A 144,179-nucleotide genomic window follows, 5' to 3' on the forward strand; every position below is an offset into this window, starting at 1 on the left:
ATCTGTATTGCATTTTTAATCTCATGTTAATTGTTTCCTTTAAACATTGTTTAGGGGTTGTCATATACTATTTTAGAGAGGACACACAACAAGCTAAAGCATCTGATTAGCCTCTAGGGCTGATAGTCAAAATTATTTGTAACTCTCACATTTTTGGTGTAGACACATTATTGATGAGAGAAGAATCTTGGCCACTGAGCAGCTGTCACTAGTCAATGGTAATAGATAGCAATGAAAACTGAGACTGTTAAAAATGTAAACAAAATTTACTGAACCTCAAAATATCTTCAACAAGTATTATTTCTCTTTCCCTTGAATTTTGACTTCATCACTTTAGGTGCAAGTCATTTAAACTGCATTTCTAACTCCCTGGAAAAGTTTTAAGATGGGATGGTTAAAATGAAAGATCTTTGTTTTTTTATTTTAAGATGTTTTATATTGCCTCTACTTAGTCAAGTCTGGACACTTTAGGTATCAAGATGAAATAGTGAAAATGGGAAAGAGAAAGACATTTATTTTATACCTGAACTCTCTCAACTTACTTTTTCCAAATCTTTAAAATATGAGGAACATATTGACTATAAGTCAAGGATATAGTGAAACTATGTGATGCTGGATAAGTCACTTAATTTCTTATTTCTCCAAGCAATTACCAAAGGTCATAGTGTTCAAAACCATAAATGACCTCTACTGTGGTAGAAAGGATTTATTCTCAGGAGCCCCCTATACCAATGAAATGAATGGTTAAGATTAAAATAAAACAAAAAAAAATCACCAGATTCTGGTAGGTAAAGATAGCCTCACAATTCTTTACAGTCCAATTCTGTATGCTTTTGTTCATTAATTACAAATGCATTTTAGTATAGTACTCATTATTATTACAAGAAGTCTACTTCCCCAACACATCCCTAAAAAGAAATTTCCTACAAGGGGCCAAATCGGCATAATATGATTAGGGTCCTAAACAGAGGTAGAAAATGGGCATGGATAGCCCACTCCTTGAAAGAAATACCACCACAAAATATCCTCTAAGGAATCAAAAGAAATGGCTTTATTTACTACCCTGATTATTTCTTTCTTTACTACCGTATGCTAATAAATTTGCCTTTCAAAGCCTGCATTTCCTTTTCTATAAAATTTATATATGTATGTATATATATATATATATACATACATATATATCACAAAGACATTTTGAAGAAAGAACTTTCTAAAACTTTAAAGTCATTTCATGACAGTTATTTTATTTCTCTTTCACATTTTCCTTTAACTATTTGTATATTTTCTTTGCTCTTGTCATGTGCTGCAATTTGCCCCAGTTGCTATCCTGTCTTGTTTTATATTTGGATTCCCAGAGCTGAATGCAGTCAAATTAATTTCTAAGTGGATTCAGAGCTAGTTCATTTTTTAATCTGGGAGACATGTTTAAAATCCTGCAATGGATGCCTCTATGATCTGTGGGATTAATAAAGAGTTTCAACCTCAGTATGCCTTAGTATCTTTGTTAATGAAATAGAGAAAGTAACCCTAGTGGTGGTTGTAAGGATAAAGTGAGATAATATGTTAAAAGTAGTTTATAAATGATAAAGCACCATATAAATATTAGCTGATATTAATCAACAAATATTTATTAAGTGCCTAGAATGTACCAGGCTACCCTAAGGTAGTCACTTAGCATTTGTTGAATTGAATTGAATATGTAAGACATTGACAAGAATGAATAGACTATTGCTGTTTTCTCCATCTGCCTGATCATGAGATAACTTGTGAGACATCAGGGAGTGGCCTAACTATAGATGTCTCTGTTGGTGTCTGTAACTGTGTCTATAAGTTTGCATGTGTTTGTATCTATTTCTGTGTGATCTTGTAAATCAGAATAAAAGTAAGGTAACATTTATGTAGTGTTCTGACACTATTCCTGGTAGGTGATACTACATTATTACCATCCTTAACTTAAAGAGGATTTAAGTTAGACTCAAAAGTTGAAATTAATAGCCCACAATCACAAAGCTAATTCACATCGAAGCTGGGTTTTAGACACAGGTCTGCTGGCTACAACTCTGGTGTGATTTCTACTATACCACACTACCTTCACTACTTGGGACTTTCATTAACTTATCTGTGCTCAAGTTACTTTAGGCTAAACTAAAGATAAGTGTAGGGAGAGTGACAGCACTACATTATATTTTAAATCCTTTTGACATGATTGGCATTCCTCTAACAAGCGCATCTGAAGAATTAATAAGGTCAAGATTAAAATTATGTTAACACATGAAATACTGATTTTTGGTTCTCCCTCTCCTCCCACAACAAAATAAAACAAAAACAAAAAGAGAAACTTTTAGTCAAGAGAAATTGTTTAGGTATCTTTAAGGCCATTTTTAAAGAAACTCATTTAGGACTCTGATTTAATCATTTACATTTTCTTTATCCTTCCATCAATGATGCTATTTTCTTCCCAAAGACAGCTGGATATAAGTCCCTTTGGAAGCCATCAGGGCCACTTCTAAATTGGCCAGAGGAGTTGCTCCAGGCAGCAGAACCTGAAGTTCTAGTTCACTATGAGGTCTGTAGGTATCTGCTGTCTAAGAGATGTCAGGGTATTCCATCCATGATTGTCCCTTGTGATACTATAATGATGCTGCTTGTTTACTTTCCGAAGAAGAAAGCAACAAAATAATCCCAGGAATCGGATGGAAAATGATCTGTTGTGTTTGGGATCCTAAAGTCTATTTTCTGATTGACTTTTGACAGGAAAAATTTAAAAATTAATGATTATCAGTGAACATAGGGGAACATAGTCCATTCCAATGTGGTTTTTGAGAGCTATAGAATCCTCTAAAACTTAAAATATGACCAAAATGCTGAATGTGCCCCTGATTATGTTTTTTTCCTCTTCTCTGTATGCTCCATAGAAAATAGCCAGAAGATACTTTTTTTTTTCAAATGGCGATGCCCCCACACACACACACACACCCCAATCACCTTCTTTGGTAAGTGAAAAGTAAAAGAATAGATTTAGTTCCACCTATATGAAAAGAATGTCTGTCATTTAACTTTCAAAATTTAAAAACATGATCATTTATCTTTAGGTTGCTTTAACTAACTTCAGGGCCAAGAACCATCTAAGGCAGTTTTCAAATGTTAAGCTCTATAATGTCAAGCATATTCCTAGGAGTAACATGGGGAAAATGTAGGCAACAGGATAAGTTTTATACATGGATAGAGTAGCCAATCACATACATATTATGAACTGAGAGATGTCAAAAGATATATATGTCCCTTGTCCAATTCTCCCTACCAGATGTAGTGCCTAGAATGTATCATTAGTTCTGCTTATTTCCAACTGGTGAAACATTGTCTTCTCCAGAAACTTACTGTTAAAATGCCAAATATTTATTAGATGCAACAAACTAAACTATAACATTATTGATGTTTTCTCTAAGAAAATTAATCACCAGATGTAGATTATGATGCCATTATCATGGAGAACAACCAAAGGGGAGAGAATTAATTTAGAATACAAATCAGAAAAAAAGTTATATTCCCATAAATCAAAGAAAGTGCTAGACTCTACATTTCTCCATTCATCGCTGGGGTAGGGTGGGGAGAAATAGAATTATTTTTTAAAGGTATTTAGAAGTCAACAATTACAATTGAATTCCATAGAAAAACAAAATAAGATATACAAGATTACAGTATTATGAATACTTAAGAACCCTAAGCATTAATGCGTTTACTCAACAATATTGATCTGAATCTTCCTGTAGACCAGCTGAGAAAGATGTGGAGATGAGATATACTGGATTCCCTTCTCTCTTAAGCAGTCTGTAAGTCAAAGAACCACAAAACATTTAGAGACTAAAAGATTACACATTCTGTCCTCCTCCTGCTCTCTAGAAACTAGCAGAAGATAATTTATCCAAGAACAAACTGGGACAGAGAGTCACTGTAAGTCACAAAATATAGACCTGAAATTTAGTTGATTAACAATCCCCTGCCCCCCTTTTGGCATAAGTACTTATGATAGGGGCCAAGCCTTCTAAAAAAAAGCAAATAATTTAAATTTGGAGGAGGCTAAGGAAACTTTATAATCTAGCACTAGGCTTCCCCTACCATCAAATGAGAAGGAGACAGAAAGCCAGTGACTGAGATATATTTGAAGCCCCCAAAATTTGGAAGAGGATTAAAATCCAATTACAAAATCACAACCAAACAGATTAATAACTAGGAATATTAAAATTATTAGGAAGGATGAAGGCTCAATCCTCAAAAAGATTATTAAAATTTTCTAAATAAATATTTTAAGCTAACTGGAATTGAACTACTTCCTTTTGAAACTTAGAAACTTGTGGAATTCTATGGAAATATGTACCAATAGTTAGATACAAATTTGAAATTAAAGACAAAAAAGAAGGTTTGAAGAGAACAAAGGTAAGAATTATTAGCCTACACAGAAAAAATTGTTGGCAGAAGAGACAAAGAAAATGTTGAATTCATGGTTTCAGTATTTCCAAAGTAGTGAAAGAGAAAAACCAAAACAAAAAATAGATGCACAATGAAAATGAGTGAAAGAAAATATGGTAAAAAAAAAAAGTGGAGCAGCTAGGTTGCACACTGGGTATCAGAGTAGGTTTAATGTCAAGAAGATCTGAATTTAGAACTATTTCCAGACACTTACTACCTCTATGACTAGGAACAAGGCACTTTAATTTATACTTGCCTCAGTTTCCTCAAGGGTAAAATGAAGATAATAAGCATCTATCTTCCAGGGTTGGATCAAATAGGGCAGGATTTGATAAGGATCAAATAAGATAATATTCATAACATACTTAACACAATGCCTGATATTTGATAAGTACTCATTTCCTTCCTTCCAAATACATATATAAAATTTCTTAAAAAAAGCAAAATCCATGCATCCTGGCCCAAGTCATGTAGACCCAGTTCAAGTAGCTACAGGCATCTGCTTGCCAGAGATCATTCAGCTGGATAAGCCATGGCCTAAGCCACATGGACCCGGGGTAAGGCAGCAGGATAAATCAGGAGGAGATTGGATCTGCTGAGAAGATTGAGGAGTTTTGGCCTTGGAAGAAAAAGAGCCCCTGGGCTACTGTATTTTGGGTTATAAAGTTAGTCTATTCCCTCCATCTTGGAGTCTCTAATTGGCTAAACCTTACTTCCATCCTTGTCCTAGAATCTTAAATTTCTACCAACTCACCTACAGGGATAGAATTTCCATGGGGCAATTTAATCACATGACTCAATGGCATCTTATCAAATGGGGTGAGTCTGCTAGAACCAGAGGGTACACTTTAAATTACCTTCACACAAAGAGAATGGAGGATCAATGGAATAGATTAGGTAAACAGTATGTAGTAATAAAAGACCATAGCAATTTAGTGTTTGATACATAAAAAGATCCAAACTTTTGGGACAAGAACTCACTCTTTGACAAAAACTGATGGGAATATTATAAGACACTATGGTAGAGACTTCAGATAGACCAATATATTGCACTATATATCAAGATAAGGCCAACATGGGTACCTGATTTAGTTATAAAGGATGATACCATAGGCAAATTAGGGGAGCAAATCAGGGAGAAGAGTTTACCTGGCATACCTATGAATAAGGGAAGAATTTAAGATCAAACAAGAGACAGGCAACAATATAGAATGTAAAATGGTTGATTTTATTTATATTAAATTAAGAAGGTTTTATACAAATAAAATCAATGTAAACCAGGCTAGAAGAAAAGAAGAAAGCTAGGGAATATTTTTATACTATCTCTGTTAAAGGTCTCATTTCTCAAATGTATAAAAACTGAGTGAAATTTATTTTTAAAATTAGCCATTCCCCAATTGACAAATGGTCAAAGGATATGAATAAGAATTTTTCAGATGAAGAAATCAAAACTATCTAGAATCATATGAAAAAATTCAAAATCACTCTCAGAAAAAATAGGTTTATTTATAACTATAATAAAGTTTGAATTGCTAAAATTTATTCACAGAAATATTTTTATTGAATTATTATTGTATTTCCTCTCATTTATATTTAAAATTCACACACAGATGAAAATGAGAAGATAAAAAAAAAACTTTGCCAATACCTGATTCTGTTCCCTATTTTTCCATTTTTAGTCAGATACTAGTTACCTTTTGATCCCATGAGAAAAAAATATCTTATATTCCAAATTACAATAATAGAAAGAATCAATTGTTTTTCTATTTTGAAAATGAATGTTTCCCATCATAGTAGAGCTTAAGCACTAAGGAAAGTGCTAACTGGATATCTTTCTTCGTGACTGTGAGAGTTTGTGGTGGGTTGCACATAGATTGCTGGCCTCAAATGTAGGCTTCACTTGCATCCCACAGAGCATGTTTTGCTACACCCCAGTTCCCGAGCTGCTTTAAAGGCCTCAGCAATTTCTTCCCACCAGACACTGGAAGTGAAGTTTACCAATCAAAAATTCCATGGCCTTCTGATAACATCTGATTTTACTGAGAGTCACAGTGCCCAGACTGAAGTGATGAGCTTTCTTGATTTTTCCAGTAGGGAGTGCACGCTTGACAATAGCTTTTGTAGCAAGCTGCTTCCTGGACACTTTACCTTCGGAGGATTTAAGGACAGTTTGCTCAGTGAAGAAACGGAGGCTGAGGATTGTTAAGCAACACAGTTAGTACATCTCTGAGTATAGATTTAAAAAATTCTTCCTGATTCCAAGTCCATTGTTGACACTATTTGCTGTGCTCATTAACTACCCTTAGAACTAGAAACAGTAAATTCCCATAGGATAAACAAACTATGCTACATGAATATAATTAAATATTGTTATTTGGTGAACAATAGAAATGATATATGAAGTGATACAATGTGAAGTAAGAAAAGTCAAGAAAACAGGACAATTATTTAAAATGTACATGAAAAGTATAATCACAAAAATGAAAATGAAGGTTATTACATTTAAAAACAAAATGAGTTATATTCCAAAGAGAGATTTGAGAGGACACTTTTTTTTCTTTTGTAGATGTTGATGATATGTTGGTAAAAAACACTATACATGAGATCCATTCAATAGTTTTGTTGGTTTTTATTAATTTTTTTCTTCCCTGTCTTTAAAAACGTGTCTCTGTTGCAAAGAATAAATTTAGACAATGTAAAAAACAATTCCAATAGACATCTATTCTTGGGCTTTACTCCATATATTGTTATAAGCTTAGACAGGAAGAACCAGGACATAAAAACTATCTATAAAGAAAAAGTTTCTGAATATGAGCTGTGTCTCATAGTCATAGGAGGTTCGAAACTTGTCGACCATAGAGGCAGTATGTTGTGTTTCAAGGGAAGAAAAAAGAAACATTAACTTATTATTTTGTCATTGGCCTCGGGAGACTAAGAAAGCAGATTGACTTGTGGATAGCTTTTCATAAGACCTGGGGTAAATGAAGGCAAAATAAAGATGTTATATTTGATTACCTGTTTACATTTAAAATAGAGGGGTTTTGTTTTGTTTTGGGGAGTTTTTTTCCCCATTTTCATATCAAGAAATGGAGGATACAGTGCTCTCCCATCCCTTCTTTTATACTTGTCATTTATCTCTGACATTATACTTGCAATTTATCATCTTTGAGATCATTCTCCCTCCTTACTCTAAAGTTCAGAATGAGTATTACATTTTCCCTTTATGCAAACAAACCATGTATAGGCAAGTTTATATATATATGAATGAAAAAATATATATAATATATATTAGAAATTAGAAATAATTTATAAGAAAATTTACTACTCTGGCAGTAGTTCTTTAGATGAATTGTAAAGAGAAAATAGAGGAAAGAAGACTTATTGGGAAATTGTCATTATATAGGTAAATCATAATAAGGATAAGTAATTGTGTGCTAGTAGTAGAAATAGAGAGGGAATTATTTTTCATTTTCCTTTTAAACATAGCCACATATCCACGACTGATGATGTTTTTTCTTCCTTCTGAAAGTTGGATGTCAGAGTGTGTTTTCCTGGACTCTCATTTATGTTGCGTTTCTGTTTAATATCATCTTAACTTAGTCTGTTCAGTTAGTCAAGTCCAATTCATTGTATTTTGTTTTTTTTCTTTAGGCTTCCATAACTGTTTTACTCAATACCAATCCTAAATGAGCCTTCAGTAAAAAAAGAAAATCCATAACAGGTATAGGAGAGAAATTGATGATGACAAAAGTCTAGCAATTTCAGAATTCAGGACTTTTTGGCTTAAAAACACACAAGTGTTCTACCTAAAACTTCAGACTGAGTGAACACTCAAATACTTGCTATATGAATAACTTACACTAGAGCTGTTAAGGACTAGTCAACCCCTCCAAAGGGCAATTCCTTTATGAGTTGAAATGCTAGGAATATGATTTTAAAAAAGAAAAGAATAATCAGTAATCATTGTCCATTACATAGCTGCATATGGTCCATTATGTTGAACAAAAATATTGATTTGAAGAAACATCAAAGATACTAAAATTATGTATCTGATTTCGGGACATAGGGAATTTTAGACAGAAAATTGCTAAGATTTCATCAAACATGAAGAGCTGAATGATATTTTTAAAGCTGAGATGGGTGCTATATGCTCCCTTTTTTACTCCAATGGCAATTGTTCTATTGAGAGAATTTGTATCATGAGAATAAATTATGATTTGCTATTGTTGTTTAGGTGTTTCAACAATGTATGACTTCTTATGACCCCATTTAAGATTTTCTTGGTAGAAATACATGAGTGGTTTGAAATTTATTTCTCCAGCTCATTTTACAGAAGAGGAAACTGAGGGAAAGTGTGTTAAGTGACTTAAAAAGTATCATAATGCTAGTAAATATCTGAAGTTGGATTTGAATTCAGATGCTGACTCCAAGTCTAGTGTTCTAGTCACTCCACCACCTATTATGCTGTATCTTCTTTCTATTACATAGAGATTGGGAAAATTTTAGTTTCTCCTCTTTGAAAGCAAAAACCAAGAAAATCACCATTAAATCAATTTTGTAGTATATAATGTAAAATAATCTTTTTAATAATTTAGTTGAACAGAATGAATTATTTTTTTTACTATTGTGACACACAAGAATTAAAAATTACACATACTATTGTTGTTTTACCAATTTTTGCTGACTAGGTGTTATTTTCAGTTGTTTTATGCTAATGCAATACATATTCTATAAACAAGGGGATGTATTAAACTGAAAATTTTAAGTACTTAATAGGGGGAAAATTAAAGAAGTACATCTAACAGTACCAGATTTAAAACTATATCATAAAATGGTAATTATCAAAATTATCAGATACTGGTTAAGAAATAGAAAAGTAGATCAGTGGAACAGAATAGACATAAAACAAAGTTATAAAATATAAAAAATACCTATTTAAAATATTAATGTTTTACCATTGTTATTATATGACCAAGAGACATGGAAGACAACAGCATCTTAACTAAAAACTGAATATCACATAAAAAACTTTGGAGAAACACATGGTAAGAATTAAACAAGCTTTAGGATATAACGAACAAGGGATTTCAAAGAACAGGAACAAAGAATTATATGTAGAATATTACAATAGTTTGCTCACATAATAAGGATGAAGGAGAATAGATGAATACCCAACTGTTCCACCAGTATTCACATGATAAAGTTAAAAAGACCTCCAGTACATTGGGTGGTAGAGTATTTTAGGTTGAAATGGATGAGTCTCTAAGGATAAGAAAGTGTTAATTAGAATGTGATATATTCAAAGGAATCTAAATTGATGAGATCCCATATCTATTTGAGTATACACTACATCAAAGTTTTATGATACTATCAAAGTGAGTACTACCTCCAAAGAGCAAATCACCAATTATTATTAGTATCTTCTCATTTTGTGCTGTTACTGTTCTTATATGTCCTCCAAAACGTAACCCTAGTCCCTAGCACAGTGCCTGGCATATAGTATGTACTTAATAAAAATTTACTCACTAATGGACTAGCTATTTTCTTTGTTTCATGGTGTGTCATATCTAAAGAATTTGTCATTAAGTGACAACCTAATACTCACATGCTTTTCCCTATTTTGATAATATAGTTTTAAAAATCTCTTTTTTGGTATATCTAGAAATATTAAGGAACATATTTCATTAATCTAAAATTTTTTTAGACCTTTACTTGAAAGGGGAACGAATGAGGGTGGAAAGAAGGGTGGTATGTGTTAAGTATACCAGACATTATTACTCTGTTAAGTATATCATGAAATTCTGTAAAGGAAATCATCAGGAACTACTGTTGGACTAGAAAAGGAGTTGGGTGGGTCATAAAGCAAAAACAAGAGTAAGAAGAAATTGGAGAGGGCAGAAAGCACTAAAAAAATCTTTTATGGAGGACTTTTTTTTTAATTTGGAAATTTTTATTTAATTAATTAATTTAGAATATTTTTCCATGATTACAAGATTCATGTTCTTTCCCTCCCCTCCCCTTACCCACCTCCCGTAGCTGACACACAATTTATGGAGGACTTCTTGAGAGCACATGGAGAAGAATCTCACAGGATAAAAAGTTGTAGATGATATGTAATCTATATCAAAGGACTGAAAAATTCCATTTTATTATACCAGCTGCATCAAAGTATTAAAACACCATCTTTTGGCCCAACATGTTTTACTTCACTTATTAGTACTCATACAGTTTTAGAATTTGCAAATGCATCCTTGTGTTTGTCACTTAACTTTGTCAAGTTCAAGAAAAAGTCTCCAACAGATTATCTTTTCTACCTTTACCACTCTCAAAATACAATCATGATTCATTCACCTAAGGAAACTTGGGGTTCAAATTTATTTCAATTAATTTTATCCTCAGCAAATAAGACAGTGTTCTTTAATAGCAATTCATTTACTATCTCAAATAATATTTACTACTTTAAATTTGCATTGTGTATTGGGTTACACTACAAAAATATTTATTATCTTTTTACTACTTATAATGAGCCTGTCTCTATTAAGGGACCACAGTGCTTTAAACTGCTGGTCCAAGCATTGATCTTGGCTAATGAGATTAGGCTCAGAGAATTAAATGGTCTAATTTAGCAATGAATATAAAAAATGTAGACACACCAACATAATGAAATATGGAGACCCTTTACTGTTATTTATGTAGTCAGAAAGTTTAAAGTAGCTTTGCAAATCAAATAATATACAATAATTTAAAAATTGGTATTTAATTGCATTTTGGTTCAATTAAAGACAGAAATGTATTAACAAAATAAAAAGTTCTTTGTTTTCTTGAGTTATCAATAATATAAAATCTTTGGCCTTCTCCAATGAGATTGTGAGAAAGTCCTTCTTCATCACAAAAAATAAAGGCACAAAAAAGAGTTATACTTACACTGAAATTTTTAAATATCCTAAAACTCATAACACTATATTTCTGGCACAAAATATTTATTAATGTATAATTCAAAAGCCCACTAGTTATAACATTTTTACTACAATTAACAAGCAATATTTTTCAAGATACTTCTCTGATAGTCAATATAATATCCTTGGCTGAACTAGTAGGATATACCTTATATGAACCCAATATTCAGTTTTTCATGGGAATGATAGGTATCATTAGTAGCTCACCTGAATGCCTCATGGAATGCTATTGTTTACAAGATGTCTTCATTATAACAATGCTAACAAATGGATAGTGAAATGATTCCTAACCCAATTTATTGGTGGAGAAACAGTTTTTAGAGTTAAGTGCCTTGAAGACACAGTTTGAAAATGTTAAGAAATTAATTACAACTAGATCTTGCAATTATAATATCAGGACTCTGTCTTTGTAGCACTGTTGCTCTATACAATCATTTAACAAAGATTTTGCATATATTATATGTAGTTTATTGTATTAGGTAATGTAGTAGAAGTCACAAAGAGAATAAATATAGCATTACCTTTGTCCTCAAACAGTTAATAACATATAGATCGTGAATTCCTAACCTAGGATGTATAACATATAGGTGTTGTTATGTATGTGTATGTATTCATAACTATATCAATGAAATTATTATCATTTTTAAAACTATATATTTTATTTTAGGTATCAAATGTATTCTGGAAGGGGTATATAACCTTTGCCAGAGTACCAAAGGGATCAATGACCCCCAAATCATTTTTGAAATCCTGATATAGACCATAATCATTTAGTGTTCAGGAATATGGTTGCAGGAACTAAGCAACAAAATATAATCAACTAAATTGAATTGAGTTTTTAAAAATCTTCCTAAACTATCAGGAATTTAATTAACATACAGAAGATATAGATGACATGGAAACCAAGATATTCTGTGTAAGACAACTTACTGTTATTGTCTTATATAATTGTAGATCTTTGCTGATAATACTGATTTGAAAGAAGTTAGCAGTATACAGTACACATAGACCAAGAGATTAGGTAATTGTGTTTTCTTATTACTGATACCTCTGATTGTTCTATCGTGTTCTTTTTTCTGTCAGCGTAATACCTGTACCTCTCTTATCTTGATTACTGCATGTATGCACTTTGATGGTAAAGATCTCTTTTTCCTACACTTGACAGAATCTAACATATAGCATGACCTTAATAAATATTTGTTGAATGAATAGCATTGAAAATATAAGAAGGAAAAATGCTTACCTTACTTATTCTTAAACCTTTCATAACCAATGACAATTTAAAATGTTAATTTTAATAAAATTCAGCATTTATAATCATGAAGATTATCCTTTAATACCCTGACATGGAAATATATTGGTAAATTTGCTTGGGAAAACAAAAAGGAGAAATTTGAGGCCCACATTGAATTCAGTTGGCATCAAGTCTGCTCTTTCCTAAAAATAATACTCCTAAGCCATGGGTCACAGAATAAATACCGGCAAAGCAAAACCAATCACCAGAAAAAAAACAAACATTTGAACTTGAAATAAAAGAAGCTTTGCATATATGCCTGGCAAGAAATCCATTGATTAAAGCAAATTACATCTCCATTCTCTAGGTTGAATTGCTGTCCAGAACAAACACAGAATAATCCACAGTGAGAAGGAAATCTCACAGAATGCTCCAGTTGGAGGAACATCAATACAAATATCACATTCCTCAAAATTAACTCTGAACTCCAAATAATACAAAACCAGAAAACAAACAATGAAGAAGCAGCACTGAGTAGGAGATAGCAGGATTGAGGCAAAAAAAATGTTCCTCAATAACTTTTTATGTAAAGTAACTAGAGTTAGAAAAGTATTATATTAGAAATCAACAAAAGTGAATGTTTAGATTTCCTGAAGGATATATTTTCACTATTTTGGATCTCTTCTCAAATTGAATTCCTTTAGATTTTTATTTCTTTCTAAGCATGGTGGTATATATATATATATATATATATATATATATATATATATATATATATATATATAATGCCTTCTTAATTGGGAGACTTAGGATGGTGAATTATTTTTGCTTGGAAGTTCTGAACTGTAATGGGTTAAAATTAATTGAATGTTCACAATAAGTCCAACACCAATATGGTGAGTCCTTGAGAGGGAGGACCCCAGAAGGATTTAGGAGTATTGAACTGGCATAGGTTAGAAATCAAGTAAGTTAAAATGAATGCTAATCAGTTTGGAGATCAAGCCTGTTCAGTACAATTCAAACCTGAGTTAAACAAGGAAAATAAGAGAGAGAAAGATATATAGATGTCAATAAATACAACTATGGAAATGGATATGGATATAGATATATTGAAAGCAATAAGAATATAGATATGGATATAGCTATAGAGATAAATTATATGACATACATATTAAACATATAACTTAATGATTATGTTAACATATGTATGAAGTTGAAAATAAATACATAAACAATATATGTGTATAACTATAAATGTACATATATTTTTTTCATCTCTTTCATTTATTTATAGATCTCAGCTGCATCAAAAGTTTCATGTGTAAATATGGCTCTTTTTATACACTACATTACCCTGAAATACTATATTAATTCTTACATGAGATGACACTGGACTTCCTTCCCAGCCTCTGCTACATATTACCTGAATGACTGTGTACACCTCTCTTGAACTCTGTAAGCCCCATTTTCCCTATATGTAAAAAGAGAAGATTATCCTTGATGACCTTTAGATTTAAGACCTTATGATATTTTTTGAGTTTTACACTGGGGAAATTAACACTCTAGTAAGCTAAAGAAACATCATAGAAAGGTTTAGAAGATCCATAGAAGAGCTGTTTTTTCTTTGTTTTCAAAGAGGACCAATGGCAACATGGATGTTATCCTGACTTCTGTGTGAATTATATTTAAGTGAGGCAGAGATGCAAAAAATCATCAATTTCACTCTCAATTCCAGCCACTGAAGTCCAGTGGAAAGACAAAAGTTAGGATAACTAGTGGTGGTCTGGGACATAGTGGATGACCTTTGAGATTTTGATGTCTGACCAAGCTCAATTTACTCCACAGTGCCTACTTCGTCTTCATGACCTTTGGAACAAATTGTTCTCATCTGTCCATTCCTCTTGGGGAAATCTTTACAGACCTGGAGTAGACATCCTCCTTTAATCACCAATGGGTTTGAAGACTATTGGTTAACCTCAACCTTGTCTAACCCATCTATTGAGATGGTATATCAGGATATGGTCACTGAACAAGTAATAGCTTCTTGGAACCATAGATGAGAGCTGGTTGGCAGACTCCAAAGGAATAAATCAAGTGGACACCAAAGGAAGAAAGCAACCCTGGAAAGGGTTTGGGTAGCCCATACCATATACCATCGAAAGAATGATAAATTCATATCATAAGACCTGTGTTTAAAACTTTGGTTTTGCCATCTCTCTAACCTTATACAAGAACATTAACTTCTCTAAGATTTAGTTTTCTCATCTCAAAACGAAGGGATTGGACTATATAACTTCATGTCCTTTTATGTCTTTATGAAGTTAATGAAACTTTCAAATTGCCTAATACACCCTCCTTATGGTAAGGCATTGTGGTTGTTTTTTTTTTCTTCTTCTTTATATCCATAGTGCTTAGCACAGTGCCTGGTATTGTAATAGCAGGGGATCAGGAACCAAGGTTTGAAAAACCTAAGAGAGAGAGGGAGGGAACAGATAAAAAGGAACACTACTTCCTCTACACATGGGAAGGTGAGAGATTTGATCAATGTCCAGAGCTGAAAGGTAAGAATGAAATCCCCTTCAGTCTTTGGTTTCTGTTTTCTTCCCTGGATAGATATTATCTTGATCCCCTTAGTACATTAGAAGAATAAGATGTTTAGTTTCTTCTGGATTAATAAAATTTATTTTTTCTTTCAGAATTTAGGAATGCTAGGTTTAGGAAAGAGGGAAAATTAGGAAGTCACTAATTCTATTTTAATCTAAATGCCCTTCAGGGGTTGAGGGCTCAGGTCTGTGGACCTGAGTCCCTGAAGAGATTATGGAGTCAAGCTGCTGTATTTTACCGATATAGAGAGATGTACAGTTATTGAAGAGATTATTGAAATCTTCTTGGATGGATAGTCTCTTCCCCAAAGGGAAAAAGTCTCTATCTACCACTACTGAGGAAGGATGGCTAATCTGATTTCTTCAGATAGATGAGGGATCACAGCAGGTTGAGCTCAGCAAGATGTTCCTCTCTCTTCAGGTTCAAAAGAGAGAAGAAACCCTCTCCAACTGTTCATCTGCTTTTCTTGGCTAGAGGTTCTAGCCCCATCCCCCATTGCCAGCAACATTCCATTCTCTTCCTGAATGAGGTTTCCTTGCAAACCAAGTCCTTGCAATGCAGTCTGTACCTTACTCATCCACAGGTATATAGTAAGTACTTAATAAATAAGTTTTTGTGAATTTATTTCAATATTCTAGGTAATGAGACTAAATATTTCAAAAGCTGACTGATCTTAATTCTACTAGATAATCTCAAATGCTATTATTTGCTAGCATTAGAAATTCAAAATATCTTCTAAAAACAAGTTGAATTTCATTTTTACAGGAGTAAATACAAACTCACAAAGGAATAATATGAGTAATGACAACAAAGATTCCAAAGATATTTTTGAGTCTAAGCTCATTAAATACTATATCATCATGTGACTTTTATTTTTATTTATTTTAGATCAGGGTTGAGGACAAAATAGGTCCTGTCTTGAATTCAAAAGTATGTTCCTCTCTTATCTTCCAAGATCTCATTTATGCCACCAAAGAAAATGTCAAAAATGAAAAATTTGCCAGTGAATTATTACCACCTTGGTAATTTTATTGTTATTATTGTTGCTACTTCCAGGCTCTGGGAACAAGTGAGTAATGTTTCATATAGCAAATCATGGCTATGACTCTTGTATAGATGGATTTCAGAAAAGTGATTCTTGTCTGGCCATAATCTTCCCTTCTTATGATAGGAGAAGGTAGCTATTTCTATGGTTGGTTTTTATTTCTTTGTTGTCTTTTTCTCAAGTTTGTGTTTTTATCATTTGATTGTCCCTTACTTCATAAAAGTATACTGTCTGATGATCTAATTTCTTGTCTGCACATTAGTCCAATAAGTCTGCCTTCCCAAGAAGTTAACTGGGCCCCCAGAGACCACTGCTCTGGCTACCTTCTGCTATTCGGCATATACTAGGTCACACACCTGTACTTGATCATTGATTGAGCCACAATTTCATTAATTTATGTTTAGCTGGGTCATCTAAATATGCCATTTCGAGTAATGACAAAATCTTTTTCTAGGCTAAGAAATGATAGGGATATAATTTTTTTTTCTCTGAACTAAAGAAATGATTCACTGTTATACTAGTTTTACCTGGTTACCTCACTGCTTTTGGTAATAAATGAATGTAGAATATCAAATTTTTTTATGGAATTAGGAAGAAAAAATAACTGGGGTTGGGATGGGGGGGGCAGAGAGGGAATCTGTTGAGCAACTACAACAGCTGAGAAGAAAGAGAGAAGAAAGGGAGCTTTTGACCACTGTGAATGTAATAACCTCTAGGCCTTCAGTGATGCTTTCTCAAGTTGAATTCCCTTTGTAGGAAGAATAGGAAGGGAGTTTACTCTATCAAAGACAGTTACATTACAAGTCAGTAATAACTTCTCCCTGCTAAAAAGCTGAAAATGTTGCTCACTCCATTGTATTCTCTGCCTGCACCTTTGAAAAACAAAACAAAAGAAAAACAAAAACAAAAACAAATCACAACGAAGAAACTATCATTACCAAAGTAACGCCACTAAGTCAAAGCTACGACTAATCCAAATAATTATTGTCAATATTGGACAATGGCACCATGTCACAGTATTGATAGAGAAAAATCTGGGCTCTACATAAGTTACCAAATCCCCATCTAGAAATAAAACAGCAAAAATGTTACTCTGAAGTGATATTAGAGTCGGCTACTGGTGCAGTGGGTTGAACACCAGACTTGGAGTCAGAAAAAATTTGAGTTAGAATCAAGGCTCAGACATTAACAGCTGTGTGACCATGAGAAAATCACTGAACCTCTGTCTACCTCAGTTTCTTATTTGTAATTTGAGGATAATAGGAGAACCACCCATTTCACAGGGTTGTTGTGAGAATAAAATGGTAACATTTGTAAAAAAAGAAAAAAACATATGTTTGTAAAGATGAGAATACAGGAGGGAAAGGGAAGAAAGGGTAAGAAGGAGAAGGAAAGAAAGTGCAAAGAAAGGGAAAAGAAAGGAGGAAGGGAAAGAAACAAGAAACAAATATTCTGTATCCTACCTTCTTCCTTAACTTTTGCACAGATGCTTTTAATACTGTTGAAATATCTGCACTAAAAGTTAACCTTATTCTATATTATATAGTTCTTACTGCTATACAAATTAGTGAAGCAAAATGTAATCATCTTCTGATAAAATCACAATTCAGAATAAGAAGGGAAGACATGTAGTATATATAGATTTTAGCATTTTTTTAATCTAGTGCATTAATTAACTAGAAAAGGAATTATTTGATTTACTATAATAATGCTTAGCTGCTATTTAAAATAGAAGTTATCAGTGCTTGACTGCTAGGAGGGGTAGGGAGAGATGAAGGGTTGTCAATATTGAACTACTGAGTACCATCTCATATAGAACTCTGTCGGAATATGTTCTATTCAATATATTCTTGTCCAGTATGAAGAAATTTAAACTATTTTCCTAAATATATCAGGAGTTACACAATGAAGTGTTTTCTCACACTAATAGAAAAAAAAAGAAAAAAGAAAAAGAAAAACTAAAAAGGATGATACCTAATCGGGAGAAGAAAAGCAATTTTATCATCATCACTCAACAACATTTCCATCCCTTACAATTCATTTAATATATTTACACCACCTTTTCCCAAGATTTATTATTATCCTTTATGGATCTCTTAGGTATGCCTTCATTCTTCTGGTTTCCTTAGACACTTGGTTCATTGCTTTCTTTTATGTCTCATCTTAAAGTACCTCAGTTGGACCTATCATATACAAAATATTTTCTTCAAGAATTCACAACTTTAAAGATAAGAATATCCATTGGAATAAATAAAATACCAACTAGAAAATGATAAAGGGTATGGATTTTTAAAATATTATCATGTGTCAACTTATATATCGAATGACATGGAACCCCCACATTTATACCCTAACAACATACAATGGGAATAATATCCTTTTGTGAAGTGAGGAGAAACAGAGAAGGATAAATCAAGTTTAGAGGAATGTTGGAGAATTATTTTTACCCTGCTCTACTTCTTTCTGCTTTTTGAGATGATACTTTCCATAATTATCCATTATCTTTCTCTGTAAGATTTTTTAAACCAATGTCTGTTCTGAAATAGTGTTGCCTTTGGCAGTAATCTCTCTGTGTCTGGCAAGTATTACAGATGTTTGCTAACTTAGGCACTTCGTGGGCTCTTTTGTTCTCCTTGTGGTGGCAATTAATTTATATCAACTTCTTATATTAAACTTCTATATAAAATTATTAAATCAACATTGATGTCATTTTCCCTTTACACTTGTCATTTTTGGCTGTATAAAAGAAATTGTCAAATAATTAAATATTGAGATGTTTTACTGTTTCCTATATCTTTTTCATCATTTTCTATATTATTTTTTTTTACTAATTCTAGTTTTAGTTCTAATCGGTCCATTAATTTATTTAATTAATTTGATAATTTAATTCCTGAGTTATGTAATGGTTTGAGCAGCTGAAAAATATATGGAAGAGTAGCATAATTAAATCACTTCTAAATAAGATCAATGAGAAAACAAAAATATGACAGAAAACAAATCAAATTTATTATTAGTAACAATAAATGTAGATGGTATATATTTTTTTCTAAATGGGGAAAATTTGCAGAATGCATTAAGCTCATCAATATTCTCTTAGAGGAAACACAAATAATGAAAATTATTCTTCTTAGAGGAAACAAATCTAATGAAAAGTTATAAAGCTAAATTAAAATTAATAGATAGCTCTGAAATTTATCACAAAACTGCAAATTTTAAAAAGCAGTGGTGACATTAATTGAACCTAATGAAATGGAATTCCAATTAGTAAAAAAATATAAAAAAGATAAATGAAGGCATTACATTATAATGAAAGGAAAATAAGTAACAAATATATTACAATTTTTGAATTATGTACCAGAGAATGTATAAATTAAATTCATAAAAGAAATATTAATAGTGATATTAAAAGAAATATAAAATACACTAATATTAGAGTACTCTAATCTTCCATGCTTAGAAGGTGACAAAGTAAATACAAATGATTAAAAACAAAGAACACTCACTGAAATTTGGCCTACTTATATAAATGTTAGAATTAATAGCTCTTCACAGGGAGATAAATGGTACAGGAATAAATGATTTTTCCAGTTACAAATGAAATAGAAAAAAATAGGTCATATGTTGGAAATAGTGATGACCTAATATATTTGAAAAGATAGTCATTATACATATTCTATTTAAATATACAAAGATAACTTACAGAAACTGAAAATCAGTATATTAGATAATAAGTCTAAGAAGACATCAGAAATATCATATACTATTCTAAAATCTATTCATAAAAAACACACATTAAAAACTGTTGGAAACTGGAAAAATAGTATCTGCCTGTAATCTTGCTCCTGAGGAGTTTGGAAATGGCAGAACATTTGAGCTCAGGAGACATGAATTGCCAAAAGCTAAATGAATATGGGTTCCCACTAAGTCAGACACAAATATGTTGCCTCCATGGGCAAGGTCCCACAAGACTTCTTTAAGAACAGGTCAGAATTCTCATGCTGGTGTTGAGGTGGGTCTATAACTGGTATTTCTAGCCTGAGAAAGATTTGGAAACCCATTCTAAAATGTGTTAACAAAAAAATAAAAATGGGGAAATAGTAAAGGTGGTTGAGTAATAGCAGGAGGTACAGCCCAGCTCTTCCCACAACTTCTGAATCAAAAATCTATAAATTTAGCCCTTTAGATAAAAACAAGCATATATTCATGGTGATGCTGACTTTCCCTCTGGGAGGAATAATAAATTCAATTCCCAGGCTGTAAATAAGAGAAGGGGTTTATGAATCTAGCATCCATCAGCCTGGACTATTGTGATAGATTGTTGGCTGTTATGCCTGCCCCAAATCTCTCCCCACTCTAGACTAGCCTCTATTCAGTCACCAATATGATTTTCTTAACGTGAAGAGACAATTATGCCATTCTTTACCTTCATGACAAAACCAATTCCAGTGGCCTTCTATTACCTTGAAGATCAAATTTAAAACATTCTGTGGCTTCTACTGAACCCCTACTGAAAATCTGTAGCTCTCCAAACTAAACCACCACTATGATCATTGAAAGACCAACCACTACCTACTCAGAAAAGTTAGCAAAAAGACAACTGATAGCATAAAGCAATATATTAGGTCTCAAAATTGCCTCAAGCAATACATAGAGCTTAGCCATAAAAAATTCAAACTGCATAGTAAAATTGAAAAATAATTGTAAATAATTTTTAAAAGACTCCTGTAATTCAAAACTATTATTATACTGCCATGAATTCCCATTTGATAAACAATTGTTAAATTTTCAGTGTGACCATTTACATTAGTGTCCCAATTTGATTTAGTTCTCTATACATTTGAGAAATGAGGCCTTTATTAGAAGCATTTAAATATATTTTCCCCAAATGTGTTGTTTCCTTTCTAATCTTGGTTGCATTGGTTCTGTTTACAAAACAAAATATTAAATGGAATCAAAATTATCCATTTCATTTTTTATAATGTTCTCTATGTCCTGTTTGGTCATTCAATACTATCATATACCATAATTTATCAAGTCATACCCCATTTGAAGGATACCCACTCATTTTTCATTTTCCTTTTTTTTGATAACACAAAAAACGCAGCTATTAATATTTTTTGTACAAATGTTTTCATTGTTTCTTTGGGGTACAAGACCATTAGTGGTATAGCTGGATCAAGGAGCATGCCTTCTTTCAAAGCCCTTTGGGCATAATTCCTGATTGCCTTTCAGAATGGTTAGATTAATTCACAATTCCACCAGCAATGCATTAGTGTCCCAATCTTGCCACATCCCCTCCAATATTTATTATTTTCCTTTACTGTCATATTGGCCAGTCTGCTAGGTATGAAGTAGTACCTCAAATTTGTTTTGACTTGCATTTCTCTAATCAGGAGGGATTTATGACATTTCTTAATGTGATTATCGATAGTTTTGATTTCTTCACATGAAAACTAACTATTCATAAACCTTGATCATTTGTCGATTGAGGAATGGTTGATTTTTTTTTTGGTAAATTTTACGTTGTTCCTTATATATTAGGGAAACTAGAGCTTTGCCAGAGGGTTTTCTTATAAAAGTTTTTTTTTTTCCCAGTTTGTTGTTTCCCTTCTAAATTTCATTGCATTAGTTTTGTTTGAAAAAAAATCTTTCTAATTTAATATAATCAAAATTATTCATTTTACATCTTAAAGTATTCTTTCTCTCTTGCTTGGTCTTAAATTCCTTCCTTTCCCATAGATCTGATATGTATACTATGCTATGTTCTCCTAATTTATTTATGATTTCACTCTTTATATTTCAATCATGTATCCATTTTGAATTTATCTTGATATAGAGTGTGAGATGTTGATCTAAACCTAATTCTTCCCATACTCTTTTCCAATTTTCCTAGCAGTTTTGATGGGTAGGTGATTCTTGGTTGTAGACCTAGTTCTCTTGCCTTCCAGAATATTTTAATTGTTTCTTTCTGGCTACTTGCACTATTTTCTGCTTAGCCTGGAAGCTCTTGAATTGGGCTATAACATTTCTGGAATTTGTTATTTGGGGATTAAGTGTAAGGGGGTGATCTGTGAATTCTTTCAAGGTATATTTTGTCCTTTCGTTTATCACTATCTTGGCAGTTTTCCTGGATAATTTCTTCAAGTCAAGGCTTTAATTTTTTTTTTGGTCATGGCTTTCAGGTTGTCTAATAATTCTCAAATTTTATCTCCTGGATCTATTTTCCAGGTCAGTTATTTTTTTAATGAGAAATTCCTAATTTTTCATTCTTTTCATTTTATTTTATTATTTCTTGATGTCTAATGAAATCATTAGCAACTATTTGCCCAATTCTAGTCTTTAAAAACTGGTTTTCATCCATGATCTTTTGGTTCTCTTTTTATATTGCTTTATTCTGCTTTTCAAGGCACTTTTTTTCATCACTGGACTTCTTTATCTGTTCTTCCAGCAAGTCAAGGCTGGTTTTTTATCTGCTCATTACTCCATTTGATTACTGTGTCTTTCCATTTGTCCAATTTTGCCTTTCTAGCAGTTATTATCTTTTTGCATTATTTTCATTTATTTTTCCCACTTTTCTTCCCATTTTTCTTCTATCTGTCTTACTTGGTTCTTGAACTCCCTTTTGGGTTCCTCCAGAGTTTATGACCAGTTTCCATTTTTTTTAGTGTTTTCATGTTTTCTTTTTTCTCACCTTCTCCTGTTATTTCTATTTTTTGCTATTTTTCTCTACAGAAATTTTTCAGGGTCAAAAACTTTCTTTGTTGCTGCTTACTCATTTTCCTGCTTGAGGACTGAGAGTCCTGCAAATTGCTAGTCATTTCTATTTTAGCTTCTAGCTTTCATGGCTTTTTCTTAGGGATATCTTCCCTTCCCTGGTCAGATGTCTGAGAAGCGAGTTTAGTACTAAAGAGCTCTGACTCTCTTACCTAGGGCCTGGGATTTCCAGGGGTATGTCTATGTTTTTGGTGGTGGTGGTGGTGGTATAACCCACTTCACAGTGATGTGCCCTGAGCCTACCTTCCCTGCCCCTGCTGCTGCTTCTACTGAATGTATCCAGTGCTATTAAGCTTCAAATCTCACTGCTAGGGCCTGAAGCCTCCAGGGGCAGATCTTGGGTGCCTTTTCTTTAGTGTAGCCCACCTCCTAGAATTTGGGTGTTGCCCAGGTCCTGGCTCTAAGTCTGGCATGGTAGGTGGTGGGAGTGGTTAGCCTGAGCTTATGGAAAGAAACTGAGAGAACTTGTAAACCAAGATGCAAGAACCAGGGTTCCAAACAGAATGTTCCCAGGAGTTGGCAGTTTGAGCTGACAGGGGGAGGGGACTGGGAGTCACTCTCTCTCTCTGGAGGTTAAAAAACCTGGCTGAAAGACCCTGGTGGGGCTGACTTGGTTTTTGGGGTTCTCTGGCTTTGGACAGTTGAAGTTGACAAGAAGGAGAAACTTGGCTTTTGAGTTGGTGGTCTATATGAGAGTTGAGCTGGCCAGGAGAAACTGAGAGACTTTGAACTTTGTTTCTCTCTGGGGTTGAAGCTGAGAAAGAAGACAATCCAGGCTGATTTTGTAGTGAAGAAGAAAGAAGATTCAAACAGTAGTCCTCCAACTCTCTAATTGTCTTAGAGTCACATTTTTTGACTGGACTACTTCCTCAAACCCTCCTAAAATTCCCCTTGTAGTTAAAAACATCCTCATCCCTCTCACCTCAGTTTCCCATCCTGTTATCCCAATAAACCCCTTGACTGAGAAAACAACTAGAGTATATAGTACACTCAGGAGCAAGGAAAGAAGCCAAAGGTTTCAAGAAGATTGGGAAGTGAGGGAGGCAAAAAGGAGAGGGTTGGAGAAGGGAGAGGGTGAGTGAGGAAGGAGGTTAGGAAATAGATTTGTCCATTAGCCATCAGCAGAGATCAGTAGGCAAACTCCAGAGTAAACCCTAGAGCAGTCCCCTGTATACCAGCATCCCTGTGTGGCAGCATCCCTCAGTATTTCTCAATTCTACCTCCATTACAAATAAGCAGCCTCAGGTTCCTGTAGCAGTTCTCTAGTCAAAGCCAGAGGACAGCAATTGCAGAAGAAACAGTTCCCCTCAGTTTACCTCTCTACTTCGACAAGTAATAGTTTCCAGACAGTTTACATTTTCTATTTCAGTATGCAGTTTTGTCCCCTTATAATGTGGAAATTCCCTTTCTTTGTCTACCTTTCTCACACTGTTTTCTACTGGAGAGCCCCTTTTCTCATTCCAATTTGACTTATGTCCTTTTGAGACATTTTTTTGTGAATCGGTTTAGAGGGATATTCAGAGCAGCTTTAGGATTTCCCTGCTACAACACTGACATCTTGGCTTTGCCCGAATATGAGAGATTTTGGATGAAGAAAAGCTACATAAAAATAATCAGAAAAAAATTCTCTAAATCATTACTGATTATAGAAATTCAAAACAACTCTCAAAGATCATCTCACATTTATATCAGTTAAAATTATAAAAAGGGAAAATTATAAATGTTAGAGAGGATAAGGAAAAATGAGGATACTTATACACTGTTCTAGTTAGGTAGTGCAGTGGCTAGGAAGCTGGACCTACAGTCTGGAAGGCTCATCTTCGTGGCCTCAGATCTGGTATTATGACAGAGGTCTGTACTCAAGGAAGAGTGGCAAGCTGAGGCTTCTCTCCTCAAAGGGGGAGGGGCCCCAGAAGTCTGGAATCTTAGGGCACAAGAAGGTTCTGACTGGGAGGCACTTAGCTCTCTCAGCCTTTAGACAGGAAAGGTAAGGTCTGACTGAGACTTGGTCCTGAAGAAAGATTCACATTTCTCTCCTAGTGACTGGACATCCTTCCCCCCATCAATTCCCAGTTGAAGTGGCCAGCTGGAGAAGACATTAAACCTCTGACAAGACTACCTCACAGCAACTTGTGCCTTGGGTCTGAAATGTGCCAATTGGGCCAAGATTAGGGCTAGCCAAACTTGATTCTCTCAGGGGACCCAAGGCTGCCAAGCCCTGGGTTCTCCAACTTGAGGAGAGAGCAAGGGGTAGATATAATAGGGATGATACCTTTCCCTCTTTTCTCACAAACTTTTCCTGCATCCATTTCCTTGTGTTATCCTCAACTGAATTAGTTTAGAATAAAGGTTGTTGTCTTTCCCAAACTGACTTGAGTGTGAGTGAGCCAGCTTGAGAGGGAGAGTAATCTCCCTGAGGAGGAAAGCTCTAGACTTTAGTAGAAGAGAGAGACAAGAGCCAGTTTGGGGGAGCAGCTATAGCTGAGGGAAGGCTAATGGGGGAAACTCACTCCCCCTCTCCTCAATCTGGTCCCATGCTTTGAGAGAGAAGATATCCATTCTTCCTCTCTCCTTTTACCATCAACTAATTCCTCTGTTACAGTATCAGACACTTATTAGCTATGTCACCCAGGACAAGTCACTTAGTCCTTTATTGTTTCCACATTCTCCTCCATAAAATGAACTGAAGAAGGAAATGGGAAACACCAAATGGGGTTACAAAGAGTCAGACACTACTGAAAAATGACTGAAAAACAAACAATACACTGGTGGAACTGTGAAACGATCCAACCAGTTTACAGAAAAGTCTGGAATTATGCCCCAAAAGGTACAAAACTGTGTATACCCTTTGACTCAACAATACCACTGTTAGTTCTTTTTTCTCAAGGTGATCAGGTAAAAAGGAGAACCTCGGTGAGCTGCAATATTTTGAGTAGCTCTCTTTGGTGGGACAAGAAACAATAAACTGAGAGGATGCACATCAACTGAAGAATGGCTAAACAGGTTGGGGAATATGATTGTAATAGAATACTATTACTCAGTAACAAATGATAATCAGGTTAATTTAAAAAATTTAAAAGACCTGTATGCAATTATGAAAAACAAAACAAGCAGAATAAAAGGAGCATTTTTATACAGCATCAGAAATATTGATTGAAGAATAACAATATATACTTCAAGAGAAAGAACTGATAAGTAGAAAGATACATGATAAAATTTTAGAAATACACAGCCACACTCACACAGATAGATAGATAGATAGATAGATAGATAGATAGATAGATAGATAGATAGATAGAAATATGGATGTGTGTGTGTGTGTGGGAGTATGTATATATAAGTTTGTATGCATAGATAGAGAATCAAATGATGCCTTATCTAATGTGGGGTATAGAGGCAGGTAGGAAGAAATTTGGGAACTTTTTAAGTTTATAAGCAAATTAAGTACTTAAAATAAATTATGACAAAAGCAATTTCTGATTTAAAAGGAAAAATAAACTCAGAAAGAACTATATGAATTATTGAAAAATGAATGAAAAAATCCAGAATAATTTAGAAAACAATGACAGAGTAAAACTGAACAATTTTCAATGTCATAAAAATTGTGTTCAGCAAACATAGTGATCAATTGTGATTCTAGAGCACTAATGATAAAAATGCTGGTCATTTCTTAATCAGGTGAATAACTGTCATAAATATACTGAATGATACCTAGATTTTTTTTAACCTGATCAATGTTGGAATACATTTTGCTTAAATAAAACTACTTTAACGTATTTATTTTGGGGTGGTGTGAAGGTTAGAGGGAGACAATACATATTTATATAAAACAAATATGAGCAGGTTATTTTGGGAAAAACATGGAAAGATATATATGAAATTATGAAGAGTAAAACAAGCAGAACCAAAAGAGCTTTATATAGAGCAATAGAAATGTTAAATGAAGAATGACTTGTGTATGCCCATATCCAAAGAAAGAATTGATAAACAAAAATCAGTAAGAGAAAGAAATGGTTTTATAGATACATATATCTTTCTGTCAAATTTGCTTTTTCTAATAGAATAGAGGGTGGGAGAGGGGAGGGAATTAACTTGTGAAATTCAAACATAATTATTGCAACAAATTATATCATTAAATCTATACATTAGGAGAAATTAAAGGCAAAACACAAATGTTTATAATTAGATGATTATGTTAAAGGTATGAATAAAACATTCTTTAAATGATAAAGGCAAGATGAGAAATAAAGAATAACAATAAAAGATAAATGTATGGATGTCAGAGTAAGAGTTTTTAAAAGCAACAATCTTGAAAATTGCATATTTTAATTTTAAAAAGTAATGAATGAATGCAAATAAAATATAAATTTGGAGAAATCTCAGCAAAAAACAATTAAGAGGGAACAGCTGGGTGGCTCAGTGGATTGAAAGTCAGGCCTGGTTCAGATGTGGCCCTGAGCAAGTCACTTAACCCCCACTGCCTAGTCCTTACCACTCTTCTGCTTTGGAGCCAATACACAGTATTGATTCCAAGACGGAAAGTAAGATTTTTTTTAAATTAAGACTGTTACTGCAGATGAGAGCTGCATCTATATTCTAACAAATTAAATGACTTAATAGAAATATTTGATTATTTCTATTAAAATGCATATTTCTCTATATGATATCTAATAGAAATATGTGATTATAACACTTAAAATTTCAAATAGACCAGTCCCAGAAACAGAAATATATATATATATATATATATATATATATATATGCACACATATATGCACATGCACATATATATCTTTGTGTTTGCACATATGTAAATATATTCATATATATTCAATCCATAAATATAGTGATATTTTTCAAATGAATATATTTTTAGGTAAATGATTGGTTTAATTTTGAAATTAGGGAAAGATAAAAACTAAAAGAAATGTAAATACCAAATAATCCTTTAATATAGATGCAAAATACTAAATATATTAAACAAAAGAATACAATAAAAATTTTAAAAAGAATATGCCTTGCAATCATATTCCAAGATTTATTCTAAGCATATGATAATTAATTTTAGAAAAAAACTATTATCTAATAAAACATATAATGTATATATAAAATAGACACATATAAGCACAAATGTCAGGATTATATCATTAGATGCAGTCACAGTCTATAGATAGAAAAAAATTCATGATTTAACTAAAGGAAAAAAGATTTTTCAAAGTAATTAAAACTTTAAATGAAGAATAAAAAGCATACTTAATAACAAAATATTCCCTCTTTAAAATAATTATAACACAAAAATGATCACTCTCATGATTTTTATTGGAAAGCAGAGATAAAGGTATGTCTGTTGGGTAGATTTTTAAATATAAGCAGTTCTTGCTATGCAAATAATGGAACACTATTTATAACCACAAAATAGGTAAATGTAGTTCCTCCTCTCCCCCCCCCCCCATTGCATTTTCCTAGAATCTCCCATGTGGATACCTCCATCTTGGGTGTTCTGGACAAGAATCCAAGCTTTTTTAAGACTTATCAAAAAATGTTAAAATAATACATTGGAGAAATATGGCAACTATAAACAAAATATGGTGGCAGCTAGGTGAATCAATGGATAGAGAGCCATGCCAAGAGATGAGAGGTCCTGGGTTCAAATTTGATCTCTAAGACTTCCTATCTGTGTGACCCTTTGCAAGTGACTTAACCACAACTGCCTAGCCTTTACACTTTTTCTGCCTTAGAATCAATACACAATAACAATTCTAAGATAGAAGGTATATATTTAAAAAACAAAAATAGATAAGAAACTATTAGAAAGAATAGTATTTCCCACTCTACAATGGATAATTGGTCAAAGGATATGAATAATTTTGAATATATTAATCACACATTGTTAATAATTACTTAAAATATTGCCAGGCTTACTTATCAAAGTATGAAAATTACATCATCCAAGGTTCTATTCAACAACCATAAGTTCAGTTAAGATAATTTAATGACTCATCACAGGTAGAGTTGGATAGATTGGGTAATTTATTCATTGCTGTAAGAATATTAAACTTCTAGAATATTTTCAAAGATGAATGTGACAATATGGAATAAAAATGACAAAATTAACCATATCTCATTTCCAAATAAATTCATTATTTAAAATATATCTTTAACATATTAGCATATCAAATGAAAAAGAGCTATGAATTGAATTGTTTTCATGACTATATTATATACAACTACAAAGAAGTCAAAATAACTTTTATGTTTAATAAAGGAATAATTTAATAAATTGTAGTATATTAAAATAATAGAAAACTGTTGCAACTGGAAACAAGTATGTATGACTCAAATACATATAGAAAAAAATCCTATGAAATAGTGCAAAGTTAAACAGAAAAGAAAAATAAATAACATGTGTTCTAGCAACTACCATAAGAGAATAAATTAAAGAGAAATAGGAAGAGAATCTTGAGAAGATTGGGGCAGCTAGTGGCTCAGTAGATTGAGAGCCTGGTCTAGAGACCTATATTCAAATCTGGCCTCATATTCCTTCAGTTTCCTACATTCAAATCTGGCTTCGAACACTTTCCAGGTGTGTGACTCTAGGCAAGTCACTTGACCCCCATTGCCTAGCCTTTACCACTCTTCTGCCTTGGAACTAATACATAATATTGATTCAAAGACAGAAGGTAAGGGCTTAAAAAAAATTTTTTTTTAAGAATCTTGATGAGAACTTAAATATGTGACCAAAAACATTGATAATACCTTGTGTTTTGAAATTACTTTAAATGTTGTTATTCAGAATATTTAGTTGACTATATTAATATTGAATATTTTAAAATACTTTTAAATTACATATGTATTGATTTTTCTCTTGATATTTTTTCTTGCTAATAATAATATCTTTTGTTATTTACACTGGGAGTTCTACACAGGCCTGTATGGGTAATTCCTCTCTTATATTTAGAAAACTTCTGGATGCACCGTCACCAAGTCACTTGAATCCTTAAGTTATATGTTTCTTGTATTAAATGAATGTGTTTTCTACATGAAAAGTCCAGCACTCCAGAGTAAAATTAAAAAGAAAATGAATGGATTCAATGCTAGTTAAAGATTTTCTGCAATGGTCAACCTGGAGTCAAGAAAAATGCTTTCTAAGATTGCCATGATACTATGTCTGTCCCTCCCAATTCTTTTGTCTTTTCCCTTGCTGATCTATTTTTGATGCCAGATATTTGATAATCTAAAACTCAAATCTTTTATACAATCATTCCTTGAATAGGTTCCTTACATTCATTAAATTAATTCTCTTTAAAGCTTTCAAAGTTCTTGTTATATTCCTACACACTTCCTAATAACATTGATAAAATTACAGCCCACTAGGTGAACATTGCACAAATATCATTTGGAATAGTTCAAAAATAGCAGAATCAATGAAAATAGTTAAGTAGTTTCAAGTCTGAGGGAAATCCTTGTATAAAAGGATGTGGCTCACATATCTCTGTCTCTCTCTTTGTCTTCATTTCTCTCTCTTTCTCTCTCTCTCTCTTTCTCTCTCTCTCTATTTCTCTCTCTCTCTCTCTCTCTCTTCTTTTCTGTGTTCTGAGTCTCAATCACAAACTCAGCTTGTTGGATAAGGGCCATTTTGCCCTTCCAGGACACATATAAATCATTACTGTCTATCTATCTATCTATCTATCTATCCATCTATGTACACATATTAGGCTAAATTATTTCCTTATTTTTTTCTTCAAGACTAAGATATTTTTACATTATTATCCAGATACACCAAAACAATATAAAACAACAGTAATGGAAATAGGCCAAACATGCCAGTAGATGTTTGATGCCCATTCAATGTCTTTTGACAAGGATGGATATTTTAATCCTCCACTTGAAAATTACCCTTCAAAAGACTTGAATACAAATTGCCAGGATGATATGTCATCTTTTAATGCAATGTGACTGGAATGATGATATTTAGTCTGATGTGCAGTGTAATACAGTGTGACTGGTCAACTGCAATCTGTCATAACCCAGCAGGAAGCAATGTATCACATAAAGAAATTAAAAATAGGCTACTTTGGAAACTCAAAATAATATGAATCAGTGTAAGCATCAGCTAGTTCAGATTCTTTTAAATTAAAATAACTCAAACACCACTTATTTACATATAATTTGTGGCATTTTCCATAATTTAATATAATTTTCACTGCTCAATAACTTCAAGAACCACAGTCAATAATTTAAATCACTTCTATCTTTGTACCTGTGCTGGTCACGCAGTGGACCAAATGTATTCTAATAGAATCATATGCCCACAATTGAAATAACAATATTCTTTAATTATAACATTTTAAGTCTTTTTAAAAGTTTGAATTGGCAAGGCTGATAGTCATAAAGCTATCATTTTCTTCTCATATCCTCCTCTGGGATAAAACATGCTCTCTGTCACCAGATGGAGAATTTAGTGGAGACCTTGGTTTTGGCCTCATCATCTGGTCTAATTTCCCATAGTTTGGCTTTAGTAAGTCATGAAATAGTATATTTTCCCATTCAAAAATGGAAGAAAATAAAATGGGATTTTAAAAAGTGGAAATTATAGAAACCCCTATATTTTTATATAACTTCTATAACTTTCTATAACTTCTAACAGTAGTTAAAGTGAAATTTAAAGAAAGATAATAGACTATGTACAGTTAGATACCTCTCTCATGAAACTTCAGTTAGAAGAAGCTGTTTTTCATTTATACCTTCACCTTTAACTCTTTATCCCACTTACTTAATCAGTGTCAAAATCACTTCCCCAGATTCCTAGAATTAAAGTCACCCTGCAGCTTTTCTTCCAATATGGGCTTTAACTGATCTACTGAGAGAGTCCTATGATTGCTTGCCCAGGCTTACTCACTCATCCAGTGATGCTCAAATGCATAATGCAGCCCTACACTGTATCTGCTCAAAGAAAAGACGGGTTTTCTGTTTTACTTTGGTTCATAGAAGTCAGAGAAAAGAGTGAAAATCATGTGCCTGAAGCATGATTTCACAGTAATCTTTTTTATATGCATTTGTTGAGTTAAATGCTGCTATTTGTTTTTGTTTTACAGGTGAGTTTATTCTATTCACATTATGATTGCAACATGTGCATTTGCCAGCATTTTGATATCCTCTCCTAGTTCTGTCCTTTCTTCTTTGGCTATATCCTTTTAAACCAGTGGTTTGCTTTTAATCAGTCCCCCTAAACCCCACCTGTAATATGCTTCCATTTCTGCACCCTCCCTTTTTGTTCCCTTATCATTATTATTATTATTTTAGGGTCTGTTAAGTTCCCACCCACATCTCTTTCCCTCCCTTTTCATACTCCCTCCACCTCCCCCCCCAGTTTTCTCTTTTCTCTTTCCCTGTGGGGTAAGATAGAATTCAATAGCCCAATGGATCTAGATGTTCTTCCCTGTCAGAACTGGTTTCATTTAGAGTAAGGTTTAAGTATTACCTATTAGCACTCTCTTCCTCTCCTTCTTATAATAGTATTCTTCTCCTCCCCTTCTTATGTGACTCTTTGTGTGGTATAGATTATTCTATTTATCTCATTTCTTTAAGTTTCTCTTGGTGCCATCTTCAATTCCCCCCTCCCTTTTTCTTTTTTTGCATATCATCTTATATCACTTATTATCCCAATCTGTTCCTGTGAATGATTCTTCTAATTACTATAATGAATATAATTTTTGAGTTACAAAGAAGATTTTTCCAATATATTGATATAAACAATTTGCTCTAATTGTAGCCCTTAAAGAAGAAAGTTTGAATAAAAAAAAATTCCCCCTTTTCCCTCTCTTTCTTATTTACTTTTTCATATTTCTCTTGATTTTTGTTTTTGGATAACAAACTTTCCACATAATTCTGGTCTTTTCTTTACAAATACTTGGAAATCTTCTATTTGCTAAATGCCCAAACTTTCCCCTGGAAGTATCTAGTCAGTTTTGATGGGTAGTGTAAAGATTAAAATTTAGGGGAGACCGAGGCAGGTAGAAATTAGTTTCTCTCTGCAAGGAGTATTATATTTTTAGAGGTTTATTAAAAGTTAAGGATTAAGCTAGCCCTAGAGATGGGAGGTCCTAGGTTCAAATATGGCCTCAGACACTTCCCAGCTGTGTGACCCTGGGCAAGTCACTTGACCCCCATTGCCTAGCCCTTACCACTCTTCTGCCTTGGAGCCAATACACAGTATTGACTCCAAGATGGAAGGTAAGGGTTTTAATTTAAAAAAAAAAGTTAAGGATTAAAGAAAATACAGGATAAGAAAAACATGCCTAGGCCAGAGAGACCTAGACAAGATAATCTCACATCATGGAAGAGCCCCGTCTGCTCCAAAAGGAAGTCCAAAAGAGAGACCCTTTGCAATCAGGTTAAATACCTTCTTGATCTCGGCCCACGTGAGAATTCAGTGAGATTAGAGGTCATTCTGGGAGCTAGCAAGGACTCCTGGGGAATGGAGTCCAGAGTTCAAATCAAATCTCAATTTTACAGTAGGTGATACTTGGTTGAAGACCCAATTCTCTTGTCTTTCTGAATATCACATTCCAAGCCTTGCGGTACTTTAGTGTGGAAGCTGCCAGATCTTGTGTAATCCTGATTGGTGCACCTTGATATCTGAATTGTCTCTTTTTGGCATCTTGTAAAATTTTTCTCCTTAGCTTGGAAGCTCTTGAATTTGGCAATTGCATTCCTGGAAGTTTTCTTTTGAGGATTTAGTGTAGAGGGTGTTCTAGGAACTCTTTCAATGTCTACTTTGTCCCCTTTTTCAAGAACATCAGTGCAGTTTTCTTGGATGATTTCTTATAATATGATGTCACGATGTCTGTTAATTTCTGGGTTTTCAAGTAGACCAATGATTCTCAAATTGTCTGTGATCTGTTTTCCTGATCCGTCATCTTATCAATGAGATATTTATGTTTTCTTCTATTTTGTCAGTCATTTGACTTTGCTTTATTAATTCTTGCTGTTTTGCAAGATCATTGGTTTCCAATTGCCCAATTCTGGTCTTTAAGGCCTGGTTTTCCACTATAATCTTTGATTTTCCTTTTTGGTTTGGTCTATCCTGCTTTTCATGGGCTTCCAGCTGTTTCTCCAACTGGGAGTTCTTTTCCTTTAAACTGTTATTTTCTCCTTGAATTATTTCCCACTTTTCTTACCAGAAAGATTCCATCTTTTTGGTAAGCTCCAGTTTAAATTCTTTAAGACCTTGTGGCCAAGTTCCATTTTTTGGAAGGTTTTGGCATATTTATTTAGATTTCCTCTTCTGTTATTTCCTCTGTAGTCTAGGTTTTTCCTCCACAAAAATTATCCAGGGTCAACCCCTTCTTGTTTTTCTTGGTGTTGGGAAATTGTTCCTGGGCACTGCCATCACTATGGTTGTTTTACCTTCCCTTTCCAGTCAAAAATCTGAGTGAGGAGGGCAGGCTTTCTGTGTATGGAGCTAAGGAGCAAGGATTTTGCCTGAGGTCAACTCTTGAGTCTCTGCAGCTTCTGCTATTTGCTGCCCTTCTTTGTGCTATTTCCCTGCATGCACCCATGTTCTGCGCTCTTCAGCCTTCTGGGGTTTCAGGTTTAGCTGCTCTCTGGGGTAGGTCTTTGGTGGTCTTAGTCATCTTCCAAGGACCTAGAGGTGTTCTTCATTTGCTCTAGAATTGCCCCTTGCTCACTCACTGATTCAAATGAGCTGGCTCTGACTCTGGCTCTTGGTGTCAAGATTTCTGTTAATTTCTGGGTTTTCAAGTAGACCAATGATTCTCAAATTGTCTGTGATCTGTTTTCCTGATCCATCATCTTGTCAGTGAGATATTTATGTTTTCTTCTATTTTGTGGAATGGGTGGGGGAGGGTAGATCAGCTCACATTTTGGTGGAAGCTTTTTCACACCCTTATGGTGTGGAAATGTCCAAATCCCATGTACCTTCAATGCTGTGCCTTACTGTAGAATCCCTTCATTCTTATGAATTTGGGTTTTTTTGGCTTTTTGGGGTAGTCTATATTGGTAAGTGGTGAGGAGAGGAAGAGTCCTGCGTCTAGACTGTCGCTATGTTTACCCACTTGGAAGTCCCAATAATAACATTATTAATAATAATAAGTCAGAATAAAACAGTAAAAGAATAATTCATGTGTGGAAAATAAGGAGCAAAAGCAGGATGCCAGTAACGGTCCATTGGGACAGGATACCAAACAGAGAATGCTTCTGAAATCACTAAATACAAGCAATAAAACTTATATGGAAAGCACCTTTCAATCAAGGGGACTTGGGAGTGGAGAAATAGTGAGAAAGTCTTAGTCTGCTGGGCTTTACACTATAGTCAATTAGGAGACCAGGTTTTTGTCCATTTTGACAACAGTCTAATTTTCTTTAATGCATAAAAAAAAGGAAGACAATTATCCAGGAATACATACCCTTAATCCATGGATTTCAGGTTAAGGAGCTCTAATGAATTGGTTAAGTTTTAGAAAGTTGCCTGAGTCTTTGAAGAACTAAGTGGATTTCTCAAGTTACGTTCAAAGAAGTCCTGCTTACATCACCACATTTTTTTTATTCTTTGTGCATATATCAACAGATACAGTAGAACATGATCAATGGTGAATCCTTTTTTTTTCCTATTCACACCTTATGCAAGGCATTCTCCATGAAGCTACCAAACACATCATAGAAATACTAATTACCTAGAAGATTCCAATGAAATATTATGAGTATTAATGATGAACAACAAACCTGTTTTTAAAAATACTGATAGATATTTTAAGATATGTTTAACTGGTGCACATCACCATAGATTCAAATGGAAGGTCAGGGTTGCCTTCATATTGAACCTGAACTATATACTTTAAAAATTGTTACAAGTTTCTAAGTTGCCAAGATATTCCTCATACCTTCTATTTTCCCCCTTTTTCTCCTAAATATCCAATGTCTAATACAATTTTGAATTATGATACAAATGGAATAATGACATTAACTTTTAAGTATAACCTAATCTAGTATGACTAATCACATGCTAAGGGAATCAGAGAAGCACATGAAATTCATAGCTCTTAAAAGGCAAAAACAAGCTGCTTTATAAGAATATCACAAAATAAAAAAATATCCATTTCTCACCTTGCATAGTTGTGCAGACAAACTGCTGAGAGGGAAATGTGTGCTTTCCTTCGTGTTGCTAAGGGAGTTAGAAAGTATTTTAACGTGTTGAAAAAAGTTACCTCGGTTCTGGAAAACATTAATGATTTTTACCTAATATTCATAAAAAGGTGGAATCATTTGTATTGATAGAAACAACTTTATTAATGTATAAATGTCTCAAATAGCCACTGACACTCAACAACTGCCACCTTCCATTCTTTCTTTTTCCTGTTTCATCAATATTCATCTGGATACCAAATTGCAAGCACAGCTATCGGACTGTGATTGTAAGAAGACCAAAATGTAAATAGACTTTAAGATTGAACATATGCACATGTAATGAGGAAAGCTTCATTCCTACACTACCCACAATAGTACACAGAAATAACTATTTCATCTCATGCTATTAAGGCTAATGGGAAATGTCTAAATGTCAAGCCATTTTCTATAAACATGTAGTAAATAATTGCTTTTGGAATTAGGATTAAGAATTCAACTCAAGATAAAATAATTCTTATTGGACTCCTGACAATGATCTCTTTTTAGTTAGGAAAAAAAAAGAAAAATTCTGAAGTCAGGTATTCATAAATTATATATAACCAAAGTCTATATTTAAATTTTAGTCATTTGACCAGGACAGTAAAAATGGATTGTCAAAGATAACTAAAACTATAATATTTCAGTAAGATGTTATATACTATGATTTTTATTATTTGACAGAATAACATTTTGACAGCTTTCATTACATTATTTAAAAAATGGAAATTTTAAAACAATGTTCTAAAACAAATCAAGACAATTTGAAAATAATATAAAGTCATGTGTTAATAGATTTTATCATTAATGATGTGTTCTATCAAGGACCTAAATTCTGCCAGGAAAGAAAATGATAGAAAAGAAATAGAAATTCCATGTTAATTATTAGGGGAAAAGTGTCATAAGCATATTTTCATTAAATGTTGGAATTATAATAATCACCTATATGATCATTCACAATACATTAAATAGAACAGAACAATAGCTGGATAGTAATTTTTCCTCAGACTATTTCTTCTGAAAACTATTTTAAAACAAGATGAAAATTGGGTGACTGTCATAATGAAAAAGAGAATGAGAATTATAAATATGCAGTCATTTACAGTTTATCAGGGATTTTCTCAAAAGTCTTCTGAGTATGAAAAAAAATCATTTTTATTTTATATATTTAAGAAGTTGAAAACTCAGGGAGTTTAAGCAAGTTACCCATAACCACAGGTGGAGGAAGTGCTCATAAGATCATAGGACAATAGATTTAAAACTCAAAGGAATTTAAAGGTCATCAAATCTCCCTCTTCCATATTTCCAGTGATTAAGAAACTAAGGGACAGGAAGGGTAAGTGAAAACAAATTAGTATCCCTGTTAGATTATGAACAAACAACAACTGAACTGGCACTCTGTTCAATATACTATATCATGTCTCTTTGTCAAAAATTAGAATAGATTGAATTAATTAGTTTGCCTCCATCATATTAAATGCTATATATGTACAACGACTACAGACAACCTGGTCTATACTAGGGATTCTCTGAGGATGACCTGGGAATACACTTCACCTTCTGAAGCCTCAGACTACTCTCTAGGGCTTAAGGTAGTAAATTGGAGGTTCTCAATCTCTGATACAGGAACTTTAAAAAAAACACTTAATTTCCCTTACCCACCCACCCACCACGGCTATCATCTCTGCTCTGCAATGATGCTGGCTTCATTATTGATCCTCAAGCAAGACAATTCTTCAATTGATTCATCTCTCTCTCTCTCTCTCTCTCTCTCTCTCTCTCTCTCTCTCTCTCTCTCTCTCTCTCTCTCTCTCTCTCTCTCTCCCTCTCCTCCTCTTCCTCCTGCTCCTCCTGCTCCTGCTCCTGCTCCTGCTCCTGCTCCTCCTCCTCCTCCTCCTCCTCCTCCTCCTCCTCCTCCTCTCTGAGGCTTCCTTTATATCTCAGGTAAAGTCCCACCTTCTGCAACAAATCTTCCCAAATTTTCCTTTTCCTTAGTGCCTTACCTCTGCAAGCAGGCACAATTCATTTTAAATTTGTCTTTTTTGGTACATAGTTGTCGGGATGTGTTCCTCTAAACTCCTTTTATATTGTGAATTCCTTATAAACAAGGATTGTATTTCCCCCCCCTTTTTTTGTATTTCTAGGCCTTAGCTTAGTGTTTGGCACATGGTCGCCAATTGAACTATTAAAAGAAAAAGAAAACAAAACAAAACACCCAAACTTGCCTAGCCTGAAATTGACTATCCCTGAAAACCCCAGAATCTTCTCAGATTCAAAGGTCCCTCCTTGGCTTTGGATTGGTCTTTATATAGACCAATCCTGTGCCTGGAAGTAGGGAGCGTGGTCTGTTCCTAGTACAGGATTGGTCCATTCAAGACTAATCCTATGCCAGGAAGTAGTAGGGAGAGACCCCTGGAATATGCTGGGAACATAGTTCCCCCAGCCATGATATTTTTAAAACCCACACCATCTTATCATATGTCTGCTATCAGAACATCCATTCTTTTAACCCTCTTTGCTAATGCTAGCAAGGATAATAAACACCTTTTTGCAGGGACACTGAATTACATCAATAAAAGGATTCAACAGAGAAACTATGGGAAGACTCCAACTATAGTCCAGGAAATTGCTGATTACAATAAAAACAAAATAGTGAAGTTGCTTAAAAAGAAAGTTGCCTAAGAAAAGTAATGAATGCTGGAGGGGATGTGGCAAAGTAGGGACATTAATTCATTGCTGGTGGAGCTGTGAACTGATCCAACCATTCTGGAGGGCAATTTGGAACTATGCCCAAAGGGCGACAAAAGAATATCTACCCTTTGACCCAGCCATAGCACTGCTGGGTCTGTACCCCAAAGAGATAATGGACACAAAGACTTGCACAAAAATATTCATAGCTGCGCTCTTTGTGGTGGCCAAAAACTGGAAAACGAGGGGATGCCCATCAATTGGGGAATGGCTGAGCAAATTGTGGTATATGTTGGTGATGGAATACTATTGTGCTAAAAGGAATAATAAAGTGGAGGAATTCCATGGAGACTGGAACAACCTCCAGGAAGTGATGCAGAGCGAGAGGAGCAGAACTAGGAGAACATTGTACACAGAGACTAATACACTGTGGTATAATCAAACGTAATGGACTTCTCCATTAATGGCGGTGTAATGTCCCTGAACAATCTGCAGGGATCTATAGAGAAAAAACACTATCCATAAGCAAAGGATAAACTATGGGAGTGGAAACACCAAGGAAAAGCAACTGCCTGAATACAGAGGTTGAGGGGACATGACAGAGGAGAGACTCTAAATGAACACTCTAATGCAAATACTAACAACATGGCAATGGGTTGAAATCAAGAAAACATGTAATGCCCAGTGGATTTACGCGTCGGCTATGGGGGGTGGGGGGGTGGAGGGAAGGAAAAGAAAATGATCTATGTATCTATGTCTTTAATAAATAATGCTTGGAAATGATCAAATAAAATATAATTAAAAAAAAAAGAAAAAGAAAGTTGCCTCCAATTGCTCTATATTGAAGCATCAAGAAAATGAAGAAATAATTGAGTTAAAGTGATCAGAGCAAGGTTGAATTTCCAGCTCCTCCTGGAAACTAAAGTGGGTATGTGCAATCAGTTGAATGTTCATGGGTATTAAGTAATTGTGATTACCAAAACTTAAAGGAAGATTTCCTTGCAGTGAGTAAAAATATTTCCTCATGGACCCTGTGATAAATTTAAAAAGCTTACCTCTCAGAAAATGTAACTTGGGGGAGGGGGGGAAATCTACTTGTTTTAACTAGTATAATTAATTTATATAAAACACTGAAAAATACTCATATTAGTATGGGGAACACAGTTTTCACTAAATTATGAAAGGGACTCATACAGTGGGGCAGTTATTAACCCCTATTTTGAGTGATAGGCAGATTGGATGTGATTTTGTAGAGAAAATTCCCTGCCCCCAGGAAATCACACATTCCTCCTAACTCTTTGTATAAATTTTTTCTATTGAAGGAAAAAAGCAGCAGCAACAACAAAATTACATGCAATGTACATAGCACAATACAATGAAACAGGCAGAACAGGTATTATTATTCAGATTTTATAGTTGAGAAACATGAGTTTTCTGAACTTATAGGCCACTACTTCTTATACATAGTCACACATAGGCCACCGTTCAGAAGTTGTGGAAACTGGAATCTAAGTCATTTCTGCTTTCCACTACCCAATGACTATATTTCAAAGACCTGTAATTTGAACTGTAGGAACTCCCTTGATCCCTCTAAAAATGCAGATTTTAATTACTCTAACCATATGCAATTAATGTTTAAGGCCACCATACCACAGTTACTTTTAGTAAGAATATTCCTTGACAGAGGTGTACACCTTTCATCCTGCTACTGGGGAGGCTGGGGTTGGTGGATGCCTGAGCTGTTTTAGGGCTAAAGCCAATGGAGCACTTGCATGATCAATGCAAGATCAATACGGGGAGCCCTTGAGATCTGAGGGGCAGCAAGAGTATGTTTGGGAAGGGTTATGGGGAAGAATTGCTAGACTGGCTAGGAACACATTGCCCTGGCTGAAAACAGAAATATAGTGGGTCAAGTTGATTTACAATTTCACATGTTGGAATGAATGATAGAGTCAGAGAGCAGGAAGATAGAACAAAGACAGGGACAAAAAGCCAGACAGAAACAGAGGAAGGGAGGAAAGGAAGGAAGGAAGGAAGGAAGGAAGGAAGGAAGGAAGGAAGGAAGGAAGGAAGGAAGGAAGGAAGGAAGGAAGGAAGGAAGGAAGGAAGGAAGGAAGGAAGAAAAGAAGGAAGGAAGGAAGGAAGGAAGGAAGGAAGGAAGGAAGGAAGGAAGGAAGGAAGGAAGGAAGGAAGGAAGGAAGGAAGGAAGGAAGGAAGGAAAGGAGGGAGGGAGGGAGGAACAAAGAGATGAAAAGGAAAACTCTTACTAGCAAATCTGATTATGGTCCTCTGAAGAAAAGAAACTCCATACCGAACATATTTTAAAATGTACCAATTGAAAGATTCACACACCCTTCTTCGTTATGCTAAGGCTTTCTATACCCAATGTGGTGACAGGATGAGCATCTACTAGACTATTTAAAGCATCCTTCTAGGGGTCCTGGGAGATTCTGTGAACATGTGAAGAAAACTGTGAATTGCATGAGAATGTAAAGATAGTATTTGCCAAAATTCAAAACTAGCTTCCTATCCACAGTATAAGTTATTGTACAACATTGCCACAGCTAACCCTAAATCCTGTTAACTTGCAACTCAATGCATGAATTATTTAGGGTTGTATTGCTTTGGGGGGAATAGAATCATATCATTTTCCCCAAAGTGCTGTGATTATTTCTACAGAGACAAAACAGCAGATTGGCAAATTTGTTCAGGGACCTTGGTAGTCATCTTAGAGGTTTTATGAACTGTTACTCAAAAGCAGTACTGAGACAGCAGGAAAGCTAGATTCAGGCCAAACCTCTATGTAGACACTGAATCACATACTAAGTTGAATATATATTATATGTGTATATATTTAGTTTTTTTTTTATTAAATGGACTAAGAAGTGAAAAATAAAACGATATATGCATATATATATGTACATATATACATACATATATATGTAGTTCAAAATTATTGGGATGAATGGATAGTTTAAGCGAAGAGGAGAAATCCAGAGAGTAAAGTAGAGCAGAAATTGAATTAAGCACATACTTGAGTCTGTCATGATTTGGTATTTCAGGCTTACCACTCAGGAGAACAAGCATCAGCATGGATATTTGTACCAGGGAAAAAAGTTTCTGGAAAAGAGACGGAGAAGTCCAGACCATGAGTTGGCAAAGCATCAAAGGCACTTCAAAGAAAGACAGCACTGAATTACTGTAAAAAACAACAGGTAGAGAAAAAATTGAAGAGAACTTCAGTGGAAGGAATGCTGCTATTTAAATATGTAATTGTCCTTGGAACAGAAATTGTAGCAATTTGAAACAAATAGTTGTCCTTTCAAAGTTTTCTATTCTGTTTTTTTTTTATTTTACTATTAATGCATTTTATTTTATTTAATTATTTCCAAATTACATGTAAAATATTAATGTTCATTTCCCCCCAAATGACATCTTTTAAATTTGGAGTCCCTAATTCTTTTCTTCCCACCTCTAATGCACCCTTTATTATTTGCTATTTTAATAAAACATTCTTCTGTAAGGACATGAACTATTTATTTATCTTATAGCAAGCATTTCTAATACTATATTGCATACTAGTCTAGGTGATAATGGACATCCCTGCTTCACTCCTGATCTTATTGGTAAAGCTTCAAGTTTATCCCTATTCTAGATAATGCTTGCTTTTGCTTTTAGAGAAATACTACTTATTATTTTATAAAAGATTCCATGGAATCCTGTCATTTTATTTCTAGTGTAACAAAACTAGGAATGGTGGCATTTTTTTGTCAAAGACTTTTCCTGCATCTACTAATAATCATATGTTTTGTTGTTGTTGTTGTTGATATGGTCAATTGTGCTGATAATTTTACTATTATTGAACCTGCCCTGCGTTCCTGGTATAGATCCCATCTGGTTCAGCGCACTTTCCAGTACATCAGTCTGCACCTCAGTCATCAGAAATTAGTCCGTTTTGATTGGGCTGGGAATTCTGTTCCCAACCTAGGAGTCTTGTTAATTTAACTGAAGATTGTTGTCTCCATTAAGAAATCTTCAAAAAGATGCTAAATAAGTCAGTAATTAGACTTGGGAACAAAAAAGCAAACATCATCACAATTTAGCACTGCGCCATAATCAAGAAACATTGCCAATAGTTAAATGCTCAAATCATTAATGTTCTGTCTAGAACTGCTTTGTTGGGCTGGGAGGATGAGTGGGAATCTCTGACTGTCTGGGGCACTTTCTCAGCCTAAAGGAAGGCACTGATTGAGCTTAAAGAAAGGCCTCCTGTATCACCAGCAGGGACTTAATGATTCTCATACAAGCTCATATGATTCCTTTCATCAGTTCTACTCACCTTTCCTTTCTGTTGTTGGAGTCAACTATGCCTTAGATGTCTAGGAGGAATTTTCAGGGCTGTTGGTTGTGGATAAAGGGGAAGAGGTAGGGAAACTTTCACAGGTGTACTTCTTGACTATCTGATTGACATCATAGTATACAGTGTATACTTCAATTTGCAAAGAACTCTGCACTGACTATGATACAAAGACACATTCTGCTTTCAGGGCAATTGCAGTTTACTTAAAAAAAAAAACCTAAATAATGATACAAAATAATATATGAGCCCATAAGTGATGAAAAATCATCTACAACAGTTCTAGGTAGGTGAAATTTTTTGCTTGTTTGTTTGTTTTACTGAGAACAAAGCAGTTTTTGAATTGGACTTTAAATATTAATAGGAATTCAGTAGGTGGAAAGATGGATGGAAGGCTTTCTGAGATTAAAAATGGTGAGCAAAGGAATGTTTGGCAGATGTAGAGTAGACAATAGCAAGTTTGACTTGGGTGTGAGACATATTCATAGTACATGAGATCATCTACTTGAGTACAAGGTCATAACTCTTACATGAAAGACTAGAGCATGCTTGCATTTTATTGTATCATATTTCATTATGCTAATGCATTGTATTTACCTACTACAAAATACCCTATAACTTTAGTTCTACCATAACATGGCAGCATGTAGGTTCTCTTCAGTTTGATATTCTCTCATTGGTTCGGGGTATTTTACCTGTATTTCCAATTTTATTGGTAAAATGAAGATAATGTTTTTCAGCTACCAAGGTCATGGGAAGATTCTGAAGATTAATCAGTTAGTGTTAGGAGAGATCCTTGAATATGATTATTGAACAAGTGATTAGCATCATCCCTTCACCATGGCATAATTGACTACAGAGTCCTTTATAAAAAAATGTCTGAAGGGTATGCTAGATAAAAACAAGAGCAGTTCTAACTGCCACAGCCAAATCTGTTGAAATATTTTAACTGGTCCTTCACTTCCCAATTGGTATTTATAGCATTTCAATTGGTATGATGGCATGATCTTTTTGCAATGTTTTCCTCTCTCTGGGGATTATTTATTTACAGGAAAGATTACCTTTTATAAAATTCTGTCATATTTTTATGATGTACTTATTTTAAACACTTTCCATATGGTCCCCAGCAAATGAAGACATATGGTTCATATAACAATACCATATGCTTGCTAATGATATGCTTTACATTACAGCAAACGCATACACTTTTAATTTGTGGAGTAACTCAACTTAAATTATACTTTTACTTCGTTTTAAAATAATTTTAACTATTTTAATGACATTTAAAAACAAATCACCTATTCCATTATAATTATCTATTGAACATTGCTAGAGGAGAAAAAAGAAATAATGCTATGTATTATAGTGAGAACTATAAAGTAGGTGATATACCCCAAGAAAACTTAAAACAAAATTTGAGTAAAGTGTGTTTTCCCCCATAACTTCAGATTTACTTAATGTGTCCAGAACGAAATGTTACTTGTAACTTTTTTATCATGGACTTTTTATAAGGCTATATTTCACATCAAAAATGAAAAATAATGGAGAAAACTCATGAGGGATGTTGTCAGAGAAATGTTGCCTACTAAAAAAATTAAAAGATAGTTGGTTCTATCACAAGAGATAGAACTGGCTAGATAACTGGCAAATAGACTCTGGGCTCTATTTATTATTCATACAATGTCAAAGAAAATCAAATAGGATGCCAGATCATCTTGGGTGATTCCCTTGTGGTGAATTTAGGGGAAGACACAAATGAAAATCACACAGCATGGGAAGGCATGAACAGACTGAAGTTTGCATCATTAAAAGAATATCTGCATTAATGAGATCACAGATCACCAGAGTAATGGGGTACTATTTGCAAGGATGGGTGCTGAGAGGGATACAAAGTTCACATAATCAGAGAATGTCAAAGTTAGCAGGGCTCTTAAAAGCCAGTTAGTCCAATCTGCTACAACATGGATGGCATGTGTTAATTTAGGGTTTATTTGAAGATCTCTAGAGAGAAAGGAATAATTATCTCAATAAATGAATATTTACCTCACTAGATTTTTCACTTCAACAAACATTTCTTCTTGCGGTTCTAGTGGAAAATACGGAGAGATATAGACTAAATGATAATAAAATTAGATGGATTTAGGATGTCTTGATGGCTGTTTTCAAAGAGCAGTTATTTGTGGTTTAATATCAACTGAGAAGAACTTTAGTGGAATGTCCCATGAAGTTGTCCCGTGACTTTGTGTTATTAAAAAATATCTTTAATTAATGACTTGGAGAAGAATATAGATTGCAATCTAATTAAATTTTCTGATGGTACACAATTTAGAGAAGTAGTAAATATATAACAGTCATGATCACGAAGTATTTAGAACTTGACTGTTTAAAACATCAGTTTGTATCTAATAAAATGAAATCAACTAAGGGTAACTTTGCATAATCACATTTTAGTTAAAAAAGTGACTTCACAATACAAAACATGTGAAGGCATAGTTAGACAGCAAATTGACAAAATATCTCAGTAAAAGTCAGTATTATAGTATGGCTATCAAAAATGATTATGATTTTGGATTATGTTAAAAGAGAGACAGACTTTTAAAGGATAATGGAATAATAGTATCCTTGTACTCTGTTTTGGTCTGGCCAAATCTGTACACTGTGTTCAGTTCTGGGTAACATAGTTTAAGAAAGACATTTATCAGCAAGAGAATTTTCCAAATAAGGGTAACCAGAGAAGCTAAAGGTCTTGAGCCCATTAGATATGTGATAATAAGTTGAAGATTAAAAAAAAAAACAAAGTGATGAGATGAAACAGACATAATAGCTAACTTTAAGTATTTAAATAACTGTCATTTGGTAGAGCAGCTAGATGATGGCACAATAGATATAGTGTTGACCCTGAAGTAAAAATTCTCATGTTGATTAATTCAAATCAGTCTGCAGATACTTATTAACTATATGACCACCTGCATAAGTTACTTACTCTTGTTTATTTCAATTTCCTCAGCTTTAAAATGAGCTGGAGGATTTATACCCCAAAGAGGTATAGGGAAAATGGAAAAATACTTGTACAAAATATTTATAGCCACACTCTTTCTGGTTGCAAAAAAATGGAAAATGAGGAATGGAGGAATCTCCAATTGGGGAATGGCTGAACAAATTGTGGTATATGTTGATGATGGAATACTATTGTGCTAAAAAGGAATAATGAACTGGAGGGATTCCATGTGAATTGGAACAACCTCCAGGAATTGATGCAGAGTGAACGCAGCAGAACCAGGAGAACATTATACACAGAGACAGATACACTGTGATACAATCAATTGTAATGGACTTCTCTACTAGCAGCAATGCAATGATACAGGATAATACTGAAGGACTTATGAGAAAGAATGCTATCCACATCCAGAGAAAGAACTGTGGGAGTAGAAACACAGAAGAAAAAAATATTTGCTTGCTCACATGGTTCGATGGGGATATGATTGGGGATGTAGGGATCACCCTAGTGCTCATATCAATAATATTGAAATTTTGAAATAGGTCTTCATCAATGACACATATAAAACCCAGTGGAACTGTTTGCTGGCAATGGTAGGAGGGTGAGAGGAAGGAAAGGAAAGAACATGAATCATATAACCATGGGAAATATTCTAAATCAATTAATTAAATAAATTTTTTCAAATAAAAAAATGAGCTGGAGAAGGAAATGGCAACAAGCTCCAGTATCTTTGCCAAGAAAATACCACATGTGATCACCAGTAGGTAGACACAATAAAACAACAACACATGGTAGAAGTGATTCGATTTTCAGTGTTTAACTTGCTGAAGTTCCTAAATCATTCCCCTCTTTGTGAGTGGCCATATGGCTTAGTGGAAAGAAAGCCACAAATATCAGGGTCCAACACTCTCTTCCCACAATTCAATAGAAATGACTTAATAGTATGACTTCCAGATAAGATGCTGACCTATATTAAAAAAAAAGTTTCCTGAACTGAGGGTTACCTACACTTATCCATAACCAAATCCATAGGTACGATCCTTATTTCTTTTTTATTCAATATGGACGATTTGGACCAATGGAAAGAGCTTGCAAACAGGAACATTTAGGCATGAGATCCAGGAAAAATAAAGCAACAAAAAAAGAAATATATTCATAATTTGAGTTGTCACAAAGTGGAATTGGCTACATTGGGAGTTAATGGGTTCCTTCTTGACTTTGGAAACCTATAAGCAATGGATGCTTTTCAGGGTTTTTTGAGTTGAATTAGATGTCCACTGAGCTTCTTTTTAAGACTGAAATCCTATGATTCTAAGTGACCACAGAAGGAAAGGTATTGTGTTAGGCTCTAATGGGTATAAGATGAGTGACATAAGTGTATTACTGGGGTTGGACATTAGGGAGGGGCATGGCACTTAGACATATATATGTACATATAAATATATATATATATATATATGTGTGTGTGTGTGTGTGTGTGTGTGTGTGTGTGTGTGTATGGATGGATGGATATCCTACAAATAAAGGCAAAGAGGAGAAAGAAAAAAGTGCTCTGAGAACAGTGAGAATTTGGTAGGGAAAATCATAACAGGCTCAAAGGACAAAGTGGTACCTTGGTTATCTAGAAGGAAACAAAGTATTTTGATAGCTATAGAAAAGAGGAAAGATGGTTTCACAAAAATCTCACAAATCCAGGGAAAATAGCTAATAGTATAATTTCACTAGCAAGTGATTAGAATATAGAGACATTTGTAATGAGTATTAAAAGGTAGCATGAAATCAGATTAAGGAAGACCATTAAAATAGATAAGCAGTCTTTCTTGTCTTGTGGGAGACTGAGATCACCCAACAGATAATTTTTCTTGGCCATAGTGCTCATTGGACAGGGATGTCCAAGTAACTTAGATCACATTATGATAAAGAGACTAAACAATTTCTATAATGGTGGCAAAAGGATCAGTCAAGAGAATTTTAGAGTAGTTCAGGTGAGATATGATAAGGATTATAATGAGGGTGGTAGCAATATGATTGGAGAGGAGTAGATGGAATGCCAATGATTATGGAAGAAGACTTAGCAGGATTTGGTAACTGAATGGATGAATGGGAGAGAGAGGATGACAAGAATTTTTAATTTGAGTAGTAGTACCAGCAACAGAAATAAAGAATTTTGGGAAAGGAGAAAGGTAGGTTTTTGTTTTTTTTTTTTGAAGATGAGTTCATTTTTTTGATGTGTCAAATGTGAAGAATTAATCAGAAATTTAAGTGAGTATGTCTACCAACCTTTTGGAGATGACAGAGTGGAGCTCCAGGAAATTAGCACTTGTTATAAAGGCTGAAGATTCATATTGATTATGGTAAATCAAAGTTATATGAAAGTTAGACGACAATAGAAACTTTGTACAGATTTTAGTGCCAGAACAGAACATGAGGGAAAGGTCCCACATCCCTCATATTTAGAAGAAAGGTGGAGGAGGACGACCTAAAAAATCAGACTTAAAATAAGCAGCTAGACAGAAGGAGAAAAAAAAACCAGGAGAGTAAAGTGTCTTGCAAAATAAAGGAGGAAAGATTATCTAGGTAGGAGATGTTTGTTCAACAGTCAAATGCTTCAGTAAGTTTAAGAAGGAGTAAAAAGGGGGGGGAGTCATTTAATCTATCAGTTAAGGAGCTCTTGATGACTTTGGAGAGAACAGTATCAATAAAACGTTGCAGTCAAAATCCCATTTCTGGAAAATGAGTATGAATGAGCAATGAGAATTTGAAGGTAGTCAATGCAGATTCCACTAACCACAAATTGAATCATGAAGAGAAGAATAAGAAGATGAGAGTTTGAGGACATGTGAGGCCAAACGTCTTCTAACATTGCTAAGAATACAGTAATGTGGTTGTTAGTAGGCAATTCAAAAGAAGTCAGTATATAGGAAGAAATCAAAGATGTTTGAGAGGAAATATTTAATGGGGCAAGCTCCCAGAGAATGTAAATGGAGAAAGAATAGCAAATAATTTGACACAATTAGATTTGTCAAATCATGTTTTTCTAGACTGGCACAAAGGAGGATATGATGAATGAGCATGGAGGGGTGGAGGTGGGAAATTTTAATGTTTAAAGAGAGATGAATGTCCTCCCCAGAAATGTCGCTTATCATCTCAGGAATCAGATACATTTTCTTCCCTCATAGAGTTAATGGCAGCTAGGAGGCACAATGATTAGAGTACTTGACTTATAACCAGGAAGGCATGAATTCACAACCTTCCACAAACACTAAGTGTAACTCTGGGCAAGTCACTTTACTTCTGTCTGCCTCAGTTTTCTCACTTATGACTTGTAGATAATAATAGCATGGATCTCTCAAATTTACTTTGAAGGGGAAAATGAAATAATATTTTTTAAATTTTTTTTATCATTACAAATCTTAAAGTATTATATGAATGTGAGCTGGCATTATCTAATTTGAAGGAGTTTAAAGTCTAGTATATATGCTTGATCCATTGATATAATATGAAGTAAGGTATAAAAGAGATCACAGATTTTTATATGTATAAAATTGATCACAGGCTAGATGCAAGTTGGTATAATGGTAAAAATGTTGCTGCTTCTTTACACCTGAGGAGGTAGAATGGGGACAAATAGAGGAACCAGACTATGATTACACAGATACAGGTAACACTCAGTAATCTTCCTTCAGTAATAAAGATCAGCAACTATTTTTTGGGAATGTGTAGTCTTAGAAATATTCCTGTTGACAATTGAGAGGTTTAGTTCAACAGAATCAGTCTAAGTGTGCCAAGGGAAGCAATAACATTAGTATTCCAGACAAGAAGCCTGGTTCTTTATCTGCTATACAAGGTTTCCTCCTTAATCTAATAGTCAAGTTTAAAATCAATCAACATATATGTATATATATGTTGTATATATACATATATATATATGTATATATACCTATTCTATACAGGGCACTATGCTAAACTCTGGGGATATAAGAAGAGATAAAAAATAGTGCTGGCCCTTGAGGAGCCTGCAATCTTATGGGGAAGGCAACAAGTAGATATATCAATATTACAAACAGGCCTAATTGAAAAAAATAAACAGAGGGACCCTATCACAAGAAAGGAGGAGAAAGGTTTCTGTAGAAGAGGAGATTTGTTTGGGGACTCAGAAGAAGTTACGGAAAGGAGTAGGTAGAGAAGAAGAGAGGGAATATTATAGGCATGGGGAAATGTGAAGGAAAATTCCAAAGAACCAAGTGATGTCATGTCCATTTCTCCAAATAGCAAGAAGATCAGTTTTACTTGAATAAAGGACAGGAGACAAGGTGTGAGAAGATTGGGAATGTAGGAGAGGGCCAGGATGTTGAACACTAAGCAGATGCTTTCCCATTTCATCCCAGAAGTAATAAGGAGTCACTGGAGTTTAATGAGCAGAAAAATGGCATCATCACAGCCAGGATTCAGAAAAATCACATTAGAGGCTGAATGGGAGAATGAATTGGAGTAGGGAGACTTGAGATAGCAGATCTACCAGTAGGCTGTTGAAATAGTTCAGGAATGATGTTAAGAGGAGAAAAGGGGTCATTTTCAAGAGATTTTAAAAAGATTAATAAGACAGGCATTATCAACATATTGGATACTGGAGAAGCAGAGAGAGAGAGAGAGAGAGAGAGAGAGAGAGAGAGAGAGAGAGAGAGAGAGAGAGAGAGAGAGAGAGAGAGAGAGAGAGAAAGTAAGGAATTGAAGATGACTTTTAGATTGCAAACCTGAGGGACTTGGAGGATGATGTTTTCCTCTATAGTAAAAGGGAAATTAAGGGGCAGGATTGAGGAGAATTAAAATCAATGGGTTCTGTTCTGGGCATGTGAATTTAAGATGTCTAGAGGATATCCATTTCAAGGTATCTAAAAGTCAATTGGTAATGCAAGATTAGAGATCAACAGAGAGGGTGGAGCAGGACAGGTAGATTGAAGAGTCATCATCATAGAGATGTAGTTAAATCTGGGAGCTGATAGTATAACACAGTTAAGTATTATAGAGGGACAAGAGAAATCCAGCACAGAACCTTGAAGGACACATGATTAGAGGGAGTAATCTAAAGGTGTATCTAGTAAAAAAAAAAAACAAAACAAAACAGAGAAGGGATCTAATAAGTAGCAGAATAATCTAGGATAATAGTGACCAGAAAATTTAAGATAAGAGAGTGTCAAGAAGGGTAACCTCATTAATAGTTTCAAAAGCTAAGAAAAGCTTGGCAACTAAGAGATTGTTGCTAACCTTGCTGTTTCTGTAAATACTATAAAATAGTGAGGTTGGAAGCTAGATTGAGAGGAGTAAAGAAGGAAGTGATAGGAGAGAAGATAAAGGTGAGTATTCTATATTACCTTTTCAAGGAATTTAGCCACAAAGGGTATAAAAAATCATGGGGATGAAAAGATTAAGCAAGATTTTTTTTTCAGGATGGGGAATACATGGGCATATCTAAACACAGTAGGGGATGAACCTGACTTGGATCAGGTCCCCATTGAGGTTCCATAACATAAATTTTTGTGGACACAGTCAGAATAATTGAATGATTTTCTCCACTTTCATTCAATAGCATGTGTATGAGAATGAAGGTGATAGATGGTAGGAGGGATTGAGCTTGAGACTTGAGACAATGATGAATACGATGAGGATTCAAGAGATCAAATGATATACAGTTGAAGTGTTGAATATGCAGTCAAGATGGAGAAGAGGAAAGAGTGGATAATGTACATGAGATGGTCTAGGAAAGAATAGAATGGTGAAGATATTAGAGGTCAGATTACAAATGAAGAGTTGGGTTTTGTAAAGGAAGGAAGAGGGATATTATGGTTAGATGAGGAGATTGCTGAATTCTTGAAAAAGTGATACTTTGTGAGGGATTTCAAGATAAAGGGTATGTTAATGTATATTTTTGTGTGTGGTTGAGGAAGGGTGAAGAAGAAGATTATAAGAAGTGAGTAAGGAATTGAGTGCTTATGTTCTTTGAGGAAGAGTCAATATGTTGAAGTCCACTTATAGAAGGGCAGGAGTTGTGGCAGAGAAAAAAAAATAGATGTGTACAAATTGATTAAAGAAGTAAGGGGAATTATTGAGGAGTATTTATATTTCTGCTATCATTTTATTAGATGGTTGATAGGAATATTATGAATTTTGTTAAATTTTTTATGATTGAATCTGAACATTAAATTTTATGGTTGCTAGGGATTTAATTTCTAAATCCCAAAATGAATTACTAAAATAAAATGGAATTTTTGGTAGCTTATTTTTACAATAGAGGGAAGTTATTAAGGAATAGAGAAAAGGGGAGAGAGAAAGAGGAAAAAAGCCCCTGTTTTCCTCTGAACCAGTTAGAAATTCTAAGACACCAGTCAGGGGAAAAGAGTCTCAAGATGATGGGCCTTTCTTGGAGGTTCACACCTCCAGAAAGGGCAAGGAACTAAATCAGCCTTGACACTCACCACAGTGACTGTCTAAAAAGAAAGCAGCCTGAGGTCTCCCGCAGGAGCTCCTCCAAGGGTCCAGTTCCACAGCCAAGTGTTTTCACTCCAAGTCTGAGTGTCTGTATTCCAGTCCAACTCTGACTGATTGAAAAATCTTCAAGCCCGAGTGACTGATTGATCCTTGTGTTTCTCTGTTTCCACTATTTAAAGGCTTTTTTTTTTTAACTTGTGTCACCTACCTTAAATTTTACATCTACCAATCACAGCAGATGCTTTTCTCCAGGACTGCCCATTCTTTCACTGGTGGGTCACAGACCTCCTACTCAATGTATGAAATGGGTGTTCATACCTTTTTGTGATTAGTTCACATCTTTTTGTAGTTAGTTCATGCCTTTTTTGTGGTTAAAATGGGTAGAACTACTTTAAGTACTGGGTTTACACTTTGGGGATTAAAATCTAAAAACAGACAGAGGATTACGATTTAATCTTCACTATAAAGGGAGAGATAAGTACTTTCATTGTTACAATTAGGGGAGAGCCAAATCCAATCTTTACAATTTCACAGAAGGATAGATTATTGATTGATGGATATTGGGAGAGATCCTGAAAATGACAGTGGGGACCAAGTTCTGTAACTAAGGAGGATGTGTGAAAGAACAGGTGGCACTGGAAAGAATGGCCAAGGTTATCCTGTATCATCAAAAGGGACCCAGATTAATGGAGAATTTTGTAGATCAAAAATATGGGAGGAAAAATAATTTCAGATGAAGAGAAATGTATTGCTTATAAGACATTCCACAGAATGTAGCAGAAGGGGTGAGTGATGTTTAGTTGACACTTTGGATTGTGATTTAGAGAAGATGAGGGTTGTATAATGGGCTACAGATGAATAATTATAAGGGTTAAGATTCACTGGGATATGAAGGGTATGACCAAATATGAGAATTTTCATCATTGAATGGAAGGTGTCCCAGCTGGAGATGAAGTTGGAAGCCAAAGCTGGCATGCACAGTCATATGATTAAATGAGAGGACCCTCTTCACTATTCCTCTACCCTCCAAAGGATGGGGATCAGGAAGGAAAGCGTCCAATGGGAGATGGGAGTCAAATTTGCACAGAAAAAAAGAAGTGACACTCCCCACCAACTTTCCTCTTCTTCTTTTCTTAAGAGACAAGTAAAGCATGAGGTAGAAAGTTTGAAATTAAAAGGAAGGTTGCTCCTTTCTACAACACAAGTTCTCCATATTCCAGTGGGACTACTCTGTGCTGGCACAGATGGAGCAGGACTTTGGAAAAAGATGGAAGATGCCAAGCCCTTTCCCTTGGCATCTCTTTTCAAGAGATACTGAGTCCCAGCATTGTGTGTGAGGAAAAATAGCTGCACCCACCTTCCCAGCATTCACCAGAGTCTGGTGTTCTCTAACTAGTTAGCAGCCTTACGGGCTGTCCTCAAAGCAGACTACGCAGCTGGCATCATCCTAAATGTCTCCAGTGCCCTGACATTAGTCATCATCTTGCAATGCTAGTACTTAGGATGGAGCCAGGAGAGTATATCAATGGTGAACCAGGAAGCTGGTTGGACTTCTGTGAGAGTATGGCTATGAGGCCCGTGTGGGAGTAAGCTAAATGTAGCAGAAAGGAAAGTAGTCTCTCTCTTTTCCTTGATTTTCCCCTTCTTTTTGATTAAATAAAATAATTAAATTTAGGGCCAGCTTCATTTTTTTCCCCTTACAAGCTCATCCCAGGAGATGGGAGGCAGTAGGTACACTGTCAAAGAGATGTTTCATTTTCTTCTTACCTAAGGTGGTTGTAAAAGAGATACAAAAGAAAAAAAACACCCATTTTCCATGGTGTTGACTGAGAAAATATATTTTGAGCAAGGAGGAATAATAGTGAGATAAAATTTCCCCCTGAACACATTCAGAAATTCTGATATCCTTTGCAGCTGGACTGATGAATAGGAAATAGAAGATGTATCTCTATACCTTCTCTGTAGCATGAAAGAATGGCTTACTAGTTTCTTTGGATGTAATTGCTGTAGTACAATCTTCAGTGCCTTATTTTTTTTCCCCCCAGTGGTACTCCTAATGACTTCTTTGTAAAAGTTGTAAATAGAGCTTTATCTTTTCTAGCCTACAACAAATACATACTAAATTTGCATACAAGTCAGACTTGTTAATTAAGGATATATTGAGAACTTCCTAAACCTGGTGCCTGATTATTCTTAGAGTTCTACAGCATCACATTTTCAAGTATCCATAAATATTTCAGGTCTCCAAAAGTTACATATTTAATGAAGCCATTTTTATAAGCCAATGATTGGATTTAATTTCTAGTTCTGAGCACAGTAGGTTTTTAACAAAGGTTTATTTAATTCCTTGAATTTATTTGAATGACAGCCATGTGATTTGAAACTGAACATAGAAATGCGAGCTACATGTAGGTATGACTGCTGTGAAGGGAAGTAAATCTGAAGGGTGAACTTTTTAAGAATGGACAGAAAAAGAAGTAAAATGGATGGCATTGGAAAACAAGTTTACTGGAATATTAATTATTGTTCAGAATATATTTGGTTCTTAATTGTCTATGTGTCGGTAGTCTGCTTTATGTTGTTTTGTTAGGCTTGGATCTTGGATCTGGGGCTAACTATGAGTTTGATTATGATTTCTTTCAACATTTATCTGGACTGCATCTCTAGGAACTTACCATCAGGGGAAAACAATTTATTTTGGGTTTTGGGATTTTTTTTAAACCCTTACCTTCCCTCTTGGAGTCAAGTCTGTGTATTGGCTCCAAGGCAGAAGAGTGGTAAGGGCTAGGCAATGGGGGTCAAGTGATTTGCCCAGGGTCACACAGCTGGGAACTGTCTGAAGCCATATTTGAATCTAGGACCTCCAGGTCTCTAGGCCTGACTCTCAATCCACTGAGCTACCCAGCTGCCCCCATGTTTAGGGATTTTTCACCAAATTTTTTAATGCTTGGAACAAAACATGAAAAAATGTGTTAAAATAACATTTTCACAGCAAATATATTATTAATAGAATATTTCTTTTTAAGAATATAGCTTTAAAAAATAATTCCATTATAGGGCTAAGGCTTATATTTGGAGACAACCAATTTGAACCAATAGTCTATAAAATAATGAATCATTTTTCTTCTGTATATTTTCAAATAGGAATTTAAATTTTTTTTAGACCCAAGAAAAAAGAATGACTGATAGAGTAGTTCTTATGGCTGTTAAATAATCAGATTACATCAATGCAATGACTGATTTACTATATCATTGCAAAATCAATTGTTCTCATTACTGAATATTTCAAAATTGACTACAATAAGGTAGATTACATTGTGATTAACAGATGGAGATTTAAAATGATTTATTAAAATGGGGGTTAATAATAAGCAGGTGATTCTGTCATTAGATGGAGTAAATATATCTCTGAAACTTTCCAGAATAATATGATTAAAATCAAATGTAGACATATGGCCATTCAACCACCCACCTACCTTAGTTTTAGTATGTGCCTTGTTTCTTAATAAACAAATAAATATTACAAGCTAAACCTCACTGTAACAAAATCCTAATTAAGTTTAACTATCTTAGAATTAGTTGTATTCACTATAGCTTAAAATAATTGAGCATGCAATCCCAAAGGCAAATATAGAACTATGTACTATTCAGTCTAGGATTTTTCTTATTTCATATCTGGCACCACTTTTACAAAGATAGTTTCCTGGTCTTTGCCCATCTCCCAGCAGTTAGTGTTCTCTTCCTCCTAAACTGCCTCATATAAAATGGAGTGTGGGTAATTATTTAATGACTGGCTCTCTGAAAACTCATGATGAACTTTTAATTTTAATATTCATTATAAACATTATCTCTATTACTTTCTTAATTTTAGACAATCAACAAAATAATAATTTAAGTTCAGATTCATGATATTTGCCAATTTACTTGGTTTGAATGCTTTCTCTGATAGAAGACTCTCTCTAGTCAGTTCAATCTGGCTCTAATATGCTTCTACTTTATGTTTGTTTATGAATAGCTAAAGAAGTCAGTATGATTTTTTTATTTCATTTTTAAAAAACCCTCAACTTCCATCTTAGAATTAATGCCAAGTATCAGATGCAAGTCAGAAGAGAGGTGAAGGCTACACAAGGAGGGTTAATTGACTTGACCAGGGTTATCTGGTTAGCAAATGTGAGGCAAAATTTGAATCTGGATGTCTCCAGACTTGACTCTATCCCCTGAGCCACCAAACTGCCACTGTCAAAAGGATTTAGAAAGAACAGTCATTTTTGGGTGGTGAGGAGCTGGATTCAGATCAGCTAGCTCATAAGTTTATCAAGGACAAGGATCAATTTCAATCTTTCTCTTTCTCTTTATCCTCCAAATCTAGCAAAGTATCTGGCATACAGTAGACATTTAATAAATACTTGATGATTGACTGAATATTTTTAATCCACAATTTCTATACATCACTATAGGTATGACTTTAATATTTTATATTCCCTCTTAATTTGAGTTCATTTATTTGTGACATAATATTAAATTATATGATTTCTAAATTTTTTTTCCAACTTTATCATGTCATAGTGGTCCGATTTATATCCCCTTCACAGCAGTTCTTAACCGGAAAGAGAGGGAGACTGTTTTTTAATGTAATTGCTTTGCTTTGAAACCATATATTTTTGTATGCATTTAAATACATTCTGAGAAGGGGTCCATAGACTTCACCAGACTTCAGAAATAGTCCATGACACAAAAGTTTAAGAAACTTCTACCTATTGGAATGTAAGTTAGTTGAAGGTAAGAATTTTTTTTTAATATCCTCATTTACAAGCATATCTTATGCAATTTAGAACCATAATAAATGTATGTTGAATAGAATTTAATTTAATATTTTCAACTTAAAGTTGATCTTACATTTTTACCCAAGTGGCAAAAGAAAAAAATGTCTTATACACTACAAGTCCAGGTTATTTAATTATCCTGTCACTCACTGCAGCATATTATATCTATTCATAGTGTTTGCTGCACCCAACAGTAGTAGACCCATTCAAAGTACTCACATAATTTAGGAAATTAAGAAATGCTAATTATTAAACATAAAAGACCATCTGTCATTTCCTCTTATAATATCATTCCTGCTTGGTGCTTAGAATACATCATCCCATAGTTCTTAATAAGACACTTTTGCTTGCAGGTATTGAGAAGTTCAATAAACTTCTATTAGGTTGACTTCTGTTATCTTGAATGTTCAGGCTACTGTATTTTCTTTTAGAAGGGATTCATCTTGACAGGAACATATTGTGCCAGTGGAAGAAGTGATTAATCCTTATGTTCATGGATTAGTGCAATGGCAATGTATGAAAACTTTTTTTAAGGTGAAGTTTGGGGAGTTTATAATGCATTCTAACACAAGGAAGGAAAAAGAGACTGGTTCAAAAGCTTCTTCTCTGCCAGTTCAAAAATAATGCTTATTTTCTCATTTTTCTTGAGTGGTTAATTTAATTTCTACTTTAGGAAGCCTCAAAGAGGTCATTGTCTGAAATAGGTGAGCACTTTACTTCCAAGAAATCGCAGCTTATGTGCCCTACCCTGCAGGTTGGCAAGTAGTGGACATTTTGCAGGTAGAAAAATAGACCCATATATATATATATGTGTGTGTGTGTGTGTGTGTGTGTATAAATATGTATATATATATGTCTATTTATATATTATGTGTGTAAAGTTGTACCTATGTGTATATATTTATATTTATAAATTATGTGTGTAAATATGTACATATATATACACATATATCTTTTATATATACAAATGATACTCCATCATATGCAAGCACTCTTTCATCACAACCAATCATGTTTAGAAATAGAAAAATAAAATTCAACTTTTATTCATATAAACTCCACTGACTTTAAATACTATTAATGCCAAAATTATAAGAAAAACTCACAATGAGTAATAATATGACCTGTTTGAATTAGGGAGTTAGCTATTTAATTTTTACAATATTGAACAGACATTTTCCATTGCTAGTTGTTCCCTTACTATGAGAATTTATTTTTCTGTTGGAATTGTACTGTTGAAACTTGCTGTGATAATGCACCCAAAACTCTGTAAAATGTGTTGAAATAGAAAGAAATGACATTTAAAGGTAGGTGGGAAATGAAAGAATTAGAACTATGAGTCAAAGGAAAGTAGAAGGCTAAGTGATGCTGAGCTTCTATTTGGGCCTTCCTGGACCCATGGACAGATACCCTCTATAAATTCATTGAGCCATTGGGAATGAAGAAAATTATTCCCTCTCCTAGAAATCCAGCAGATTTATGAAAGACTGTTGTTTCCTACTTTTCCCAGAATTCACAGAAAAGTATGTGCTTTCTTGACCATTCAGTGGTCAAGAACCTAAACTTTCAGTTATAATGGGAGAGAAGTAGGAAATAAAATACATCCAGTGAGGAAAATTCTAGAAATAGTGGGACTTGCTATTACATTGTCCAGATTCCCTCCTGTTATTTCCCTTCTATTAAAAAGAAGAGAGAAAATCATATTTGGGCTCTAATTCAGAAAGCAGTAGTAGCTGTTGATTCTCTACATATCACTGGGAGTTCTTTATTGCAACATTGTATTAGCATAATGTATTTGGTTAGTGAGGTCCTTCTTGTCAAAATAAAATTAAAATAAGTTCTTAGAAATAAGAAAAGGAAAGAGTTTAATGAAAACTTAGAGACAATCAAGTTCAATGTCTTCATATGTTACAAATAAGAGAACTTGAATTCTAGAGAAGAAAAACAGAAGGAAACTGAGTATTTAATCACCGACTTTTCATCATAGGATTCAGAGCCAGATGACCTGGCTCATCTTTTGTCCAAATTGTGACTTTTAAAAAGTGTTTAAATACTTGAATCATAATATTCATTATCTATAAAATAGAAATACTGTTCCTTCTACTCAAGCTCTTGAGGGAAGTGTTTTGTGCACCACCAGGTATCATAGAAATTAAAACAATGATGATAGTCTCCTATGAGAATATCAAAGGAAAACAACCTCCTGACTCCCTCTTTAATGCCCTTGTCATATATATCTAGGTTTTAAGAAAAAAAGATAATATAACTGTCACAAAAATTATCTGTATGGATTTTCACTGGGAAATGTCTTCTTGTATTACTCCATCCTCATTACCCATTCTGATTCCTCCCCATTATAGATGTGTTTTCAAACTTAGATCATGTAATTAATGACACAATATAATTTATTTTTTCTATTTTTTATTTTATTTAATTGATTAAGAAAAATTTTTCCATGGTTCCATGGTTCTTGTTCTTTCCCTCCCCTGTACTCCCCCCTCTTCCATAGCCAGTGCTCAATTTCACTGGGTTTTACATGTGCCATTGATCAAGACCTATTTCCATATTACACAATATATTTTAAACATTTCAGAGTCATTATTTTGTTGGAACAAATGCTCTGTCAACTACCACAGGTTTCAGTTCCTCTTTGACTTAGTAGGTAACATATGAGTGTTGCTATGGTTCAAAATTCATAATTTTACCAACCAATTGAGGGATAATGTTTTCATATTTAGCTAAACTATTTCTCAGATCCTTCACAATCCATCTCCAGGCCTCTATTTGGTTCATTTGACAAGAATCTTTTAAACTCCTATTATACTCGAGGCACTGGACATTTAAAGACAAAAATGAAATAATATCCCTCCTCAAACAGCTTCTATTCTACTCAAAGGGGGAAAAAATGGAAGCATTTATGTAGATAAGTTGATACTGTACTTATAAACATATTTATATAAAGACTTGATGCTCTATATTCATAATTTATACACATTGAGTATGCATATATCCATATTTACACATAAAGTATAAAATAATTATTATATAGTGCATTTTATGTATAATGGGAAGTAATTATGGGAGGATCCTAACAATTAGGGCCATTAGGAAATGACTAGTATAAGAGATATTAATTTAGCTTAGACATGAGTAAGCTAGAGATGACAAGAGTCAGAGAGGGGGAGTATGCGCATTCTAGTCTCATTCTCTATTCTGCCTTTCAATCCCACACAATGAATTTCCCATTAGACTTTTCAAAGGGACATCCTGGAAACAAAAGAAATTCAAAATGTCTAAACTAGAAATCATTATCATTCCTCCCAAACTCATTCATCTTCCAAACTGACTCATTTCTATCAAAAGCAACACTATTTTTCCAGCCTTCCAGTATAGGACACCAGTAAGTTTCAACTCCTGTCTCTCCCCAATTCCACATAAATAATCACGAAGTATTGTTTCTATTTCCATAATATCTCTTGCATATAATGCCTTCTCTCCACTCAGAGAGATGTTACCTTAAACACAGGTCTTCCCCTTTCACTCCCCTCCTTAATTAACAACAATGGTTTCATACTATCTCTAGGATAAAATATAATTTTTTCTGTCCTCCCCTCCCTTTTTCTGTCATCTCCTCTCCTCTCCTCTCTTCTCTTCCTTTCTTTCTTCTCCTCTTGCCTCCACTCTGTTACTATCCCCTCCTTTCCCCTTCTCTCTCTTTTGTATCCTCAGAATCTAGCACAGTAATGAACACATAGTAAGAACTTGCTTACAACCAGTTGATTGAATGGTTGGTTTGCATATAGGTTAATTGACTTGGTCAGTCACAATGGCAATAATTGTCAGAGGAAGGATTTGAACCTATATCTTCTTGACATCAAAACTGACACTTTATCTATTAGGTCATGCAATCTTGATAATATATAAACTATTGATTGTAATAATCATCATTCAAACATTTTTTAAAAAAGTAATTCCAAACCATTTCTTTTCATGTAAGCATTTCTAACTATTGATAAATATGGCACTATGTTTCTTATCTTTTTATGATATAAGAAAATTCTAGTGCTTTATTTACTAAAACAGTATTATTATTGTAATGGTACCTTATAAATATGTGTTGTGGTTTTCATTTTCTATAGCCCCTTTTCTCCTGTTGTTCTAAAGGTTAAAATTCAAGGCAATTGTTTCAAGTGAGATCCTTAAGTGCTCTCCAACCTTCAGCTCTCCAATGAATGAGAAGGGGTGATTTTGTGTTGTGATTCCTTTTGAGGGGGAGGATGTGTTCTCCAGCACAATTCTAAATTGGATGAGTAGCAGGAAGCATGCATCTGTAAAGGAAACTGGCATGTATTTTAAATTCTCCTTCTGGGAATACTTTATTCCTTAAAAGATATATCATTCCTCATCAAAATTCCTGCTGAATTCATAGGTACCAGATGGCTTATTAATGTTAGCATATCTTAAGATTTTTTAACCATATATCTATTCCACATAGCCTGTGGTAAGGAAGCTTATTTGAGATGCTGTATTAAGTTACTGGGTGTGGCTAAATTAATTGCAAATTTATTCCATATTTTATAGTTTAATTGGCTTCCATTTTTTCCCAGTTTACAAAATAGTCAATAAGATTTTTTTTAATTTAGGCTAAAATATTTTAATAACCATTCATTTGGAGATATAATCACACACTGAATATCATAATAATTTGTGTGAGATAATTTCTATTATAAAAATACTTAGGTATGACAAGTTTCCTTTTTCTTTTAATTTTCATGAATGTCCCCACCTCATAATCATTTTCTTGGCCTATTATAAATAGTCTTCTAGTTAGTCTCCACAGTTCTCAATTTATCCTGTTTCAAATTTACCTCTGTTTCCAAATAACTTTCCTAAGGCACAGGTTAAAACATACTTTTCTCTTACTTATTATATTTCACTAGCTCCCTATTGCATTTAGGAGAAAAAATGAACTCCAATCTGAATCACATTTTTCAGTATAATTTGTACTGCCCATCACTGTATATACTCTACATTGAAGTATCAAGTTATGTGTAGATTTAGTATTTATCTTAGCTTCTCTATATGCAAATGGTAGACATAGCTTTAAAATGAGAGAAAGATTGAATTTCAACATGTGAAATACTTTCACGTGTATCTTTCTTCTCTCCTTTATTGTCTACCTTCTGTCTAAAGAAATAGCCAGAACTCTCTATCTTTAAAAGAAACTCCTCTTGACCTTTCCCTATCATCTAGGGGACTTTAGTATTCAATACCTCTTTACAAAATTACTCCACATTTTGCCTTTCCTTGCTTACTCTCCATCCTTTCATTTAGGTCTGGCTTATTCCCCAGGAATGTTTGGGAATCTTCTATATTATTGAATGACCATTTTTCCCCCTGAAAGAATATACTCAGTTTTTCTGGATAGGTGACTCTGGGTTGTAAACCCAAATCTTTTGCCTTCCTGAATATCATATTCCATGCCTTTTGATCCTTTAATGTAGAAACTGCTAGGTCATGTGTAATCCTGATTGTAGCTTCATGGTCTAGCTGATTGAAGTATTTTTTCCCTTGACTTGGTCCAGGCTCTTGAATTTAACTATCATTTTCCTGGAAGTTGTCTTTAAAGGATTGCTTTCTGGAGGTGATTTGTGAATTCTTTCACTTTCAATTTTATTTTCTTGTTTAAGGATCTCTGGGCAGTTATCTTTGATAACCTCTTATAATATGATATCCAAGGTTTTTTCTTCATCATGTTTTTCATGTAGTCCAATAATTCTCAAATTATCTCTTCTAGACCTATTTTCAAGGTCAGATTTTTTTGTCAATAAGATATTTCATGTTTCCCTCTATTTTTTCATTACTTTGATTTCACTTTATTGTTTCTTGATTTCTCATGTAATCACTAGATTCTAGATGGTCAATTCTTATTTTTAAGACTTGATTTTCCTCTGTCAGTTTTTATTTCTCCTTTTCCAATTGGCCCATTTCTTCTTGCATTACTTTCCTTTCTCCTTGCATCACTTTCATTTCTCTTTCCCACTTTTCCTTTGTCTCTCGTAATTGGTATTTGAAGTCTTTTTTGAGTTCTTCCAGAATCTGTTTCCAATCCATATTTTTCTTTCTGACTTTGGATGTGTTTCCTTTGCTTTCACTGTTCCCTTCTGGATATTGGCTCTGGCATAGGTTCTCAAACCTTGGAAAGCATATGTGGGATGGGGGCGTATGGCTCACTCTTGGCTTGCTCTTCCCTCCTTGCTACAGCTTCTTGCTCATCCACTCTCTTCTCACCCCAGTGCTTCAGATATTTCTTTGCCTACCTTTTGAGTTTTTCTTTTCTTGGAAGTTGTGTAAAAAATAGACTCAAATACAGGACTACAATCCCCACAAGCCTTTGCTCCACTTTCCCAAAATGCTTTGTAACCTCACGGGATAACAAAGGTGGGCCTCTGAGGTGGGCCGACATCGAGGAAGGATTTAAGCTGGTGGCAAAGGTTTTTGTCTCTCTTTTGGACTTCCGTTTTGGAGCAGACATGGCTTTTCCATAATGTAGGTGAGGTCTTGTCTAGGCCTCTGGCCTAGTCATGTTTTCCTTATCCTGTATTTTCTTTAATCCTTAATCCTTAATAAACCTCTAAAAAATATAATACTCCTTGCAGAGAGAAACTAATTTCTACCTGCCTCAGTCTCCCCTAAATTTAACTGTTACAGTTGTTTCACTCTGTCTCCTTGTTTGTTCTTTCACTCCTTTATTCATTTTGTTTTGATACTTTCATTTTGGTTGGGGAGGATTCTCATAGTGGCACAGAGCTGCTGAGGATTACTCTACCATCTTGGCTCCCCAGAAATGCTTTCTCCATTTGGTTAACAGAGAAAACATCTCTCCATCCTTTCCTTAAGTCATTGTATTTATCATTATGTTCCCAATGGGGTTACTCTGTCACAAGTTACTTATATTATTTTAATCGTTAAAATGCCTTATATCTTTGTAATAAGCCAACGCCCCATGGTTTGGTGTATTTTTCTCGTTTCTTTCAAATTATCCCTGTTTTTTTATCATTCTCATAATCTATCTTCCTCTTTCCTGTCTGCATATCTCTGCTCATAAACTTCCCACTTGAGATGACAACCTGACTCTGTCTAGTTCCTATTGATCTTTTCAACTTAACTGAAATACCATTGTTCTGTAAGGCTTTCAGTTGACAACCCAACTGTTCTTTTACATTATTAGTTTTGTGTTCAAGGCTTTTAAAGTATTTTTATAACTTGTAACTTACTAATTAGAATGAAACTTCCTGGTAGATAGGAATTCTGTATTAGATTTTTTTTCATATCACCCATAATACATAGAAATGCATATATCTTAACACAATGTGTTTTTATTTGATTCATGTTGGTGAATGGTGTAAATATCATTTTGATGTCAATGTCATATTTATTTTCTATTGGATTAATACATGAATGTATTTAAAAGGATAATGATCCACTTCATATAGATATCATTATTTTCTGTAAATAAGTATTTTCCTCTGATTTAAATGAAATTGTTTAAGATAAATATCTACCATGTCCCCAAACTGATAAACATACTTCTTTATAAAGTTGTTTTCCAAAGTACCTTTGAATAAAGCTTTGGTGAATATATTTTTTTCATGATAAGAGGCTTTTTTTTTTTGGCCTTTTAAGATGAAAAGAGGGATAGAAGTTCAAAGTGTGGTTGCTCACGCCCAAACACTTGGGCTTTATGTACTATGTCTGAAGGAACAAAACAATTACCATGTCTATAGCCCATGATCTAGAAAATGAAAATAACTAGATTTCCATGGGGTATCCTGCTGCTAGCAATATTTCACTTAGGGAAAGGAAATCATGAATCACAGAAGCTGCATTTGCTTTATTATCAGTTTGAATGTGACCAACAAAGTTTAGTGTTTACACCCCTGGGTAATGCATTTCAAATAATATTTACAAATAACAGTGCAATGGGCATAGGCAGTAGTTAGGACATTCGTGCTTAGATTTAATAAATGTATAAAAACAAGCTAGCTAATTAGGAAACATGGCTAATCACACATGTAGAATGTGGGAATTAAAAATGGCAATGCAGTCAGTGGTCAAATGGGCATGCTGTGGGGTTTAGTGGAGAAAGAATGTTTATGGCACATTGTACCAGGAATGAGGAACTACCTTATTTGGTCTTGTCTCTGTGGCAATACTTCTGAGTATTTAAAAGAGGTATAAATGAGAAGAGGTGTTGGTGTATGGTACAATGAATTGGCAAATACACTGATGTGATAGAAAAAAATAGATTGAGTGAAATTAAAAAAAAAAACAGTTGAGATTTGAAGAAGAAAAGAACAAAGCAAAGGGTGACTTGGGAGGCATGACTTTAGAACTTTCTTCTTTTATATTATCATTATAGGGGCAACTAGATGAAAAAAAATTTATAGTCCCTGACTTGAAGGAGATTATATTCTATGAAAAAGTGCAGATGATACACATCAAAGAAAACTGAATACAATTCAATGTAGCAAAAATCAGTAACCACTAGAAGGATCAAGTCATGGAGAAAATAGCCCCTGATAAATCCATTAGTCAATTAATAAGCACTGTGTCTAACCTAAAGATGTTCCAGGTGTTCTGCTAGGTGATGAAGATGCAAATACAATAAATGAAATAAACCCTAAGCTAAGGGTGTGAATGTTAATGAAGAAAATAACAAGACATAGAAAAGTAAATACAAAATAATTTTTAAAATAGCAAAATTATCTGAAAGTAAGGACATTAGTAATCCTGATGGATGAGGAGGAGGTTGCTTTAAATCTAATTTGAAAATTTGATTAGAGACAGATAGTGAAAGGCTTTATATGATGGGAAGATGTATATTTCAGCCCAGTATTATAGATGTGTTGTTTAAGTTGGAAAAAAGAGTTAATTGTTAAATTTTCAATGTAAGCATTTACATCTTGGAAATTAGCAAACACTATAAAAAGGGCTGGATTTATTCATTTCTGGATTATATCTAAACTCAGAGATCTAATAATGTAGATCCATTTTTTCTCCAAAAGCCTGTTGTTAAACATTTACTAGGGCACTGCTAATTTAGTCTAACTCGGAATTTAGGAAGTTTATTTTGACAACTATCTGGATAAAGAATTAAAAAGGGTAAGTACAGATTTGAAGCAAAGAAGAGATAAGTGATGAGGGTTTGAACTAGGATGCAGTCCTTTTACATAAAGAGAAAAGACTCAATTTAAGAAATCTAATAAATAGATATAATAAATGATAGTGAAGGTACATTTGGAGAGAGTCTTTTAAAATTAATTAGAAGGGGTTTAGAAATGAAAATGTAATAGGGATAGAGAAAATTGACACATAGACATTGTGATGATAGGATTAATGGTGTTTGAGAACTGATTGACTATCAGAAGTTCAGAAGATGAGTCTCTTCAACTCATTTTTCTTACATTTTCCCCCTCCTTGAAACATTTCTATTATTTCAATCAACACTTCATTCTCCCTGATAATCTGAAGAGTCAATATATCCCTCCAATCCTTTAACCTTTTCTCCTAGCAAGGAAGCCAACTTGCATTGTGTGCATGTAGCAGAAACATATAGTGTCTTCTCTGTTAAATATTACAAAATTATCTTGCCCTTCAAGATTGGTTAAATACAGAAGCTCATGCCTCAACTCTTTTATTAGTTCTCATGGTCAATGCTTTTCTCTTTTCTGTAGCTGTTCACTGTGCTCTGGGCTATGTTATTGATGATTTCTAAGAAGGATTTTCCCCCCTTAATAGCAGACTTCCTGCCTTTTCTCATCTTAAGAGGTTCAGTTGCTTAGAAAAATATGAATTTCCTACTGAACCTGAATAGAATCAGAAACTACTCTAGTTCTTTAAGAAGAATTAGATTCCTAAGCAAGGGACTGTCATTTAATTCTAATTATCTCTTATTTTTCTTCTTATCAAAACTGAAATCTTCCCTGTGGTTTTCTAGGAAGAACATTTTCCCTTGCTTTAAAAACAACTGGAACACTTTTTTTTTCTTCGATAAACCATAAACTCCCCACTTCTCAGTTGTCTCTCTACTCTTATATCTAAAATGCTCTCTTTTCTTATCTAAAACACATAGAAACTCTGCCTTCTTCCTAAGAATATCTCACTGCTTTATAAATCAAATATGTGGACTTTCCTACTATATTCATCTGTTAGTGTTTCCCCAGATTAATTACCTTGCAATCACTCTGATAATGTTTAGTATTTACTCATCCAGAGTATCCTGCCTCCCACTGTCCACTGAATATAAGTTTTTAAGGGCATATCCTACTGATATAGTATAGTATCTACTTGTCAAGTACTTAATAAATGTTGGTTGATTAATTGATTACTGAGACAGAGTGGATCTAATAAATGGTAGTGAAGGTACATTTGGAGAGAGTCTCTTGAAATTAATTAGAAGGGATTTGGAAATTAAAATATTATAGGGATAGAGAAAATTGACACATAGAGGTTCAAGGTTAGATACCCAAAAGAGAAGCAGATATAATTTATACCTAATTACAATAACATAATGTTAGGATTAGAATGGTTTCAGAGGCTCCAAAGTCTGATCTATATCCAAAAAAAATCTCCTCTATGAAATGCTGTCTTTGCTCAAAGGCATCCATCTTTTGAGGGAGAACACATGCTGTTTTAAGGCAGTATATTATGGTTTTGGATAAGTTTGTTAGGATATTTTTTCACATACAATGTAATTTGGAACTAAGAGAAACAAATTCAATCTTTCTTGTACATAGCAAACATTCAAATGTCTGAAGACAGTTACCATGACACCATAGGTCATCTTTTCTCGAAGAGAGCTATTCCCTTCAACTAACATTGTGAGTTTTCAGTTGACTAAAAGCTCAAGATTGTCAAAATCTATTTATATTTGCCCATGTCTTATTTGTGAAGTCAACTCTTGAAAGACAACTTTAAGACTTTATATATGACCCTAGCAAATTATATTTAGATGTCTTCCAAAATTACATTTAAACCTAGTAAAGAGTAAGTCAAACATTCTAACTGGTTGACAACTTTTCATGAAAACAAAATATATAAAGTATAAATAAAAGATAACTGACAGAGGAAAAATATACCCATTAATCAGAAAAGATTTCTTTTAGAAGGTGTGATTTAGCTGGAATTTGAAGGAAATCAAGGAAGACAGGAGACATAAGTTATTTTTAAAAGACCACCAGGGATGAAACTGATCCATTAGCTAGTCAGTGACTAGTCATTCTATAATTCCATCAAATTGATAGAAAAATTTCAAGCATGTTAAATAAGTAATGGCATGTAGATATTTCATCACACTTCCTTCAAAAGCTGTGAATGGGCCACTCTCAGTTTCACACCCTTCCCAGTTTGTGAATAGGCTATCAAGAAGTGAATTACTCAGATTCTAACAGCATTTCCAGGTGCCAATACAATTACTCCAAATTTGAAAGGGCATTTACACCTTATGATCTATATTGCCTGTCCATTATATTATAAAATTTGATCATATCACTTGGGAAGACTGTTGATTGGGCTACCAAGATGTTGTAACCTCTTAGAGGAAAAAAGGGGAAAATGGAAAAAAGCCTTCAAATTTTAGGAAAGGAAACTTGATTTTTATTCCTAGAAATAATCATATAGAATATTATAAAATAAATGGCTCTGAAGAGAGCATTTAGATTGGGAAATGAGAGCAATTGGGAACCATAATGCCCTCTTTTTAAAAGAAATCATGCTATATTAGTCTTGTTTACTTTTTTGTCAGGTTTATAAGACTAGTAATTTGGGGAAATTCAATATACGATATTAGAGGTTGGTAAAGCTTTTGACAAAGTCTCTTTCATGAAATCCTTCTGGGAAATATGGAAAAAGATATAGGCTACATAATACTAACATTCTGTAGATTCAAAACTGAAGGAATGAATGTATCCAAAGACTTACGCTGATGGATTAGTGTCAACTTTGAATGAGGTCTCTATTGGTGTGTTCTATCCAAATATTGCATCAGTGCAGTTGATGAATGTTCATATGACATTTTAATAGAACTTCAAGAACTTCAAAGGAGCATGAAACCCCCAAGGAGAGTTAACACATTGCATTAATGGCAGAGTCAGGATTTTAAAAATATCTAATTTTATGTCCTAAATTTGGATTTAAGTTAACTATAGAAGAGGATGAGTATGTCATGTCTAGGCATTAATATAAATAAAAATTAGAAAATTATATGAGATCTGAGGAGATTTAATATGAGTCAAAAAATATGAGGCAAAACCAAAGAATGCTAAAGTCAAGTTAGATTGCATTCATCAAGAATAATTTGATATGTGATCTGGAACAAGAGAAATTATGGCCCCACTGTACTTTTTCTTAAGTTTTGGGAAACGCATTTGAGAAAGGCAATTGACAACTCTTCTGGGTTTTGGGATGTTTTTCAAGAAAATATGATTCTTGAGATACTGCCATATAAGAACTAGTTGAAGCACTTGGGATTTTGGTCTTGGAAAAGAATAGACTTAGATTAGTCTTCTTAGTCAGTGTCAAGTATTTTGTGAATTATTATACGGTTAAAAGAATAGACTTGATCTTCTTGGCCTGAAAGAGTGGCATTAGAAGCAATGAGTAGTAAATTAGAGAGGAAGATAAAAGGGAAAAACAATCTTAATTGTTTGAAGTGTTCAGAACCAAAATAAGTAAACTTAGGAGTGAATGGCTTCTCTGTCTCTGGAAATCTTAAAGCAAAAGCTATATTACCACATTTATGCATGTAATAGATGGCATTTTTGTTCATATATCGTTCACCTGAGCAACTGGAATCCATTCTAACTCAGGTGCTCTGAAAATATTTTCCATATAACTTACATATCTCATTGGTCTCCTTTTTATTATCAAGATCAGAATGTTGGCTGCATCTCTTGTGCTTATGGTTAATTTCTTATTATAGATTATATAAGAGCCTGTGATTTCACTAAAAGTTCACAATAACCCTGTGATATAAGTCCTTAATTTTATTTTTCTTTCCTAACACCAATCTGTGATTTCATATTCATAGGGGTCTTCCAGGAGGGAAATTCCTTCCACTACTACAATAGAAAATCTTTAAAAGTTTCAGATCCTGGTGTTCCATGATCCTGTAAGAATAGTTAGAGGAGTAGAGGGAGGGGAGGGAAACAATATGATTCTTGTAACCAAGGAATAATGTTCTAAATTGACTAATTAAATAAAATTTTCAAAAAAAGTTAAAATTAAAAATAGATAGATTGGTAAATACATTCACACATACATACATGCATACGCAGATGATATATACATAAATAGATGCCCAGATGATAGATAATAAGACATAGATAGTTATGAAATATAACATAGTGATCCAGTTGTATCTAAAAAGAAAGAAAAAATGAGAGATAAAAAACACAAAGATTGAGAAAGTGAAGAAACAGAGGGAGGGAGAAAAAGAGAGATAGGGATATGAGGAGGGAGAGAGAAAAAAGAGAATGAGTTACAGAGTCTTACAACAAAGACAAAGAAAAGTGAAGGGAACAGAAAGGAGACAAAAGGAGAGAAAAAGACTGACACAGAGACAGAAAAAGGAAGCTAGAGAATGAAAGGAGATAGAGACAGAGAGAACAAACTTATGTTGGAGTGAGAAAGACTTAGCTTAATGTGCTTCCTCTGAGAAATATATTTGTGTCCTTGGCAAGTCATTTAACTTCTCAATACCCTGATCTTCCTGATGTGTTCAGACCATGTATTCCCAACCCTAAACACAATTCTATGTCCTTGAAAGCTTGATTCTTAATCTGGATAGCTCATTAAGTACTTATTATGGACCAGATACTGTGCTAGGCACTAGGCACTATATAAAGATATACATAGTGGTGTAGGCAGTAAATTAATGTTCAATTTTTCATTATTATTTTTACAAAGTTTATTATTCAACAAAATAGAACCACATGACTAAGTTAATCCACCTGCTCAAAATGCTGCTCCACCAAAGCCATCAACAGGAAGGAAAAAGAGCTAGACATGGAACTCCCCCAATTTGTCTCCTGTCTACATCAGCAAGATAGTGAGTGGGCTCCTAGGAATTGTAGTTTTGCTGGATATTGTAGTTTTTAAGGTAACAAATTCTAATTTCACAACTGAGATTTTTTTTTGGTTCAATAACTTTCATTTACTAAAGGATATGTCATGTTAATAGACAAATAAATAGAGGTCATATTAAAAAAAGAATAAAATGGTTTTCTTGGGAATATTACTTTCAAATTGAGGAATCAGGTCAGATATTTCAAAGTGAATGGTTCTTGAGTTAGACATCAAGTTATTGTTAAGTGTTTCAAGAGGTAAAGGAAAAGAGAGAAAATCTTCTATGTAGGAAAGACGTATAGTCTGTGGAAAGGTACAGATGAGGAATGGAATGTTGGCAGAATCAATTCCCAAAATGGTGAGTTTCTGTGGAATATCAGGTTCATTATAGGAATCAATCTGTTATAATTCTAGAAACAGAGACAGGGTCTTTTTTCTGTTCTAAATTATTGGTCTGTACATGGACTCCGGTTTCTGCATCTGAACTTGTCAGTGCCAGTGATTCTCCCATGGGTCAGATGTCTTTTTGTCTTCACAGAGTACTTTGCAGAGGACTCCTAGGTCCAGCTAGATTTTGTCAGAGAGATTGATGGAGAGAAGAGCAGGTTTGTAGCACCTCAGCTATTACTAGTTACTATTATGAAGTGTTCTTTTGTAATAAACTAGTTAATTTTAAAAATGTAAGGATGATTTCAGTGTGTCAACCTGCCCCTGTAGGGAATCACCTACACAGATTACCATAGTACCAATGTCACATTACTACTTCTGATTGGAATAAATCAGTTCATAGGAGGCAATGGGGCTGAAAGCTAAATGTTTGAGTGAATGCACAAATTCACATGCTTCTAAACAACAAGTGGTGGCAAAATACAGAAACAAAGAAGAGCTAGGGTAAAGAAAGGTCACTTGCTGGTAAAGAGTAGCAAACTTAGCATTTTTGTTCTAATGGAATATGCTCAAATGAACAAGGTGAATGTAGGACTCCCAGTGAATCATTATCATTGGTAAATGGTACTTAAACTTAGCTCTGCCTTCTTTTGCCACAAGGAATAACAACAACAACGATGGACATTTATATGGTGCCTAGATAACTAGATGCTGTAGCGGATACAGATTCAAGTCTGCATTCAGGAAGACCACAGATGCTTCCTAGCTGTGTAATCTAAGGAAACTCACTTACCCATGTTTGCTCAGTTTCCTCACCTATAAAATGAGCTGGAGGAGGAAATAGCAAATCAGTCTTTTCCAGGAAAACCTCAAATGAATCACAAAGAGTCAGACATGATTATAATGATTCAATAACAATAAAATGTGCCTACTATGTGCCAGGGACTGTACTAAGCACTTTACTATCATTATTTCCTTTGTACAAACTATCATCATCCCTGTTTTATGAATGAATTAATAGATTTAGACTGAGGTGAAGTGATTTGATCAGGGTCACAAAGTTAGTAAGTGTCTGAGGAAGGATTTGAACTCAAGTACTCTTGACTTCAGGTCCAACACTTGATGCCTCCTAGTTGCCCCATCCCTCTTCCAATTAAAGACCTTTTTTAAATATTTGAGGATATTATGCACCCCAAAGTCCTCTCTTCTCTAATCAAAATATTAGCATCAACTAATGCTCATGTGACCTAAACAGAGAGTAGGTACACCAAGGTTTTGAATTTAGGATATTAAAACAGTAGTGCTAAATGCATTAAGAGGGTACAGAGACATGAGAATTTTGAAAGGGGAAAATGTCCCTTTTTATGAAACATTTTATGTTCCTTTTATAAACATCTGAGAGAGAGACAGAGACAGAGAGATGTGATGCATAGAGAATTGGCCCTGAACACCAGATTCAAGTGCTTTGAAATTCTGTGTAACCTTAGGAAAATCTCTTAATTTAGTTCTCTAGGAAATTCTCTAAGACTATAAGATATGAAAAAAGTACCAACCTGTTCCTCATAAAAGAGTTTTCTATATTAAAGGAGTTTCCTATTAATGAAACCAAAGATTCAGCCCCTTTCCCTTAAAGGTTCCAGTTTCATATGATTCTTTGAACTTTGAGTACTCAACAATCATACTAGTTCTCAAGGTAGTGTTTAGGATCAGAAAGAACCCTCAATTCTGAGTGTGAAAATCCTAATGAGGCTAAGTTGCTCAAATTGTGGTAAACTGACCTCATGAAGTTAGAAACGGACATTGGTATCACTGGAAAAATTGATGAGATATGTTTGGTTAGACCTAGAAGGTTGTGACCAAAGAATATCTAGGCGGAGTTTGGACACTCTGGTTATCAACAACTGTGTGTCCTATAGGTGGCTCAAGTAGAACTAAAAGAGGTCTTGAGTTGTGGTGGATGAAACTGTGATCAGAGTATATAAAGCTGGTAGAAGAATTTTTCATTGTCTCTACCACCAACACATGATTGTACTATTAGTGCAGCAAATACTTTTTGGGTTGAATCAAATTGACTTGAATTCAATTGGATTGAATTTTATTAGATTCTTTTCCCTTAAAAATATATATTTCCTAGGTCTTAGAATAAGAAAATGAATAAACAACGCTTCAAAATTGTAGCTACACCAATATATGGCATCATTCCCCCTTCTAAAAAAAAGACTCCCAGCATTTTCTAAGTAATTAGCATTGACCTCCAATTGCCATGTGTAAATTATGAGAAATTAATTCATCCTAATGGCTGTTCACAAGAAACATTTATATAGAGAATTAAAAGATAGTTGTTCATTCCTTTTTCAGAAGGGAAAAAATATTTTTTCTTCTTGCTTTTTTTTCCCTTTTCTTTCTTTCTTTCTTTTCTTTTCTTTTTTTTTTTTTAGACAGCTGTGAAATCAAGGCAGTCAACCCTCCATTGTTCTATTGAATGCCTGAAAGGATGACCAGGAAGACTTTCAGTTCAGTGACTGGAAGCAGAGGGTGTAATAAAAAGAAATCTCTTTCTATAGGACAAGTGCCCCAAATAGTAGATATTGAGCTAGCAAATAACTGCTCTTAGGCAGGAACCCACAATAAAGATCCATTTAGCATAAAGCCTTGCTCTATCCATTTTCTACTGATATGTGTTTTTTGAACATACAGAAGAATCCCTCCAGAATCTTTAGAAGGAAGGCTTAGTTTTGTCATTGCCAATCTCAAATAGCATTGAAATAGGATGCTGATATTTGAGTTAGTCTGTCATTTTCCTGAAGCTTAGAGAGCCTACATAAAAGAGAGTTGTTTAGACCAGAAAGAGAGTGATATATACCAGTAAAGGCAGTATTATTAGGATGGACTGAGTTCTCATAATAACCACTTATAAACATTGCTTTCAAACTGCTATATTCGGGGAAAGGGGAGAGAGTGGGCATTGTTGTCTTCCAACAGGTTTTCTTTCATTTTACGTTATGTGACTCGCAAAAACAGATGGCCGGTTTACATTTATGAGAATCCCAAGCTCTCTAGCCATCTTCTGGGGTGGCTATAAAGTGTTTCATAGGAATATCCTACCAAGTCCTGGGTAACTTCCTTTCCTTAACCCTTAGTTGTCCAAATCTGCTCCATATCCAACTTTTTATTCTCTTCTAATGTGGAGCAAAGTGTTTCACACATAATAGATGTTTATTATACATATGCTGAATTGAATTCAAATAGCTAGGCTCACAGAGTTTGTGGGATTAAAGTAGTTTCTATATCATCAGCAGCTAAATCTTGGGTCATAAAAATAACTTTTTAAAATGGAAACCTCTTAATTTGCACAGTTAAGAGGAAAAGGAGGGAAGGGAATATACATGGTGATTAATATGTGCTAGGCACTGTGCTAAGCATGTTTGTAAATATCTCGGTTGATTTAGATTCATTTTTTAAAATATCTTAAATATTCTCCCTATGCCTTCTGGTTTATCCAGAAAAGGACAGGGAGATGTCCCACAAAATGGGTAAGGTAAAGAAAAATGACATCTGCCTAAAACCCAGTGAAAAGCAGACTAACACAAGATATTAAATTTACATTATTACTATGAGCAGAAGTACAAGTAGGCTTTCCTAAATTAACCCCAAATGTTTCTTCTGGGATAGTAAGTTGCCAGAAACCTCCCTGTTTACAGTTCACTTATGAAGAGCTTTTGCCTAAAGCAGCATTCTTGGAATCCCAATCTATAACTGTCAAATCTAGTACTCAATGTTTCCAGGAATATTTCTTATTTGATTAATTGATATTTGAGGTAGCACCATATCATATTTAATTCAATTGTGAAACAGTATAAAGCTCTTTGTATTTAAGTCAGGGAACCTGTGTTCAAATCCTGGCTCTACCACTTTATACTTCTGCTATATTGGAAAGTTATTTGATTTCTCTGGGCCTAAGCTTCAGTGTCTTCATCTATAAAATGAGGAAAGAATTGGACTAGCAGACCTCTAAGTCCACTTTCTAGCTCCAAATCTATGGAAGGAAAGAAGGAAGGACGGAAGGACGGAAGGAAGGAAGGAAGGAAGGAAGGAAGGAAGGAAGGAAGGAAGGAAGGAAGGAAGGAAGGAAGGAAGGAAGGAAGGAAGGAAGGGAGGGAGGGAAGGAGGGAGGGAGGGAGGGAGGGAGGGAGGGAGGAAAAGAAACAAAGAACCAGAAAGAAGAAAACAAGGAAAGAAAAAGAAAGACTGAACACAGGGATAATGTCTGCCTGATTATTGGTAAAAAGAATCTGTTGCTAAAAGCTTTGGCCCTCACTTGTCCGTCACATGGAGACAGAAAAGGGCAAGCCTGGCAGGTTCCTGCACACACAGAGAGAGGGGCAGAAAATATGTGCATGTTTTAAGGTTCTTCAAAAGATATAAAAGTTAATATTTTTAAAAAATTATATTATTTTTGAACCCTTAGACCTTCTTAGAACCTAAGACCTTCTGTCTTGAATTAATACTATGTACTGGTTCTAAGGCAGAAGAATGGTAAGGGCTAGGCAATGGGAGTTAAGTGACTAGCTCAGGGTCACACAACTAGAAAGTGTCTGAGGCCGGTTTTGAAACCAGGACTTCCAGTTTCTGGGCCTGGCTCTCAATCTACTGAGCTGCCCAGCTGCCTCCTAAAAGTTACTCTTAAAGACATATGAAGAGAAAAAGCTAACCCCAATTTTTTTCATTTTCCAGAGAGAAAGACTAACCTTGCCCTGACACAAACTCCTGAAACTGAGAGTAGGCTATAAATAAAAGTTTAAAGAAATACAAGTTGTTAGCAGAAACCTAAGAATTAAGTGCAGAAAGAGAGAATAATTCAAAAACTATAAGTAGAGATTCAAAAGAAAAAAAGAGGTTTTCATTATAATTGGTATAAAGATAGAAGAAACAGAGTAAGGAATAAAAATTGAATGAGAGTAATTAAGGGGGAAAAGAGAATAAGGTATAGCTTAGAATAAAGGTTCAAAACATGTTACATATAATGGAATTCCTGAAAATTAAATGGAACAAAGAAAATTCAATGATTCTCTAAAACAGTAAAACATAATAGATCAAAGTTGTAAAAAATAAGAATGAGGACATAAAGATATTGACTATTAAAACAACTAGTCTAGAAAAAAGGCAGAGAATATATTTGAAACAATTATTCTTTAAAAACTGTGAAAAAATAAAGTACCAAGGTATCATAAAATAATCTACTAAATTTAAAATTATTAGAATCATTAGGGCAAAATAAAAATATAAATAACTGGAAATTTTTTCAGGCAATCCTAAACTGAAAATATCCAGGAAGACAATAGGCAAAATGTTGCTTTTTTAAGTAGAGAAAAAATACAAAAAATACAAAATAAAATAAACCTCTGAGGGAGGAGAAAGAACCATGATGGTAGAACAAGACTCGCTTAGCTCAACTGTCCTAATACAATTCCCAAACAACTTTAAAATAATACCACAAATTGAATTACAGAATGGTAGAGCCAACAAAAGGTCAGAGTAAGACATTCTTCTAGCTCCAAACAATTTAAGGCATCAAAAAGAAAGACCTGTTGCATGGGGGTAGAGGCTGGCCTAGAGTTCAAGTTGATGATGAAGCAACAGTGATATCAACTTCAGGAGATCTCAATCCAGAGACAGTGGGGAAACCTGGCAACTGGTCAGAAAGACATTACAGAGGATTCCTGTGCTAGCATTGGATATGAGGCAAGAATTGGTTTTGCCATCCCCTTAGTCTATACCTACTTCTCAATTATACTTCAAGGGCAGTAAGCATCACTTTTCTCAAGACGGAATGGGAGCCTTAAGGTTAGAATTATTTTTAAGGAGTCCTGAGGAACATTATCACTTCTGGTCCTTAGAGATCTCTACAGAAAAGATTTGTTTCTTATTCAAAGGGATCAGGGAACCAGAGGAGCAGCACTGATTGCAGACCCTTTATGGGTAAAGACCAGAAGACAAACAAGTAGAGCAATGATGACACTTCTCCCCATATTACACCACCTTTGATGCATCAAAAACTTTATTTCTCATTTCATCTGTTTTGCTTTAAATGTTTTTCCCTTTTTTTAAACAAAAACATTTCCAACCATATGCTAAAAAAACAATTACTAACATTAGGTTTTGAAAAAAATTTTAATTCCAAATTCTCTCCATCTTTCCCCTATCCTCATTGTGAGAAGGTAATAATCTCACATAGATTATTCGTATCTGGTAATGCAAAATATTTCTATATTAGATGTGTTTCAAGAGAAAATACAGATAAAAGAAAGTTTAAAAAAGTATATTTCTGTCTGATTTCAGACTCAATTCATTATTTCTCTAGAATTGGAAAGCATTTTTCATCATAAGTCTTTCAGAAATGTGGATCCTTATATTGCTGAGAATTTTTTTTTCCCAATGAATCCCACTTGTGAGTTTCAGGAAAAAAAAACGTAATTCATAATTGATGATTGTACAATATTATTATTGCTGACAGTTATGATTCTACTCACTTCATATTGTATCAGCTATTTTAAGTTTTGTTCAGGTGTTTAAATCATCCTGCTGATCATTTCTTAAGTATAATAATATTTTATCACAAGTATATATCACAATTTATTTAGCCTTTCTCTCATTGATAGGCAAATGCTCAATTTCCAATTCTTTTCTGCCACAAAAATATTTTTATACATATAGAACCTTTTCCTTTTTATTTTAATACTCTGGGGTACAGACTCAGTAGAAGTACTACTGGAGCAAAGGATATGTACAACTTTATAGTACAATTATATATAATATATGGTTAGATAAATTCACAACTCCACCAATAATGCATGAGGATCTCTAGTTTCTCTATCCTCTCCAATATATAACATTTTACATTAGGCAATTTGATAGGTACAAGATGGTACCTTAGAGTAGTTTTAATTGTCATTTGTATAATCAATAAGTAATTTGTAGAATTTTTGCATGAGAGTAAGAATAATTTTGGTCTCTTCTTCCAGAAAATTCCTGCTTACATACTATGGCCATTTATCAATTGATGAATAACACATATTCTTATAGATTTGACTAGCTTCTCTATATATTTTAGAAATGAGACCTTTATCAGAGAACCAGAGCAATCTTCCCCAACACACACACACACACACACACACCCCACATACACACATAGTTTTCTACTTGATTATATTGATTTTGTTTGTAAAAAAACATATTTAATTTAATGTAATAAAAATTATCCATTTTACTTCCCATAATGTTCTCTAGTTCTCTAGCTCCTATTTTGTCATTATTTCTTCTCATATATATATATACATATATATATATATATGTATATATATATAAATCTGACAAGTTATTCTGTGCTCACTTACTATGACTATGATTTCTTCCTTTATGCTTAAATTATTTTCACTATATATGAGATATTCTTTATATGTTGTTTCTACTGAACTTCCTTCAAGTTTTCCCAATAAAATTTGTCAAATAATGATTTATTGCCCCTCAAACTTGGATCTTTATCATATACCAGAATAATATTGTCATTTACTACTATGTATCTTGTAATTAATCTATTTCATTGGCACATCACTCTATTTCTTGGACAGTAGTAAATTGTTTCTTTGATTCCCATTTTATATTATATTATTATATATAATACATATTATTATATAATATATATATTATAAGAAAATATAATATATATATTTTCCCACATTATATTATAGTTTGAGGTCTGGTGGTGCTAAGTATGAAAACTTTCAAATCTTTAAAACTAGCTCAGAAAATAGTAGTGAGAAGAAGTCTGAAGATTGAGACAGTGTCCCTAATTCTCCCCAACTAATGTTAGGAGCAGAACCCAACTTAAAGTTTAAAATTAAGAAAGAGCTTGGAAAACAAGCAAACAATAAAGATGAATAACCTGATCATAAGAAACTAGTTTAGAGGCAGAAGAAATTCAGGATATGAAATAAGAAACAACAATAAAGTCAGAAGGTATAATCAAAGTTTTAAAGAAAAATGTGAATGGGATACAAGCCTAATAAGAATTCCTAGAAAATCTACATGAAGAGTTTCAAAATTAAAACAAAAAGTAGAGGAAAATTAGCAAATGAAATGAAGACAAAGGAAGAAAAATAAGGAAAAGCTAAATAACAGCTTAGTAGAAAAGGCAAAAAAATTTATAGAAAATAATATCTTAAAAAAACAGAATTTGTCCATTGAAGAAAGGAACATGAAATTCACTGATGAAAATAACTTTGAAAAGCAGAATTGGCCAAAGGGAAAAGAGCCTAAAAAGTTCTATGGATGGGGTGGATCATCTTTCAGGAAAGCCCAACCCTCTATGAGAACCCTCTCCAACCTTAAAATAAAATAATGCTTCTTCATATAAATTCAGAAAAAAGTGATAACAAAGATCATTATACATAAATCAAAAGCAAAACTAGAAGTGTTTAAAAGAGATAAACAGGGAAATGATATAATGTTTAGGATCACTGTAGATGATGAAATATTACCTTCCATTTTAAAATCAGTATACATGCAATGAGTAGCACAACATTAAGGACCTTTTTTAGTCATTTTTAAAATTATTTCATTAAATATTTTACAAGTAGGTATAAAAATAACAATAATTCATTAGATTTTTCAGTTCTAAATTTTCTCCTGTCTTCCCATCTTGACCCTCCTTGTGAAGACACTTTGCTTTTATATATATATACAAATATATATATGAGTTCATGTAAAACATATCTTCACATTGCAAGAGAAAACACACAATAAAAAATAAACAATGTTTGAAGCTGTGTTCAGAGTTTATTAATTCTCCATCTGGATTTATATAGCACTTTCATTTTGAGTTCTTTGGAATTGTCTTGGAACATTGTCTTAATCAAAGTTGCGAGATCTTTCCATCTATAATACTGCAATTATTGTGTAAGATGTTCTCCAGGTTCTGCCCACTTCATTTTGCATGAATTCATAGATGTCTTCCCAGGTTTTTCTGAAACCATTCTTCTCATAATTTCTCATAGCCAATAGAATTACATTATAATTGTATACCACAACTTATTGCCAAGTTGAAGTGCATTCTCTCAATTTCCAATTCTTTGCCACATAAAAAGAGCTTCTATGAATATTTTTGTACAAATAGGTCCTTTTCTCTTTTCTTTGATCTCTATGAGATAGACATAGTTGTGGTATTGCTGGGTAAAAAGGTATGCACAATTTCATAGATCATTGGGCATTGTTCCAAAATGTTCTCCAGAATGGTTGAATGAATTTAAAACTCAACAAATAATGTATTACTGTCCCATTTTTCCATATTTTGTACCAAAGTTATCACTTCTGTTCTAACACTTATAATTTTCCTTTTCTGTCATGTTACTGAATCTGATAGGTGTGAAGTAGCATCTTAGAGGTTCTTTTTTATCTTCATTTTTCTCATTAGTAATGTTGTAGAGCATTTTTCTTGTGACTATTGATATTATTTGTTTCTTCCTTTATAAATTGCCTATATAAAGTCTTACTATTTAACAACTAAGGAATGACATATATGTGTGTGTGTGTGTATAAGTTCCCTATATATTTGAGAAATGACTGCTTTTTCAAAGAGTCTTGTGACAATTTTTCCCCAGTTCTCTATTTTTTGTTCTAATTTTGGCTGCATTAGTTTTATTTTGTGAAAGTTTTTTTTTAATTTCTAATTTCATATAATTAAAATTATCTATTATATTTCCTACAATCCCCTCTATCTCCTAATAGTCATAAATACTTTCCTTATTCGTAGATCTGACAGGTACATTTTTCTATGCTCCCTAATTTACTTATGATATCACACTTTATGTCTAAATCATCTATTAGTTTTGACCTTTTCTTGGCATACAGTGTGAGATGTTGATTTTTGCCTACTTTCTACTAGAGTGATATCCAGTTTTTCAAACAAGTTTTGTCAAATGTCAACTTCTTCCCTCAATTATCTTGGATCTATGATTATCAAATGCTATATTCTTGTGGTCATTTTATATTCCACTGATCCACTCCTCTAGTTCTTAGGCATTATCAGATTTTCATGAAAAGTATCACTGTGTAATACAGCTTGAAACCTGCCAATGCTATCATTTTTCATTGATTCTCTTGATATTCTTGACCTTTTATTCTTCCAGATGAATTTTGTTGCTATTTCTTCTATCTCTATCATTCTTTATTAGTTTAATTGATATGGTACTGAATAAGTAAATTAACTTAGGGAGAATAATGAACTCACTCCCATGCACTGTTTCTAAGTAGTTTCTAACAGCATGAATAATGATAAATTTCTTAGAAGATGCACATATCATCTTCCTACACAGAAAGTATATAGTTTATCTATATTGAGCTCCTTATGATTGTGATTTCTCAGTGTCCTCTGGAAAGTTCCATGAGAGATACCATTCAGAATCAGAGAGACTCAGTGCTGGGCAAAGCATCTCTCGACTAGATGACCAGATCATCATCACCCATCTTCTTTATCTCCCTCACAAGATAGAACTAACTTCTAGGGGCTAGCTGGGTGGTGCAGTGGATTGAAAACCATGCCTAGAGACAGAATGTTCTAGGTTCACATCTGGCCTCAGACACTTCCTATCTAAGTGACCCTGGGCAAATCCCTTATCCCCAGTGCCTAACCCTTTCTGTTCCTCTGCTTTGGAACCAATACACAGTATTGATTCTAAGGCAAAAGGTAAGGGTTTAAAAAAAACAAAACTTCTAGACTGAAGATTTAGGTTTGTTAGTTTTTACAAACTCTACTACAAAAGCCAAAGTATTAATTTCAAATGTGATCCATATATATTAGTTTCAGTGATTAGAAAATTAACAATTAATCAATCAGTAATCAAAAGACAATTTCACAAGAACCCATTTATGTAAACGTATTTAGAGTAGAACTTTTTTGTAGCAGTAAACCACTCAAAACTAAAGTATTGCCCATCAGTTGGGGGATGGATGAAAAATAATGGCCTATGGATGTTATGGAACATTAAAACAATTTTAAGGTAATGATTTCAGAGAAACCTGCTGTTTTATGAATCAATGTGAAATAATGTGAGTGGAACCAGGGGGAAAAATTTAAATAACAATAGTGAGAAAATGAACAATGTGAAAGCCTTAAGAACTCTGATGAACACAATACCCTGCCATTTCTCAGAATAGATACAGGAACATAGGAGGCATTTAATACATTTTTATTGATTGATTGATTTAAAAAGCAGGCTACCTGCCTTTGATAGAAATGAGATGAATTCAAGATTCAGTTGAGAGATAACTTTTTAATAAGTCAATATAATTTCAAGAATTCTGCATTTTACAATTCATGTTCTCTCCCTCTCCCTCACTGCCCAAGATGGAAGATAATATATGTTTTGTATGATGTATATTTCCATGTTCATGATATTATGAAGGAAGGCATATATTGCTTACAGTAGAGAAAAATTCATGGAGGAAATAAAGTGAAGAACCATGTGCTTCAATTTGCATTCAGACTTCATCATTTCCTTTTTGTCAGGAGTCACTTGGAATTGTTCTGAATTGCTGATAGTTACATCATTCACAGTTGATCAACATGTATTTATTATGAGATATCCCTTTTTAAGCATAGCCAATATAAAAAGTTTGTTTTGGAACTTCCGGTCAAGATGGAGGCATAGAAGCAGCGAAGGTTCAGACCTCGGAAACCCTTCCTTACCGATCACAAACAGAATGCTCCTAGGACACCGAAATTCAAGCTGAACAACAGGATAGACCTGGGGAACCCTCCTCCTGGACCTGGATCAAAAGGTACCACACCCCAAAAGCCAGAACCCTAGATCACTCGGATCTAAGGGGTAGGCAAAAGGAAGGTCCCAGGACCCATCCCCCCCAAACGAGAGTGCTGAGCCCATGGCAGCAGCAGGAACCTCAGGGCTCTGAGGACCCACCTTGAAAGCAACCTGAGCCAGTCTCCAGGGTGACCAACACAGATGGCAGGGAAACATAGAGAGAAGGGGGAAGCCTGTAGCACCCTGGCTGGGTCCTTCCATCTGAGTCTCAAGGGAGGTCTCAGCTTTAGGGAACCAGCTGAATCCAATCCCATCAGGAGCCCTCAAAGCTACCAAAAGGACAGAAAACTCAGGGCTGGTAAAGGAGTTGCTCCAAAGAGCTTACCTTGAAAGTAACACGAGCCAGTCTCCGGGCATTCAATACAGACTGTGGAGGATGAGGTTGTTTTTTTTTCCTTCCTTTTTTTGGCTCGGGGATCATTCAGCCCATACCACCTGAACCTAATCCCATCAGGAGCCCTCAGAGCTTCTGAAAGAGCAAAAACCTCAGTGCCGGTGAAGGGCTTACCTTGAAAACAACCTGGGCCAGTCTCCAGGCATTCAACACATATTGTGGAAGAGGAGGTTTTTTGCTTCAGGGCTCATTCAGACCAAACCAAGTGAACCTAATCCCATCAGGAGCCCTCAGAGCCCAGGCAAGCCACAACCTCTCCCCCCTTATAGAGCAGGGTCTTCTGAAAAAACAGAAACCTAGAGGTGAAGTCAAGATGGCAGCCTAGAAGGAGCATAGACCTGGCAGCCTGGCCAGATCTTTGGAGATCCTCCATATTTCCTCCAGCCTTCCAGGAAGTTTAAAACTCAGAGTAAACCCAGCCCAACTAAGCTGAACTCAATCCCATCAAAAGTCTCCAGAAGGCAGGGAAGCCCAGGCTCCCCATCCATCCTCATTGACTGCTGGACTTTAAGCCAATCAAAAGCCCCCAGAGGACAGGAAAGCTCAAATCCCCAACAATCCTCCCCCAGAGATTACATCAAGAGATCTTCTGTTAAAGCTCCAAGAGGGGAGACCGATAGAAGTCCCCAAAAAACAAAAAATGAGAGGAACAAGAGCACAGACAAATAGAGGGAGTAAAGAAAGGGTGAATTTGAACAAACAACAGAAACAGAAGAAAGGAACTACAATAGACAGCTACTACTCAGCAAATGGAACAGAGGGAGATCAGCAAATGATAAACCAGAAATCCCAGTGAATTGGATACAGGCTGTGGAAGAACTCAAAACACAACTAAGAGAGGCTGAAGACAATTGGGAAAAGAACTTAAAAATTAAGATAAGTCATCTGGAAACAGAGGCACTTGAACTAAAACAAGAAAATAGTGTCCTGAAAGCCAAAATCATCCAGCTGGAAAATGAGGTAAAGAAGATGAAAGATGAGGCAAAGAAGATGAAAGACGAGGTAAAGAGGATGAAAGACGATCTTCAAAGAAAATCAGACCAGAAGGAAAAAGATGACCAAAAAGCCAGAAATGAAATCCAATCTTTAAGAACCAGAGTGAAACAACTAGAATCAAGTGACCTCACAAGGCAGCAGGACACTATAAAACAAAACAAAAAGAATGAAAAAATTGAGGAAAATGTGAAGCATCTCATTCACAAAACAGATGATTTAGAAAATCTTTCAAGAAGAGACAATTTAAGAATAATTGGACTACCAGAAAACCATGACAAAAGAAAAAGCCTGGACATAATAGTAGAGAAAATTATCCAGGAAAACTGTCCCGAGATCCTAGAACAAAAGGGGAAAGTGGAGATTGAAAGAATCCACAGATCACCCCCTGTATTTAATCCCCAACTGACAACACCAAGAAATGTTATAGCCAAATTCAAAAACAATCAGATGAAAGAACAGATATTACAAGCTGCCAAGAAGAAGCCATTCAGATACCATGGAAACATGGTGAGGATAACACAGGATCTGTCTGTATCCACACTGAAGGACCAAAAGGCATGGAATACAATATTCCAGAAAGCAAGGGAACTAGATCTACAGCCAAGAATAAAATACCCATCAAAACTGACTATATTCTTACAGGGGAAAGTATGGTCATTTAACACAACAGAAGAGTTCCAAGCATTCATAAATAAAAGACCAGACATGAACAGAAAATTTGAAGTCCAACCACAGAACTCAAGAGAATCATCAAAAGTAATTAAAAATTACTTTTTAGTTAAAAAAAGAGGGGAAAAAACAACAACAACAACAAATTTTTAAGAGACTCAATAAGTTAAAATGATATGCATCCCTATAAGAAAAGAGGTCAATGACAACTCTTAAAAACTGTTGTTATCACCTGAGCAGCTAGAAGAACTACACTCAGAGGGAACAGTGACAAACTGTATAGGATGAAAGGACAAGACATAAATAGGTATATAGATATATGCATGCATAAATACATATACATGTGTATGTATATATATATGTGTGTATATATATATATATATATATATATACTATGACTAGAGCTAAAAAAGAAAAGAGGTTATGACTAAAAGAAATGGGAAAAGAAACAAATGGGGGTAAATGTATATGTCACAAAGAAGCTCATGGCGGGGGGGGGGGGGGAGAACATCGATACACTAGAAGGGTAAAGAGGTTGGAGACAGGAAATACTCAACTCTTACATACTTTGAAACTGACCCAAAGAGGGAAGAACAATCCAATCCATTGGGGAAGAGAATAGATTTGCGCCCTATAGGGGAGTAGAAGGGTAAAAAACAGACTGGTGGGGAGGGAAGCAGTACAAGGGAGGGAGAGGGTGGGGGGAATTTTAAAAAGACTACAGGGGAAAATAAGGGAGGGAATCAGAAGGGAGAGGGTAGAAGGGAAGTACAAGGGGGACTGATCTAAAGTAAATCACTGGACTAAAAGGTAGAGCTGAAGAAGAAAGGTTAGAACTTGGGAAGGATATCAAAATGCCAGGGAGTCCACAAGTGACAGTCATAACTTTGAACGTGAATTGGATGAACTCATCCATAAAATGTAGACGAATAGCAGAATGGATTAGAATCCAAAACCCTACCATATGTTGTCTTCAAGAAACACACATGAGGCAGGTAGACACCCACAAGGTCAGAATTAAAGGATGGAGTAAGACCTTTTGGACCTCAACTGACAGAAAGAAGGCAGGAGTGGCAATCATGATATCTGATAAAGCCAATGCAAAAATAGACCTGATCAAAAGGGATAGGGAAGGTAATTATATTTTGTTAAAAGGGACTTTAGATAATGAGGAAATATCACTAATCAACATGTATGCACTAAATAATATAGCACCCAAATTTCTAATGTAGAAACTAGGAGGATTGAAGGAAGAAATAGACAATAAAATCATATTAGTGGGAGACTTGAACCAACCATTATCAAATTTAGATAAATCAAATCAAAAAATAAATAAGAAAGAGGTAAAAGAAGTGAATGAAATCTTAGAAAAATTAGAATTAATAGACATATGGAGAAAAATAAATAGGGATAAAAAGGAATACACCTTCTTCTCAGCACCACATGGCACATTCACAAAGATTGACCATACATTAGGTCATAGAAACATGGCACACAAATGCAAAAAAGAAGAAATAATAAATGCAGACTTTTCAGACCACAAGGCAATAAAAATAATGACCAGTAATGGTACATAGAAAACCAAATAAAAAACTAATTGGAAATTAAACAATATGATTCTCCAAAATCTTTTAGTTAGAGAACAAATCATAGAAACAATTAATTATTTCATCGAGGAAAATGACAATGGTGAGACATCCTTTCAAACCTTTTGGGATGCAGCCAAAGCGGTAATCAGAGGTAAATTCATATCCCTGAAGGCTTATATTAACAAACAAGGGAGAGCAGAGATCAATCAATTGGAAATGCAAATAAAAAAACTTGAAAGTGACCAAATTAAAACCCCCCAGCAGAAAACCAAACTAGAAATCCCAAAAATTAAGGGAGAAATTAATAAAATCAAAACTGATAAAACTATTGATTTAATAAATAAGACAAGAAGCTGGTACTTTGAAAAAACAAACAAAATAGACAAAGTACTGATCAATCTAATTAAAAAAAGGAAGGAAGAAAAGCAAATTAACAGCATCAAAGATGAAAAGGGGGACATCACCTCTGATGAAGAGGAAATTAAGGCAATCATTAAAAATTACTTTGCCCAATTATATGGCAATAAATACACCAATTTAGGTGATATGGATGAATATATACAAAAATACAAAGTGCCTAGACTAACAGAAGGAGAAATACAATTCTTAAATAATCCCATATCAAAAAATGAAATCCAACAGGCCATCAAAGAACTTTCTAAGAAAAAATCCCCAGGGTCTGATGGATTCACCAGTGAATTCTATCAAACATTCAGAGAACAGTTAATCCCAATACTATACAAACTATTTGACATAATAAGTAAAGAGAGAGTTCTACCAAACTTCTTTTATTACACAAACATGGTACTGATTCCAAAACCAGGCAGGTCAAAAACAGAGAAAGAAAACTATAGACCAATCTCCCTAATGAATATAGATGCAAAAATCTAAAATTGGATACTAGCAAAAAGACTCCAGCAAGTGATCAGAAGGGTCATCCACCATTAACAAGTAGGATTTATACCAGGGATGCAGGGCTGGTTCAATATAAGGAAAACCATCCACATAATTGACCACATCAACAAACAAACCAATAAGAACCACATGATTATCTCAATAGATGCAGAAAAAGCATTTGATAAAATATAACACCCATTCCTATTAAAAACACTAGAAAGCATAGGAATAGAAGGGTCGTTCCTAAAAATAATAAACAGTATATATCTAAAACGATCAGCTAATATCATCTGCAATGGGGATAAACTAGATGCATTCCCAATAAGATCAGGAGTGAAACAAGGATGCCCATTATCACCTCTACTATTTGACATTTTATGAGAAACACTAGCAGTAGCAATTAGAGAAGAAAAAGAAATTGAAGGCATCAAAATAGGCAAGGAGGAGACCAAGTTATCACTCTTTGCAGATGACATGATGGTCTACTTAAAGAATCCTAGAGATTCAACCAAAAATCTAATTGAAATAATCAACAACTTTAGCAAAGTTGCAGGATACAAAATATACCCACATTAGTCATCAGCATTTCTATATATCTCCAACACAGGTCAGCAGCAAAAACTAGAAAGAGAAATCCCATTCAAAATCACCTTAGACAAAATAAAATACCTAGGAATCTATCTCTGGAGACAAACACAGGAACTATATGAATACAACTACAAAACATTTGCCACACAACTAAAACTAGACTTGAGCATTTGGAAAAACATCAACTGCTCATGGATAGGACGAGCCAATATAATAAAAATGACCATCCTACCCAAACTTATTTATCTATTTAGTGCCATACCCATTGAACTCCCAAAAAATTTCTTTACTGATTTAGAAAAAACCATAACAAAGTTCATTTGGTATAACAAAAGATCAAGGATATCCAGGGAAATAATGAAAAAAACAAACAAACACAAATGAGGGGGGCCTTGCAGTCCCAGATCTCAAACTATATTACAAAGCAGCAGTCATCAAAACAATTTGGTACTGGCTAAGAGACAGAAAGGAGGATCAGTGGAATAGACTGGGGGAAAAAGACCTCAGCAAGACAGTATAAGATAAACCCAAAGACCCCAGCTTTTGGGACAAAAATCCACTATTTGATAAAAACTGCTGGGAAAATTGGAAGACAGTGTGGGAGAGATTAGGAATTGATCAACACCTCACACCCTACACCAAGATAAATTCAAAATGGGTGAATGACTTAAACATAAAGAAGGAAACCATAAGTAAATTGGGTAAACACAGAATAGTATACATGTCAGACCTTTGGGAGGGGAAAGGCTTTAAAACCAAGCAAGATATAGAAAGAATCACAAAATGTAAAATAAATAATTTCGACTACATCAAATTAAAAGGCTTTTGTACAAACAAAACCAATGTAACTATAATCAGAAGGGAAACAACCAATTGGGAAAAAATCTTCATAAAAACCTCTGACAAAGGTTTAATTACTCAAATTTATAAAGAGCTAAATCAATTGTTCAAAAAACCAAACCATTCTCCAATTGATAAATGGGCAAGGGACATGGATAGGCAGTTTTCAGATAAAGAAATCAAAACTATTAATAAGCACATGAAGAAGTGTTCTAAATCTCTTATAATCAGAGAGATGCAAACCAAAACAACTCTGAGGTATCGCCTCACACCTAGCAGATTGGCTAACATGACAGTTATGGAAAGTAATGAATGCTGGAGGGGATGTGGCAAAGATGGGACATTAATTCATTGCTGATGGAGTTGTGAACTGATCCAACCATTCTGGAGGGCAATTTGGAACTATGCCCAGAGGGCAATAAAAGAATGTCTACCCTTTGATCCAGTCATAGCACTGCTGGGTCTGTACCCCAAAGAGATAATGGACAAAAAGACTTGTACAAGAATATTCATAGCTACGCTCTTTGTGGTAGCCAAAAATTGGAAAATGAGGGGAAGCCCATCAATTGGGGAATGGCTGAACAAACTGTGGTATATGTTGGTGATGGAATACTATTGTGCTAAAAGGAATAATAAAGTGGAGGAATTCCATGTTCCTGAACAACCTCCAGGAAGTGATGCAGAGCGAGAGGAGCAGAACCAGGAGAACATTGTACACAGAGACTAATACACTGTGGTATAATCGAATGTAATGGACTTCTCCATTAGAGGCAGTGTAATGTCCCTGAACAATCTGCAGGGATCTAGGAGAAAAAACACTATGCATAAGCAAAGGATAAACCATGGGAGTGGAAACACCGAGGAAAAGCAACTGCCTGAATACAGAGGTTGAGGGGACATGACAGAGGAGAGACTCTAAACGAACACTCTAATGCAAATATTAACAACATGGAAATGGGTTTGAATCAAGAACACAGGTGATACCCAGTGGAATCACACGTCGGCTAAGCGGGGTGAGGGGGAGGAGGAAAAGAAAATGATCTCTGTCTTTAATGAATAATGCATGGAAATGATCAAATAAAATCTTATAAAATTTAAAAAAGTTTGTTTTGCTTGAGTATGCATACTTATTATTTGTTAAGATGGTTATGTGAGTTTACTTTTTCTTTCATCTAGTTTTCCCTACCTACACAATATTTGGGGAGTTGGGTGCAGTATAACAGAGAAAAATAATTGGAAAAAATAATGAGAACAGTTTCAAAGATTATTCTAATTGTTATTGATTATGATGACTAATATATTTCAGTGTTTTTCAAAAAGCAGTAGCTTGCAACAAGAGAGGGCCATCATTTGAATTAATAAGCCCTGGATTCAAGTCCAAGTCTAGCATTTGATAATATTGTTCAAACTAAGAAGAGTCATTTAATATCTTAAAGGAATCAGATATCTCTTTAAGATTCAACAGTCAAGTTATAGATAATTCATAGATCTGTATTGGTGGAAGGTATTTCTATGCTAGATGTTCTCTTTCCCCCTTCCATCCAGCCATCCTAACACTAATGTAACCTCCTCTCAAAAATCAAAAGTTTATAGACAAAGCCAACAAATAAAAATAGGTGACTAGGTGGACATTTGACTGGACTTAAGTAGTTTTAAATATAGCTACTTGTTTTACTAGTCCTGCTATTGTTTTAATTTAATTATTAAAATGTTTACTATCTGCATCAAGTTGCCCCTTCCCTGGAGAGATTGACACAGCTTCCAGAGGTAACCAATTTAAAATCAGATGAGGTTTTTTTGTTGTTGTTTTGATTTGTTTTGTTTTGGGGATGAATATTTCTTCACTACTATTTTCAAAGCAGGAAGAAAAAGTTAAAAGTGTTCTTTTCATGTTAGCAATTCATTAAAAGTAATAGTACATGGATTGTCATTAGTGCACATGTAAATTCTTCTCCTATATAGTAGAATAAGTGTGTTATCAAAAGATAAAACAGTTTAAAAATCAACCAAAGAAGAATTGGCGTATTTTTAATCAATTCTACATACTTGAGTGCAGTTTCTTGGGAGCACATAGCCAATTTTCCTGTTCACTCTGAATTAATGATGTGTTCTTACAACATTTCTTCATTTTAAGAGGATCTAATTGGCATCCTAAAGATATGTCTTTATTTGAATAGAAATGCATGACAATTAAATCCAGGAAATATTGTTACATCTAACTGGGGAAAGGAGATCAGAAAATGTCCTCTTGAATTCAGTTTGTGTATATTTTTCTTAAGTATATTGTATATAATAGTCAAATTATATGTATATATATATATATATATATATATAATTGACAAATCAGAAAACTTTGGTTAGTTGTTAGTTGAAGAAGTTCAAAATGGAACCTGAAATAAAACGAGGTCTGCCTTTTGATTCAAATGAATAGGAAAAAAAAACAGAATTAATATGGATATTTATTATTGGATTTTTTTATTCATGTTCTCAGTCTCTATCTTTAATTAAATTAGTTACTGTTTAGAACAGGAAAAGACTGTACAATCTCTCAGATTAAATAAATCACTAGATGAAGTGACCTCATTTAAAAACTTATTAGTAGGCCCACAGAGTCAAATCAGATTAGTCATTGAATCTCTGTGTATATCATATTCCAGCAATTTGTTCGAAGTTTAAGATTTCACTAATGAACTGGTTGCCTGATCTACATGATAAAGAAGAACAAATATGTCTCACCTTTTTTATTGAATGTATGAAAAGAACCCATTACCTTTGTTAAAGGTAAAATTTAGGGGTAAGTCTGAATATAGTATTATAGAATTAAGGTGAACAATGCAGGGGATGTGTACAAAAATATTTTATATAGTATAAAGTCAATTTGCTACATTGGTCTCACACTATAAAACTGGTGCCATTTGATCATTGTTCCTTTCGATTCATTCTCATTTAAATGAACCTTTGAGTATACCCTGAGTAATCATATTTTTGTTTGAGGATTTTTTTAGTAAGATTTCAAAGTTCAAAAGGATCTCTAAAGCCATCTAATGAAAATCATCCTGGAAAAAAAAAATCACCACAAATACATATCTAACAAATACTCACCAAGCTTCTGTGTGAAGGTGTCCAGTTGCTAAAAATTAAACTCAGTAATAACAAAAAAAAAAGAACATTATGAGACATTCCACTGTGTTCTCCTGATATAATCTCTCTTATAACCATGTGAATTTCTTTTATCAATCAATAAATTGCATTAAGGAGAATTTTTGTATTTTACATTTAAAAATTAAAATACATGACCTCAAAAATTCAAATTACTGAAATAAGTAAAAAAAAGCATGTTCTCTCTCTTTTTCATACACAGAATGTATGAAGATATTTGTTTTCCTATTTGCCTTAAATATGAGGAAAAAAGATATAAAATATATTTTTAAATAATCTCCTTACTTCTACATTTTAATTGTTATGTTTTTAGTCTGTAATCAAATTTATATTTACTAGTTCCCTTGGGCCCTTTTAACATTTTGCTTTAAACTTACCTAACATTAATATTATGAAGCAAGTTTTTTTGCCTATTCTCTGACTGTTTTACTTAAAGGTTTCATGCATAAAACATTTTATTTTTATGAGAAACAGTTTGGGAAGATCAATTCTTTCACTATGAAGGATACAACTGCACACACGTCATTTTAAGAGGAATAGCCTGCTGTTTTCATACTTTGGTTATTTTAAAAATAAATCCTGAGATTAATTCTGTGCTCCAAAACTCAGCATGCTCTCTATCTACATTTAGAGAAAAAATATTTGAGCCTATTTTATGAAATGGTTCTAAGGCATTTTGTATTACCTAATTTAGTAGTCTAAGACTTCCTACCCATTTTCTATGAAGCTTAATGGCCATCTTCCATATTATCAAATAGATTTTTGTTTTTACATGTACATTTTGATTGCAAAATTTCCACTACAAGTTTGGAAAATTGCAGTAATTGTCAATTGAAAATACTAAAAAGTCTATTTCTAATGGTCATATTTTTCCCTCAATGGCATATTCCCTTTGTTACATAGATAATTCTATGGTGGTATTCTTAAAGTGATCAAAATTTGCCTTGTGAACTGAAAGAATTGTCAATGTGTAGTTTTAAATCCATATAAAACCTACTTCTAATGAAAATAATAGCAGGAAGTTATATAATACTTCAAGGCATTCAAAATGTTTTACAAGTATTATTTTATTTGCTTCTCACAACAATCTTATTCTACCCATTTTACAGATAGGGAAACTGACACAAACAGATTTTTTTAAGTGATTTGCTGAGAGTAACACTCTGCCTGGGTTCATCTCTACAAAATAAAATGTCCCTCTGAATCTCAACGTCATACTACTAACTCAAGCCTTGACTAACATTGGTTCCCCCAACCTCTTCTCCCTTCTGACTAGAGGTCTGGAGGGTGGCATACTCAACTCCTCTGAATGTCTTCCTTTGTAGAGGGCAGAAATAGGACTTTTTGTTTCACTCCATTCTGTATCTGCTTCTGTTTCTAATTTCAACTCTGTGGAACAAGATACCTCCATATAGGCTACACTCTGAAGTTCCCCTCCATTTCTTCCTTCCTTTTGTGTGTAGTCCCTCTCGATTAGTTTGTAACCTTATTCAGGAGAAATACTGTCTTTCTTTTTATTGATTCTATCCCCAGTGCTTAGCCCAGTCCTAGCATGTAGTAGCCACTTAATAAATGAGTACTGGATTTAATTAGAGTGTCTCAGGCCAGAATTGAACTTACATATACCTGACTATGGACCCAGTATTCCATCCACAATAACACTTATTGCTTTAACACATTCAAAATATGACATTTTCATTGAAAAGAGGGAGGAAATATTATACAAGTAAAAAGCACTGACTCTAAAATTTTATTTTCTTTCTTATGCTTATCTCAATGAACTCAAGCTAGACTCTTTACCTTTCTAGTATTCTGTTTCTTATAAAAGGTGGGATTTCATTAATTTCTTCTGTGAATTTTTCTCTAAATGATATGTATCTTCATTTACAATATGATGAACAGAGGAATGTGTATTGTATGATAATGTATTTTCAACCTGTACCATATTACCTGCCATCATTGGGAAGAAGGAGTGAGAGAGAGGGAAGGAATATGGATTTCAAAGTGACAGAAAAACAATTATTATAACAATGGTGCCAACATGCACAAAAAATTAAATGTGGGCTTTGCTTGGAGAGTCTTAGTGATCTCTTTCAACTCTTTGAATTTTAGGTTTAATGAGTCCCTTATGTATTTTGAATGATCTCATTGATTGTAAATGTTTTTTTGTTCAAATAATTTTTGCTACTTATTCTTAAACACTTATAACATGAATCATTTCAAGAATTCCCATATCAGATGGTGTCCATAGATATGGCACTTGACAAAGTATAATTTCCATTTTTTGTGGTTGTTATTGTCATTAGAGACATATGTACAGAATGTGTCCCTTACTTTGAATGTCTGAGTCATATCATTTGTTATTTTTTTGTCATTCAATTAAACTTTTGATTAACATATCCTTTAGGATGTAAGTGTATCAATACCCAGGAATGACAGCATTCTGAGTAAAATATATATATATATATATATATATATTTAATTTTTAAATATAATTTTAATTTTAAATATAATAATAGCCAATATTTATTTAAGTACTTCACTTTGTAAAATTTAATTTATCTTATTTTGTAATAGAGAAGCAAGACACTGATATATACTGCATTGAGCAGAGAATAGGTATAATGGTCTCAATGCTCATGTGTAAAGTTCAAGGTTCTTAAGATATTAAAAGGAATATGAAGAAGTTGTGGGGACAAATGAAAGTAACAGGACATAAGATAAATATTACTATGTATCACCAAGTAAAATGTGAAGCGAGATATACAATTTACATGAAAGAAAAAGGAACATGTCCGTGGCTTTAGATATTTAACAATAATACAATCTCTTACGGAGAGATAAAGTCTATGAAACTGGAAGAGCTTCTCTTATGGCTCAACTAATATATGGAGCAGAGTAGAGTGTATTTTGTTTGGAGATTGGACCACCTAACTTCTAAGGTCTCCAAATTCTACGATTCTACAGTTATAGGAAACACATCTACAGAGGATTCCTACTGCCAAGAGAGAATTATTTTGATCTATAGAACATAAGTTCTGTGCCATACAAAGCATTGAATGCATAAAAATATTACTGGATGCCCAGAATAAATATTATAAATATATATATGTATATATATATATATACATATTTTTTTCAGTTTCAGTTTCCTTATCTGTAAATGCAAGGACATACAGTGAAAAGTTTTTTGAATTTTGAATCAGTGGATCTGAGTTTCTTTCTGAGGTCAGCTATTTACTACCTGTGTGATATTGGGCAAGTCACTTAACATCTGACACTCTCAATTGTTCCTGAATAAAATTAGAGGATTGGGTCAGATGCCTTTGAGGTCTCTCTCAGTTCTAAATTGATTAATTTATGACCATTTAGCTTCCTTCATGCTTTAAATCCTCTCATTATAATGTATCTTAAAGTTATCCATCAGCTATGTATTAATGTAGAGCATCTAGGTGGCTCAGTGACTTGAGTGCCAGACTGAAAGTTAGGAAGATTCTTCTCCTTGAGTTCAAATCTGGCCTCAACCACTTCCTAGCCATGTGATCATGAACAAATCACTTAGTCCTGTTTGCCTCAGTTTCTTCCTCTATAAAAAAAAAGAAGGAAAAGGCAAACCATTCTAGTATCTTTGCTGAGAAAAACCCAAATGGGGTCATGTACAGTTAGATATGGCTGAAATAACTGAATGATAATAAACGAATATATTAGTTTGAAAAAGCTTAGCCCATTCTTTCTTGGGAAGACACATTGAGCAATGAGAGGGACATGACACTTATTTGAAGAGGGTAAGAAGAGGTAACTACCACAGCAGAATATAAGAGGATTGAGTTCTCTGATGACAAACTTTGGTTTCAAATTTGTGGGTAGAATGTTTACTCTTCCATTAGAATGTCAGCTTTTTGTAAGAGAGATATTTCATTCTTATACTGTGCTTAATAAACACTTGCTGATTGATTAATATTGCACTTGGTAGGAATAGAAGTAAGCTCCTCTTTTCTTTGTGCCACTGAACATTTGACCTCACAATCTTGATCTCATAGGATCTTCTAAGAGCTCCAGACTTTGACAAGTTAAATAAGGAAAGAGTTGAATTCTTATAAATGGATAAAAACGACCAAAACAGCATCTCTCAACCTGAATTAAAAGCCAGAAAACCCCAACTACAAACCCTAAAAATCCTATAAAGAAGAATTTTTGATACCTCCAAATGTATTTCATTTGGAACCATTAATTTGAGTATTTCAAAAATTTAGCATTTCAGAGAACAAGCTGCTTTATTATTTCCCCATACAATCCTTCTGATGACATTTCTCTTGCTGCATAACAATTCAATGGTGCTTTCTTAACAAGACCCTGACTTTTTTTCATGCTATTCAAATGCAAGCTCTAAGAATTTTTTTTCTTCTTTTTCCATTTGCAGATGTGAATCCCATTTTCTTGAGCAGACAGGGAACATTTTAAATGGAGATGGAAGAAGAAGTTTGATGAATTGCAGTTAAAGAAAAATAACACCTCGAACCAAAAGCTTTTTATACTTATAATTAGTGTTCATTTTTATGCTTAACACTTTGGAAATAATCCAAATTTCTGAAAAGTCTCTCCAAATTTACAAAGTGCTGTCATTTGCCACTTTTTATTATACTTTCAAGAAACCTTTTTTCCCAGGATAAATTTGTTGATTGTACTAGTTAAAAGTAAAGAAAATAAAAAACTCTTCAGATGAAATTTGTGAAGCCACTTGTTGGCCAGGACTGGGTAAAATGTGAATAGAATTTATTCAGTCAAGATGGATGGCTTGCAAAGAGGTCACTAAAGGGAGAAAAGAAAAGGTGGAGATTCATGTTAGAGAATTTTGGATTCCAAAAAAGGCAGGTGTTGTGTCTACTCTCTCAAGTCTGGAAGAAAAACAAGTGAATGTACAAAATTAATTCTATCATTTCCTAAATTTCCTCTCTCAACTCATATCTCAATGAGCTCAGTGCACCTGAGGGCATCTACATCCAGATATTTGTATACTTAGCAAAAACATGAGGAGAAGAGTTAATATAACTTTCTGCAAGTATTATTGTTTTCAAGGCCCAAAAGAAGCTTTACCATTGCATGGCTAAGGATGCAAACTTCAAAATCTTGGATTAGCAGTAAAAGAATGGTTTGCTTGGAGCCTAGAGGAATAGGCAGTGGTTATATTTAGCCAAAGTATTGAGGCAGAAACATTGTTTAATTGAAAATATTTATTTAATAAATTAATTTAGAATATTTTTCCATGGTTACATGATTCATCTTCCTTCCCTCCCCCTCCCATAGCCAAAGTGCAATTCCACCGGGTTTTACCTGTGTCATTGATCAAGACTCATTTCTATATCATATCTTTATCAACCCATGTGATCAGGCAGTAGTTTTTCCTTCTGTGTCCCTACTCCCGCAGTTCTTTCTCTGGATGTGGATAGCATTCATTTCTGCTAGTAGAGAAGTCCATTACATTCAATTGTACCACAGTGTATCAGTCTGTGTACAATGTTCTCCTGGTTCTGCTCCTTTCACTCTGTATCACTTCCTGAAGGTTGTTCCAGTTTCCATGGAATTCCTCCACTTTATTATTCCTTTGATCACCAACATACACCACAATTTGTTCAGCCATTCCCCAATTGAAGGGCATCCCCTCATTTTCCAATTTTTTGTCACCACAAAGAGCTCAGCTATGAATATTCTTGTACAAGTCTTTTCCGTTATTATCTCTTTGAGGTATAAATCCAGCAGTGGCATGGCTTGAGGCAGAAAACATTTTAAGCAAACTTATAGGCCATTTTACTTTTCCTAAAGGTTGTAGTAGTAATTTGTACATACTGTTTCCCAATTAGACTTAAAAACTATGATGCTTTCTTGTCTACCATTGAATTTTCTTCCTTCCCTTCCCTTATATAAATAACTTCAATTTTTATAACACATTAAGATTTTTTAAATCCTTTCTATACCACCCACTAAGTTATGTAAATATTTAGCCTCATTTTATATACGAAGAACTTGAGAAAAAATATTATAAAGATTCCATTATGTACCAACCATTGGGCTAAAATCACATTACAAATATTATCTTATGTTTTTCAAATGTATGTATTTATTTTAATAAAAAATTTCTACATAAGTTTTCTGAAGTTATGTGATTCATGTTGTCTTCCTCCCCTCTTCCCTTCTCCCTCCTGGACCTGACAAGCAATTCAATCTGGGTTATATATGTATTGTTAAGCAAAACATATTTCCATATTATTCATTTTTGTAAAAGAATAATCTTATAAAACTAAAACTTCAAATCATATACCCAAATAAAGATGTGATAAATCATATGTTTTCATCAGCATTTCTACTCCAAGAATTCTTTCTCCTGAGGTGGATAGCATTCTTTTTCATAAATCCCTCAGAATTGTCCTAGATCATTGTATTGCTGAGAAGCAAAGTCTGTCACAGTTCCACAGTATTTAAATTACTGTGTATAATATTCTCCTGGTTCTGCTTATTTCACTCCACATCAGTTCACATAGGTTTTTTCAGTTCTTTCTGACATCATTATTCCTTATAGCACAATAGTATTTCATCACCATCATATACCACAATTTGTTCTGCCATTCCAAATATTATCTCATTTGATCTTCATAATAACCCTGGGAAATAGAATTTGTTATTCTCATTTCACAGTTGGGGAAACCGAGGCAACAAATATATTAAGTGACTTGCCCAGGCATCTTGTAAGGGTCAGAGGTCAGATTTTCCTGACTCTAGGATAGTTACTCTATCCACAGCATGATGTAGCTCCCTGTGGGACTGAAAGTTTGTGACTCGTTAAGATATTATATGACAATACTGGGATTTGAAGCCAGTGTACCTGAATTCACAGTCATTCCACAGAACCACACTTCAATTAAACAAGTGTTAGGCAGCTAGGTGGTGAGCTGAGTTTGGATATTTATCAGCTAATGGACCAGTTCTGATCATGGCACCCTTCCCAGCCTCTGTTTTCTCATCTGAAAAATAGAAAATAGCACCTATTTCACTGTTTTGCTGTATCAGATGAGCATATAGGTAAAGAGCTTTCCAAACCTTGTTATGTATTTACTAGAGGGTCATGGCAAGTTGGGCTCATGATCAGATGAGGCAGATTTTTAAATGTCCAAGTTCCTAAAAACTCTGCTCTTTGAAATGCAGTTTTAAAAGATATGAATAACTTCTAATGATGCCTCTTCTTATTAGAAGGATTTGAGAATTTGGGTTTCCTGATTGTTTTAGGAAATTCTCTCCTGTGTGACTCCCAGAACTGTCCAGAAGCCTTATTCTTTTAACAACAGCACCCAGCAAAATGAAAGGACAGTGAAAACCACAAGTTTTTATGAAAAAAAAAAAAAGATTAAGTTCATCAGATGCAAACATTAGCAAAATAAAAGGTGTTCAGAAATGAAAGCTAGAAATAGCTATCTTAGGTTGTGAAAGTGAATAAGGACCCTTAGTTCCATGTATTTTTTTTTAGCTTAGTACTCCAGTCCTCTGGGTGTGTATGGTGATTTTTTTTTAAGTAATGTAAAATGTAAGTATATTATTAAGTAATATAAATTAAGTAAATAAAAATGTAAAGTAAAAAAAAAAAACAAATAAAATTTGTTTTTGCATCTCCAAACTCTGAAGAGTATGCGGATGATATCACAGGGCTACCATGTAATCTACAGATGCTATTCCAAGCATTGGGCAAATTCCACTATTTCTGTAATGTCATAAATTCTCTCTTTTCGAAGTTTCTACTTTTATCCCATTTTAACACAAAACTCTACCCTGAACACATGTTATTGTGTTTGAAATGCAACTTCCGGAGACTAGCAAATTAGGGCCCCTCAATAAAGAGACTTGCCAGAACTTACAAAGTTACTATGATCATCAAGAATTTTGAATTGAATTTAAAATCTGGGAATTGGAGAATATATAATGAACATTGCTACCTTCCTATGTTAATTTTATTACCCCATATTTATTTGGTTTTAAGTATGATTCTATAAGAATCATGGTCCTAATTTCCCTTTTGTTTTGGAAAACAAACTAGCATTTGGTGCCGAGAATGGTCAAAAGTTAAGGGAAGATGGGTAGCAAGTGGAAGATTTTGCAATTTTAAAAACATGGTTCAAGTAATTTACTGGCTAATATTGGTTCCAACTTAAATTTGGTTGCCTCCAAAGTTAGTTAATATTATAATATTTTCATTCATGCAGGAAACGTCAAGAAATATGCTATTACTGTCTACATAGCCACATTGTCCACAGTGTCACTGTATAGGTCACAATGTGATAGTTTATATGATTTTTGTCTGCAAGGACATATGCAATCTGGTTCTCTTTATGTTACATAGAAACAGATTATATAATTTATTTCAATTTTTATGACTCAAAGAACAAATAAAAATTTGTCAGGGAGTATAAAAATTGGTTATTTTTTCTTAATCCATTACATATATACATACATATGTTAATATATAATATACATAGAGACAAATTCATGCATTTGCAAGTACACATGAATACACATAGACTGTATAGATACTTTTACACATATCTATATCCTCAAATATACACATATATACATACAAAGATGTAATATATCTATGTATATGCATCTATGCACATAGATGCATACATAAACACAGGACATACATAAAAACAGGACAGAGTAAAAATTATTAGTGAGAATTTAAATTATTAATTCTGATACAGTTTAAAAGCTTATATACTTGGTACATTAAGATGTGGGGTATAACTTGTATTTACATAGCCCTTTGTGTTATACAGAGTGCTTTCTGAACATTAATTGATGCTTATGAGGAACTTCAGTTATTATACCACAGGATCATCATATTAGAGTTAGAAAGAACCTCAAAATTCATTTGATGCAGTCCTTTCATTTTACCAAAGAGTAACTTGACCCCCAGAGATGTGAAATGAGCTGCACAGTTTCAACCAGATATGGAGAGCTGGCCATTCTCTGTAAGTTCTCTGACTCCAAATACACCAGTTTTTCTGCTGTAGCGTTATCCTCCCATCATATAAAGAAACTAAGAAAGAGAGAAGGTAAATTAATTCTTCCAGCAAAATAGACTGTAAGTGGCAGAATCAGCACCTGAATGTAGGTTTTGGAATTCCAAATTCAATGCTCTTCCCACTGTATTAGAGTTTCTTTTCCTTAGTAATCAAGCCAATTGTGTTAAACCAGCCACAATTTTCATCTTAAGATCTATTAACTGCTTGGGAGTTGACATTTTCTTGCACTATAAATTTGATCTGATTCTAAGTAGCTACTTTGTATTTATTTATAATTCCATTTACTTTAGATTATTAAAATATGGTTTGTTGCACTGTAACTATTTTATTATCATGCAGTGTAGTTTATATTGCATGATTTACATGTATTTATTTTATTATAAGTAGCCCACATCATCATTTGTCTAGTTAATTAAATTCACTTGACACCAAAATCATAGAAATGTATACACTATACTTTATAAATTCTGTACTATCAAACACGCTATTTCAAAAGATCAGTTATATGAAGCTTAATGTTCAAGCTCATATAAATACATTTTATTAACCTCTATATGAATGTTCTTCTATTTTCATCATTACTTTTGAAAGGAGAAATATTTAGATACCCACTAAAACAGATCTTAAATGAAAAGCAATATATAATTGTAAAGAGACAGAGCACTTTATTTGAAGGATTAGGCTGTATGGAGACGATGTTCCAACATTTTTAAAGACCAGTGACAATATCCATATACATGCATGCCTACATACATGTATATGCATAAACACACACAATTCCAAGGCAAATTTGCAAAGATGACAATCAATAGATGTGTAAATACTTAGCTACTGAGTTGATGCTGCCCCAGCAGAGAGAGATAAGCTCCACAGTAAATAAGTAAACAAAGATGGAATAGGGGCTGGGGAATAACTCATGTAATATACAGGCTGTCCATTGATAAATGTTCTAATTTTTAAATTATTTATTCATTCAATCATTCATTCTCTGACATGTTCACTTACTTTTTGGGTCATTTCTTTCTAATGAAATTATTTTGAACCATTTGTGATGAATGATTTTTTGCTGGCCATAGGTTGCAGTCTATTTGTACCAGTCCTGGATCTCTCCATTATCTTATGGTTGATGGGCAACTTTATTCTTTCAGATACTCTGATGGAGATTACCATGTGGAGAAAATATCTGAATAAATTCAAACAATATGTCCATATATCAAGTGTTGTTTTATTGCCTCAGTTGACTGAGGTTCAGATGACCTTTACAAATTTACAAACATATCAACTTCTAGAATTCTTAGATTTAATAGCAAAGAAACTCCTTGCTACTAGGAACAGGTTCCCTAATTTTGACTCCCTGTTATTACTGTTCAATTCCATTATTTGGATGAAGACAATTAAAAACTCGGTTAAAATCTAGGGAAATTCATTTCACTCTCATTTTAAAAATTTTATATCGGTTTATTGGATTGTTATATATTCTAGTGTATTCAAGACAACAGAGTTACAGGCAGATCATTTTGGATAAAGGAGGGGGAAGGAAAGTGTGGAGCACTGGGTAGTCCCCAATGAAGTGAGAACCAAATTGGCCAGTGGAATGCCCAGAAAGCAGAAAGGTATTGAATATTGAATATCACCAAGAAGATACTAAAACTAAGGGGAAGAGGACTAAAGACAAAACTTATATTTTCAAATTTTTCCCCTTTGTTCATAAGGATTGTAATCATTTCAGATAAAAAAAAGAAAGGAAAAGAGAAGCATTTCCATAAAGATAGCAATGCCAAGTTAGACAATAAATACTTAGTTGGAAATGAACAGAAAGAGTTAAAGAATCTGGGACAGAGAAAATGCAAAACATGAGAGGTGGGTTATGAGACTGCCAGAAGGGAAGTACAGTCCTGAGAGACAGAAAGGCAGGATATAAGGTAGAGGAAGTAAGGGAAGCCTAGGGGCAGAGAAAAGAGCTTGCCTACCTTTGTAGAAGAGAGAGAATAGGGAAGACAGAGAGATTAGAACCTGATGCGAATTAAGAGAGGAACAAAGGGTATATTCAAGGAAAAGGAGAAAGCCAGGGAGTTAACATCTTAGAAAGAAGAGAGATGACAGGTAAAGTTGGAAGATGAAAATGAAAACATACCCAAACATTTCAAAAATGGAGTTATATGTATGTTTGCTTTATTAGAAATATTTTAAATCATCATATGTTTTCCTAATTCATTACCTTATTTTCTGGTACTACCAAGTTCATTTTTAAATGAAAACAAATTCAGATGATATTGTTTAAAAGCACTTGAGTTTTAGATAAAGATATTTTCGCTAAAAATCTTCTTGTTATATTATTTAAAAGTTTGACTTTCAGATACTTGGCTTTATTAATGATTTTACAATCCTAAAATTGATATATTGAAGGCTTTATTGAACTCTCTTTTAATATCATCTCTACCCAGGAGAAATTTAATAGTGATGGTGGAACAAAATATTTTATAGGGTTTCATAAAGATTTAGAGCTGAAAGACACCTTCAAGTCTAATCTTGACATGTAGTCAAACTCCCATTTCTTATTATCTTAAACTTGAATGATTTTATTGGATCTGACTATATTAAAACAAAATGTGCTAAATTGTACAGTGCATAGATTACTAGGCTTGGAATCAGAAAGGCCTAAGTTCAAAACCAGCCTGAGACATTTGCTAGCTGCCTGACCCTAGTCTGATAATTTAATTGACTTCATTTCCTTATCTGAAAAAATGGAAATAATAATAGTACCTATTTTCAGGATAAAATGAAAATGAAATATTTATGAAGAACCTTCTAAACATTAAAGTGAAATATAAATTCTAGATATTATTAGTAATAATTTAAAAAAAATTGCAAATAAATATTTGAGTCTTTACTTCCATAGAGTTTGAATCCAAATTATTAGATTGGTTAAGTCCCTAGATTAAATGGTCTTATCTGAACAGCAAAACATATCAATAACTCTGTAGCTTCAGTTTTGTTCATGTGTTTTTATCCACATGGAATATACTGGTAATAAAAAAAATAGGAAAACAAATAAAGAAGGGAATAATTAAATAAAAATTTTCATTTTCATGTAATGGAATGTTATTGTAACATAAGAAACAATGAATTCAAGTAATTTAGAGAAACATGATGTGTTATATATATAAACTGATACATAATAAAGTAAGAAGAAATGGGAAATTACCATATAAGATTACATCAAGGTAAATGAATTTTTTCTAAAAAATAGGGAACCAACTGTTTTTCATTTTCTGAATTTTTTAAAGTTTTTGTTTGTAATCATTGTTTTAGAAATATATATAGAACACAGTATTATAAATTGAGAATACTAATTACATAATTTTCAGTTTTACTTTGTTTGTTGCTCTTTTGACTCCCATTACTGTCATCATGTTGTATATTTTCCTGACTCTTATATCATCAGTTAAAGTGTGATTTAATAAAGTATAGTAATAACCTATTACTTTGATGTCATTGAACTTGTTTGGTTATTCCCTAAATGAGAAGCATTTCCCTTGTTTCTATTTCTTTGTTAATACAAAAACTGCTGCTATACATCTTTTGTCATCCAACCTTTTCAAAAAAGAATTAATAGCACCTTGATAGCCTACCATGATTTCCTATGAAGCATGCATCCAATGGAGACAGCTAAAATGGGATACCTTGCATTCTGAATGAAACATCTCCATGAGGCTCTTTCAGTTGATGAGCTCTGTAGATTCCCTGGAGTCTGAATAGCATTACCAAAAGAGATACACTGAAGAAACTATAAGAACTTCCCAGGAAATTGGAATGAAGGTGGGGAAAAAGCTTCTTTTCAAAGGTGTATCTAATTACCTTGAAATCTGACTCAGTTGTGATTCTGAGATTTCTGCAGCTCAAATTGGCTCTCCTCAGTCATACTACTACTATACGTTCAGGATATATTTAAATTTAGTTGAAATGGTTCCAAAGGTTAGATTTCATTTCAGCCAGTCCAAGAATCCTTAGAATCAGGATGATATATTTAGGAAAAAAGAGAAAGAAAGAGAGCGAGAGCGAGAGAGAGCTAGAGAGAATGAGAGAGAGAGAGAGAAATTAGATTTTCCTGATGCTCCAAACATCCTTAGAAAATCTTTAGACCAGGATCTGATGGAACAGTGGATAAAAAGCTTGACTTAGATTCAAGAAGATGAATTCAAATCCTACCTTAGATACTTACAAGGTTTATGATCCTCAACAAGGCTTTCTCCCCACAACTCCAGTTTGCTCATTGGTAAAATAGAGATAATAATAGTACTTCCTTCACCCCAGGAGTTTACTCAACCCTTGGACTAATTCTCATATTGGAAGTATTTTCAACCCCTCAGTCCATCTTCTGATTGGCTAATTTCTTCCAGAATCTCAATTTTTTTAGTATTTACATATATACAGTAATTATATTAACATGTACTATCATAGATATGATTTGTTGGAAATCTATAATAAATCAAAATAAATATGCATATCCAAGAGAAACAAATTCTTCCATTAATTTTGTACAAAAATCTGTCTCATCCCTTCCCCTCCTATCTCACACCCACACCCTCCCCTCAAAAAGGAAGGTAATATGATAATGGTTATACTTATCATATAACACATATTTCTGTTTGCCATGTGAAAGAAGACATATTGCACCAGAGAGAAATTCATGAAGGAAATAAAATTATATGTTTCAATCTTCCTTTGGATTCCATCTGTTGTTTTTTTTTTCTATGAGGGTGGATAACCTTTTACATAGTGACTAACTTGCAGTTAACCTTAATTCTGCCTTGTTGATGATGATTGCCATTCACAGTTGATCATCATATATTATTGTTGTTACTGTATATAGCATTCTCCTGGTTCTGTTGGCTTCATTTTGTATCACTTCATAGAAGTCTTTTGAGAGTTTTTTTTTTGTGATTGTCTTGTTAATTTTTTATGGCACAACTGAATTCCATTACATTCATACACCACAACTTGTTCAACCATTCCCCAATCTGTGGATATACCTGCAATTTCGAGTTCCTTACTGCCACAAATAGAGCTGCTATAAATATTTTAGAACATACAGTTTCTTTGCTTTTTTCCTTGATCATCCTAGGAAATAAATGTAATGGTGGCATTACAGTGTCAAATGGTATACCCAGTTTTATAACAATTTGAGTAAAATTCCAAATTGTTCTCCAAAATGGCAGCATCACTTCATAGTTCCACCAACAATGTATAACTGTCTCTATTTTTCCACTTCATCTCTAATGTTTGTCATTTTGCCCTTTGATCATTTCTTAATCTTCTATGTGTACTATATTTCAGTGTTGTTTTGATTTGCATTTCTCTAATGACTTAGAACATTTTATAAAGTTATATATAGCTTTGATTTTTTTCATCCCCTAAGTATCTGTTCACATCTTTTGACCATTTATCAAGTGGGGAAGGATTCATATTACCATATATTTAATAAATTTCTCTCTATATATTTAGATATGACACTTCTATCAAAGAAGATGTCTATAAACTTTTTCCCCAACTTACTATTTTCCTTCAAATATTGGCTACCCTAGTTTTATTTGTACAAAACCATTTCAATTTAATGTATTCAAATGATCCATTTTTCATCTAATTAAGTTTTTAATCTCTTCTTTATTCACAAATTGTTCTCTTTTCCATAAATTTGAAAGTCAATATGTTCCTTGTTCTAATTTGTTTGTAATAACTCCATTATACCTGTTTTATATGCATTTTGATCTTACCTCCATGAACGATGCAATATATTGATCTATATCTAGCTTCTGCTGAACTTCCAAATCTCCCAATGATTTTTACCAAAAGGTGAATTTTTATTAAAAAAAAACTTGGAACTTTATCTTTGTAAAACACAGGTTAGTATAGACTTTTACAACTCTTTCTTGTATCTCTATTCTGTTACACTGATTTATCTTTCTATTTTTTAGCCAGTACCAGATAGTTTTTGTAATTGCTATTTGCCTTGTGCTATAATTTGAAATCAATGACTGACAGACCTCCTTCCTAAACATTTTTTATTATTTCCTTTAATAGTTTTGATTTTCCATTTTTTCCAAATGAATTTTGTCATGATTATTTTAGTTCAATAAAGTAATTTTTTCAGTAATTTTGTTGGAAGAGCATTGAATAAATAGATTAATTTAGGAATGATTGTCATTGTAATTGCATTGGCTATGCCCACCATGAATAATTAATATTTAACCCCATTTTCATCTGACTTTGTTTTTTAAAAAATGTTCCATATTATGTTCATATGGTTTCTGGACTTGTTTTGAAAGATATACTTCTATGTATTTTATTCTGTATATGGTTAGTCTAAATGGGCTATCTCTTGCTATCTCTTCTAAGACACTCTTAATGATATATTAAATGATGAAAAATTTTGAGTTTATTTTATATCCTTCTACTTTGCTAAAATTCTTGATAGTTTAAAAAATGCTTAGTTCATTGTTTAGGAAAAATACACACACACACACACACACACATATATATATATATATATATATATATATTTATAAAAGTATATCAGCATATCATCTACAAAAAGAGATTGTTTTATTAATTTTTTACCCATTCTGATACATTCCATTTTTTTTCCTTCTCTTATTGCTAGCAAGTCTAGGGCAAGATTAAATAATATTGGTGATACTAGGCATGCTTGCTTTACTCCTAATCTTATAGAAAAGGTTTCTAATTTATTCCCAATACAGATAATGTTTGCTGGTGATTTAAAATATATGCTTCTTATTAATTTAAGGAAAAATCATGTATACCTACACTTTAAAATTTGTTTAAAATAAAAATGCTTTGTACTTGTCAAAAAAATTCTGCATCTATTGATATGATTTTATTATTTTTCATTAACATAATCATTATGTTAGTAGTTGTCCTTATTCTAAACTATCCCTGCATACTTGGTAAAAATTCTGTTTTGTTATAATAAATAATCCATGTAATAAATTGTTGTAGTCTACTGGCTAATATTTTATTTAGATTTTTTACATCTATATTCATAAATGAAATGGGCTCATAATTTTCTTTCTCTGTTTTCTCTCTTTTTGGTTTAGGTATCAACACCATATTTGTTTCATTAAAAAAATTGGTAGGACTCCTTTACTAATTATTCTAAATTACTTAATATTGGAATCAGATAATCTTAAATGTTTGATAAAATTAACTTGTAAACCCATTTGGTACTGATGCTTTTTTCTTGGGAAGTTCTTTTATAGCCTGTTCAATGTCTTTATCTAAAATAGATTTATCTAAATAATATATTTCCTCCTCTGTTCATCTAGGTAATTTATATTTTCATAAGTATTCATCCATTTCACTTAAATCATTAAAATAGTTGGCGTATAATTGGGAAAAATAATGCCTAATAATTTTTTTGATTTCATCTTCATTAGTGGTAAACTTATCCTTTTCATTTGTGATGCTAGTGATTTGATTTTCTGTTTTTTAAAATCATATTAACTAAAAGTTTGTCCATTTTGTTAGAATTTTCATAAAACCAATTCTTAATTGTACTTATTAATTTAATTATTTCTTACATTCAATTTTGTTAATCTCACCTTCAATTTTAAGATTTCTAATTTAATATTGAATTGAGGATTTTAATTTGTTCTTTTTCAAATTAAAAAAACACAATATTCATTTATTTTTCTCTATTTTATTAATATAAACAATCAAAGATAAAAATTTTCCTCTAATTACTGCTTTTACTCTATTGTATAAGTTTTGGTATGTTGTCTCATTTTTATCATTTAATTTACTAAAATTATTTGCTTCCAGGACTTATTCTTGAACTTACTTATTCTTGAAGTTATTTATTTTCCAATTAATTTTTATTCTGTGGTTCCAAGGTTTCTTATTAAATATATTTTATTATATTAGATCTAAAAAGGATGCATTTAATATTTCTACTATTCTGCATTTAATTATAATTTTGTGTCTTAATATATGATTAATTTTTATAAAAGCATTATGTGCTGGAGAAAAAGTATTCCTTTCTATCCCCATACAGTTCTCTCCAAATAGCTATCATATTTTGCTTTCATAAGATTTTATTCATTTCCTCAACTTCTTTTTTATTTTTTTATTGGTTGGATTTATCTAGTCTGGGAGAAGATTAGGCCAAATGTATAACCTTTCTTCTCAAGACTCTACAGCTGAATCATCTCTATGGGATTTCTTTTATGCATACACTTTGGGGACATGGGCTCCTTTCCTCAAACTTCCCCACCTATTTTATCTCCCTTTGTGTATTTTTAACTCATAAAAATGTAAGCTTCTTGAAGGGAATATTTGTATTCCCAGCACTTAGCACACTGCCTGGGACATATTAAATTCTTAATAAATGTTTGTTGACTGAACTACTACTTCATAGGTGCTTTGAGGATGAACTAAGATTTAAAGTGTAAAACTTAAAGCACTATATAAAAATGAGCGAGCCATGAATAATATATTTTACATGAGCAGGCAGGTTGCACAGTAGATACAGTAATGGGTCTGGAGTCTGGAGTCGGGATAATTCCTCTTCCTGAATTCAAGCCTGCCCTATAACACTTACTAGTGGTAGGACTCTGTACAATTTACTTATCTCTGTTTGCCTTAGTCTTTATAAAATGAACTGGAAAAGGAAATGACAAACAACTCTAGTATTTCTGATAAAAAACAAAAAAAACAAAATGGAGTCAATGAGATTCAGACATGACAGAACAACAATAAATCTACTTTACAACATTTTCTATATTGACGATGGGTATATTAGGGAAAAATAGAAGCTTCTAGCAATTAAAATTATTCTCATCTCTTTCATGGGTCTCAATATAGTCAATAAAGACATATAGGGGAAGGCAATAAAAAGACATGAATTGATACAGAGTTATGTAAATGGAATAAGAAAAAATGCACAATAACTCCAACAGTTTAAATAAAACAGTTTAAATTTTTAAAAAAAGCTTTACAAACTGAATGCTGTGAAAATATTAAATACTAAAATTAAGCTTGAACTCAAAGAAAAGATGTGTGAGAACATGTTACCCTGCTCCTCTGTAGAAATGGAGCACATTTTATTGTATAATACCTACTAAACCAAGAAACTTTTTAAAAATATAGAGTAATAATATAGAACATTTTAATTTTATTTCTACCATTCCTGAAGCTTTTTAAGAAAGAATGGCTCTCTGGGAAGGGATGGGAGAATTCATTTGGAAATATATGTGATATAAATACTAAATATATAGATATAATTTTATTTTAAAAACAAAGGATCTTAAAGTATTTTTGATGTGGCAGGCATTGATACAGGGCTACAAAGACAAAAAGGAAATATAGAAATAACTCCTGCTCACAAGGAGCTTGCACTTGACTAGAAGAGACAATAGGAACAAAATATACAAGTAATAGTAAAGACACATCCAAACTTAATGGCAGGTAATTTGATGTAGATTGACTTTGTCAGTTGATGGAATAAGGCAAGAGTTGATGTAAAAGAGGAGCTTGAATTAGGCTCTGAAGGAAAGAAAGGATTCTTAGGAGTAGATATGAAGAGGAAATCAATTTCAGACATGGGAGACAACCAGTTTGAGGCTTCAGTAAGGAAAATTAAGTTCTAAGCATAGGAAACAGCAGAAAAGACCACCTACTGCCAAACCATTTTATTCTTTGACTATTAACTGAGGTAATTTGGGGGTGGCTATATCTCTCCAGTCCCCAACCTCAAAGAATTACTAGATTTTTGCTTTCTCTTTTGACATGAAAGTGTGGCTGTTTCCTCAAGTGAACATTTCCTATTCATTGAGACTTAATTAACAAATCATGTACATCACTTGGAGAAAATAAAGCAGTGTAATTGCTTACCATTTACTTTAATTACTAACATAAAATATAATCATTTTTAGTACGTAGTACTTTGCAGTAAGTATAACATATTAGTATCAAAAGGAAGACATTCTTTCAAGAAGGAAATATGTTCCATGTTACTTAGTCTAAGAGAAGAAGGGGCCCTACTATAGATGCACCAAAGTGGCTGAAAATGTTTTAGTTTTTTACACCTGATTGATTTAAAAGTAACAAGATGAGCACAATCTTCATTATTATGTCTCTCTCTCTGTCTCTCTCTCTCTCTAGCTCTTTCTGTCTCTCTTTCTCTGTCTCTCTCTCGCTCACTCTCTCTCTTTTCTCTCTCTCTCTCTCTCTCTCTCTCTCTCTCTCTCTCTCTCTCTCTCTCGCTCACTCTCTCTCTTTGTCTCTCTCTCTGTCTCTCTCTCTCTCTGTCTCTCTGTCTTCCTCTCTCTCTCTCTATTCCTCTCTGTCTCTCTGTCTCTCTCTCCCTCTCTGTCTCTGTGTGTGTGTCTCTCTCTCTGTCTCTCATTCTTTCTTTCTCTCTCTCTTTCCCTCTTTCTCTCCTTCCCTCTCTCTCTCACATACAGACATACACACAGACACACAAAGAGTATGGTGGTAACAAGCAGGAATGATCAATACCAGTAGAATGACTCATGTACTGCCAAAGAGTATATACAATTCAACTGCAGCTATTGCTTATGAGACAACAGTTGTGCTTCGATAGGGATATCTACAAAAGAAAATATAATGAAAAAAGAGCATCAGGGACTTGGTGGTGGTATACTAAAATTAACTGCTAGATTTATGTTGAATTAGGTAAACAGCTTCGTCCATTCAAGTTATTAAATAAATTTCATGAATAATTTTGGAATAAAGTAGAATTCCATCATTTGAAGTACATGTACTTATATATTTCACATAGTTAATTTAAATCATCATTGGATTTAATCTTTATTTTATTTTGCAAATTAGATACATAAATTATTAATTGTCTCTCTGAGCAACTTTTGTTTCTGTCTCTCATATGTAATCAACATGCATCATTTTGTATTATAATTATCTTTCTGTTAAAATTGTCTTCCAAAATATAAATTCTATTCAAGACAAGCTATAATATCTTATTTAATCTTTACTTCTCAAAGTTCATTTTATATATATATATATATATATATGTATATATATATATATATATATATATACACACAAAAAAAAATAACTAAATGCCACCACAGTGGATAGAAATCTGGACCTGGAATCAAGAAGACATGAGTTCAAATTCATCCTTAGACACATTACCTGTGTAACCATGGATAAGTCACTTGACCTTTGGCTCAGTTTGTTCAACTATAAAATAGGAATAATTATAGTATTTACCTCTCAGCTTTCTCATGCAAATCAACTGGGATGTATATAAATACTTAGAATAGTATCCATATCATCAGAGGAGTTTAATACATGCTTGTTCCTTCTTTCCTAGTGAGCACTTAAAAATGCCCAATTTATTTAAATGTTTCTAATTCTATATAATCATAGTCTTGAATATTAGAGAAATTAGTAAAGTTTATTACTAATGACATAATATAACATAATAGGACTATAATTTGGAGTTCTAAGATCTATGTTCAAGTCATAAGTCTGCCACATACTAACAGGGTGACCTTGAATATCTTAGGTTTCAATATTTGTACCGTATATTTCACAGGGTTGTTATAAAGATCAAGTAAAATGATAGTGCAAAGCCCTATGAAAACTGAAGCTCATCAGAAATATCTGCTACTGTTTTTAGTACTAGAAACCAGCCTAGAATATAAACAACTAACATGTAAAAAGTATAATTCATTTGACTGAAGAAACTGCATATAAATATTATTTTAGCCAGAAATAGCCTCTGCTAGAGTTCATTTGCATGATATTCATTTATAAAATGTTACAGGTTACCAAATTTCCTTATTTTGGAATATGTACATACATTTTTAAAGACCAAAGCCCCTTGTGACTATTCATTTTCTGCCCCATTGAAAATATTCTCAAAGGTCTCGACAGAGCAGGATTTCAAAAAAGTCCTGAAATGTGTATCAAAAGGTCTGGGTGTGAAACATAGCTCTGTAAGTACCAAATGTTTCACCTTGGACAGAGTCCTTAATCTCTCTAGGAAAATGTGGGAAACTATGTAGCATTTGAAGTGATCAAAACCAGCTGAATGGGTCAAGCATGGTGGCATATACCTCTAAATCCTGATGCTGGGGGAAGTTGAGGTTAGTTGGCAGATAATACTTGGCTCTGAGATAAAATGGGTTAAGATGATCAAGTGTCCACACTAAGTCCAGAGACAATTTAGTGAGCCTCTTAAAAGCAGAGAAACACTAGTCTGTCTAAGAAGGGAGGAAGCTACTGATAGTCAATATTGAACCTGTGACTACTTTCCAAGCTGAAGGAAAAAGAGATAGAGCGACAGAGGAAAAGAGAGGAAACAGCAATTTTGAGAGAGAAAAAGACAGAGACAAAGAGAAAGAGATGAAGATGAAGAAGAAACAAAATTGAATAGAACAGAAAAATCAAAATAATTTGTATTTATAATATTTAAAGGAAATATACTTGGAAATATGATATATAAAATCTTTGATTAATGTAAAGTCTATTCATGAGTTTAGAAAGTTAATGATTAAATGTCCCTCCCACACTCTTGCTTTTTTTGGTAGAGGGGGGAATGGACTAGTGGTGTAGAATGAAAATATAATCTCAATTAATTGTGAATTTAATTTTCGTAACTATCATATGTTATATATAACTTATTTTTGGGTAAGAAAAAGAATTGGAGAAGGGAATAGTGATAGGGATTTTTTTAAAAGGAATAAAAGAAAGAAAAGAATATCAGTGAAAATAATATTCAAAGAGCAGTTCAGAAGGAGTATGAGCCAAGAAGGTCAGTGTTGTTATTATCATGTTACATTTAAATATGTATTTAAATAAAACAAACTTTAAATAATGAAGATTCACAGTGTGATATAGAATGCAAGAAGTTTCCCCTCTATAACCTCTAGTCTCTTTCTGTGATCCTAGAACATACTCATAAAGAAATTCATCAGAGGAGTTTAATAAATGCTTGTTCCTTCTTTCTTAGGGAGCACTTAAAAATGCCCAATTTATTTAAATATTTCTAATTCTATAAAATAGTCTTGGATATACTCCTTCACTTGACCCTAATTTATAATTTTTGTATCCTAAATACTAGAAATACTAATTTCATAAGAGAATACACAATTCTAGCTAATATAACTGGTAATCTCAATTTTTGTTCCATCTATAACACCCTCTACAGTATCAATTTGATTCCCATTGCTTAGGACAGACACAACATAAGAGGTTGCTTGTTTTGTGTGATTGGCAAGTTCCTTGCCAGTCTCTTGCTGACTTTTTGATGTTCATTTCATTGAGTTTCACAGCTGTCAAGACACCTGGATGCTCCATTTGATGGAGGGGGAATTTATGGTTCTGTAGTTACAGAAAGCTGGCACACTCATGTTTGTCATCATCATTAATACACAAGAAAGAGAGGGTTCCCTTTTTCTTGTTTTTCAAGACAACATGTGTTCTTTCATGTTTTTTACAAATATAAGTCCATTTATTTATCTTCAGCTTGTGGTTTTCTAAGGAACAAAAGATTTAAAATTCTCACCACCCTGGAAAAGCTCTGTCTATGTGGAGTACAGTTGTTCAGTGACAACTGGAGATTGATAAGTATTTGTCATTCCTATCAAATACAGAAAGGTCTCTCTGTGTGTTTAACATGGTAAGGGAATCCAAAGTGTCAGAAATGCTAGAAAGGACATGTATTTACATACCAAAGGTAAATTCTTTTTTGCATTATTTTAAATATATTCTTCCTGAATATAAAAACTTCATAGAACTAATGGCTTGAAGATCTTTCTCATTCTTTATTTCTTCATAGAATAGCTTTTCCTCATAGAAGAACTGAACTAATATAATACAGGAAAGCTTGAAAGGAGAAATAGAGAAGGGGAGGAAGAAAGAGAGAATGTGAGAGAAAGAGAGGGAGGAAGGGAGGGAGAGAGGGAGGGAGAGAAAGAGATAGAGATGGAGAGAGGCAGGGAAAGAAAGAAAGAAAAGGAAAGAGAGAGAGAGGGAGGGAGGGAGGGACAGAGAGAGCAAGAGAAAGAAAGAGAGAGACAGAAAGAAAGAGACATAGAGAAATCTGTGTATTGTGTTCATATATATGTATATAAATAATGTATATGGTGTGCATATAGGTGTAAAATGAGATGGAGAAGGAAATGGCAAAATATTCTAATATCTATGCCAAGAAAACACCAAAAAAGGGTGACAGTCAGACATGACTGAAATGCCTCAACAGGGTTTACATAAACGCATATATAAATGCACACACACACACACATAAACATATATATATACACACACACACATATACCTATGCATGTATATGCCTACCTACATATGTATATGTATATATATATGATTTGCTTCTATTGTCAGGAGTGAATGTCCTTCTCCTAAACGAAATAATATGACATGACTCCCCTTCCCAATTAATGTAGGTAGAAAAAGAAAGAATGAGAATTTAAGTGCTTTCTATGTGCCAGACACTTTGTTAAGTACTTTACAAATATCTCATTTGATCTTCCCCAAAACCCTCTGAGATGAGTACTATTATGATCCCCATTTCATAATTGAGGAAACTGAGACAGAGATTGAGTGACATACCTTAATTCATGAGTATTTGAGGGAAGGTTTGAACCAACATTTTTCTGACTCCAAGGCCATTGCTCCAGGTAGTGTACATAAATGTTTTCCTCACATAGCATATCCTATCTACCTCAAAGACATCATAACCTATTCAAATCAATAAGGAATCTAAATTTTAGTTGACTCAAAGGATGATTAAGAGACCACTTGGTAGATATGATTCTGCAGCACATTAATTATAAGGAATTGCATGTTAGAAATGGTATGATGGATATCACGTAGAAAATAAAGAACAGGAGGTTGGACAGCCACGTAGTGGAAGTGTTATAGATATTTAGACTCAGATCTGTACCTTGGTTTTTTAACCTTTGGCAATCTCTGAAGCCTTTGGACCTCTGCTTAGAAGAATGAATGATAAATAAATGAATGAAGCATTTTATTTGTTTATCAAGTGCAAGGCAGTGTGTTCAGTGCTTGATATATTAATAGAACGGTAACATCATTCCTGCTCTCAGGGAGCTTACACATATGGAATAGCTTCAAGTCAGATAGAAAAGTCTCAGGGTACCTCAGACTGGTAATAACAATAAAGTTTTATATGCATGAATTAATGTTTATAGAATTTAAAAGGAAATATATCAAAATGCATTAATGACATTAAAAAAAATTTCCTAGAGTCCAGGTTAAAAACAACTGACTCAGATAAAGGACACCATCATAATGTATAGATTTGTGTAGGAAGTCAGATAAAAATTGCACTGAAGAAAGTAGTGATGGGTTACAATCTAACTCTTTTGAGATAGTATCTTTTGAGAAAGATCTTTTCGGGGTTTTCATTCATTGCTGACAATTGCTGTATTGCATATACCATCATCCAATTCCAAAACATTATTTGCCACTAAGACCAGGAGGATTTTGGGAGGAATTAATGCTATTTCTCCCTAGTTTTTCCTACATGCTCAAAAAGCACTTGCAATTGCTATGCAGTTAATGATGCCCTGAAACCTGAACTAGCTTGATTCTTTCTGTACAGGTGTTTTGACCCACAAATGATCAACTTGATTTTAATTTGTAATCTTGATGATCTCTTCAGAGACCTGAGATAGAATGAGCATAGAGTGAATATTACCCCTGTCACAGTTGATGTTGACAGTGCCATGGGGATGACTTTCTGGAACACTCTCATTTTTTTCTGTGGATTATTATGGTTCTTTGATTTCTAAGCTTTTCAATATAGCATCTTTCTCCAGCAATATAGTCAACTTCATTTAAAATACACTCACATAAACATACACCTATACATGAAATAATAAATGCATATTTATAAACCATAACTCTCCTTTACAGATTATAATTATTGCTCTTTGTCCCAATTCAGTTAGTTCACATTATAATCTTCATAGAATTATCTTGATTTTCACCTATAATGGTGTTGGGTATATTGTATAGTAATGTACTATATTAATTATAGATTTTGAAAAAACTCATATTTCCAAGAGTTTACTTCGCAAATAGTTCCAAAGCATTATGCTCAGGTCATTTCACATGCCCTCCAAGTATGCCACTTAAAGATTCAATATTTTCAGCTCTTATCTTTTTAACATGGTATATTTTTGCAAACATCAGAAATCTGATTATTATGATCACTCATCCTTAAAAAGGCTCGAGTCTAGGTTATTTATCATACCATGTTCAATCCACAAACATAAGTCTAGAAAAATCTCCAATTGTATTCTTTCTTCAATTACACAAGTAAATAGCCTTATTTTTTATTTTGCCCCATAAATGTACTTGCCTTGTGTAGCCATTTTTTCAATTTTTTTTTGCTACTGTGAGCTTCATTGATTTTTCATTTAATCAATTTTCTAACTTTTTCTTAACATCTCTGTGCAGTTTTCTGTTCCCTAATCCCCCCCCCCATCCTGAGTATATGCTTATTGCTGACCAAATCTACTGTTATTTCTTTTGATGCCCATTATCTTTTTATAAATGTTGTAACAACTTTCTCATTCTTTTTCAAAATCACATCCCGGTTTAGTATTAGCTTACCATAACATTACAGTTAAATCTTGATGCCATGACCTTACAGTTTTTCTATTTTCATTTTCTGTCGGTTTCTCTTTAAATAAGTTGTCCCCTGCATCCAAATTGCATTTATCTAGACAAAATAGACATAGCATTAAAAGCTAAGCAAAGTATAACTATATTGCACACACCTACAAAAATTAATAGTGGTGCAAAAATTATGCAGAGCCAGCAAAACCAAAGAAATTAATGTGCTGACCCTAACCAGATTTGCAAGAATGCAAATACTGCAGCTTTTGTCTCACATAGTTTAAGGAGATAAATTTCAAGGAAAAAGCAATATTTTTTTCTTCCTGAAAGAAATAGTAGACTATGAATATGTTTCTTTTTGGTAGCAAAATATTTATAAGAGCAAAAAAAATTTGAAACAATTTGTCTGAGTATTTACAGACTTTTACTGAAAGTGAACATTTTAAAAATCTTTTGGTATACAATGAAAAAAAAGTTCTTGAACTTAGTCATTCAAGTAGATGGAGGATCATAATCATTAAATTATTTGCAATACACATAAAAAAGTGTTTGTCTTTTAGTAATTCAATTATGTCTTAACTATTTCATAGATATCAATATACCTAAAAGGAAAAGATTACAATTTTTAAAAACAATACTAACATATCATTGGAACTTTTTAAAGGTTTCTTTTAACACATTTATTTTAGTTTTAAAGACATTAAAAGAGAATATCCAAGGAAAATCTTTTCTGTAGGGTATTCTGTTACCAAAAAAGGAGCAATTATTATTAAGGAGTAATGGGGAAGGATTATATATTTTGTAGGAATGAAATGGAAAGGGGATAAATATAAGATAGTGCAAGCAATGTAATGAATCTATTCTTATTAGAAACTAGTTTATGAGACCTAGAGTAACTGAAAGGGTTGCTTTCAAGGCAAGAGGGTTACAAATGAATGATGAAGAATGATGCTTATTCTAATTAAACAGGCAAGATCCAATAGTTAGAGTGTGAACAATTCAGAATTCAGGATGAGATAACATATTAGATGGAATGTGTTAGTGTTATTCATTTTATCAACATACACCTACCTGGAGAGAAGAAATAAGCAAATACTTAAAATGGTATAAAATTTGACTTTACCCAAAACAAACACTAAATATTTAATCAAACTAAACATTTAATGAAGTCTTTCTGATATTATATAGAAAAAGGAGGAGCCATGATATTTATAGATGTGAAAGGTAAAACATTTCAGAGCAATATTAATATTAGAACCAAACTCAATTGTCCATTAGGTTTTAATTACCAGGAAAGAATGAGATATAAAGAATGATTTGTTTCTATATCTTTTATTTCATTATTTCTTGCTCCAAATGGTATTTCTATTTGTTTATCCTAATTATTGAAGTAATACAAATTATGTATGTATGTATATGAAAGAAAGAATACATTATTCTGGTATATGATTCTATTAGAAATTGCATTATCTAAGGCAGAAATAATATAGGAGGCATAAGGTCATTGTGTAGGGGTTTAAGGACATATATTCCTAGGAGTAAGATTTTACCTATTTCAGTAGAATATTACCTTTTTCTCTTCCATCTCTTCCACCCACCAGAGACATGGTAGACTCTAAACCTCAGATTTTAAGAGACTTAAAACTGGAAAGAATCTTGATACCAGTCTTTTCATTTTCTTTTAGTAAATAGTGGCTCAGAAAGTTTTGTTCTGTCATCTCAAGTCAAATAAATGGTGACAGAGTCAGAACTCAAATAGGTCTTTGATTCTAAATTCTATGTTTTTTCTATCATACATCATGCCTCTTTGGGGCATAAAGGTGGCATACCTGCCCATTTCAGGCAGATTTGAAGTCCAAACCCTGATTTGAACTAATTTAGGAAATCCATCTTCTCCTATATTTGAGCTTGTGTGCTGGGACATCTATAAAATAGCTACATTTATTTTCTTATCAGATGCCACTGTCAAAATCCCAGCACTGGGGAATTATCATCTTATGGAAATTTTCTATCTCACCCAGGCTATTTTTAAAAAAGCATATTAAATATCAGAAAATTTGTTAATTGAGATGTCTCAAAGTGAAAGTCATATTTTTGCTATACAAGTGAATGGTTTTCACTTTGTTTCAGTTATCCATTCAATCTGGCTATGTAGTTTAAGAAAACATAGCATCCTTCTGGTGTTAACCATACTGACACTGATTTATCCTATTTATATTGTAGGATAAATGGCTTGTTTAAAGAATTCTACCACCTTCAATAATGGAAGTTACAGCACCATATCTGAATACTCTAAGGTTTTCATGTTTGTTTGTTTTTTTTTAATTCTGAAGCTTATAAATTCAATATCAGGGGTAAAAGGATTCTCACCTTTGACCAAAAGAGATTTGAGTATTTCATATGAAATCTTACAGATTGTTATCATTTTTATTACTTGTATTTTTATTCAATAATATTATTTATAGTGATTAGAATTATTTGAGTATTCCATTCTTGAAAGGACATGCCCAATATTCTTTCCTGCAGCATTTCCACATATATGTTGCCCTTGAATTTGGGATTTCACATTACTTCTGATTGAATTTAATACATGAAATTCATCAGATAAAAAAAGAGGTGCTAAGAATTAGTACTAAGTTCTGGAACTACATAGATAAAACTGAAATAATCTCTACCCTTACAGATCTTAAATTCGTTTGATGGGAGAGACTGCTCTAATGAATAGATGAATATGTGTTTTTGTGGAAAGAGACAGAGAGACAGAAACTGAGAGTGTGAGAGAGACAGAGAGACAGAGGCAGAGACAGAGACAGAGATAAGAGAGAGATCAGTTAATGTAAGGAAGATTTGGAGGCAGAGATCACTTAAGAACTCAAGGAACAAATGATGCCCCCAAATTGAATTCTGAAGGATTGATATGTGGAAGGGAGTGTGGAATGTACTGCGATTGTGGTAGACAGCTCATGTCAAGGAAAAGAAGCAGAAGAGAAAATGCCAAGTTCAGGAAAAAATCAGTAGGTCATTTGGGATAGGAAGTATGTGAATAGGAGAATATGAAACAAATGAGGAAAGGTACGTGGTTTTACCTTGTGAAGTAATACCAAGCTCAGGAATTCATATTTCATGAATACATACAATACAGGTCAGAAAGTCTTTGATAGTTTTGAATATGGAAGTGAAATAGTCAAAAGTATTCTTTGGGAAGACTATTTATTGAAACATGAGAATATGTGTGGTTTTCATTTCTCTTTTAATTTACTGAACGATATAATTAAAAAGAACTACCCCACCTTGTCCTGACATTTTCATTTCTGCAGTTTGAAGTTAAGTTCTATGCTCAGCTTTAAAAAGATTTTGTCCACCAACTCTGCTTACCCATTTTAGCTACAGCACTACTGGAATGAAGGAGTTTTGAAGTTACTGTGTCACTGAATGTGCTGTTTAGTGGGGGGGGAAATAGTTCTAGAGTGTGAGGGTCTAAGTACTCTTAATGGGCTCTAGACTTATGACTGGTAGTGTTCTATATCAAACAACAAAAGAATCACAGATTTAGATCTGGGAGAGACCTTGGAAAACATTAACCCTGATCGCCTTATTTTACAATAGAAGAAAGTGATGTAAAGTTTATGTGTTACGTATCACACTTGTTGAGGATCTGCGGCAGAATTTGAATCAAATTCCTCCTGATTACAAATCCAATGAATCTGTTTTTCCACCTTATTGCCTCTCAAATAAACTGGAAGACTAGATGACTTATAAGGTACTTTTCAACTTTGAGTCTATGATCCTCTATTTGACTAAGTTTGAAGTTCTTATTGATAGTTACCCTCTCCTATAATTCAAGGAATACATAGTAAACTATATAGAATACAATGTCTTTAGATTGCAGTTCAGAGATTCAATACTCTAAACCTCTCATTTTATGAATGAAGAAACTGCAGTTCAGAGACGATAAATGATTAGCCCAAGTTGAAAAGGCTTTGTTAATGGCAGAACCAGGAATACAACCCACATATTTAAAATCCTAAAATACTCGGTCTTTAGGGACTTCAAACTTAAAATACAAATTAAATATAAAATTTGCTTAAGGCAAACTAAAAAAAAATAAACAACACATTATATTTAGAGGGAAGCTCATGCCACTTTTCAGTCCTGGGTCCATGTACTGAAACTAATCATAGAGAATCAAATGCCAGAGATGAACACGGCCAGGTTTGATTAAAAACAACAGCAACAACCCTCTTGAAGTAATAATAATCCATAATGGAGACATTAGTCATCAGTCAAATAAACAGGTAAGCTAGGAACAGAGTGATTAACATAGTTACATTAACTATTAAACAAATCTGTTGTTTACTATTTGAGGATCAGCATATTACAAATCTATGGTTCTCTCTTAGCAAGGGAATATGATTTGGGGTCGAACAGCACAAATAATTCTCTTGGGCCATTTCATCAATGTTATCTATAAAATTCTTTGACCAGTGAGTGGAATAATGGTCACCTTTTATTCCAGGCTCAATAGAGAAATAACAGGAGTATGTTAAGGAAATAATAGTATTTTGATAGTTGATAATAATGATAATAATGAGCATTATAGTGCTCTTTGAATGACAAAGGTCAATACAAATATGAGCTCATTTGATTTTCATAGCAATTATGAGAAGTAGGGATACTTATTAACCTCATTCTACATGCAATAAAACTGAGACAGACAATTGACTTGCCTAGGGCCATATAGTGAAGTACATGAAGTATGATTTGAAGGTGGGTCTTCCTAACCATGTTAGCTCTTTATCCACATGAATACCTACCTACTTCTGTAGGACTTATAAATAACAGAAATAGCAAAATAAGGTGGTTTAAGAGACTTGTAGCAGAAGAAAGGACAATTCGCACCTCACTTCCAAGATCACACTAAAAACTTATTTCAGAAAGGCAAAGATAAGGTAAGCATGTGGGGGATCAAGGCAAGTAATCAGATATGCTACCATTTCCCCTGTTGCTCCAAGATGACAGACAAGAAAGAGCACTTGATCTTGGAGCCAGAAGACCTGTCAAGTCCTGATTCTATCATTTATTAATTTTGAGACTCTAGACAAATCATTTAACCTCTAAAGACTATTTTCTTAATTGTAAAATGAGTGTAATAACAATGGCACTACCTATCTAACATTAAAGAATTAATTTTTATACTGGATTTTTCTGCCTTAACTAAGAAATTTGCATTACTTATAGATAATGGAAAAACTGAACCATAAACCGAAAACAGATATCAGAGTTATATTTACTATAACATAGTGAAAAGTGTGCTGTATTTGTAGTACAAGAACCTGGGTTCAAATCCCAGCTCTTCCACTTAGTAGGGATGGAACATTAGTGAAGGCACTTAATCTCTAAAGATCTCAGTTTCTTTATCAATAAAATGGAGCTGAAAATCACATCTAAGTTTATGGTACTATTCTGCCTAAACAAATTAAGTATGACTGAACAACTAAGAAAAATACAATTGGGTTAAGAAGACCAAAGATCAATTGGGGATAGTCAGAGTTGAAAGAAGAATGGAAGGAATTACAAAGTGAGAAGATTGATGAAGATTTGATTGGCAGGACACAGGGACCAAATCATACTGTGAGTTTGCACACACTTTCCATGTCCTTGTTATCTATCTATCTATCTATCTATCTATCTATCTATCTATCTATCTGTCTGTCAGTCTGTCCATCTATATGTGTTTTTGGATAGTTACTGCAAAAAGGCAATGGTCAAGACCTAGAATTTAACATAAAGAGAAGAGCTAACTATCGGCCTTGGAAAATTGCAAAGGTTTTCTATTAATCAACCACAACTTTTCCCTAAAACAAAGGTAATTTTTTAAATACCAGTACTCTTCTTTGATGATGTTTGGTGGCAGAACATAGAATGTGATAACCTAAAATTAACTTAAGTTGTTGATAACCTAAGAGGTAAGGTTTGTAGGCTTGTAGAAATTGGGAACAATGAAGGAATCAGAAATGATGAATCTTGCAGATTGTAAAAATTATGGTCAAAACTGATCCCAATAAACAATGGTGGAAGGACTGTGAAAGCAAGATATGGTTGAAAAAACAATTTTCTTGTTATGGCTATATTCAATAATCCACAAGATTGATAGGTACTGGATCCTTCCATAAAAAAAAAATGATTTGGGGCTAAAGTATCAAGGCAGGGAGAAAAAAACTTATTTAAACTTTTTCTACAAAGGGGCACATCTTCTCATCTATCATCTGAGTGAGAAGGTTGCTTATCTGCCAGCTATCCAAAGGTCACATAGCAAGAAGATCTCAAACATCTGTAATAGCAGGAAAAGGATCTTATAGATAACTTACAAAACAAGGAAGATGGATGAAATAGGTACAATGGCAGAAACTGTGGGAAACAGGTCTACATTTTGTATCTTCATTTTAGAATCAGCAAATTTAGGCAAGAACATCCATTCCCAAGATTCTTGTATTATCTATGTGGAAACAGATGTTGCTCGCATCTATTGTATTACAAATTGCTTAACTCTCATTGGTTGATTCGCAATTAAATACAAACCTCTGGCCACTGCTTTCAGAAGAAGTGGCTTTGGGCTGCTTCCATATACCTTGCTATGTGTGTGTTTTCTTGTGTCTTTATTCTCCCTGCCCTCTGTTTTCCTGTTAAGAGGTTTTCTTCCACAGATTAAAGGAACCATGTAGGAAATGGGAATCTTTAGGCAAAAAAGGTAGAATTTAGGGAATACATCAAAGCTCTCTTCAAATATCTGGAGACCTTGTAATACGAAGATGGAATTTATTCATTCTCACTCATTCCAGGTTATAGAAATAGGAGTAGTACATACAACTTGCAGAGAAAGATTTAAACTTGATATCAAGAAAAACTTCAAAATAATAAAAGTCATCCATAATTGGAATATACTTCTTCAGGATGCAGTGAAATCCCTGTCACGTGTTTACTACTTATTGAATGTATGAAGGAGGTGATTCTTATTCACGGACCAGTTAAAACAGTTGTTCCCTGATATTCCATAATCAGAGATTTCCAAAGGCAAAAAGTGTTTGTCATTTGCAACATCTGCCCTTTAAAAAAAAATCTGCTATCTCTTGCTGCTATAAAAAGTAATAACACTGTACTTACTTCCTAGCTACACAGAAAACATTGATTCAGTGTCTGGCAAATAATATATATTCAGTAGTAGATATGGTTCTAGGAAGATTAATGATATTGCTATTACATTATCTTGTTTTTGCTGGCAAAAAATTCTACTTCACACTCTCTGAGACAGATAGCCAATGCTTGTTCTTAGTTCCTTATGCAACTTTGACAGTTAAGAATATTGATAGCCTTGTTGCAGTTTGTCATGATGACTGCATTTGGAGTTAAAGGCGCATATGAGTGCTTTACAAAAGCCTAGAGGAATGAGTAAATAGTAAGTTTAGGAAACCAATGATGTATAAATAAGTGTCACAGAAGGCACGTCATTAGCTCACTCCTGTCCTTTAGAGGTGTCTTTCCATTGTATTTTTGAATAGCATGACTTTGTTCTAGTATTTTCTAGAATAATTGCTATGATCTATTTGCAAAATGAATATAAACCTTTCTAGGACAAATACTTTTCCCCTGCTGAAACATTCCACTTATGTATTACACACCTTCACCTTCATTTTTGTTTTTTTTTAACCAGGTCTATGATGAATGAATGGATGAAAACAATTATTTTCCCCAGTGTTTATGAGGTGCTGGGCACTGTGAGATCACTAATGTAGAGAAAACCTGATGAGGAAAGCTTCTCCACGGATGAAAATCAGCAACAACTCTGTATCTTATTGTCTGAGATTTTTCTTACTGGGAAAGGTCACCTCCAACTTAACTTTGAAAAACAAAAGTCACCTTCTAATACTATATAACAGTTCTATTTTAAATCATGGGGCAAGACAAGAAGGAAGGGAAATGATCATATCTTGTTTCCCTATCCAGAAAAGCCAATTACATTCTGAGGACAGTGTTTTATTATGGGAAACAATATGATGAGGGTCTCTTAAGGAGGCTAATCTATCAAGAAGCCCAAGTATTGGGAAAACAACTGATTCCTTCCAGTGTGCAAGTGGAAAAGGCAACTTTTTCCTAATCCTGTAGTTTGCAAAGGCAAAGCTAGAAATCTTTTTGAAAAGAATGCTGACCCAGTGTTATGATTATCTGGCATGTTAAATACTTTTAGAGTAAAAATTATAAATTAATGTAATAATTGTAAATTATACTATGAGATAACCAGTAGAGATTACATTTAGTAAGAAGATTATGCATGGTAAACCAAGAATCTTCCAAATTAATGGAAAACCAAGAAAGTTTGCTAATGGATAGCAAGAAGATAAGAATCTATTTCTCAAAAAAAAAATTAGTTCTGAGACTTTAGGATTATGGGCAAGTCATTTCACTTCCTTTAGCTTCAGTTATGTATAAATGGAACTCAATTTACCTTGTCCATAAAATGGAAGGGGGGAAGAAGGGAATAGCTGAGTCCCTGCATTCTTATCTACTCTGCACTGGACCAGATAGCCTCTTCCACTAAACTTTGGAGGCCAAAAATCTTCAAATTCTACCTGTCCTCCTACGGGTAGAGCCAAAAGGAGAATGAGAACTCTCTACTCTAAGAAAGGAACAAGGACGCTTAGAAGGATATGAAAGTGTTCTCTTATATTAGATAATGGGCAATGTGAGTTACTAAACATTTATTAAGAACTTATACAGCAACAGTAATATTATAACAATGATTAACTATGAATGTCAGATACTCTGATCAATATACAATGATCCAAGAGAATTCCAGTGGAATAATGATAAAAAAATTCTATCCATATCCAAAGCCTGCTGCAATAATCAAGGGAATAGAAACTTGAATTAGTATATTACATGTAAATTATACTAATATAAATAAAATTGAATTATTGCTTAATATATGTTTAAATGAGTTTTTATGAGGTCAGGTTATAAAGTTCCAGGATCTTGTATGGGCTTACAGCTGACAAGGATATTAGAGATCATCTAATTGAGGCTCCTCATTTTACAGATTAGAAGTTGAGGCCCAAAGATGCTAAGTGACCCAAATGGCAGAAATAGGAATTTTATTTAATGACCCTGTCTCCCAATGTAAGACTCTTTCCTTAATGGACAATCAGTGATAATATAACAGAAAAAAATGTTAGACTTCACATTAGGAAACCTGGCTTTGAAGCCCTTTGGCTTCATGACCAGCAGCAAGTTAATGATACGTATGCTCTAACATTTTAAGGTTACTGTGAAAACCTTAATAACAAAGAGAGTGTATTAAGTGCTTTACTTTGTCCCAGGCTCTGTGGATACAAAGAAAAAGCAAAGTGAATGATTGTCCCTCTAGGTGCTTCCATTCAACTATAAATATGTTATTATTCCAGAGCTGATTCTTGGGGAATTATGTTCAATATGTTTCTTACCACTCAATCATTCATGCTCATTTCTTTGTTTCCTAAAAGAATAAGGGGAAAAAGCCAATGGATTTGTGTATTTTGTCTCAACAATCCCTATCAGGTTTAGGACCTGCCACACAATGAGACCCATTGCCTTCCATGGCAAATACAATTATTTCAACCTTGAATTTCAGGAAGAGTCTGAGGTGCCAAAAGAAAAGAGGCAAAACCATAGGTCAAAATATCCAGAGATCAAAAAATACCCAGAGGGGTGGAAGAATAAGGGTGCCTATTAGACATAGTATAGAGTCCTATTATGTAGTGACAAATTTCTGAGAGTATAAATCAGGACATAGTTTCTAAGTAACAGATCAGCAGAAAATATACAGAGTGCAGAATCCAAGGCAAAGGTTTAATGAACTTCAATAACCTTAGGCAATCTGCTTCACACATTTATAGGAATGTAGAATCTGTTCTTTCTAGGCAGTTGGCTTAGTTATGTCTTCCTATACTATAGTTACTATAGGCCTCAGAAGATAAAATTCCTCCCCAAAATAATGGGATATTGAAAACTGAGTAATATTTTTTGGCCATAAAAACACTGATTTAAAGCTGCAAGTGATTACAAAATTCAGTCAGCCCAAATCTCTTTTTTAACTCAAGAGGAAAACTGAAGTCCAGAGAAGTTGTGACTTTTCCAAGGTCACACAAGAAAGAAATGATAGAGTAAGGTTTCAAAACCATAAATCCAGTATTAATTTCACTACACCACTTTCTTCTAATTGGAGCTAAGGGGGTTTGATGATATATGCTTATCTACTTGAAACTGTCATTCTGAAATCTCCATGTAGAGAACTAAAGATGACTTTTGCAATACTGTCAATCTTTCTCCAGTCACAAGCATTTTAAACACACATTTAGATATTTTAAAAAAGGAATATATTAGGCTAGATATGAGAGAAGTGAGTTTTTGTAGCAATTCCAAATGAATTTATAGCTTTCAAAGACAGTGTAAATTTATTATTTTCATAAAAAATTTCCTTGAACTCTTCCTTTTGAAGCCTTAACAACCACATTCCAAGAGCTTCCTTTTTTTAAAATTCAGATGTGCTGTCATTAATTTTCATCTAAAAAGAACAAAAATTGTCATTTTTCTATATCATGGCTTTGCCAAAAATATAGAAGAAAAAGGGATTAAGAATAAATGTTTATTACAAAGAATTCTGCAGACTGACCTTAATATCTTCAATAAACTTGTCCATTTGAATCAATAAAAACACACTATTAGCTGTGAAAGCCAATGTATCAATAAATCTTAAAAGCCCACAATGTATACCAGTATCTCTAACCAGAATCCTATCTCTCTATTTTAGGTCTTAAAAGTAGTCTTTCTTTCAACTACTATAAAATTATTGCAGGTTTCTGCTTACTGCCTCCCACTTCCTGACTCCCACAGAGAAAAGTACAGGAGAAATAGGACTATATGAGAAATTAGCTGGCACTGTGGATATAGGACTGGATTTGGATTCAGGGAGAGCTAACTTTAAATGTTGTCTCAGTAAAACTGAACAAATTATAAAAGGAAAAAATAGATATTTAATGAACTAAAGGAGTTTGAACTATCCTTGTATAAAAATCCAAAACTCAGTAAAAATAAAAATTGATCTATAAGAATTATATGAAGGTAACCTTCAAATAGAACATCAAGAGGTAAACTAGAACAACTCTCTCATATAAAAGAAGAATGAGTGTAAAAAACTAACACAGAGAAGGGAAGAGGGGGTAAAGACTTATATGAATAGAACCCTAGTATCATTGGATCTAGGTTAAAGAGAGAACAATACAAAAAATTGGAAAGATAAAAGTATCCCTAACATACAGGGAAACAGGAGGCAAAAGGAATTGTATAATGGAAAGACTAAGAGTCTCCTTAATGGTGTAAGGGGTTAAGGGAAGAGAGGATAGATGAAAAGAAAATAGGGCAAAGGGATAAGAAAAGGTAAGGATACTTAGAAGGGATTAAATCAAGAAAGAGTGTGGTTAGGTAAAGGGATAAGAATCTCTGAAGAAGAAAAGGGAAAGATTTTTGGAATAAAATTAATAACAAAAAAAGGTCAGGATTAGAGGTATAAGGGAGGAATTTTGGGATAATGAATAAAATAAGAACTAGAAGGCAAAGGATAAGGGACAAGGGAGGGGCCTTTAGAATTTTGAGCTAACTTAGAACTAGGAGGGCAAAGGGAGAGGATAAGAGAAAGGTTCTAAGAAGGAGTAAGAATAGAGAGGTAGTGGACAGGAGAAATTAGACATCTGAGCAGGGATAGAGCACAAAGAGAGGAAGAAATTGACAAACAGTGAAGAAAAACAGAATGGAGGGGAATATACAACTAGTCATTATAACTTTGAATGTGAATGGGTTGAATTCACTCATAAAATGTAAACATAACAGAATGGATAAAAGACCAAAATCTAATCATATATTGTTTACAAGAAATACACTTATGAGAGACACACCCAAGAGAAAAGAAAAGGGATGTATCAGGATATAATATATGTCAAATGATACAAAGAAAGCAGGGATAGGTATCATGATCTCTGACAAAGTTAAATCTAAAATAGATAAAATCTAAAGATATAAACAAAGAAACTATATTACATAAAAGTACCATAGATAATGAAGGATTATCATTATTAAAACTATATGCAACTATGAAGATTGGATTGTGACTTTTTATCTTTCTAAAAAACTTAATTTTTTCCTCTATTTTTCTTTTATGCTTTTAATTTTTTTCTTTTGATAATTGACTCATACACCCATAACTCAACCACTTTGAACTCATCCAGTTGATAAACACCCTCTTGGGGGGAGGGGATTATATGGTATTTTTATTTTTAAAAATCCAAGATTTAAAATTTTGTTTGAAAAGAAAAAGCAGAAATATCTAATGCATCCTTTTTGCCATATAGTATAATAAAAATTGTATAGAATAAGGGATTATAGAACCACAGAGGAAAAACTAATTGGAGAATACATGATTTAATCTTTAAGGAATAAGTTAATGAATAATTCATATAAACAAAATTTGATCTCATTAAAAAGAATGATAATGATGATATAACATACTGAAATCTATGAGATATAGCAATATCAATAATTGGAGGAAAATTTACATTTCTGAATGTTTGAATTAATAAATTAGAGAAAGAAAAGATCAATGAATTGAGAATATAATTTTTTTAAAAACTAAGAAAAGAACAATGAAAAATACACAACTGAACACCAAATTAGAAATTCTAAAAATTAAAGATGAGATCAATAAAATTGAATGTAAGAAAACTGTTGAATTAATACATAAATCTGGTTGTTGATTTTATGAAAAAAAATCAACAAAATAGATAAACTATATGACTAAAAATAGAAAAGTAAACCAAATCACTAGCAATGAAGATGAAAAAGAAGAATATAACAACAATGAAGATAAAATGAAAGCAAATACTAGGAGGAGTTTTGCTTCATTTTACGCAAACAAATTTAATAATATAAGCAAAATATAAAGACACTTACAACAAACAAACTTCCTAGCCTATCAGAGGAGGAAACAGAATATCAAAATAAATCTATTTTAGAAAAAAGAAATTAAACGGGCTATAAATGACCTTACTATAGAGAAAAAAGCATCAGAACTTGACAGATTTACAAGTGAATTTTATCAAGCATTCAAAGATAAACTAATTCCAATAGTAAATAAATTATCTGAAACAATAGGTAAAGAAGTTTTATAAAACTCTTTTATTAAAGAAATATGCTTCTGATACCTAAATCAGAAAAAAAGAAAAAGGAGAGAAAGAAAATGATACACCAATTTCATTAATCAATATGGATACAAAAATCCTAAATAAAAAGTAGCTAAGAGATTAAAACAACACAAAGATTTCATATTCTGTACAACTTGGAATTATACCCAGAGAGTAATAAAATTATTGTAAGATTAAAATTAATATCCAAATACTCCAAATATTATATTTTATAAATTTTATTAATAAATACTTGAAGCATAAGGAAAATAATAACCTCAGTAAAGAAAGAAAGCTTCCTAGGACCCCACACAGGGTGTCTAAGAGAGAGAAAGGGTGGAGTTACACACAACTTATTTACCAAAAGTGAGGACACAACAGGGATGAATAAAAAGGATTCTAGGAGATGAAGTCAAAGGGTTCAAGATTTCTAATTACACACTATATACACCCTTAGACCCAAGAATGTGATTCTGTTTCCCAAGGAGATTAGGCAAAGATGAAAAGAATCTGTATGTTCCAAAATATTTAGAGCAGCCCTCTTTGTAGTAGCAAACAAACAAACAAAACAAAACAAACAAACAAACAAACAAACAAAACCCCTGGAAATTGAGGGGATGCCTATCAGCTGGGGAATGACTAAACAAATCATGCAGTATGATAGTTTTGGAATACTACTGCACCATAAGAAATGATGAGCAGGCTAATTAAAAAAAATCTTGGAAAGGACTACATGAGATGATGAACAGTGAAATGAGAGGATCTAAGATAACTTTATATGCAGCTACAGAATTAATATTTGAAAAATAGTTTGTGAATGTTACCTTCAGAAAATAAATTGAAAAATGGAATCATGAAAGATATAATCTAGCTGGAAACAGAAGTGATGTAGAGGCTGAGACACTTTTAAATAAATTCTGTTAATAAAAAAAATTTAAAAATTATTGTTAATGTGATGCGGAGTAGGTCACTTAACCTCACTCAGTCTTATCTGTAAAATGGGGATACTAATAGCACTTACCTCACAGGGTTGCTATGAGGATAAAATGAGATAGCATATGAAAAGAGATTTGCTCCTAAAATGCTATAAAATTATTATTATTATTACCCGCCAGCAGCACAGGGACACACTCCTTAGATTAAGGCAAGAAACAATATTTTGCATAAAAGCAAATATCAAGCAGTAGCAAAGAGCACTGCATGTCTTGACACCTATAAGCTTCACCCTGATGGTCAGGACATCTGGATTCAAATCCTGGCTCCCCTACTTATAACTTGTGTCATCTTTTGTCAAATTATTTATATTCTGTTGGTTTTCATTTCCTTCTTTGAAAAATGAGAAGTCTATACAGTTACTCAGATAAATTCAAGCTTTAAAAATCATTTATTGATCAATTCATTCATTAGCAGGTATATTTTTAGTGTTTACTATATTATTTTGTTAGGTACTAGAGAGACAAAGATAAAAATGCAAATAGCTTCTGCCTTCAAGAATTTTTACTCTAACTGGAGTAAGAGTAGGGACTGATAGACATATATTTATTTATATGTATGTATGCACAATATATATGTACATGTACCTATATACATATGTTTTATATTTGAATATTTATGCATATCAATATAAATTCTATTAACCTGCTTTAGATTTCTTCTGATTTTTTATAAAACCACAATTTCTTCATGGGAATCATATGATTTACTGTAAGGTTAATTATTTTTGAAATTCATTCATTTATTTACAATATTTTTCCATGGCTACATGATACATGCTTTTTCTCATCCCTCTTCCCTCCCTCCTCCCAGAGCTGACAAGCAGTTCCACTGGGTTTTACATGTATCATTGTTCAAAACCTATTTCCATGTTATTCATATTTGCAAGAGTGATCTTTTAATGCCAAAACCCCAATCATAACCCCTTCAAACCATGTGATTGATCATATGTTTCTCTTCTGCGTTTCTACTCCCACAATTCTTTCTCTGGATGTGGATAGAGTTCTCTCATAAGTTCCTCTGGATTGTCCTGGGTCACTGCATTATGGCTCCTAGTAGAGAAGTCTGTTACATTCAATTATGCCACAGTGTATCAGTCTCTGTGTACAATGTTCTCCTGGTTCTGCTCCTTTCTCTCTGCATCAATTCCCAAAGGTCTTTCCAGTTCAATATGATTCGCTTTAAAACATGATTCCTTTTTTTCCCCCTCAATCCCAGTTAATGATAAATGCTTGAATTACTTTGTTGATGTTTTTTATGTATACTGATCCCATTGCCTCCACACCAGTGTGTACGAGGGAAAAGCCAGAAGGAATGGAAGACTAGATTTGAAAGACTGTCTCAGGAAGAGGTGAGATGGAACCCAGTTGCCATTAGGGGATGGGATGGAATTTTCGAGTCAAGCTAAAAGGAGCAGCAGTTGGGAAGCTAAAGGTTCTTTTCTCCATGATCTGAAGGGAGAGGGAACTAACCTTGCTGTGAAGATTACATACATCCCTTAATCATTTTGCCTGAGAAACAGAAGATCCTGTCTTTCATCAGTGATACCTTTAGGATAAAGACTTTTCCCTCAGGGGAAAACAAGAGCTTATTCTAAAGAGTACTCCCTGATTCAAACCCCTAAGATCATCTATAGAAGGGAAATAGCTAGGGATTTCCTGTTTTCCTCTATTCTCAATATACCTCAAACCTTTTAACCAAATAAATAGATATTTTGGTTTTTATTAAAGGCTCAATCATATTCAGTGTGTTAGGAGGGGAATTACAAAGTACATCATCTAAAGAAGAAGGAGGCTGAGGGGGATTTTCACTTTCCCTGTCAGCTTTAATCAGACTCTATTCCATTGTTAACAGCTCTGCTTGGGGGAAAGAGAGGAAGAAATGGTGCTACCTTATATTTATCCCCCAAGTATCTGACAACTCTGGTTCCTTCTCAATTCCCTCACTAATACATTAGGTATGTATTTGAACTACTATTGTTATTACTGTGTCTGAATTAACGATATCCTGCTTTGTGACTTGTGATATTCAACTAGTAAAAATGGTAATTTTAAATTGTTTATTACTACAAACAAGGTACTATGGAAATTATACTGTGCACATATGATATCAGTGACTAAAATGTACATTACATCTTTACATTAGGTGTCATTTAGAGAGAGAGAGAGAGAGAGAGAGAGAGAGAGAGAGAGAGAGAGAGAGAGAGAAACAGAGAAAGAGAAAGAATTCAATCCAAGAGCAGGATTTATCTAGGTTCTGGTCATCAAAAAGATTTTGTACTTTGTCTGCCTCCTTCAAGACATAATCATAAAAATTGTCAACGATAAGGTGATAATCCCTACTCAATAAGTCATGCCCAGAATCTTCATGATGGGTAAATCATAATCCTTTGATTTGAACATCCCTGTAAGTGACTATTTTTGTGCTGCTGATAGTAAGTCAGCATTATGTCATACAGGGTATATCATATGTCACTCATGCTCCATTAGGTGATTTGTTCACATTAGAAAGATTATTTTAATGAGCCACTGGATAACAAATTTAATAACTTTTGAAACTGAAGGAAAGAGGAGATGGGAAAAAAAATCAGAGTTCTTCTACAACCTAAACTCCTAAGTCCAAGTTTTCTCATTTGAAAAATGAAGCTGGTGGACAAATATTGATTTTGAGGTTCTCTTCTTACAGCAATATTCTATAATTCTCATAATTAGAGCAGTAACAAAAGGGGGCTTATTACTATTTACAATATTGGATCTTTGTTTCTCTTCCCCCAGAGTAGTCTTTTGTTTGTTTAATGTTTTGTCATTTATTTTAAATCCAAATCAGGTCTTAATTGAAGGAGGCTTTCTTTAAAACTTAGTCCAAATTATACCTTCTGGAGGAAGTCTTTTCAGGTTCCTCCTACCATTAGTACCTTTTATCTGACAACCTCTTATTTAACCTCATCTTAGGTAGAGAATTGTTTACATATTGTTTCTGACATTAGACAGTGAGCCTTTTGAATATGTAGACAGTAATTTTTCCCTTTGATTCCTTAACATTGGCCTTAGTGTATAACTTATATAAAACACTCAATAAATATTTGTTGACTCATTGATTCAAATTATATTGTGGGTTTTGGAGGTAAAAAAGCATCATTTTTTTTAAATGTGGTCCCTGCTCTCAAATCCTTTTCATTAAATTGGACTATGTGCCACTCAAATTATTACATAGTATTATTAGGAAGAAAGACAATCAAGAAGTAGTAATTAGAGATTCAGAAAGACAGGGTTCAAATCTTTCTTTTGACTGATTCAGTGACCACTGACCTCTGACTAGCACAGGAAGCTCTCTAAGACTATAAAATGTAGATGTAGGCCAAAAGGTATCAGTGAAGGGAGTTTCCTCACTAGAAGGTCATTACTTAAATTGAAATTACAGATACAGTCCCTATCTCTCCCTCTTCTAAAAAAAAAAAAGTTTAGGAAGAAATTAATTTAAATTAATAGACAAAAATAACTGCGTTCTGTGATATTGTAGTCTCCCAGGATCATGAATAATGTGGAGGCTAGATTCACATAACATTAATATCCTCCAGCAAAATCCTCCAATGCCTTATGATCCTGGGTTCCCAACGGCTATGTCAGCATAACACAAGCATTGGCAGGTTTCATCTAGTTAAAAAGTCTGTAAGTTTTGGCTGAAATGATAGACTTTGTCTCTGATGAGAGAATCAACCTAGCTAAGTTTAAAGAAGCCCACCATCAGAGGTTTGATCACCATGTGGTAGTTTTTCATTTTTGTTTTTGAATCAGGAGCTCACAGAAACTATCCAGTAAGGCAATGATTCCCATTTAATGATTCAGGACACCCTTAGGAATTTGCAAAAATAGTCCAAAGGGTTCATGCTAAAATGCCTTAAGCAGTAATTGTTGCAAAAATATTATGAGTAATATATAGTAGAGCACCCTGGAGGTTCATAACACATTTTGTTGTTGTTGTTGTAAATGATTTTCAGGGAAAACAACACACACACACACACACACACACACACACACACACACACACACACACAAGCTGAGAACTACTACCTAAGGCATGGAGGCATTGTTGCCTACTTTCTTAGAAGTAATACCTATAACTATAATGCCTTTCTCATTCATTATTAAGATATCCTAATGAGATGCAGGGAGGACAGATATTTTTTCTTCTTGAATAAAGAGATACTATTACTTCACATAAACCCTGAGAAAATGTTATTAAACCCAACAAACCAGAAATCATTGCAAGAGCATGTAGATAAGTAAATGAATGAATAAATTTCACTTCATCAATTGTTACCAATTTACATGATTATGTATATGGAGAGAGAGAAAGAGAGAGAGAGAGAGACAGAGACAGAGAGACAGAGAAACAGAGAGAGAGAGACAGAGAGACAGAGACAGAGAGAGACAGAGAGAGAGACAGAGAGAGACAGAGAGAGAGAAGCAAAGGGAGACAAAGAGAGGGAAACAGACAGATATCTTGCCAGTGTCTCATGGTCATCACTTTGATAAAAAAAAAAAAATTATTATCAGAAGAAAAGATGGGATTACAAATAAATTGAAGTGAAATGAGAGAATAAGTAGGATATATATGTATACATATATGTATATATATGTATATATATAAAACATATAAGCTATGAGAACTAGCTAATATAATTCAACTTTTTTTTCAAAATTATCTATTTTATGATTGTTAGGAGGAAGATTTTTTCTACCAATATTCTTCATTAGAGTGAGGAGGTTATAGGTCCATTAGATCCTAAATCTAGAGTTGGAAGGGGCCTGATATATGGTCCATAGCCCCCTCCCTAACTCAGTTGACTCATGAGGAAAATGAGACCTATAGAGCTCTAATGATTTGACTCAAACCACTTAAGTACTAAGTATCTGAAGCAAGATTTGGGCATGATTCTAGAGACTATCTTTTTTCCTGGATAATGTTTTGTGAATGGTGAAGAATACATGTGCTGTCCTGCCCTAGCTAAGTCTGAAAAAGTCTCACCATTTTGGTTTCAGGATGGTGATTTTTTATTCTTAGCTACTATCGGTAAAATCACCTACAAATTTTTTTCTAACATGGCCATTTGTACAAGGGTGGAACATAATAGTGAAATAAATGATTTTTGAATGAACATGTGTGTGAATGTGTGTTGAATGAACATGAATATGTGACTGATATATATAAACATACAATTTACATAAATATACTTGTTATAAATGACTCATGTATATGATATATTTTAAACAAAATATAGAATTTGGGTTTTATGAAAAATAAAATTATTTACAAAATTATTTCAATGCATTGTAAGATTAAGTCAGTTAGTGTATACTTCCCTACAAAGTTATTGTTTGAATTCTCTTACCCAAATCTAACCCAGGCTCTTATTTCATGAAAATCCAGAGAAGTTATGTTAAAACCCAACAAGCAAAATCAATCATGAAATCATTTCTACCATGTGAAATTACAAATATCCATCTAACAATATGCATATAATAAATAAGGATAATGAAGGATTTTAACTCAGATCTTCCTGACTCGAGAGCCCTCATTCTACCCTCCTATATAAATTGGGTTATTGCCTAACAATCAGTCATTCCAGGTAAGAAGTGATTATGTATGCAACACTTTTCTAATCACAGCCTTTAGACATACCCCTGTAACCTGATCTTCAGAGTTAAACTTTATCTATGTTTCTGCCCTAGATCTAAAAATAGAGCAAAAAAATAGATTTGGAGCAAACACAAAAGTCATGTCTGGGTCAAGACGTTTAGCAAAGCAAAAAGTATTTGGGGTGCTGGAACATGAGGGAGGTCACTATGAGAGCACTGAGAAGGGTAGGGTCAGTAACTGAAGAATCAAACAGGCATGAGCTGCAGAAGCTCTCTTAAAAAGATTCTCAATTTAAATTTCTCAATTTAAAGAATTGTTCTTATTAATTAGATGAAAAGTACACGTGTCTGAGCATGCTAAAAGTAGAAATATTGTTGTTGGTCTCATTTCAGCACAATGGACACCCTCACCCTTCTCTCTCTAATTATGTCTGGCATTGCTCTGCTCTTTCTCCTATTTGTCCCATGACAACTTTAAAGGTTAAACCTCTGGGAAATAATACATCTGGATAACAGAACACTCAAATTTTTAAGAGTATTTCAAAGGGATTAGGAAGAATTTTCCTCACAAAATTATTCAAAGTTGTTTTGTTTATTTTGTAAATATTTTTCCATGTTTAAATATTTCATTTTCTTTCTGTATCCTCTACCCTCCCCTCACCTGGATTCAATAGGCACTTCCACTGGGTTATACAAATTTCTTATTACTATATTATTCATTTTTGCAATAGAATAATCAATCCAAAGTTTTTAATAATCTTTCCCAAGAATTACATTCTAAATGATAGTTAGCTCCAGTAGCCTCCACTCATATAGAATTACACTAGTTTAAAATTCTCCTCAAATGGATAAGTACATATAAAATAAAAAATATTTTAGAATCAAATCATATAAATATGTAGCAAATATGTATCTATTAAATGTAAATATAGTGAATATCTATCAATGTAGCAATCTTTCAAAAATCTTAGAAATTATTTTTAAAATGAGCTTCTTGTTCAGTCATTTCAGTCATGTCTGACTCTTTATGACCCCATGTGGAATTTTCTTTGAAAAGATATTGAAGTGTTTTGCCATTTCCTTCTCCATCTCAGTTTACTTATGAAGAAACTGAGGTAAATAGGATTAAGTGACTTGTCTAGGGAGACTAAATTTGAATTAAAGAAGATGAGTTTTCTAAGCTTCTGGCCCAGTAGTCTATCCACTGTGCTTCCTGCCCCCCCCCCAAAAAATAATTAGCTATCTTTGTGTATATCATTAGATTATAAATTTCATGAGGTCAAGAAATTATTTTCCTTTTACTTTCCTGGATAAAGCACATACATGCTATGACGATAGGATTAACTCTCCCCTTGTCTATTAATTTTTTTTTTAAATAGCTAAAAGCTAATAAAATCAAGAACTTAAAATACCCCTGCTTAACACTAAGTAAGAGTTCTCATGTCACTTACTATAGTAAGCTCACACCTCCAAAGGTCACTGCCGCCCTTGGAGAGTGCTAGGCAAATTGAAAGACCGTAATTGGTTCCCGTAGGGGAACAACAGGAAGTGACATCAAGAAAACTGCTTTAAAAAGGCCAGCTTGAGGATTCAGTCATTCACTCTAAGTTGGTGAGCCAACTTGAGGGGGAGTTTGGAGTGATTCCTCCTTGGTTCTTCAGTGAGGAAACCCTCTCTGTTTGTTGGTATTTCGGTGGGATACTCCCTTCAGCATGAGTTCTCATGAGATTCTTGGCAGTCTTAACCTCGTGTGCACTGAAGGTTCTTCAGCCTCTCCCAGCTCTTCAGATTTTGGTTTCCTAATTGGGATTTTGGATTCTGGTGAGATTTGCTTATGGATTTGCATTTTCATTTGTGGTCTGGAGATATTAGGATTAAACTCAGGGTATTGGTAGCTAGGTAGTACTTTCTGACTTATTAGTTACATTTTTCCACTTTCATGCTTTTCAACTCTTTGTAAAAAAAAAAGCTGCTAAGAGTAATTTTGACTTAAGCTGTAATATTTTTAAATCATCAACCACAATATTACTTTAGAGCATTCATATTAGCATAAAAAACTAAATTTAAATTCTTATAATGCCTATATATCTTTCTATATGCAAAGAAGACAGAGAGATTTAATTTATATTACTTTTATTTCTATACAATTCATCCCCCTTTACCTAACAAGAACAAAAAAGAAAAGGAAAAAATAAGGAAAACTGACCTATCAAATGAGTGACAGTTTGAATCAATGATTAACATCCCTATTCCTTTATCTCACTAAAAAAGGAAGGGAGAAGTATTTTCACATATCATGTTTGAGGAACCATTAATAATAAAATTACATACGAGTACTTTATTTTATTGTTGTTAATATTTCAATTTCCACTTAAAATTTTGTTTCTCTTGCTCTACTCACTTCACTTTGTCAATTTTACGGTTGGACTGAATATATTTAATTGGTCACCAGGGATTTAATTACTAAATTCCAAAAATGAATAACGAAAGTAAGAATGGAATTTATGGTAGTTTATTTTACAATAGAGGGAAGATATTAAGGAAGAGAGAAAGAGAAGAAAAGGAGAGAGAGAGAAAGAGAACTCTGGCTTCCTCTGAGCCAGGTAGGAATTCTAAGGCCCCATTCAAGGGTAAGGAGTCTTAAGACAATGAGATGAGGCTGATGCCTCCAGAAAGGCCAAGGAAAGGAAGTCAGCCTTTACACTCACCACATTTCAGTTCAATCAGCAGATTCTTTATAAGCCTCAACTCCAGTAGAACTGTTATTTACAGGAGGTTCCATTCTAAGTGTCTCTTCACTCCAAGTGACTCTCTTCACTCCAAGTGACTCTCTTCACTCCAAGTGACTCTCTCCACTCCCAGTGTGTCTCTTTGCTCCAAGTGTCTCTGTTTCCACTTTTAAAGACCTTTTTCTCTTGTGTCACTTGTCCTAACTTTTTACGTCTACAAATTACAGCCAGGACTGTCCACTCTTCACACATGGATCAGAGACCTCCAACTCAATGTATGAAATAGGTGTTCACACCTTTTTGTGGTTCAAATCCAAAATAGGTAGATCTCCATACTCAACTTTAAGTACTGTGATTACATTTTGGGGGATTAAAATCTAAAAATAGGCAAGGAATTACAATTTAATCTTCACAATCAAGGAAGAGCTAAGTACCTTCATTGTTACAATCAGGGGAGAGCCAAATCCAATCTTCACAACTTTGTATCAGGTCATATAAATCTTACTCTGCATCCCTGAATTCATTTTCATTGTTTCTCAAAATACAAGAATATTCCATCACAATTTTGTTCTATAATTTGGTTGTTCATTCTCATGTTCCATATTTCAAATTCATTATTACAAAAAATTGATACTGTAAATATTTTGATGTGTATGAGACCTTTATGTCTTTTACACATCTGAGGTAGGGCTGAGTCTTAATCTTTTGGTCTCCCCCAGTGCCATTTGTGGGAAACTGCAAATATTATATTCAATATAAATGTTTACTTAATTGGTGAATGAAATTATTCTTCTAAAATGATAATTTCATCTGTAACAAGTCTAACAGTTTGCTATCTACTCTTTGCTTCAATCTCTCCAGGAGACCACCATCTCATAAAGCAGCACATTTCATTATAAGACTGTTCTAGTTTTTAAATGAGGAACTAACAAAGACCTTTTTATAATTTTCAGTCATTAGTCTGGTCTTGCCTCAATGAAAAGTAGAAACAGACTATTTCCTACTATTTCTTCTTACTCTGCTTCTTTCCCTTTTCTTAAATTCCTTCATTTATATTCATTAGAATCTCCATAAAACCAGCTCACTTGGGTATTTCATATTTGGGAATTTTTCCCATGTCGGCCACTTATTTTTTATATAAAATCAAGACACTAAAAATTATCTTTACAGTTTGGGCAATTCACAGTTTTGAAACCCATATTTTCTCAGTCACATACTCTTGTCTCCTACTTTTATCTCCTTATACTGCTATATAAATCCAGCAGTGGTATGGCTGAATCAAAGGGCAGGTACATAATAGATCCTTAAATATGAAAAAAAAAAAAACAGCTATGTTTTTCTTTAGCCTTCCATCCACCAGAAGAGATTCCCAATTAAGATATAGTAAAGTCTTTTGCAAACATTAAAACACTGTTAAATGCTATTTTTATTGTTGTTGTTACTGTTAATATTATTATACCTTCAGCTACTCCTCACGACAAATGATTTTCAGAAATTCTAACAGTCTGTACCTTTCAGTGTATAATCAATCATTTTTATTATTAATATTCTCATTAGAATGTATTACCAAGAAACAAACATTAATGACCTCTTCATTATACTAGTATGGGCCTATTATATCTTGTGACCTAGACATTATTTCATTGAAGTTGAATAAAAGTATGATACCTTTTTTTTTTTTTAACAGACTCATCATATTGCTAGTTCTATCTTGAACTTGTGGTCAGTTAATACTGTGAAATCATATTCCTAATGAGCTAAACTTGTACACTTGATTTTTAAAGTGATATAGTAGACATTTCTTACCCATTTTTATGCTAAATTTCATCTGGCTGATCTATACTCAGCAGTCTAATTATAGAAAATATTCTTGAATTGTGATTCTATGATATATCAGAGTAGTTATAATGCCCAGAGTAAGGCCATCTGCAAAGTTGGCAAGCAAATGTTATGTTTATCCGTTAATAAAAATATTGGATGAGGCAAGCATTGTACTCTGCTATGTATTGAGCCTTCTAATCTATATGACCATCCTTTAGATAAATAAACAGAGGAGAGTAAGAAAAGATCTATCTGCTTTGAATAAACTATTTACTAGAAGTATCTGTACGTAAGTTAGTAAGTAAGAATATCTGAGGAATATTAATGAATTGCAGATGCATTTTATGAAGGGGTGTTAGGAATCTAAGAAAAGTCTTGGGGAAAAGTGCATTTATCATACTGTTGGCATTTAGTAAATATGGGTCCTATTTTCCAAAACAGAAGAAATGTTTTGTTGTTTTTATTATCTTCAAACTATAGGTTAAGAAATATGTATGCAATGAGATTATTAATTGATCAAAGCAAAGAGAAAAATCTATATCATGTTAGGAGACTGAATCAGGATAAGATATGATGGGCAATTAGACATAATTCAATCATGCTTAGAATAAACATTGTAATAAATGAATTGCATTGAATCTTAAAATCCTATAAATCATTCTCAGTGAAACCCAATGATCCAGATGAAAAAAATAAACTGGATGAAAATTTGATATTGTTCAAATTTATGATATATAATTACTGAACAGTATGCCTATTGAGATTATGTAGAGGTCAAATATAATGGCTCCATTATTTCCCTAATGGGAAGTTGTGCCAATAGAAGTATTTCATCTTTTTAAATATTTTATCACAAT

The sequence above is a fragment of the Monodelphis domestica genome, chromosome 6, assembly GCF_027887165.1.
Source record: "Monodelphis domestica isolate mMonDom1 chromosome 6, mMonDom1.pri, whole genome shotgun sequence".
In the NCBI taxonomy this organism is placed as follows: domain Eukaryota; kingdom Metazoa; phylum Chordata; class Mammalia; order Didelphimorphia; family Didelphidae; genus Monodelphis; species Monodelphis domestica.